This window comes from Oncorhynchus mykiss, chromosome 5 (assembly GCF_057628025.1).
Source record: "Oncorhynchus mykiss isolate SJ-2025 chromosome 5, ASM5762802v1, whole genome shotgun sequence".
NCBI classification, from domain to species: Eukaryota; Metazoa; Chordata; class Actinopteri; order Salmoniformes; family Salmonidae; genus Oncorhynchus; species Oncorhynchus mykiss.
In genome coordinates this window covers 33,433,973-33,578,151 of record NC_143026.1, presented here as the reverse complement: position 1 = coordinate 33,578,151, position 144,179 = coordinate 33,433,973, and the positions used below count along the sequence as shown (strand labels likewise).

At 42.4% G+C, this 144,179-nt stretch overlaps 6 protein-coding genes and 1 pseudogene across 17 annotated transcripts; all 7 read left to right on the top strand.

Moving 5' to 3' along the window:
• The first annotated feature begins 7,467 nt into the window (after positions 1–7,467).
• LOC110522916 (general transcription factor 3C polypeptide 5-like) lies at positions 7,468–9,215 on the top strand (annotated as a pseudogene). The gene is made up of 4 exons (XR_016495993.1): positions 7,468–7,792; positions 8,064–8,270; positions 8,413–8,611; positions 8,937–9,215. The product of XR_016495993.1 is annotated as a general transcription factor 3C polypeptide 5-like (transcript).
• Positions 9,216–25,938: 16,723 nt separating this feature from the next.
• On the top strand, positions 25,939–33,895 carry LOC110523637 (bile salt-activated lipase). Its single transcript, XM_021602518.3, has 11 exons — positions 25,939–26,012; positions 27,474–27,624; positions 27,800–27,919; positions 28,093–28,290; positions 28,589–28,719; positions 29,276–29,383; positions 29,479–29,593; positions 29,809–29,995; positions 30,263–30,463; positions 30,581–30,790; positions 33,552–33,895. Exons 1-11 carry the CDS (start codon positions 25,947–25,949, stop codon positions 33,715–33,717), a joined length of 1,653 nt encoding a protein of 550 aa, XP_021458193.3. The 5' UTR covers positions 25,939–25,946; the 3' UTR covers positions 33,718–33,895.
• Positions 33,896–35,152: 1,257 nt separating this feature from the next.
• Positions 35,153–51,404, top strand: zgc:92275 (Rieske (2Fe-2S) protein). 2 transcript variants are annotated; one of them, XM_021602519.3, is made up of 7 exons: positions 35,153–35,815; positions 46,668–46,856; positions 47,096–47,274; positions 47,458–47,583; positions 47,815–47,934; positions 48,438–48,614; positions 48,993–51,404. In XM_021602519.3, the coding sequence occupies exons 1-7, from the start codon at positions 35,386–35,388 to the stop codon at positions 49,152–49,154; spliced, it is 1,383 nt and encodes a 460-aa protein (XP_021458194.3). In that variant the 5' UTR covers positions 35,153–35,385; the 3' UTR covers positions 49,155–51,404. The 2 variants fall into 2 exon arrangements, with proteins under 2 accessions (XP_021458194.3, XP_036833202.2); XM_036977307.2 differs by lacking the exon at positions 48,993–51,404 and having other exon boundaries at positions 35,273–35,815; positions 48,438–48,938.
• A 210-nt stretch (positions 51,405–51,614) lies between these two features.
• LOC149983251 (uncharacterized) lies at positions 51,615–52,802 on the top strand. Its single transcript, XM_090234551.1, has one exon. It carries the CDS (start codon positions 51,750–51,752, stop codon positions 52,629–52,631), a length of 882 nt encoding a protein of 293 aa, XP_090090677.1. The 5' UTR covers positions 51,615–51,749; the 3' UTR covers positions 52,632–52,802.
• A 4,248-nt stretch (positions 52,803–57,050) lies between these two features.
• Positions 57,051–96,855, top strand: grin1a (glutamate ionotropic receptor NMDA type subunit 1a). 9 transcript variants are annotated; one of them, XM_021602507.3, is made up of 22 exons: positions 57,051–58,917; positions 61,909–62,043; positions 62,425–62,601; positions 65,601–65,663; positions 66,375–66,472; positions 66,763–66,884; positions 69,933–70,107; positions 70,251–70,395; positions 70,634–70,720; positions 72,158–72,296; positions 72,716–72,843; positions 73,481–73,645; positions 73,791–73,909; positions 74,281–74,393; positions 79,878–80,026; positions 80,293–80,450; positions 80,957–81,118; positions 81,388–81,497; positions 82,396–82,541; positions 87,408–87,434; positions 88,265–88,378; positions 91,828–96,855. In XM_021602507.3, exons 1-22 carry the CDS (start codon positions 58,669–58,671, stop codon positions 91,894–91,896), a joined length of 2,850 nt encoding a protein of 949 aa, XP_021458182.1. In that variant the 5' UTR covers positions 57,051–58,668; the 3' UTR covers positions 91,897–96,855. The 9 variants fall into 9 exon arrangements, with proteins under 9 accessions (XP_021458182.1, XP_090090672.1, XP_090090671.1 ...); XM_090234546.1 differs by lacking the exon at positions 65,601–65,663; XM_090234545.1 differs by lacking the exon at positions 87,408–87,434.
• Positions 96,856–97,077: 222 nt separating this feature from the next.
• LOC110523635 (ectonucleoside triphosphate diphosphohydrolase 2) lies at positions 97,078–124,876 on the top strand. Of its 2 annotated transcripts, none has more exons than XM_090234544.1 (9): positions 97,078–97,309; positions 110,728–110,845; positions 111,727–111,877; positions 118,255–118,414; positions 121,014–121,241; positions 121,633–121,905; positions 122,863–122,982; positions 123,189–123,323; positions 124,175–124,876. In XM_090234544.1, exons 2-9 carry the CDS (start codon positions 110,767–110,769, stop codon positions 124,388–124,390), a joined length of 1,362 nt encoding a protein of 453 aa, XP_090090670.1. In that variant the 5' UTR covers positions 97,078–97,309; positions 110,728–110,766; the 3' UTR covers positions 124,391–124,876. The 2 variants fall into 2 exon arrangements, with proteins under 2 accessions (XP_090090670.1, XP_036833200.1); XM_036977305.2 differs by lacking the exon at positions 97,078–97,309 and adding an exon at positions 102,319–103,847.
• A 16-nt stretch (positions 124,877–124,892) lies between these two features.
• LOC110523636 (14 kDa phosphohistidine phosphatase) lies at positions 124,893–126,281 on the top strand. The gene is made up of 3 exons (XM_021602505.3): positions 124,893–125,206; positions 125,553–125,680; positions 125,883–126,281. The coding sequence occupies exons 1-3, from the start codon at positions 125,041–125,043 to the stop codon at positions 125,973–125,975; spliced, it is 387 nt and encodes a 128-aa protein (XP_021458180.2). The 5' UTR covers positions 124,893–125,040; the 3' UTR covers positions 125,976–126,281.
• Positions 126,282–144,179: the final 17,898 nt, after the last annotated feature.

Here is a 144,179-nt window from a genome sequence, read left to right as displayed (position 1 = left end):
TGCCCTAATGAAAAATGTATCATCAGCCTCTACAAAAAAAATTCAATTTATTATAATAGACAGATTAATTCACATTTCCTGTTGCTGCAGAATTAGTTTCCTGCTGTATAGCAAACTGGATCAAATTAAGATCTTACATCTGTAAACCTAGTCTTTATGTGTAACCGTTTTGCCATAGGGCAGGTTGCATGTAGACAGTCTTCCAACTGGCTCTGTAGCAGTCCTTTGCAAGGCTGAGCTCATGTTGCCTGGGGCAGAAATCTCTAGTATGACCAGTGAGAGATAGAGTAAGGCTTCATTCAAATCTATACCTGGAACAACATGCAAATCTCAAGTCCACCAGGTTCTCAAATGTCACACAGCCAAAGTAATGGACTTCCCATGCATGCCACCATGCTCACTAAAGAGAGGAGAGGGAGGAAATTAATTTGTTTTTCCTCATTATTGATCAACCCCCCCCAATTATTCCAAAATCTCAGTCACTAATGTACAAACTGTGTAGGCCTTCCTCATGTATGATGCATGTTCTTCACACCCATAAGCAAAGGTCTGCACATTCATTTTAATCTCTAGTCAGTCACACGGTTGGTCTTCAAGTGCGAAGAAGTGTATTCCCTCTGTGTTGTGATTTGGGATATACTGTATAACAACAGACAGACAGAGGATAGAGTACTCAAACACCCTCTACCCATACCGTACCACACCCATCCATTCTGACGGGTTTGCTTTGACAAACACATTGCACTTCTCATGAGGACACCACCTTCCTCAAACAACAGATCCAGTTAGGCCATTTAAGCTGTTACAGGCAAATCAGATCATTGCTTAGTTAAATATGTCTTATACTATAGAAGTAGCTGACCAAGTATTACTAATATGTATTCACGTCCCACTGTATGCTCTATCCCATTATAAGAGTTTTCAGGTCGCTATGCCTCAAAAACAAATTTAAACCTGAGTTTAACAACCACACAACCATACACAGAAGAATGACCAAGAAAGATATTTCAGGTGATGAAGAATACTTACTGAAGGTAAGAAATACAACACACATACACATGGACATGGTCACAACAGCAGTATGAGTTTATGTTGATGAGTTGTCACAGAAATCAGTGTCTTGGTGGGGAATGAAACAGGCAGCCTGTCCACTGTCTGGTACAGTTGGTAAACAAATCTGTGGTGCCATGCAAATTAGTATTTATATTACCTAGGCAACGGGGTCCGTTGTGCTCAGGAGGAACAGTTAGGGCTGCATCCTGGTGTGAGGATACAGAGCAAATCAAAATCCTCCACAGGTAGCCAATGGCAGAGATAGGAGCAGGATAGGCGGGCCTAAACAAACAGGACATGTGTCCTGCAGAGGAGGGGCGTGACCCAGACCGTAGCCTGGGGGTAAAAAAGGGGGATATTTGGGGACTAGGTCCACACACGCACCTGAGATGCACTTCCCTTTTTAACATTCACATACAGGCGTGTGAATGTGTGCTTTTTATCATTCAGTACAACAAAATGCAGGGTTTTAAAACAACACAATATAGTAACTTCTCAATAGTAATTATATATTCAGTATTTGATGGTTCTATTATCTCCTTTTCTTTTTCAGGTACCTTCGACTGGGATTCTCTCTCTCTCTCTGTCTGTTGCCTCCCCCTCTTTATTTGCATCTCCTGTGACCTAAGGCACCGTGGTAATCCTGCAAAGTACTAAACTATAAGTTTCTCTTGAACTTCAATGTTAAACTGTCCACTCAAAGTTAAGCTAAAATCTGAAAATGTATAAACACTTCCAGCTCAACAAAAATCTTAAACTAAATCAAGACAAATTATTTTATCCCTCATTTGAACTTGATGCATCCACAGAAAATAAAAAAGGCTAATAAAAAGTTAAATGTATGTTAAAACTATCAGATAATGAAACAAAAGGTGAAATCAACAAAGCAATCGTGCAGCACTATTTAGTCTAAAGGCCCATGTCCGCTGCCTTGCCAGCGAGCTTATGGAGGAATCAGATAACAGAAACCGACTCAACACATTAACAGAAATAAAGAAAAAAAAACTCTAAATCTGTTCTACCCAGCCAAGAACATGTAATGCAGGAAAACAATCATCTGCACACAGTCTCAAACCTAACCACACCAAACTCAAGCTCACACACACACACACACACACACACACACACACACACACACACACGTAGATAGAGAGGCCAGAAGATGGGGCACCGAGTTGAATTTGACTTGCAAATGAGTATGCAAAATATCCCTGGTCTGTGCTCTGGTAAAGTGTGTTTCAACCTGAGGCTAAATGTTAGGGGAGACATACTGAAGAGCGGATGTCTCCCATGGGCTGGTCTATTTCATGGGAACCCTCCACTGAGGACACTTAAGTTAGCAGACACTGAGTATTTACTAGGTCTCAATCAATGGAAGCCATTACATCCATGTGCAGCCATATCTTAATATCATATACAGTTAGCAATGCTTGACATAAACAAGCCCATAGAAAGTATGAATTGACGCCATCATTTAAAAAAAAAAAGTTACGTCTCAAACAATATGAACTTCCCCACTCTCAATCAGCTAAAGGAAAGTGCCTTTCATCCATGTTTACGTCATCAGAGGCAGGAGCTGGATGGTAGGAAATAGAGCTGGAGACATAGAGAGGGAGTGGTGTGACCAGGCTGAGCCTAACACACACAGATTACCGAAGACGACAAGATAAAGGACAATCAGTATTTAAATCCAGGGAGTGGATTATTTGTTTGTGTAAAGCATCCAATTGGAGGTAAAGCCATGCTCTTCTCCAAGACCCGGCTAGGAAGGCTGAAGTGGAAAAACATTGAAGCTGGATGTTGTCTACTTTACTAATATTACATTCATATCTTCCTTTAGTTTGGCCTTACATGTTTTGCCTTGAATCTCAATGCTATTAGACCAGTGAACTAAAGGAGAAGTGAAACTGACAGCTGTCAGCAGCTTTCTTAATTTTGCCTGGACACAGGAAGTAGGTCTCTGATCATGTATAAGAGTGACAGGGTGGTGATACCAGTTGATTGACAGTTAGCAGGGGGAAGAGTGTGGTGGATCAGAATGAAAATAGTGACAACAGCCATCATAGCCACAGCACGTAGGCACTTTGTCATCCAAATATGGCGTTGTCTCTCCAACCGCCACACAATCAGCTGCAAGACATGGGTTTCTGACTGTACATGATGCATTGAAAGAGAGACAAGGAGAGAGGGAGAGAGAGAAGGGAGAAAATATGAAAAGGGAGAGAGAATGACTGAGCCGGATCAACAAGAATGAGAGTGAAAATTAAAAAGAGAGCGAGAAAGAGGTGGAAAGAGAGAGGGTGAAATCTGGGGCCATGCAGCAGGCATTGAAGGGCAAGCCGGGCGTGGTGGGTGTGTGATAAGACTATCATGGCTGCCCCACACTGTAACAGTCGGAACACGCCAGAGGCAAGACAGGGAGGAGTGAACTGTCCCTTGACAGAGATAGCACCCAACACAGGCATAATCTGTGAGACACAGGGCTCGGCAGCACGCACCCAGAGACAGAGAGTTTCTAGATCTCACTGTGTGTGACACCCCAGCTCCACCACACCACACGACAGATTGTCACTCCCAGCATACCCTATTCCGCTGCCTCATCATCTCCCACAAAGCACAGAACTTCATAATATGGCCCGAGGCAGGAAGCACAAACGTCTTATCTGACTCTCCTTTAGAAAAGCATGGCACTAGGATTCTTATTCAAACAGCTGTCACACCAATATCCTCTCCATTTCAGGGATGGTGGGAAATGTAGTTATTTGTAACATACAGTTTGACTGAGTTGGAATGAATATAAAGTGGTTCAACTGAAACAGGAGGTCAAAAGACTTTTCTTTTGACCTCCTGATGCCTATCCGAGGGACACCAGCCATCATCAAGACTACAAAAAAACAAGAAGCCGATGGAAAACATATACTGTTTATCTTGAGTCACACCATATTAGCTTATATAATGCCCTAAAGGCACAGAAGTGGGAATTTAAAAAGTAAACAGAAATGTCTATCACTAAATTCTGCTTCTTCTTCTTGCTGAATCTTTAACCCATATTTTAACCTGATGATTATATCTGGTACTATCCCCAACGTTTGGAAGGTATCCACTCCACAAAGGTGGTGACCCTTGTGACCTAAATAATTATCGGCCTATTTGTAAACTTTTTGGCCCAGCTATGTACACTATACAGTGCATTCGGAAAGTAGTCAGACCACTTTATTTTTTCCACATTTTGTTATGTTAAGGATTTATTATAAAATGTATTCAATTGTTTTTTCCCCTTCATCAATCTACACACAATACCGTATAATGACAAAGCAAAAATAGTTTGGGATTTTTTTTTGTATCAAATGTATTAAAAATAAACAACTGAAATATCACATTTGCTCAGTCCCATAGGCCGAAGCACAATTGGCCCAGCGTCGTCCGGGCTAGGGGAGGGTTTGGCTGGGGTAAGCCGTCATTGTAAAATAAGAATTTGTTCTTAACTGGCTTGCCTAGATAAATAAAGGTTAAAGCTTTGGTAGCGATTACAGCATTGAGTCTTCTTGGGTATAACGCTACAAGCTTGGCACACCTCTATTTGGAGTTTCTCCCATTCTTCTCTGCAGATCCTCTCAAGCTCTGTCAGGATGGATGGAGAGCTTTGCTGCACAGCTATTTTCAGGTCTCTCCAGAGATGTTAGATCGGGTACAAGTCCGAGCTCAGGCTGGGCCACTCAAGGACTTGTCCCAAAGCCACTCCTGTGTTGTCTTGGCTGTGTGCTTTAGGGTTGTTGTCCTGTTGGAAGGTGAACCTTCACCCCAGTCTGAAGTCCTGAGTACTCTGGAGCAGGTTTTCAGCAAGGATCTCTCTCTGTACTTTGCTCAGTTCATCTTTCCCTCGATCCCGACTAGTCTCCAAGTCCCTGCCACTGAAAAACATCCCCACAGCATGATGCAGCCACCACCATGATTTACAGTAGGGATGGTGCCAGGTTCTCCAGACATGACGCTTGGCATTCAGGCCAAAGAGTTCAATCTTGGTTTCATCATTTTGCCTTTTGGCAAACTCCAAGCGGGCTGTCATGTACCTTTTACTGAGGAGTGGCTTCCGTCTGGCCACTCTACCATAAAGGCCTGATTGGTGGAGTGCTGCAGAGATGTAAGAAACCTTCTAGAAGGACAACCATCTCCACAGAGGAACTCTGGAGCTCTGTCAGAGTGACCATTCGGTTCTTGGTCACCTCTCTGACCAAGGCCCTTCTCCCCCGATTGCTAAGTTTGGGCATGCAGCCAGCTCTAGGAAGAGTCTTGGTGGTGCCAAACTTCTTCCATTTAAGAATGGAGGCCACTGTGTTCTTGGGGACCTTCAATGCTGCAGAAATGTTTTGGTACCCTTCCCCAGATCTGTGCCTTGACACAATCCTGTGTCGGAGCTCTACGGACAATTCCTTCGACCTTATGGCTTAGTTTATGCTCTGACATGCACTGTCAACAGTGGGACCTTATATAGACAGGTGTGTGCCTTTCCAAATCATGTCCAATCAATTGAATTTACCACAGGTGGACTCCAATCAAGTTATAGAAACATCTCAAGGATGATCAATGGAAACAAGAGCTCAATTTCGAGTCTCATATCAAAGGGTCTGAATACTGATTTTAATAAAGGTATTTCTGTTTTTTATTTTTAGTAAATTTGGGAAAAATTCTAATACCTGTTTTCGCTTTGTCATTATGGGGTATTGTGTGTAGATTGATGAGGAAAAACATTACATTTAATCCATTTTAGATTAAGGCTGTAAAGTAACAACATTTTGAAACAGTCAAGGGGTCTGAATACTTACCGAAGGCACTGTATGCTGCTGTTACTGTTTATTATCTATCCTGTTGCCTAGTCACTTTATCCCGACTATATGTACATATCTACCTCAATTACCTCGTACCCCTGCACATCGACTCGGTACTGGTACCCTGTGTATACAGCGAAGTTATCGTTACTCATTGTGCATTTATTCCTTGGGTTATTATTTTCCTATTATACATTTTTTTCTCTCTCTGTATTTTTGGGAAGGGCCTGTAAGTAAGCATTTCACTGTTAGTCTACACATGTTGTTCACAAAGCATGCAACAAATACATTTTGATTTGAACTGCATTTAAAAATCTAAATTTCTTCGATTTTTCACAGAGCTCGTAATGCGTTTTAAGCATTGTTATGGACTTAGAACATCCAATTTGGTTGTTTTATATAAAAAAGTGTGACTTTGAGAGCAAAAACCTGAACATTTTGAAAAAATCTGAAACCTGTGATTTTCTGACTCTGTTGACAGCCTCATTCATCTGTTTCAATAGTAGGCCTGCTGTTAGCCTACTTGCACAGTACAGCTTGGATTGGCTTGACTGTGAAAGACCACTTATTGGATTTATAATTTTAGGTAATCCAGAGTGTATGTCAATGTTTCTCACAAAATCTTTCAAACAGGGCGCCTTTCCTTCACCGGGTAGGTTGATTGGGAAATTTTGGACAGAATTATAGTATACCCACTTCTCCAGGCACCACTACACCAATACTCCCCTAGTCTGTTTTTTAAAAACGAATAAATCAAAAGGGAAATCTGAGGACTATACCATTTTAGAACCTTGGATGTCACAGACAACGTGGTCTCAGAGCATTTCGTATTATTCTGTACGTAAATCCGAGACACTACATTTTGTATAGTATGTATTAATCCTTCATCCACTTTGTATGATATGTTACAAATTGTAATTCGTATGATAAATGATGTATTACAATTCATACACTATGTGCAATAATTTAATTTACCCTTGCACTCTTTCTAAACAATGCACACAAAAAAATTGAATGGCAAAGTGTAAAGTCTACCAAACGCAGTGCACTCTGTTTTTTAACTGATTCTAGTTTTGGTAACCAAAAAGTCTACGGAGATAAAATGTTTCACAGATTAGAGAATTAGCAGAATGTCGGCAAAAATCCATATGGTTCATCTATTCCCACTCCCGGCAACTGGACTTCCTCTCGTCACCATATTTGACAGTGAGTGGAAACGCCAACCGTATGCTTAACATTTATACATCCGGTTACATATCGGGCTCATTGTTCAATGTGGTTTATCCGTGAAGCTAGTCTGGCTCTTTACTGGCCCCTTTTGGCTTAAAATTGCTTTACACACTTTAGGTCTAGTCGAGGTTGAGTTGAGTTGTAGCACAAAATTTAACACAATTTTTCGATTACCCCTGGGGTTGTATTTTAACAAAATAAACTATGGTCTGACATCAAACATACTGATAGGCCTACAGCTCCAATTGTCTAACAATTCTCAATATTTGGTTGGAACTTTAAACACGTCCAATTGTTTCCACCCGTAGGAGTTAATTGGTAGAAATGTTTGAATTGTATACAAACCAGAAAGCCACAATTCTATCTGTGAATTGTGTTGCTAATTAGCCAGCATGAGGGCATTCAAATAACATACTCAGCTCAAAAGGTGAAACTTATTTCTCCAAAGGTGAGATGGCAGCATCGGGGCTGGACGATTTGAATTTTACAATGAAAGCGATAACCGGCACGCGCTCCGGCAGCGCAGGCGATGAAGTTTACCACTGTGGGTGGGAGTGCCTGGGAGCTCAGCGACTCTTTCCCTATCAGAGGACAATAGACTCGTTTGTGTGGAATATCCAGGGATTATCTCCAATGTGGACAATATGTTGGAAACTATTGGGGGTATACAAGGGGTGTCCAAGGTGAGCAACCTACACACGTCAATCAACGCATGCGCGACTAGTCAATCACTTGATAGCTGTTACTCAGCTTGCAATGTTTATGGCTGTATAGCTAGCTAGTCCTGATTGGCTATGTTATAATTCACACCGTATTCGTTTACTGTACTAACTGAGGTGCTAGTGCAGCTATGCAAACCTGCTCACATGATATGTTGTTATTCCCATTCTCACCACCACCATTTGTATTGTTCTGCTGACTATGATGAACTAAAAATGAAATGTTTCTCTACAGACCTATGCTGACCCCAGCAGGCGGTTGGAGCTGCGCTTTCGCTTTCGTTCCAAGGACCCGTTCTGCCACCCTGCCTTTGGAAATCGTTTCCCATCCACCAACCTGCTGCTGCACGTGAAAAGGATTTTGCACAAGGGCAAAAACCCAAGGAATCTCCAATCAACATGGACATCCTGGATGTCATTGGGACAACATACAAATTCCAAGGTTCAACTTCCTAAACACAAACACTTGACCCCATTATATCACTGTATGATTCCTTTCCATTGCCTCCCTACTTTGATCTGTGCTGTTATAACTCTTCATTGTGTATTTGTTGATGTATGTTGTACATTGTTTATTGTTGCAGGGATGGCTGACTTCCAGTATCTTGCGGTGCATTCAGCAAAGGACGGGTCGCATACATCCCTCTACAATAAGATACTCTTGCGTAAACCAGAGAATAATGAGTTCTTTGAGCAGCCTGTGCCCCTCTTCATTCCTCCACCCATCTTCTCTCGCCTGGACAGTGCTGTGGACTACAGTTACCAACCTGAAATCCAACACAAGTAAGCAGGGGCACTGGGGCAGGCGTGTGAGCAACACTACACACAGTTTCACCCTCATCACAGGTAGTGTGTTAAGATCAGAAATAAATATGCCAAATGACATCAACATGTTATGTAGTGTGTCAGCAGTAATGCATTAGAATTCCCCCCCAATAACGTTACACAACGACAACGTGTTCAACAACAGGAGCAAGACAGGAAGCCTGTTATAAAGATGCAGGTGCTCATAGATATGGCCATTGGTCAACCCATAGGGGTGCCATGCAAATATCTGTCTGTATTGATGAATTTTAGCTAAATCATTGTGAACTTGTCTCCCGTGCAGAGAAGGCTATTGTCCCCCGACAGTATCCAGGAATAATCTGATTGGTTTGAGTCGAGCCCGTCGGCCTCACAACGCTATCTTCCTCAACTTTGACGACAAGAATGTCCCACGGAGCCCCTGGAGGCTGCCAAGTTCAACTGGAAGAGGGTGTGTGTTCACCCCAGTAACATAAAGGCAAAGGAACAAATTAATAAGGTCAATATACTTTGCATTCGGCTTCTGAGGTTCTTACTCTGTTACTTTTTTTACAAGCCGATGTGAAGTCTGTATACATTCACCTCTGAAGGTAAATGATGTACTTACATTCAGTAATCTTGCTCTGAATTGTCATCCTGAGGGTCCCAGAGATAAATTCTAGTGTAGGTTTGTTTGATCAAGTAAATTTCTATGTTCAAATGTAGGAACTGGGCTCTACAGTTTGACTCCTCTGCTGTCTATGGCTCCATACCCACCCCTCCCGGCCATCTAGATGTATGACAGTTAGTGTATAAGCTAATGATGTGTGACATTCCTGGGAGTGTGTAAACCTACTTTTTTTTAAATTATCATAGCATTTATGTATGTTCTCTATAGTTATGTACTTCGAAATGTATCAATTGACCAATTCAGCACATTTGGGCAAACTCCTGGCAGACTTGATACAAAATATTGTGCGGTAATATAATTCTTCCCTGGATCAGTCTGAAACTTTTCACACACTCTGCTGCTATCTGGTGGCCAAAATCTAAATTACACATAGATTCCAATCTGAAAGTATGGCCTTTCTCTTGCATTTTAAAGATAATGGAACAAACCCAAAAAATAGAAAACACATGTTTTGTATTTTCTTTTACCAGATCTAATGTGTCATATTCTCCTACATTAAGTTCACATTTCCACAAACTTCAAAGTGTTTCCTTTCAAATTATATCAAGAATATGCATATCCTTGCTTCAGGTCCGGAGCTACAGGCAGTTAGATTTGTGTATGTCATTTTAGGGGAACATTTACCAAAAGGGTACAATCCTTAAAAGGTTTAACACTGATGCGTTAATCACAGATGCAAAGGAACATAACTTTGTTTTCAGTTTGAGCCTTTCTTTTTTCTCCTAATGCTATTTCAAGACCGAAGCCTTTACTTGAGCCCATAGGCTAGTTTGTATTTTATCTCTATGATTTAGCCTATACTCTTTACATCTCCATATACAGATGATGTTCCTACAGTATATGCCCATGGAAAATGTACACATATAAAGTGTTATTTAATAATGTTGCGTACATTGCTTTGATGTCCCCTCTGTGTTATCTTTTCCCAAACCACACTGTGTGTAGATGTTTGAGAGCCGGCCCATCTGGTCCCGGAACTCGGTCAAGGCCAACCTGGACATCCACCCTGATAAACTGAAGCTGCTGCTCCCTATCGTGGCCTACTACATGGTGAGGAGATGTAGACCGCCAGTGGTATTCAAAGTCGGGTTATTGGGAATTGCAATGGTGTCACCTTGTAAACAACAAGTTGGATAATAATTAAGAGTATGGGACTGAAAGAAATGACATTTGAATGAATTGAAGGTTATTTGTTGATGTTAAAATTTAAACATACTGATTTTGACTTAAGGTTGTGTCATGAGATTCGGGGCGGTGCCGGCATAAATTCTGGCCAAAACAAATTGGGTCCCCGACATCTCTCAATTTACATGCCATGTCCTGTTCAATTCCAGAATTCATTTAAATAATTGCATGCCCTCGCAAGACAACAGAGGCCAAGAAACACCAGGTGCTGGACTTCAGGATCCGCTGCAGTACCAAGCACGGTGAGGAGTGGGGGCAGGGTGAAGGTTTGGTTCAAACTAATCGTAAGGGACTCTATATAATTTATTCCCACAGTCTTTGTTAATATAGTTCTCATGCTTTGTTTTATGAGACCCTGTCTGTTTCCCCCCTGTGACTGTCTTTAGTATATACTATAAATGACATGCCAGTGAAGGCCAAGAGGAGCACGTTCAACTATACCCTGCCAATCACACTCAACAAAGCAAGTGTGTGTGTGTGTGTGTGTGTGAGACTGTGTGTGTCTTACTGATGATTGTCTCGCTAATGTCCCTCTTTGTTGTACAGTTCCCCAGGCTGCTAATGTTACAGATTTAGCCACCCGAGGGCCCTTCCGGGGGACATAACGCTAATATAACCAGGTACCAGCTCAAGGTATTGGACCAAAACCTTCCCCACAACTTACTCACACGCTCTACATGTTACACTGTACTTGTAAGAATAATGACACAGTAATAAAACCTCACATGCTAACTGCCGTCTACCCTGTCTCCTGTTTGTCCAGGAGTCGTCGTACTTATTTCAAGATGGGACCCTGCCCCCCCACAGGCAGATGTTCTATCATCTCTGTGATTTGGACGTGCAGAGGTAGGATCCAAAATGGAATAAGGGCGATTCCATAAGAGATTGGTCAAAGATATTTATTTACATTTTAGTAATTTAGCAGCTCTTATCCAGAGCGACTTACAGTTAGTGCATTCATCTTAAGACACCTTAACAATTTTGATGTTAAGAAAATGTTTCAAATGACACCAATAATGGCTATGTCTAGTGAACAAAAATATAAATGCAACATGCAACAATTTCAATGGTTTTACTGAGTTACAGTTCATATAAGGATATCAGTCAATTTAAATAAATTCAATAGGCTCTAATCTATGGATTTCACATGACTGGGCAGAGATACAGCCATGAGTGGGCCTGGGAAGGCATAGGCCCAGCCACTCAGAATGTGTTTTTCCCCACATAAGGGCTTTATTACAGCCAGAAATACTCCTCAGTTTCATCAGCTGTCCGGGTAGCTGGTCTCAGACGATTCCGCAGCTGAAGAAACCTGGGCTGGCATGGTTACACGTGGTCTGCGGTTTTGAGGCCGGTTGGACATACTGCCAAATTCTGAAAATTAAATTCTCTGGCAACAGCTCTGGTGGACATTCCTGCAGTCAGTGTGAAAATTGTAAGCTCCCTCAAACTTGAGGCATTGTGTTGTGACAACTGCGCATTTTAGTGGCCTTTTATTGTCCCCAGCACAAGGTGCACCTGTGTAATTATCAGGCTGTTTAATCAGCTTCCTGTATGCCACACCTCTCAGCTGGATGGATTATCTTGGCAAAGGAGAAATACTCACTAACAGGGATGTAAACACATTAGTGGCCACAATTTGAGAGAAATGAGCTTTTTGTGGGTATGGAACATTTCTGGGATCTTTTATTTCAGCTCATGAACATGTGACCAACACTTTACATGTTGCGTTTATATTTTTCTTCATGGGTAAGGCCAAAATGTCATGCATTTCCCAACTTTGGTCAATTGTTTCTCAATAATCATTGTGGATACAGACTTCAAAGATATGCCTAACATCCTTCCCCCAAATAACCTTTCTATGGAAAGATCCAAAACATCAGAAATATCTTTGGGCCTTTCTTGTTTGGAATTGGCCATAGAGTAGAAGTGGAAAAGATATCTGCATTTTGTTGTCTGTTTGTGTCTAATGCTCCTGGCTCCTTGTTCCTGGCTCAGCATAAGAAACATGGTTTTTAGGAACGATGGCCAGGAGGAGGAGTGTGACGAGAGGGACGGCTGGTGTCTGTCCCACACCTCTGATGACCTCCGAGATATCATGTCCTCCATGATCAAACAGGTCATCCGCGCTAAGAGGCCAGGTAAGACCTCTCTCTGTAACACCGACGTAGCACTCCTATGGCCAACCTGGCCTGGAATAAACCAGGGAGTTGGTCAGAAACCAGTCCATGGGGAATAGTTATTTAAAACAGGTGTTTTTGAGTGTGGGTTGAAGTGCAGGAGAATTTCATAGACTGGGATAAAACTGTTACTGTTTTCGCTTTGTCATTATGGGGTATTGTGTGTAGATTGAGGATTTTTTTATTTAATCAATTTTAGAACAAGGCTGTACTGTAGCAAAATGTGGAAAAAGTCAAGGGGTCGGAATAGTTTCCAAATGCACTGTATCTGGTGTTGAAGTGTTAACTTCTGATATATTCATTGCCAGTGCTGTGCGTTTTCCCTATGCTATGAGGTGCTAATAGTTTTCTCCCTGCGTTTCTTTTCAGGGCTGGTTTTATTTTAATATTACCACCCACCAGAATGTCATTTTTTATTAATCAGAAACACCTGCACAGTTCGTCCTCTACTCAGGCAATATAAATCGGGTCTGCAAACGTATGTTTTTGAACCTCCACTTTTTTACCAGCAAATTATGATAATTTGTCAAATGTCACTTATTTTTGCGTTAATCTGTATTAAAAATATACAGTGCCTTCAGAAAGTATTCATACCCCTTGACTTTTTCCACATTTTGTTGTGTGTTACAGCATGAATTTTGAATTGATGAAATGTAGATTGTTTGTCACTGGCCTGCACACAAGTAGTGCTGTTGCGGTGACCGTATTACCGCCACACTGGCGGTCACGAGTCATGTAAGCAGTCAAATTCCATGTGACCGTTTAGTCTTCTCCAAGCTCTGCTGCTGCTGATGGTCATTAGTAGCCTAACAAACTTGCTAACTGCCTGGTACTCAGCGCTCTATTGTCCCTCTAATCACCCAGACATCAATGCAAATGTGCAGTGCCTTGCGAAAGTATTCGGCCCCCTTGAACTTTGCGACCATTTGCCACATTTCAGGCTTCAAACATAAAGATATAAAACTGTATTTTTTTGTGAAGAATCAACATCAAGTGGGACACAATCATGAAGTGGAACGAGATTTATTGGATATTTCAAACTTTTTTAACAAATCAAAAACTGAAAAATTGGGCGTGCAAAATTATTCAGCCCCCTTAAGTTAATACTTTGTAGCGCCACCTTTTGCTGCGATTACAGCTGTAAGTCGCTTGGGGTATGTCTCTATCAGTTTTGCACATCGAGAGACTGACATTTTTTCCCATTCCTCCTTGCAAAACAGCTCGAGCTCAGTGAGGTTGGATGGAGAGCATTTGTGAACAGCAGTTTTCAGTTCTTTCCACAGATTCTCGATTGGATTCAGGTCTGGACTTTAACTTGGCCATTCTAACACCTGGATATGTTTATTTTTGAACCATTCCATTGTAGATTTTGCTTTATGTTTTGTATCATTGTCTTGTTGGAAGACAAATCTCCGTCCCAGTCTCAGGTCTTTTGCAGACTCCATCAGATTTTCTTCCAGAATGGTCCTGTATTTGGCTCCATCCATCTTCCCATTTATTTTAACCATCTTCCCTGTCCCTGCTGAAGAAAAGCAGGCCCAAACCATGATGCTGCCACCACCATGTTTGACAGTGGGGATGGTGTGTTCAGCTGTGTTGCTTTTACGCCAAACATAACGTTTTGCATTGTTGCCAAAAAGTTCAATTTTGGTTTCATCTGACCAGAGCACCTTCTTCCACATGTTTGGTGTGTCTCCCAGGTGGCTTGTGGCAAACTTTAACCAACACTTTTTATAGATATCTTTAAGAAATGGCTTTCTTCTTGCCACTCTTCCATAAAGGCCAGATTTGTGCAATATACGACTGATTGTTGTCCTATGGACAGAGTCTCCCACCTCAGCTGTAGATCTCTGCAGTTCCTCCAGAGTGATCATGGGCCTCTTGGCTGCATCTCTGATCAGTCTTCTCCTTGTATGAGCTGAAAGTTTAGAGGGACGGCCAGGTCTTGGTAGATTTGCAGTGGTCTGATACTCCTTCCATTTCAATATTATCGCTTGCACAGTGCTCCCTGGGATGTTTAAAGCTTGGGAAATCTGTTTGTATCCAAATCCGGCTTTAAACTTCTTCACAACAGTATCTCGGACCTGCCTGGTGTGTTCCTTGTTCTTCATGATGCTCTCTGCGCTTTTGACGGACCTCTGAGACTATCACAGTGCAGGTGCATTTATACGGAGACTTGATTACACACAGGTGGATTGTATTTATCATCATTAGTCATTTAGGTCAACATTGGATCATTCAGAGATCCTCACTGAACTTCTGGAGAGAGTTTGCTGCACTGAAAGTAAAGGGGCTGAATAATTTTGCACGCCCAATTTTTCAGTTTTTGATTTGTTAAAAAAGTTTGAAATATCCAATAAATGTCGTTCCACTTCATGATTGTGTCCCACTTGTTGTTGATGCTTCACAAAAAAATACAGTTTTATATCTTTATGTTTGAAGCCTGTTATGTGGCAAAAGGTCGCAAAGTTCAAGGGGGCCGAATACTTTCGCAAGGCACTGTATATAAACAGGTCATCTATCTATCTATCTATTTTATATATATTTTTCAACTTTCCTAATATTAAGCACATTGTTTATCATTACAACAAGAGTATAGCCTACCTGGCTGGCATGAAAATGAACCACAGGAAAATAATCCTCCATTCGCTATTTAAGTGCATAGATTACATGTATTTTTTTCCGCTGCCCCTGTTTCGAGACCGGTGAATGATACCATTCTAAATCAAAACACGTTACACACATATATTATTTAGTATATGTAAAGACGAGATTTATTCAAGAATACTCTGATGGGAGACAATATTAGCCTATCACTTGTGAATGATGCCCAGCATAAGAAACTATGTTTTTTTTTGTGACTTTTTCGAATCATAGTCACACTCATGTAGCCTAGCCCATAGGCCTATATGTTTTGATAAGGTTTGTATCACAACTAAAGTGGCCAAATAACTTCTTAAAATTAAGTACATTAATCAGCTTTACAAAGGCTTAGAGCCTAACTTGCATACATAAGCAGCGTGTGACTTTCAAGTTTGGGGAAGATAATTATCACCATAAAAATGCACCTTTTATAATAAAAGCATAATCGCATTTGCGGTCCCTTTTGATAAGCGTGTTTTCCCGCGAATGAAATATTCGCGCTTATAGCCTACTGCCATGTGCACATTGCTGCGCATATAATGTGAAGAAATAGCCTAATAGTTTATGAACATTTTAAGCTAAACATTCTGATCTGTTGCTTCAGTCATTGCTTAAATATTTTATTTTTATGCTTGTGGTTGTATTAATTTGCCATTTATTGCACCCCACAACTATGTTTGGAATATTTATTTATTGCACAGAATAGAATAGGTTGACTTTTGGACTATGGGGGAATAGTAGATTGACATAGGCTAGTGTTTTTGCAGTTCGTTAGGCCTACTCATCTTGTTGGCTGATGAAAAGTAAATTTGGACAGTTTTTGTAGTATCTTCAATATGTACCTCGGAATTGGATAAGGATGCGTCCCCGATGTGTCTGTCTTCACTTGTAGCCTGTGAGAAAGACCCGATCATGTGACGGAGAGCCATGTGAGTGAGAGGCGCTTCGCATTGTGCAGCACTCAGGGAGAAGGGCACAACGCAGCACTCCAGGCCATAAATGCTGCCGTGAAATTTGAGGCATTATCAAGTGCTTGTCAAATTGTGAATGAGAGACTATTGGAATGTATACAGCCAGTGCAAAAACAAAGCAGAGCTCATGCCTTTTCAAGTGACTTTTTTTCAAATCATCATTAGTCTCATCATGCAGCTTTACAATGTATTTAAAATCAAAACATATAACCCAACATTTGAAGAACTAAAGTTATATTAATAACTCTAAATTAAGCATATTCGAGTACCTATTTCTTTGTTAACCACTCAACACAGAATAGCCGCATGTGGGCTCTCCCTCATAGTTTGGACAAAATATTGATATTTTTATATTTTTGTTCAATTATATTCTTCATACTATAAAGTAATGTCTCGGAATTCTAAGCTAATCTTGTCTGCTAAATGAACTAATGTAGCCCACCATCATTTGGCATAGCTTAACAAAAGGACCTAACATAAGGGTGACTCAGAGTATGCTATTATTTTCTTCTGAAATAGACTACATTTTCTACATATCATGCTTCTTTAGATCTGTCTAAAATAAATAATGGATTTATTGTGAAGATGTACGCTATATTACATTGATTTATTATACTTTTTTAAATGTAGATCTTCCAAAGGTCTGCATCAGTGGCTTGTAGGAAGCCAGGAGATGCTAAATGTGTTTTTTGTTAATTAACGGTCAATTACCTTGAAACCAACAGTTATTTGCTTGACAATCACCAGCTGACAATTTTGTGACCACCACAGCCCTTCACACACTACCCCATAATGTCAAAGTGAAATTAATTTACAAATGGAAAGCTAAAATGTCTTGAGTCAATAAGTATTCAACCCCTTTGTTATGGCAAGCCTAAATAAGTTCAGGAGTAAAAATGTGCTTAACAAGTCTCACATAAGTTGCATGGACTCACTCTGTGTGGATTAATAGTGCTTAACATTTTTGAATGACTACCTCATCTCTGTACCCCACACATACAATCATCTGTAAGGTCCCTCAGTTGATTCAAGTCTTTTTTTAAAGCAGACATTGAATATCCCTTTGAGCAAGTTATTCATTACTCTTTGGATGGTGTATCAATACACCCAGTCACTACAAAGATACAGGCGTCCTTCCTAACTCAGTTGCCGGAGAGAAAGGAAACTGCTCAGGGATTTCACCATGAGGCTGCGATGGGAGAGAACTGGATGGATCAACAACATTGTAGTTACTCAAATACTAACCTAATTGACCGAGTGAAAAAAAGGACACCTAAACAGAATAAAAAATATTCCAAAACGTGCATCCTGTTTTCAATAAGGGACTAAAGTAAAACTGCAAAAAATGTGACAAAGAAACAAACTTCATGTCCTCAATACAAAGCGACAAATTCACCTTTCAGCAGAACAATAATAAGGACAAATATACACTGGACTTGCTTACCAATATGACATTGAATGTTCCTGAGTGGCCTCGTTACAGTTGACTTAAATCGTCTTGAAAATCTATGGCAAGACTTAAAAATGGCTGTCTTGCAATGATCAACAACCAACTTGACAGAGCTTGACTGAATTAAAATAATAAGAATGTGCAAATATTGTACAATCCAGGTGTGCAAAGCTCTTAGAGACTTACCCAGAAAGACTCACAGCTGTAATTGCTGTGAAAGGTGATTCTAACATGGATTGGTTGAATACTTATGTAATCAAGATACATTAGTGTTTTTGTTTTTCATGCATTTTTTTTTTTACAAATGTTAGAATCTCTCTTCCACCTTGACATTAAATAGTATTTTGTGTAGATCGTTGACAAAAAAATGACAAATCCATTTTTATCCCACTTTGTAACACAACAAAATGTGGAAAAAAGCAAGGGGTGTGAATACTTTCTGAAGGTACTGTATATTTGGTAAAATTGCATGTGATATGATTGCATTTTGGAACCCCATCACCCCAAGATGAATGGTTTTAACCATGCTCCACTACTTTGATTGGTGCAACTAGAATCACAAGTAGAGAGAATAAAGTAGACAAACTTTTTTGTTTGACAAGCGTCAAACGTCTGATTGATGACCCTATGTCCGGATGATGCGTACATGCCCAAATATGGGCATCCGGCCAGGACATCTTTGCGGGAAGGTGTCACGTGGTTATGGCCATATAAGTACATCCTGTTCCTGTTGTCATGTGTTAGAGGGTGTGTTATTTTATATCTATCTATATTATATTCCTTTGAAGTTGTCATGATGACTGATGTGTAGGGACCTGGTTGAACTGGGGGGGAGAGTTATCACAAAGGGGTATAGCGTGTTCACGGGCTACGAGACCCGTTGGGATGGTACCCCTGACTCCTCAGGAAGAGTATTTCACAGGGTGAAAATACAAAGAAAGAATGGACTTCCATGTGGATGCGTGGAGTTCTATATCAGCAACGAGGAAACCCGCAACCAAAATATTCGTGATGGTGGGATTTTAGGTTGCGCATTCTTATTCCTTTTAAAAGTTGGGATCTAATGGAATTGAAAACGTTAGTTGTTGGACGCTCTTTTTGTACAGAGCCAACAGCGGCAGAGCATTGTTCGGCTAAGGAAGTGCATAATGTATACGAATCCTGAGGATTATGATTCAAAGGAACCCCAAGAAGGTACATCCTCAGAAGGGTCAGCCCCCGAAGAAAACTAAGTACGCGGCTGCGTTAACCACGCCCTGATACCCAAAGGACTGGTTCAACAATAAAAGGAGGCCCATAAAGCCTCCGGTTCTTCATTTCAGCATATACCATGGATATTCATACAACATACCAGGACTCCGATACATCATGTGGGCCAGACCCTAAGGACACTGCTCCGCAGCCCAACATTCTACTCCCCCCAGGCAAGACACCCGACACCTCCTACATGTACACAGCCTGAGGATGTGTTTGATGGGGTGGTCAGTACTATTTTTGTGGACACCAAGGCCTATGTAGCCACACTTTTAGACGTGGTGATTGGAGAGTATATAAGAGAAAAATGCATCGGTTGTGAGATCAATCACCCCAGCCAGCGCCGTCATCCGTCCCTATACGAGCCCCCAAGATACTACTTCTTCAACCATTTTGAGGAGCTGGTGGAAAGACTGTGGTCCTGCAGGTTTATACTCAAAAAAATCCGACACACCCTGGTGGACGACGACAAATACAGGGAAGCTGTGGTGGCTGATGTGATGACTTTCTGGCTCAATAAACCTCAAGAGACTGGGTGACAATACATATTTGTTATTTAGATGTAAAGCAATGGGTAACTATATGCATACGATGTTAGAGAGAATAAATACATTTTTTTTCTTTTGAGAGAACTTACAAATGTTATGCATCAAATTATTGAAAATAAAGTGAACAATGTATCGTTCTACACAACACACATACCTGGGCTAATGCAGAGCGTGTGCGAAGAATGGAGCAAATCATGTACGACATATGGGCGAGAGTCTACAATGGACACAACTGGTATCCCGTCTTGTGGATGATTCTGAAGAACTAGAAACAACTTTGTCTAAGATTTTACTTTATTTGTTTGAAACACTGTTTAATTGTAACATGTATCATATTTGTTGTTTAAATACTTATATAGCGGATGTGTGTTTTAAATTCAGCGACACAAGCCTGTAAATCTAAGCCAAATATACAAGGTGTTGCATGCTTGGATCGTTGAGAAAACGGGGACAAGTATCCTGCAACGAATCCTAAATTGTCTGTATACGTAATACTTGATGTTTGCTAAAATTAAACATTAAAATGAAATGTTGTTGTTATTTGAAAGTGGCTCATTAACGTTATCGTACCTCAGAGAGGCAAGAAGGATGGCGGAGCAGATGTTGAAAACCATTTATTATACCCCCTCTAACCCTGGGTCTTATGGGGGTAAGGAACATTTACAGAGAGCTATAGCCAAAGAAACAGGTAGCCAGTTAAGCGCTGCTCAAGTGAATGAGTGGTTAGCAGAGCAGGATGCTTATACTCTACATAAACAATTTCCAAGAAATAGATTTTTTCCCTACTCATCCCTTGTCCCAATTTCAGGCGGATCTATGTGACATGCAGGCCCTTGCAGATAAATATGATGGAAATCGCTACATGCTAACGGTTATAGATATTTTCTGTAAAATAGCATTTGTAAGGGTCTTAAAAAATAAGAGCGGGGCAGAGGTTCCCCCAAGAGGAGTCCCCAAGAGAGTGCAGACTGATGGGGGAAAATACTTTTTTAAATAATACTTTTCAGAAACTCATGAAGAAGCACAATATAGTACATTTTGCTACAGGCTCGGATTGGAAATCTTCAGTTGTTGAACACTTTAACAGAACTCTGAAGGAGCGGATGTGGCGATATTTTACAGCTCACAACACGCATAGATATATCGATATAGTTCAAGATTTAGTAAAGGGGTACAACAGCAGCTACCATAAGAGTATACGGATGAAGCCCTCCGAGGTCTCTTCTGAAAACTATTTTCAAGTCTTTAAAAATCTGTATGGTTTGTTCCCTCTTTGCCGTAAGAAAAGGTAGTGGGGGACTTGGTGGGTGATTTGGTACGTATATCCAAGTTGAGGGGTGTTTTCAACAAAAAATATGAGCAAGGTTACAGTGATGAGGTGTTCACAATTACCGAATGTCTACCGCGCATACCCCCTGTCTACAAGTGTATTTCTGTTATGACGGGGAGCTTATAGAGGGATCTTTTTATGAGAAGGAATTACAGAAGGTACAGTTGGGTAAAGACAAAGTCTTTCACATGGAGGTAATTCTAGATCAAAAGAGAGAAAGGGGTAGAAAATCGGTGCTGGTCCGCTGGAAAAACTGTCCCCAAAAGTTCAACAGTTGGGTATTAGAGCACGATGTGGTGGAGGCATCGGGGGTTAACTTAAACCCTCATGCATGATAAATAAAACTTCATTTGCGTGTAAACAGGAGTGCATCATGGAACACAGCGGCTTCTACCTAGCTCCCCAGTAATGCGTCTGCGCATATATATCGTATTAACCAAAGTTCGAATTATACAACCAATTTTCCAAAGCCTATAGAGTTATCATAATTTTTCCAACAATTGTTTACAGACAGATTATTTCACTTGTAATTCACTGTATCATAATTCCAGTGGGTCAGAAGTTTACATACACTAAATTGACTGTGCCTTTAAACAGCTTAGAAAATTCCAGATAATGATGTCATGGCTTTAGAAGCTTCTGATAGGCTAATTGACATAATTTGAGTCAATTGGAGTTGTACCTGTGTATGTATTTCAGGCCTACCTTCAAACTCATCATGGGAAAATCAAAAGAAATCAGCCAAGACCTCAGAAAAAAACATTGTAGACCTCCACAAGTCTGGTTCATCCTTGGGAGCAATTTCCAAATGCCTGCAGGTACCACGTTCATCTGTACAAACAATAATACGCAAGTATTAACACCATGGGACCACGCAGCCGTCATACCGCTCAGGAAGGAGACGCGTTCTGTCTCCTAGAGATGAACGTACTTTGGTGCGAAAAGTGCAAAACAATCCCAGAACAACAGCAAAGGACCTTGTGAAGATGCTGGAGGAAACAGGCACAAAAGTATCTATATCCACAGTAAAACAAGTCCTAACTGACCTAAGACAGGGATTTGAAAAACTGAGTTGAAATGTATTTGGCTAAGGTGTATGTAAACTTCTGACTTCAACTGTGTTTCCAATGACATCAGCGGTGTGCATCATGTGATTTTTGACCAATTGTGAGTAGGCATTGCCTACTAATTGGTTGTCATTGGAAACACTTATCTTTCTCATTTTTTTACCATAGAAATGGGCTGTTTTCACATGATGTTGGGGTGGTGCTGGAGATGAATATGAAGTTGAAAAATTGGGAAGTTTCCCTTTTACGTTGAGCAGTGATCTTTCCCTTTATTGTCCACAATGGAAAGATCAATTGAGGAGAAGTGTATCAGTTATCAATAAACTATCAGTTGGGTAGCTTATCTGGCTGTGCACATAACCATAACCAATGGAAAAGCTACACGAAACACAGCTCCAAAAATCTTATCTAACTCGGTCACCATGGATATTTCAGTCCATGCACAAGGTCACATACATTGCCTTCAAAAAGTATTCCCACCCACATTTTTGTTTTCTGACAGCCTGAATATAAAAGTTATTACATTGATATTGTATCATTAATTGACACCTAAAACACCATAATGTCAAAGTGGAATTTTGTTTTTAGACAAATTAATAAAAAATGAAAAGTTGAAATGTCTTGTGTCAAGTATTCAACCCAATTTAGGGCAAGCCTAAATAAGTTCAGGAGTAAACATTTGCTTAACAAATCACATAATAAGTTGCATGGACTCACTGTGTGTGCAATAATAGGGGTTAACATGATTTTTATGAATGACTACCTCATCTCTGTACCCCACACACAATTATCTGTACGGTTCCTCAGTCGTGTAGGGAATTTCAAATAGAGATTCAACCACAAAGACCAAGGAAGTTTTCCAATGCCTCACAAAGAATGGCACTGATTGGTAAAAACTGACACTGAATATCATTTGCTGTTAATTAGGCTTTGGGTAGTGTTTCAACACACAAAGTCACTACAAAGATGCACGTCTTTCAGAACTGTGTTGCCGGATATATGATGGTAATTTTAAAACCGTTACAAACTATTTTCAGCAAACTTAACATGTATAAATATTTGTATGAACATAAGATTCAACAACTGAGACATAAACTGAACAAGCTCCACAGACATGTGACTAACAGAAATGGAATAATGTGGCCCTGAATAAAGGGGGGGTCAAAATCAAAGGTAACAATCAGTATCTGGTGTGGCCACCAGCTACATTAAGTACGGCAGTGCATCTCCTCGTGGACTGCATCAGATTTGCCAGTTCTTGCTGCGAGATGTTACCCCACTCTTCCACCAAGGCACCTGCAAGTTCCTGGACATTGTCATGCTGGAGGGTCATGTCAGAATGAGCCTGCAGGAAGGGGGAATGGCCCTAGCCCTCACCATCCGATCCAACAGGTCCCAGACATGCTCAATGGGATTGAGATCCGGGCTTTTCGCTGGCCATGGCAGAACACTGACATTCCTGTCTTGCAGGAAATCATACACAGAACGAGCTGTATGGCTGGTGGCATTGTCATACTGGAGGGTCATGTCAGAATGAGCCTGAAGGAAGGGTACCACATGAGGGAGGAGGATGTCTTCCCTGTAACGCACAGCGTTGAGATTGCCTGCAATGACAACAAGCTCAGTCCGATGATGCTGTGCCACACCGCCCCAGACCATGACGGACCCTCCACCTCCAAATCGATCCCGCTCCAGAGTACAGGCCTTGGTGTAATGCTCATTCCTTCGACGATAAACGCGAATCCAACCATCACCCCTGGTGAGACAAAACCCTGACTCGTCAGTGAAGAGCACTTTTTGCCAGTCCTGTCTGGTCCAGCGACGGTGGGTTTGTGCCCATAGGCGACGTTGTTGCCGGTGAGGACCTGCCTGTACGGACATTGCAATTTATTGCCCTGACCACATCTGCAGTACTCATGCCTCCTTGCAGCATGCCTAAGGCACATTCATGCAAATGAGCAGGGACCCTGGGTATCTTTCTTTTGGTGTTTTTCAGAGTTCGTAGAAAGGCTTCTAGTATCCTAAGTTTTCATAACTGAGACCTTAATTGCCTCCCGTCTGTAAGCTGTTAGTGTCTTAACGACCGTTCCACAGGTGCATATTCATGCATTGCTTATGGTTCATTGAACAAGCATGGGAAACAGTGTTTAAACACTTTACAATGAAGATCTGAAGTTATTTGGATTTTTACTAATTATCTTTGAAAGACAGGGTCTTGAGAAAGGGATGTTTCTTTTTTTGCTGTGTTTATGTGTCTGTCTGTCTGTCTGTCTGTCTAGATAGATAGATAGATAGATAGATAGATAGATAGATAGATAGATAGATAGATAGATAGATAGATAGATAGATAGATAGATAGATAGATTGATTATTGTCATGCTGTAAGACCCAGCCACGTTTCATCTTCAATGCCCTTGCTGATGGAAGGAAGTTTTCACTCAAAATCTCACGATACATGGCCCCATTCATTCTTTCCTTTACACGGACCAGTCGTTTCTGGTCCCTTTGCAGAAAAATAGCCCCAAAGCATGATGTTTCCACCCCCATGCTTCACAGTAGGTATGGTGTTCTTTGGATGCAACTCAGCATTCTTTGTCCTCCAAACACAACGAGTTGAGTTTTTACCAAAAAGTTATATTTTGGTTTGATCTGACCATATGACATTCTCCCAATCTTCTTCTGGATCATGCAAATGCTCTCTAGCAAACTTCAGACATGCCTGGACATGTACTGGCTTAAGCAGGGGGACATGTCTGGCACTGCAGGATTTGAGTCCCTGGCGGCTTACTGTGTTACTGATGGTAGGCTTTGTTACTTTGGTCCCAGCTCTCTGCGGGTCATTCACTAGGTTACCCCGTGTGGTTCTGGGATTTTTGCTCACCGTTCTTGTGATCATTTTGACCCCACGGGGTGAGATCTTGCGTGAAGCCCCAGATCGAGGGAGATTATCAGTGGTCTTGTATGTCTTCCATTTCCTAATAATTGCTCCCACAGTTGATTTCTTCAAACCAAGCTGCTTACCTATTGCAGATTCAGTCTTCCCAGCCTGGTGCAGGTCTACAATTTTGTTTCTGGTGTCCTTTGACAGCTCTTTGGTCTTGGCCATAGTACAGTGTGACTGTTTGAGGTTGTGGACAGGTGTCTTTTATACTGATAACAAGTTCAAACAGGTGCCATTAATACAGGCAACGAGTGGTGGACAGAGGAGCGTCTTAAAGAAGAAGTTACAGGTCTGTGAGAGCCAGAAATCTTGCTTGTTTGTAGGTGACCAAATACTTATTTTCCACCATAAATTCATTAAAAATCCTAAAATCTGGATTTTTACATCTGGATTTTTTTTCTCATTTTGTCTGTCATAGTTGAAGTGTACCTATGATGAAAATTACAGGCCTCTCTCATATTTTTAAGTGGGAGAACTTGCACAATTGGTGGCTGACTAAATACTTTTTTGCCCCACTGTTTAGTTTGTTAACAAGAAATTTGTCGAGTGAGGTTGAAAAACTAGTTTTAATGACTTCAACCTCCGACTTCAACTATCTATATATATATGTATATATATATATATATATATATATATGTGTGTGTGTGTGTATAATATATCAGGGGTATTCAAATCTTACCCTACGAGGTCCAGAGCATACTGGTTTTCTTTACGACCTGATAATTGCACCCATCTGGTGTCCCAGGTCTAAATCAGACCCTGATTAGAGGGGAAGATTGGATATAAAGCAGTGGAACTGGCTTTGATGTTCAGATTTGAATTTGATGGTTATAGACACTAGTATACATGATCATCTTGAATCAGTTGAAAAATAAAAATGTAATCTACTGTATCAGAGCCCACCATGGAAGCTAATATGACAACGTCCCTCCCAACTTTATTTTTCTCTGTTACCATCTGTCTGGGTAGAGGGGTCACTATGACTCAGGGTTATGGACATTGTGAAACCCTGGCTGGAACAGATGGGAGGGGTCTCCTGTATAAAAGGTGTGCTGACAGGTGTCTCTGGATCAGCATGATGAAGACATTGGGTATTTTGGTTGCCTCTGCCCTGTTCCTGGGGTCCGCCTCGGCCGCCACTGTAAGTCCATTTTAGTTTATTTGGTGTAATTAAATATTTTTTTTGTTGTTGTTGTCTGAAACCCAATTCCAAATATATTTGTTAATAATGTAGGTGTTTTAATGTAGCTAGAATGTTTTTGTTTTTTTTAACTATCTGTGGTTTTTATCCCCTTGTAGAGGTAATAATGATACAGTAGAAATATACAGTGAGTTTAAAGTATTGGAACAGTCACAAATGTTTTGTTTTGACTCTGTACTCCAGCACTTTGGAAGTGCTACAATGACTATTAGGTTAAAGTGCAGTCTGTCAGCTTTAATTTGTGGGTATTTTCATCCATATCGGGTGAACTGTTCAGAAATTACAGAGTCCCCCCATTTTAGGGGACCAGAGCTATTGGGGCAAATTCACTTGTGTGTTCAGGTAATAAAAAGTTCATTATTTGGTCCCATATTCATAGCACGCAATGACTACATCTAGCTTGTGACTACGAATTTGTTGGATGCATTTGCTGTTTTGATTGTGTTTCAGATAATTTTGTGGTAAATAATGTACTGTCATTTTTTTGTCACTTTTATCGAAAATAAGAATATAATATTTTTGTAAAAACTTCTACATTGATATGGATGCTACCATGATTACAGATCATCCTGAATGAGTCCTAAATAATGGGTGAGAAAGTTAGACTCACATGTCATACCCCCAAGACATGCTAACCTCTCATTTTACAATAACAGGGGAGGTTAGCAGAGCGGTGTATCTCTTCTTATCGATTCTTATTTACAATAAAAGTGACTCAAATGACAATACATCATTAACCATTCATTTCTATGGGTCAAAAAATAATCTGAAACACATCCAAAACAAACAGCAAATGCATCCCACAAATTTGTAGAGTCACAAGCTTGATTTAGTCATTGTGTTGTTTGATTATGTGACCAAATACTTTCTAATACTTTAATACACAAATAAGTGAATTTGTCGTAATACCTTTTGGTCCCCTAAAACACTCACATTAAAGCTGCTATTAAAGATAGTCTGAACTTTAACCTCATGGGCATTATTTCAAATTCAAAGTGGTGTAGCACAGAGACAAAATATAAAAAAATGTGTACATTTCCCAATACTTTTGGAGATCACTGTAGTTTCACAAATAAAATAGGCTAAATATGAAATTGTTTATATTGATAAAGTAGCCAATAGTGAAACACAAAGGGTTAAGAACTTCACCTGTATTTTTACTCGCACTGCAAGTTTTTGACATCTTTATCATCAACAGGTTGATAAGCAATGTGAATTCAACAGCTGAACACCTTTTTTGCAACAGTTCACTAATAAAAAAAACTCTAAACAATGACACCACTACATGCATAAAACAACAACACTGAATACATTTGTGCATAATAAAAACAGTTTCACACTTGCATATATTACTGAATGAGTAATGAGTTTGTATCTGCCCTTTTGGGTGTGCATGTGTAGCTTGGAGTGGTGTACACTGAGGGAGGCATGGTGCAAGGGAAAAAGGTCAATTCTGATGGACTCCTCCGCACCATGGATGTCTTCAAAGGAATCCCCTACGCTGACAAGCCCGGCGTTTTTGAGAAGCCCAAGCGTCACCCTGGATGGGATGGTGGGTAAAAACATAATGCTTCCGATGTCCATCCATAAGGCAAGGAAAACAATTTAGTAATACAGAAGCAGATTGTAAAATAAATATTGGACAGCCGTATTGGACCATATCAGACCTTAGCCTTCCTAACACTCATCTCAGTTGACTGACTGATTCTCCTTGTGTCTCCTTCCAGGTGTTCTTAAGGCTACAGAGTTCAAGCCGAGGTGCATGCAGCTGAACTTGCTCCAGTCTGACACCCGTGGCCAAGAGGACTGCCTTTTCCTGAACATCTGGGTCCCTCAGGGCCTCAGTGGTATGTAACATGCACCTGTGTCTTTCACCCGTACCTGTCACAAGAGTAGGATGTCTTTATCCACATATCAAAACATGATACAGTATGGTCTGCTGATGTTTAATAATACTAATAATAATATAACTATGGTGTAATTCTACAAATGTATTGAAATGTATCTCCTCCCTTCTTAGTTTCCACTGGGCTGCCAGTCATGGTTTGGATCTTTGGAGGTGGTTACCTGGTTGGAGGCTCTATGGGCGCTAACTTCTTAGATAACTATCTGTACGACGGGGAGGAGATTGCAAACAGGGGCAAAGTCATTGTGGTGACTCTGGGTTACCGTGTGGGCACCCTGGGCTTCCTCAGCTCTGGAGATGCCAGCGGACCTGGTAGGTATCAACTAAGGCTTTGCCTGGCAGGCTAGGTGGGTGGTGGGTGGGTGGGTGGGTGGCTTTGGTATGATCTGTGCCGCATCAGCTGATGTATGACATTGATCTTTTCTTCATGTAGTGATTCTCAGGTGACTGAGTCCACTATATGATAATACTGATTAAGAATACGGTGTTCATCTAACCTTTAATCATCAACTGGCTGTCAGAAACTTTTGCCATTCTGTGAGAGCCAGATGTACAGTATGTTAGTAGGGAGAGTACTGCTGCTGGCTCACAGAGCGGTCTTCCATGTCAGGTAACTATGGTTTGTGGGACCAGCATGCTGCCATTGCCTGGGTGAATAGGAACATCCGCGCCTTCGGAGGAGACCCCAACAACATCACCGTCTTCGGAGAGTCTGCCGGCGCTGCTAGCGTCAGCTTCCAGGTGTGGGACTAAAAAGAGAACTAACAGTTTTAATACAGAGCTTTCAGGGCAAAGGTAGTCATGTCGAAGTACAAAAAAGGCCAGGATGTTTCTTCCGTCTCAATGTTATATACTCTTCATTATAATATCATTATTATTCAGTGTCTTCTTGTCATAAAACATAAGTTTACTGTCACAGTGTGTAGTTTCTGGTAACTCGTGTCTATGACATTAGCTTATTACATTTGATACGTTTAACAATGAGAACCGGGAGACTTCTGATACCTTATTCTGAACCATGATGTCCTGTACAGAGTGATGGTCAGCCGAGTTTCTGAGACCTCTGTGATCTAATAAACAGGGTGATGGAAAACACTTGTACTTTAGACCATTTTAAGTTGAGCCTTTTTAAATTGTTAGATACAGTATATGTAAGCATATAATGATTGTAAGTAAAGATACTGTAGGTAAGGATATGGCTTTCGGCATGGGTCCTCCGTCCACAGTATTAACAGATTAGCAAATGCAGAAAATGCAATGTACTAATTTGAGTTTGAATGTACTTTACACCACACAGACGCTTTCTCCCCATAACAAAGGGCTGATCCGCAGGGCCATCTCCCAGAGTGGCGTTGCTCTCTGCCCCTGGGCCATCAACAACAACCCTCGTGCCTTTGCAGAGATGGTATGTGTACTTCAGTAACATTGGGTGGGGGGTATGAAACTGACAGAGATGCATGTTGGTTGTTAAAGGGTGGTGTCATCCTCCTCTCTCTTTAGGTTGCTGGGAAGGTGGGCTGCCCCATTGATGATCATATGATGGCCTGCCTGAAGCTCATTGATGCTAAGGAGCTCACCCTTGCTGGTACCCTGTCCCTGGCTGGTTCTCCCTCCAGTGAGTATTCACTGAGGTTAAAATAAGGGGCTGTGGCACACTTTGAGAAAGATGCTAAGGAGGTTGTGCTTTGCATGCATTGATGCCTGTATAGATGAGCATTAGCCTGACGCTCACATATCTCCTCAGCCCACCATTTTACACAGGAATTTGGTGATGGCCATGTCCTACCCATAGCGTTAAAAGTTATGTCTTTCTCTGCCTGCCTCCTCTAGCGCCCATAGTGGGCAACCTGGCCCTCTCCCCAGTGATCGATGGGGACTTCCTGCCTGATCACCCAGGGAAACTGTTCCACAACGCTGCTGACATTGACTACCTTGCAGGGGTCAACAGCATGGATGCCCACCTATTCACTGGATTAGATTTACCCGCCGTCAACAAGCCACTCGCTAACCTCCCTCTGTGAGTGACTTTGGGCTGATTGGTTACTTGGGAGGAGGAGGGTAGTCTGTTCAGTGTTGGCCATGTGCATTATGTAGCTTAAATGGGACAGCAGATGTACCCACAAAGCATTTTATAGAAGCAACCAAGTCTAACTAATAAGTAGGAGTAGAATAAAACATGTATTAAAACGAGTAGGGTTATCAGTTTGGGCAGGTACCTAACACAGTTGGCTTAAGAAGGGGTTGTTAGATCTCTTGAGACTAATCTCTCGCTTCCTCACTGAAGGTCAGATGTGAAACTGCTCCTGGGTTCTTTGACTAAGAAGGGAGAGGCCTCTATCAATAGCGCTTTCGCAGAGTACACGGCAGACTGGGGCGATAAGCCCAGTCAGGAGACCATCAAGAAGACTGTTGTTATGATCGAGACTGACTACGTCTTCCTGGTTCCTACCCAGGCTGCTCTCTATCTGCACGCCTCCAATGCCCAGTGAGTCTACCTCCTTCTTATTCTAGCACAGCCCTTCTCCCCCAGTATGTGCTGCTTCCTATCCCAGCGTCACATATCGGATATCTAATCATTCCCCCTCTCCATGCCCTATCCCAGATCTGCACGCACCTACTCCTACCTGTTCTCAGAGCCCAGCCGCATGTCCGGGATAGTTCTACCTTTCCCCAGCTGGATGGAGGCTGATCACGCTGAGGACCTGCAGTTTGTGTTTGGCAAGCCCTTCTCCACGCCCCTGGCATACTGGCCCAAGTACCGCAATGTCTCCAAATACTTTATCGCCTACTGGACCAACTTCGCCAGGACCGGGTAAGAAAGAGCTGCAGAGCAATCATATACAGTAATCACACCCTGTGGGGGATATATACACTGCTCAAAAAAATAAAGGGAACACTTAAACAACACTATGTAACTCCAAGTCAATCACACTTCTGTGAAATCAAACTGTCCACTTAGGAAGCAACACTGATTGACAATACATTTCACATGCTGTTGTGCAAATGGAATAGACAACAGGTGGAAATTATAGGCAATTAGCAAGGCACCCCCAATAAAGGAGTGGTTCTGCAGGTGGTGACCACAGACCACTTCTCAGTTCCTATGCTTCCTGGCTGATGTTTTGGTCACTTTTGAATGCTGACGGTGCTTTCACTCTAGTGGTAGCATGAGACGGAGTCTACAACCCACACAAGTGGCTCAGGTAGTGCAGCTCATCCAGGATGGCACATCAATGCGAGCTGTGGCAAGAAGGTTTGCTATGTCTGTCAGCGTAGTGTCCAGAGCATGGAGGCACTACCAGGAGACAGGCCAGTACATCAGGAGACGTGGAGGAGGCCGTAGGAGGGCAACAACCCAGCAGCAGGACCGCTACCTCCGCCTTTGTGCAAGGAGGAGCAGGAGGAGCACTGCCAGAGCCCTGCAAAATGACCTCCAGCAGGCACAAATGTGCATGTGTCTGCTCAAACGGTCAGAAACAGACTCCATGAGGGTGGTATGAGGGCCCGACGTCCACAGGTGGGGGTTGTGCTTACAGCCCAACACCGTGCAGGACGTTTGGCATTTGCCAGAGAACACCAAGATTGGCAAATTCGCCACTGGCGCCCTGTGCTCTTCACAGATGAAAGCAGGTTCACACTGAGCACATGTGACAGACGTGACAGAGTCTGGAGACGCTGTGGAGAAAGTTCTGCTTCCTGCAACATCCTCCAGCATGACCGGTTTGGCGGTGGGTCAGTCATGGTGTGGGGCGGCAGGGTAGCCTAGTGGTTAGAGCGTTGGACTAGTAACTGGAAGGTTGCAAGTTCAAACCCCCGAGCTGACAAGGTACAAATCTGTCGTTCTGCCCCTGAACAGGCAGTTAACCCACTGTTCCTAGGCCGTCATTGAAAATAAGAATTTGTTCTTAACTGACTTGCCTAGTAAAATAAAGGTAAAAAAAAAAAAAAAAAAAAAAAAAAATTCTTTGGGGGGCCGCACAGCCCTCCATGTGCTTGCCAGAGATAGCCTGACTGCCATTAGGTACCAAGATGAGATCCTCAGACCCCTTGTGAGACCATATGCTGGTGTCCTGGGTTCCTCCTAATGCAAGACAATGCTAGACCTCATGTGGCTGGAGTGTGTCAGCAGTTCCTGCAAGAGGAAGGCATTGATGCTATGGACTGGCCGCCTGTTCCCCAGACCTGAATCCAATTGAGCACATCTGGGACATCATGTCTCGCTCCATCCACCAACGCCACATTGCACCACAGACTGTCCTCACCAGTAGCATGCCCAGGTGTTGTAGAGAGGTCATACAGGCACGTGGAGGCCACACACACTACTGAGCCTCATTTTGACTTGTTTTAAGGACATTACATCAGCCTGTAGTGTGGTTTTCCACTTTAATTTTGAGTAAGACTCCAATCCAGACCTCCATGGGTTGATAAATTGGATTTCCATTGATCATTGTTGTGTGATTCTGTTGTCAGCACATTCAACTATGTAAAGAAAAAGGTATTTAATAAGAATAGTTCATTCATTCAGATCTAGGATGTGTTATTTTAGAGTTCCCTTTATTTTTTTGAGCAGTGTATATATATATATATATATATATATATATATATATATATGTATATATATATATATATATATATATATATATATATATATATATATATATATATATATATATATATATATACATACAGTATCAGCCAACCTGTGGGCACACCTACTCATATACATTGTAGAATAATAGTGAGGACATCAAAAGTATGTATTAACACATATGGAATCATGTAGTAACCAAAAAAGTGTTAAACAAATAAACATAGATTTTAGATTCTTCAAAGTAGTACCCTTTGCCTTGATGACAGCTTTGCACACTCTTGGTATTCTCTCAACCAGCTTCACCTGGAATGCTTTTCCAACAGTCTTGAAGGAGTTCCCACATATGCTGAGCACTTGTTGGCTGCTTTTCCTTTACTCTGCGGTCCAACTCATCCCAAACAATCTCAGTTGGGTTGAGGTTGGGTGATTGTGGAGGCCAGGTCATCTGATGCAGCACTCCATCCCTCTCCTTGGTCAAATAGCCCTTACACATGATAGTGCCACTAAGCGCAAACCAGATGGGATGGCGTATCGCTGCAGAATGCTGTGGTAGCCATGCTGGTTAAGTGTGCCTTGAATTCTAAATAAATCACTGACAGTGTCACCAGCAAAGCACCCCCACACGTCACACCTCCTCCTCCATGCTTCACGGTGGGAACCACACATGCAGAGATCATCTGTTCACCTACTCTGCGTCTCACAAACACACAGAGGTTGGAACCAAAACTCTCAAATTTGGACTGATCAGACCAAAGCACAGATTTCGATGTCTTCACTATTATTCTTCAATGTAGAAACAGTCAAAATGAAGAAACTCTTGAATAAGTAGGTGTGTCCAAACTTTTGAGTGTGTGTGTGGCAATTTAAAAGAAAATACCATTTAAAATTCTAAAGTGATATTATCCTCACAGAAAATGATGATAAATCGAATGTTCTCACCATTATGTTTTTCTTACCATCCTCAACCCCTTTCCCACCACAGAGACCCCAACAAGGGGGAGTCCAATGTGCCTGTGACCTGGCCTGCATACACCACCTCTGGGCAAAAGTACCTGGAGATCAACGCCAAAATGAACAGGAACTCCGTCCATGAGAAGATGAGGGTGCGCTTTGTGAACTGGTGGTCTAACACCCTTCCCTCCATCTGAGGTAGTTCTCACTGAGCACAGGCTCCCTGATGCATAATTGACATCATACTACATTCACAGCTATACAGATTGGTCTTGTTATGTCACAAATAAATGCAAGGCTACTAGTACCACCAGATGGATTTCTGATTGTAACCATTTTTTCTTCAAAAGTAAATTAATGCAATTAAGAAGTCTACCCTGTTGTCTGTTTTTAATACTGTCCAGTCACTAGTGAAATCTGTTTTTGTTTGTATTTATCGAAATAGTAGCATGTTGGGGTATACCTATTCACCCAAATTGCATCTGAGTTTACAGTGGATTTTTTTTTCTCTGATTAGTTGCAGTATTTACACATACAGTACCAGTCAAAAGTGTGGACACACCTACTCATTCCAGGGTTTTTCTTTATTTTTACTATTTTCTAGATTCTAGAGTAATGGTGAAGACATTGAAACTATGAAATAACACATATGAAATAATGTAGTAACCAAAAAAGTAAGTAGTCACTCTTTGCCTTGATGACAGCATATAACCATGTGGGTGATTGAAAGATGAACAAGGTCCACACTCCAGTCCAGTTGGTGGAGGTAATGCACCTTAAAGGTGGTTGCCAACTGACATATAAAATCAACAGCATCAAATCAAACAACCACCCACATGTCACCATTTAGAGTAATTCTTCGTCAGTGATGAACACCCAACAATACCTGTACATGTAATATTTGCTGGTGGGTATGACTAGAAAGGGAAGATGAAGGCATGTAGCAGTGGTGTAAACATAGCTGGCGCTAACCTTTTGGGGGCCCTAAGCAAGCTTTGGTTGGGGGCCCCACCACCTTGTTGCACAACATTTTAGTGACCTCCTTATGACAGCAGGGAGAAAAGTTGAAGTTTTAAAGGTACACTATGCAGAAATTGCTTTATTTCCTAGATGCTAAAAATTGTGACAAAATAAGCCAGTATAGTATAGAGAATCCTTGTACCATAAAATATATTTTTAATAATCCAAAATATTGCATTTTCAACTGTTTGAAGCTGGTGTACAAACCAAAAGTAAAAGATGCAACAATAAAACTTAAGAATAGGAAGCATAGAAATAGTGCACATAAACCAGATCTACTGCGTCTTAGACTTTCAATTACAATGACAGATCTGTAACTCACATTTTAATGTAAATTTGGTTGGTTGCCCAAAAAGTTACATATTGAAGCTTTAAGGTTAATTTCTTGCAATTCTACACAATTTGTCATGGGGCTTAGATAGTGTTGCAGGTTTAAAGCATATTTTCTGCAATTCTACAAAATGTTCCATTGGTTTATGCCTGGGTATAAAGACTATTGTGTAACTCTTATCCCAAGCTTGACTTCTCATCTGTCGGAGGCGTGGCCTGTCACCCAAGTGTCACATCTCTATTCCAAGGCGCTCTGCCTCACGACAATAGCCTATAGAACATGTATGCCACACCTGACAAGACTACAGTACGACAAACTATTAAGTCAGTCTTTTTGTGAAGCCACACTGCCGATCTGGCACAGGAACCAGTGCGACAGCGCTGCAGTGGCCGGTACCGGAGGAGAGGTTTTCATGGTGACGCGGCTGTGACAAGCCGCCAGAGGGTGGCAGCCAGGGACAAACACCCGTGTACTCTGTCTGGAGATTTCCTTATAGGCTAAATAACACGAGAGGATGGAGGGTCAAAGCATGTCTCTACTCGGCAAGATGATGGCAGTTATAGGGATAAGCGTGGTAGCAGGTCTCATCGTGCACGTGCGAGACCCGTTGGACTCAATTTTAGGAGGTGGATACCCGGAGCTGTGGAGGAAAGCGGGACTGGTAGGTGCCCCAGCCCGGGCCGTGGCTTGCATCTTCGCCGGGGTTTCCCTTCTTGCTATGGGCTGGCTATATAGACTACTGTTTGCCCCCCTGGAACTGCTCAGAACTCCCGACGAGGTTGGATACATTGCCGAAGACGGTCGCTCCCGCGCCCAAGCGGCAAACGAAGTGCGTCGGAGACGGAAAACTGGCGAACTGCCACCCGTTTATCCCAACGGCTGGTATCGAGTATTGGATTCTCACATGCTGGAGCGAGGGGATGTCAAGAACGTAACTGTTTTAGGTATTCACAGCGCCACCCACTACAATACAGACAAACCAACAACACATTCGATTAGACGACAATATGTCCGTCTCTGAGATCAGCAAATAATTTGTGCATATCTACATGTTTTTTTTGCAACACACACAGTGTCTCAGTAGTGCACCTCACAGTTGAATTAAAGGCTACGCATCATAGGATAAAAATAGCCTGTCTCACTCCAGATTGTAATACATGTGCTTGTCACGTCAGGCAGGACAGTCCAATAACGAATCCAGGTGGAGATGCTGACAATGCACCTGTCCTTGTTTAGGTCTCCCTTCTCTCTCACTTTTTTCTCGCTGTGTAATGTATATCCACTCATGGAAAAAAACAAAAACATCCTATCCAGTTGATGTTAAATAACAAATATGTAGCCTACCTGCAATTAACAGTCCAAGACTCCTCTGACTCACATTTCCTGTGTGAACATTGTCACATCAAAAAGCTACACTACGATGTGCATAGGCCTACCAAATAGTGTCCTACCAACATGATTAGGCAACTTTTGAAGCATGATTTAAGCTTACACCATTTGTATACAAAGTCTCATATTACAACATAAACAGTATAGGTGCCTAGTTATGATCAGGTAAGTCAGATGATGTTTAAAAGTCATTCTTTCAATTAAAGTATTTCCATTAGGCCTATTTGAAATTATGGAAACTCTACTGTGTAAAAGAAAGGGACTACATTTGGTCATATTCTCTAAAGTTCAGCTTTGGCTCATTTCCTTAGGTGTAATAACACATGCAGTTCAATTCTATTGACTGAACACCTGATTTTGTATTACAGTACATTTCCTTGTCTCAGCTCTATATCCGCTCGCTGAGTGGTGGTGGTTGGAATAGGGAAACAATAGAAGCACCCTCTTTAACATGGACAACCTGGGGTTCCAAGATCCACACAAACTATGGACTTTTTTGTACTCTCAAGTATGCATAGTTTGTTGCCTCGTGCTGAGTGCCTGACACCAAAAAGGCAGCTGGTGAATGTGTGGAACACTGAAGATGAATTTGTATATAAAATCAGTCACATTTGACATGCACTAATCAGTACATGTGGTTTTGTATGTAGCCTACTGAACATATTTGCATGTCCTCAGAAAAGATGCAGTCACAAAACTGTACAAAAAATACTAATCCCCATGAGAGAACACTATAATGATACACCATTGACATTCTCTTCCTCATATTCTTTTTCTTCTTTGGGATGCCCTCTTTTTCTGGCTGCCTGCTACTCATAGCTCTATCATGGGATCTAATCAGTAACCTATTTTAGCCAAAGAAAATATAATGAATAGCATTGTAACAGTAATTAGGTGCCTGTTTGACCAAAACCAGTTATGCATTGAGATTCACTGTCCTTTACACAGAAAAAGCTGTAAAAAATAGTCTCTCAGGCAAATAATATCTAGGCCCGAAGGACTAAAATAACTTCTGAAAGGAATTCCATGTATTATTCTGACTCCGGTGACATCTGTATTGCATGATCCAGTCAGCACATTTGTAACCCTGTGTGATATGAGAGAAATGAATGTGTCATCGGTGTCTCCAGACAGTTATATAATAGATTATACTCTCTAATTAGTCACAGAAGTAGGTACATTAATGCAGAACTATTTGGACATATTTGGACAAACAGGGTTCAACGCCTATTGTGATTGGATTTCTAATCATTACTCAAGAATGAGGTTCTACTGAATAATTATTAAAATAATTACACAACTTCTTTTAGCTGACTGCACTCTGCACATTTTGTCTGCCATTTCTCTGCCATCATCTTGAATTGGTTTCAACTTTGAATATGTGACATCTTTAGAACCTGCCAAGGCAGGTCTCAACAATCCAACATAGATACATATCATTGAAGATTGTTTGATATACGCTCACTGTTGACATTTCAATGGTCATTGTCTTTGCCTTGTCAATGCAATGCCTCACCTGTTCATTGTTCTTAATGTGCAGTTAGACGTAGCCAAGCCAATTTGCCAGGAGAAACCCTATATTGTTGGAAGGACCATTTTGGTTTTGTGTTGCCTGCCTGCCTTCCTTTAACCAAGGGCCATTGAACAGTTGAAGACTTGGCTGCTAGGAAACATTTAATCTGAAAAGACAACCTCCTTATTGTTTACTGGGACCTGATCACCATCAATGTGTGTTTGCTTCAGCATCCTGGAGGTGGATGCCATGGCCACTAATGTTTATTTGAGTTACTCCATTCTTTCATCTGAAACTGCTGTGTGTTTCTGTGGTCTGTGCTTACTACAAGGGTGATGCAACCATTTTCAATAAATCAAGCAGAAGGCCCCCAAGTGTTGGTTTTGTTGCACAAGCCTCTGCTGTGTGTCAGGCCTGACAACACACCTTAGCTGCCCCGACCTCCAAAACTAATGCTCTTCACACACCAATACATTGTGAGGCTGACTACTGCTATTCAAGGCCCGAGATTAGGCTATTTAAGAATGCTCGTCGAGTGGGTGACATGAATTAAAGTCACACAACCTGTCCAATAAAAACAAGTTTTTGGGTGAGACCCACTGATTCGCTAAATCAAATGTTTTTGTTATCCTGCACTGTTTTCTTTCTGCAGACACAAGAGTTGGAAAAGTCTTGTTGTGTCAAACCTCAAATTAAACTCTTGGCCCTCCACTTCAGTGCTATTTGTATTCATTCACATGTACATGTACAGACTATAAATTAAGATTAATGTGAGACCAGTACTGTTGAAGTTTTGACCATCCAGATGTTATTTATTTATTATTATTATTATTTTTACATTGGAGATTCTTCCAACTCTCCACATTCCCTTTTGACAGTGTTTACTGCCATACTGGGAAAAAGGGCTGATTTTGGAATGATTTATCTTTAATTATCTGTCAGCAAGAGTTGATAAATCTCCCCCTGTTATGGGATTAATTATTCTCCAATTCTCCCCAGGCACATTATTCTACATTCCCCCCAAACACAGTCTCATGAGAGTAACTGGAGGAATATGCTGTAAGGGCCTGATTCTGACCCGAGTTAAGCACACGTAAATGGAATGCAATTCCCTCTTTATCCACTCTTCTCTCTATGGTATTCTGACCTTGAATTTAAGCATAAGAATAGCTTTTCGCCTGCTATTTGTTTATAAATTAAGGTGTGGCGGAGGTGTGTCTGCAGATATGCCATATTCTGACCTTGACTTAATTCCCTAATAATTTCACCACTTTTACGCATGAGGAAACCATGAATAAGGTCTAGCAAAACTACTGGTTCCAACTGTAAAAAGCATCCAATAGAAATAACACCATTCTCTATGCACTGTGATTTACAAATTGTCAAGAGCTATTGATAAGAGCTGGGTAAATGAGTAATCTGTTTGGATAAAATAATTGTACATTTTATGTGACACTTGTTTTAGATCTATTTGACCTTATAATCACTGGAGACAAATGTGTAACCAATCGTATGGCAGCAAACTGAAGCATATCAACACAACAACTTTTAGTAGAGTTTATGAAATGCTGTGCCATTATACAGAATTTAAATTGTAGTGCCTTTTAACTTGTAGGAATGGGCACTCTCAAATGTCATGATTATAGGCTACCAGGACTTTTTTGGTCTCCTATTTTCTATCATGTTAAATATTAGCCACTATCAGTATCGACTGTCAGTTGGCTTAATAACCACACATATTCAACTGCCAATTTACTGTTAGTTCCCTTCAGTTGGTATAGTTGTCACGTTCTGACCTTAGTTATTTTGTTATGTCTTTGTTTTAGTATGGCCAGGGCGTGAGTTGGGTGGGTTGTCTATGTTAGTTTTTCTATGATTTGGTATTTCTGTTTTTGGCCTGGTATGGTTCTCAATCAGAGGCAGCTGTCAATCGTTGTCCCTTATTGAGAACCATACTTTGGTAGCCTGTTTTTCACCCTTGAGTTGTGGGTGATTGTTTTCTGTCTACACCAGACAGGACTGTTTTGTTTCGGTCATTCTCCGTTGTTATTTTGTTTAGTGTTCTCGTGATAATAAATTATCAATATGGACACTTACCACGCTGCGCATTGGTCCGATATCTCGTCAGAAGAAGAGGACGAACGCTACAATAGTCTACATTAGCATTCCATTTAATTCAATTGTTTTGTTAACCTTCATTTATTCCCTCTGTAAACGTAGTCGTGACCATGTGGTTATTACTGATTAGTAAAAGTTGATCATATGGAAAAAAAAAAAAAAAAGAAGGCAAGTAAGCTAATTAAATCGTTATGGAGCGGAGCGCAGACCAAGCTGTAATAGTTTGAACCTGACGCATGGCGCAATACTTGGCCATGTCTTCACACAGTTCCATAGTTAGTGCAGTCAATAGGCGAGGGTATAGCCTACTATTGTACACTATTCTCCCTATTATAATTCTATGTACACTAATATTCCAACATTAACCTGGGTTGAAGAACTGAATGTGGCAATTGTCAGAATGAATCAATCCACCATTTTCTTTCTTTCCTGCGTAAAGGCTCTCCAAACCAGTTAATGATTTATACTGTAAATACTTTCCTAAACCTAAATAATCCACAAGATCAGAGTATTTTAAAACTACCAACTGAAACGGACGAATATGCATATGTAACCGATGTGAAATGGCTAGTTAGTTAGCGGGGTGCGCGGTAATAGCGTTTCAATCGGTGACGTCACTCGCTCTGAGACCTTGAGGTAGTTGTTCCCCTTGCTCTGCAAGGGCCGCGGCTTTTGTGGAGCGATGGGTAACGATGCTTCGAGGGTGGCTGGTTCGAGGCGAGGCGACGGAAGCTATACTGTTACACGAATATGGTCTCTCAAGTCTGTCGACAAAATTCTAACTAAAAAGGTACCCAGTTTTTAAAGGGATGTCTTAAGATAAATGTACTGAAAACCTTATTGACGAAAACTCCACTAGAAAATATGTTGGCCAGCAAGTGGATGGGATTTCAGCGGTTGAATGAAGCTTATTCAGAGCGCGCAAGGTAGCCACACCTGTAGAGCGCATAACGCTACTGAATAAGGTAAATCTGAATACCGGATACTGACAAGTGCGTCGGAAAGGTGTAAATTCCTAAATCGGAATCAGTCCCCAAAAGCATCACCATTTCTATGGTCACAAACCATGACGGGAATGCACATGGTAATGTTAGGGAAAATGGATATTGGACTGATGGAGCAGATACTTGACAACTGCTGATGACTAGGTGACACCTGGTGATTCAGAGTAACGTTACAGTGCTGCCGTGTCTGTATCACACCCCCCCCCCCCCCCAAAAAAAAATATGCATGCCATTTTGTGATAACGGTTACGACAAAATTACATGGCATCCGTGTGAATTTATAGCTAAGCTATTATTTATATTACGGCACCACGTATCATTTCACGCTACCTCGATTTACTCCATCGTGACATCAACGACAACATGCTCCTTATTTGACTGCAGTTAGCTGTAATCTTAGACAGATGCAGCCTATGATTGTTGAGTCCGGGCAAATGTTGCAGCCAAACTGCTTCAAATAGGGTGATTAGCCTAGCTAGCTAAATGACAACACTATTAATTCTAGAAGTAACGACTCTATTGCTTAATTCCGAAAGTAGACTTCACCTCCGTGTTACATCTATAGGCATTATTTCGCTAACTAGCTAGCATGAGCTAGTTAACATAAACTAACTAGCCAACATGGGTTGTTTCTGACATGCCACAATTCTGCTTACTACTGTAGCTAGATAATGATGGTTTACAGTGACTCTACGCACACCCACTCACATACAAGCTGCTGTTACTCTGTTTATCTTATATCCTGTCGCTGACTGCAGAACAAAAATATAAACGCAACAGTCAATTTAAATAAATTCATTAGGTCCTAATCTATGGATTTCACATGACTGGGAATACAGATATACATCTGTCAGATACCTTTAAAAAAAACGTGCCTCACAATGGGCCTCAGGATCTCATCACAGTATTTCTGTGCATTCAAATTGCCATTGATGAAATGCAATTGTGTTTGTTTTCCATAGCATATGCCTGCCTATACCATAACCCCACACCCACCATGGGGCACTCTGTTCACAACGTTGACATCAGAAAACCGCTTGCTCACACAACGCCATTCACGTGGTCTGCGGTTGTAAGGCGGGTTGGACATACTGCCAAATTCTCCAAAACGATGTTGGAGGCGGCTTATTCCACATTAAATTCTCTGGCAACAGTTTTGGTAAACATTCCTGCAGTCAGCATGCCAATTGCAAGCTCTATAAAAACTTGAGACATCTATGGCATTGTGTTGTGTGACAAAACTGAACATTTTAGAGTGGCCTTTTACTGTCCTCGCCACAAGATGCAGCTGTGTAATGATCATGATGTTTAATCAGCTTCTTGATGTGCCACACATGTCAGGTTTAGGGATTATCTTGGCAAAGGAGAAATGCTCACTAACAGGGATGTAAACAAATTTGTACACGTGTTGTATACGGCACATGTTACTAATACAATTTAATTTGATTTGAATTTGAGACAAATAATGTTTTTGTGTGCATGGAACATTTCTGGGATCTTTTATTTCAGCTCATGAAACATGGGACCAACACTTTACATGTTGCATTTATATTTTTGGTTCAGTGTAGTATGTTAGCTAGCTAACCAACTAGGCGGTTATCAACGACACTCAGTCAGTAATTTAAAATACTTTTCTGACCAACCGGACATTACTTTAGCCAATCTCGGCCTACTCCTTCTTGCCTACTCCCGTCTATAGGTCTCCTACTAGGTTCAAAACAATATCAAATAAACTCTGTGGCTGTAGTCCGGTCAAAATAAACCACTCGCACACTGCCTTCTGGTGCAGCCAGGCAGTCAATGGCTCTATGTTCCAAAACTATTCACCTGAATCTACGTCAAGCCTGGACAACATTCTATTTCATATTGTTATGGTGTGCGTGAAGCCCAGAAGTATATTTAAGCAATAAGGTACAACGGGTGTGGTATATGGCCTATATACCACAGCTAAGGGCTGTTCTTACCCACGACACAATGCAGAGTGCCTGGATACAGCCCTATTGGCCATATACCACAAACACTCAAGGTTCCTTATTGCTATTATAAACTGGTTACCAATGTAATTAGAGCAGTAAAAAATAAATGTTTTGTCATACCTGTGGTATACAGTCTTATATACCACGGCTGTCAGCCAATCAGCATTCAGGGCTCGACCCACCCAGTTTATAAAATCGATTATATCTCCAATTTACAATGTTGGATGGAAAAAAAATAAGTGAGACATCAGATTCATACACTACTCATTATTGTTGTTGTTGTTGTTTTTTAAGTGAAACATGGCCTTTACTCGACTCAGTAAGCATATCATTAGTCAAACACATAAGGCCTATTGGATTGATGCTATATTCTCTTTTGGAGCCTCTCTAGTTTCTCTACTTCCCCACATGGATTTATCGAGATCCTCCTCTCTTTTTCTCTCCCCCTTTCTCTGTGCCAGTTTTCCAGCCACCAGTAAGAGCCTGTCCCAGATTCCGCTGACCCAAATCAACATTTGTCAGTTCCGGTCTGTTCATTTATTTTTGTTGTTGTTGTAAATAGCCACACCTGTTCCTGAAATTTGTCAGTCCAGTCAGTTTCACCATTTTATGCAGTACACAGTCAGTCTAGGACACTCTTCTCAGTATATCTCAGTCAACATTTGCACACTCTCTAATTCTGTCCCGGCCTGCCGACAGTGTGGTTGCAGTCACGGCCTGCTCTACCTATCTGCTGTCATTTGGGCGGCAGGGCGTTATCCCGGTTTCCAAGGGTTTAACCGGGAGGGCCTACTCATTGCCTAGCGTTGCCAGGGCCGCTGAATCCTATCCTTAGTGACAGTTGGGCGGCTTTAATCTGAAGGTAATCTTAGCTCCGTGGGGTCACAGTCAGGAGCTAAGCCAGCTAGTTTGCTGCTTGGCCTCTGGCCCCGTATCCAATCCCACACTGTCTCAATCTGATGGCTCACTATGCAGTGGGCCGTGGCTTAGTGTGGTGTACGTGCTTGTGGTATACATGCTGTAGCTTCCTGATCGGTCCTGTCCAACTTAACTATATATACTGTAGGTCGCACATACAACACACTCGCCCTTCTCTGATGCAGTGACACAGTTTAGGAGACAGGGGTCATACCTCAGATGAGCATTTAACACAGACTTTGTTGAGAATATGATTGTGAGAATATGACATAAATGGCATTGTCTCACACCCAGTCCATTCTTTTCATTTACTGTACTGTTAAGCTTTCCAACTCAGACCAAGCTCATTCCAGGAAATGAAATGGTTTACAATTGAAAGAAAGTGTACCAAACGCAGATGTTTACAATTGTTTATATGTATTTAGGTAGCTATTTATTTAATATCCTAGAATAGTTTCAGTGCTTGCCAGGAGGTACAGGTTGGTTACAGAAGAGTTCAGGCCAAGCCAGGTGGGTTGGCAACCCTATGGATACGGTTGTTGTTGCCCTGAATACATTGTTTACTGGGGACACTTATGGGATTTTTATAAATAATGACTAAATGATGTATACATTTAAAGTAGAATTTTAACTAACATAATTCTATCCTGTTTGATGAAGAATTTTTGCACATAGGCAAAGAGGAATTATTAACAAACAACTTGAGACCACAGTGAAACTAACAACAGGAAAGATGTCTGGTCCCCAACCAGGGAGGGGAGAAACCGTTGGGCTTGCAGTAGATTGTGTAGCATATGGTAAGCAATATGTATGTGTTGGAATGGAATTGAAAAGCAGCTTTGTCATTGTCTGAGAGGAGGAGGGACATTTATGACAAAATGAGAGGTATATACAGTGCCTTGCGAAAGTATTCTGCCCCCTTGAACTTTGCAACCTTTTGCCACATTTCAGGCTTCAAACATAAAGATATAAAACTGTATTTTTTTGTGAAGAATCAACAACAAGTGGGACACAATCATGAAGTGGAACGACATTTATTGGATATTTCAAACTTTTTTAACAAATCAAAAACTGAAAAATTGGGCAAACTCTCTCCAGAAGTTCAGTGAGGATCTCTGAATGACCCAATGTTGACCTAAATGACTAATGATGATAAATACAATCCACCTGTGTGTAATCAAGTCTCCGTATAAATGCACCTGCACTGTGATAGCCTCAGAGGTCCGTTAAAAGCTCAGAGAGCATCATGAAGAACAAGGAACACACTAGGCAGGTCCGAGATACTGTTGTGAAGAAGTTTAAAGCCGGATTTGGATACAAAAATATTTCCCAAGCTTTAAACATCCCAAGGAGCACTGTGCAAGCGATAATATTGAAATGGAAGGAGTATCAGACCACTACAAATCTACCAAGACCTGGCCGTCCCTCTAAACTTTCAGCTCATACAAGGAGAAGACTGATCAGAGATGCAGCCAATAGGCCCATGATCACTCTGGATGAACTGCAGAGATCTACAGCTGAGGTGGGAGACTCTGTCCATAAGACAACAATCAGTCATATATTGCACAAATCTGGCCTTTATGGAAGAGTGGCAAGAAGAAAGCCATTTCTTAAAGATATTCATAAAAAGTGTCGTTTAAAGTTTGCCACAAGCCACCTGGGAGACACACCAAACATGTGGAAGAAGGTGCTCTGGTCAGATGAAACCAAAATTGAACTTTTTGGCAACAATGCAAAACGTTATGTTTGGCGTAAAAGCAACACAGCTGAACACACCATCCCCACTGTCAAACATGGTGGTGGCAGCATCATGGTTTGGGCCTGCTTTTCTTCAGCAGGGACAGGGAAGATGGTTAAAATTGATGGGAAGGTGGATAGAGCCAAATACAGGACCATTCTGGAAGAAAACCTGATGGAGTCTGCAAAAGACCTGAGACTGGGACGGAGATTTGTCTTCCAACAAGACAATGATCCAAAACATAAAGCAAAATCTACAATGGAATGGTTCAAAAATTAACATATCCAGGTGTTAGAATGGCCAAGTCAAAGTCCAGACCTGAATCCAATCGAGAATCTGTGGAAAGAACTGAAAATTGCTGTTCACAAATGCTCTCCATCCAACCTCACTGAGCTCGAGCTGTTTTGCAAGGAGGAATGGGAAAAAATGTCAGTCTCTCGATGTGCAAAACTGATAGAGACATACCCCGAGCGACTTACAGCTGTAATTGCAGCAAAAGGTGGCGCTACAAAATATTAACTTAAGGGGGCTGAATAATTTTGCACGCCCAATTTTTCAGTTTTTGATTTGTTAAAAAAGTTTGAAATATCCAATAAATGTCGTTCCACTTCATGATTGCGTTCCACTTGTTGTTGATTCTTCACAAAAAAATACAGTTTTATATCTTTATGTTTGAAGCCTGAAATGCGGCAAAAGGTCGCAAAGTTCAAGGGGGCCGAATACTTTCGCAAGGCACTGTAAACCAATGTACATGAAATGATGGGCAGAGCTCTCGAGAATAAACGCTATTGACTAATTTGGTGGCTGGTCTCAGTCCATTTTATGCAAATAAGAACCTTACAAATTCTTAGAAACAGACAGTGTTTTAATTTAATTGGTTAATGAACACATAGTTACTAAATTCATCTAACAGACACCCAGTGAATTTAAAGAGAAATGCAGCCTTTTCAGAGATGTTTTTAGTTGTCCTTCAAAGAGTAAAATGCTCATTCAATAAATTAGGTGTCTTCACATTTATGTGTCTTAATTGGCTTTAAGTGGATATTTCAAGTATTTTATTATAGTAGTCATCTAATTTTAAGACCCAGCTCCTCACAGCTTACCTCCTGACCTCCTTGCCCAAATCTGTTTTCCTCCCAGGTGAGCAGGTGGCAGTGTTCCGGGGCACAGAGGGCAAAGCCTATGTGGTGGATGCCTACTGCCCACACCTGGGGGCCAACCTGGCAGTGGGGGGGCGTGTGGTGGGGCAGAGCATAGAGTGCCCGTTCCACGGCTGGCAGTTCCGGGGGGAAGACGGAAAGTGTGTGAGGATCCCCTATGCAGAGAAAGGTGAGAAGCCACGACCAACTCAATGTAATGTAGTTTAACCATGTTTATAATGTATCCAGCTAAAATAATGTGGGATTTTACTTCTGTCAATCTATCGTGACAGCCTAAACATTAGTAGCTGATTTGATTCTGGGTGCCGAGATTGTAAACAGTATAATGTCTTACATTTTAAAAACAGATTGATTTGTCATTTTGCGCAATACAATGAATTTGTTTATTTTCCCTCTGTGGATTGTTAGTGCCAGAGTTTGCTAAGGTGCGCTGCTGGCGCAGTATGGAGACCAATGGTCAGGTTCTGGTGTGGTTCCACTGTGACGGAGAGGAACCTGGCTGGACAGTACCAGAGCAGGGGGAGATCACACGAGGGGAATGGGTCTACCGGGGCCGCACTGAGCACTTCATCAACGCACACATAGAGGTCTGTTGTCTGTTGTAGATGTGTGTGTGTGAGATAAGAAAAAGTCTTCATTTTATACTTGTATATTTTTTATTTACCATATGGTAACTTTAGGTCAATGTGTTCTTTAGTAAATCCTGAAGACTTTGTCTTATAAAGAGAAAGTCAACTGTGCCTTTTCCTCTCTGTGACTGCCACCTGTAGGAGATCCCTGAGAATGCAGCAGATATTGCCCACCTGGCCCACTTGCACACACCAGGCATTGTGAGCGGGGTTGACCTGCGCTACACCAACAGCAAGACCTGGGAGTTTGTGAGGCACGACTGGAAGGTAAGGACTTCCTGACCATGTGACCTTACTACTCTGGGCCCTACTTATATATACTTTTAGAACTTCTTTAAATGGTGCCTCAATGGTGTGTCCCTACAAATACGTGATTGTGTGTGTGTGTGTGTGTGTGTGTGTGTGTGTGTGTGTGTGTGTGTGTGTGTGTGTGTGTGTGTGTGTGTGTGTGTGTGTGTGTGCGTATGAATATGTATATGTATATATATATATTTCCAGGTGCAATGGGAAGCTGAGTCTGAGCCCACTAAGCACTGCTCCCAGATGCTGGTGAAACATGCCCTGACTGTGTTTGGTCGCCACTGGCCTCTGCTGGACATGGATGTAGTGGCTCGACAGGTACAGATAATCACAGACAGACTAGATAGTGTTTAGAAAATTGTGACCCTGAGGTGCTGAATTCAGTCATAAAACACAGCTGAAGTCATCATTGTCAACAAGTGTGTCAGCCAAAACCACCCAGTGCCAAGACTGCTCTTGGTTTTAGCCTCTCCGTCAGCTGAGATATATATCACCGTCTCAAAGGAATAAACTGACCATTCAGACAGCTTTGTCACCTCTTGTTTTCGCTTCACTGTGCTTTTGGATTTGTGTATACATGGCTGCATCCAAACGAGCTGCCTCAGTCACTATGGTGACGTTGAACAAGACCTCTGGCTGCAATTAACATTCACCTTAGTATTGTACCAATAACAGTGTTTCAGTCTGATGTGTCCAGCACCATAAATCAACTACGTTTTTTATGGATGGTCCATTTAGCTCTGTCCAGAATTGTGTCTACTCTATGTTTAGTACATGGACATGATGTGTATGTGTCAGTAATATATGTCTGTGTGTTCCAGGTTGGTCCAGGGGTGGTGTTCCTGCTGTTCGACCACAGTTTCCTGGGTCGGGGTGTGATCATGCACTGTGTGACGCCCGTGGAGCCTCTATTGCAGTGTGTGTCCCACACCATCTTCTACCAGAGCAACATCCCCCCACTGGTGCCCAAGTTCATCCTGAGGGCAGAGTGCATCCAGGTACCATGTATCCCCACCATATTGCCCAGCTTACTCCTGCCCTCAGACTCTCGTACACACGTTGTAACACACAGGAACTGTACTGTACAGCCAATGATCAAACTGTTCTCAATGTGGTACATCATATTCCAAAACCATGAATATCATGCATGTCAATTCATACACATTATTAGTATCCTTAATAATATTAAATTCATCATAATCTGGTGAATATACAGTATGGTAGAATACATGGTAGACTTTGAAATTTGACTTTTAAAAAGTCACTCGTTAGCAGTTTTTTGCTTTTTATGTGAACATTCTTGTCAGATTGATCACTACTTATTTCAGGTTTTGATATAACTAACCCCTTGTTGTTCTGACTGGTTTATGTCCCAGTTTGAGCGGGACGTGATGATCTGGAACAATAAGAAGTACATCTCTAAGCCCCTGCTGGTGAAGGAGGACTCTGCCATCCAGAAACACAGGCGGTGGTTCAGTCAGTTTTACAGTGATAACAGCCCTCGGCTGCGCTACCAGCACAACACGCTGGACTTCTGACCTCTCACACACTGAAAGAAGCACAGGAAAGCCAAACGGTACTGGTACTGGTCCAAAAACACCTTCAATGTCCAAAAGGTATTCAAATATAAAAGAGAAGAGGACACCCTTGGAATTTAACACCAGAAAATTGTTAGTCTTTTGTAGCAGCCAGTCAGCTCTTTCATGGTTAATGAATTGTGGGGTCTTGTGATGCAACCCAGCTGTAGTAACAGCAGCATTTGTTATTGTTTTGATAACTGAGCAGCAACCAAGCGCCCAAAGGGACTCTTATTCTACCAAAGCCCCGAAGTCGTGCTCCACATTTTCACTTAATTGGACTTCCGTAGCAAGACAAAATGCCGTTGGGAGGATTCATCTTCTCCCCTTCTTGTTATATTTCAAACAAAGCAACTGAATGCCCTCACATCTCCCATCAGAGTTGTACAGGTGTAAAAAGAGACCAGACTATGTTTGGCCAGTTCAGTGTACGAAATGAACACTCTCCTGTGGGAACTTGGTGAGATTCGCTCTGGCCTCGTTTAAGTGCCTAGCTATAGCTACTCTGTGATCCTATAGGATTGATGGGACCTGAGGACTGCTCCCTTTTCACTCATCTTTCTTTTGATTTATTCTGATCGCTCCTGGCGTCTTCAATCCAGTTTATCCACATCTCAATCGTACAGGATTCAGCCCATATTCCTGTGAAGACCCACCAGAACCAACCAATATGAATAGATATGCCAGAATTGCCTAGTCTTTATTGTAGCTGATAGTAAGAGTCTATACTGTGTGAATGAACAGGAATGTATTGGAAACCGGTGTGCTGTCTGTACATTGTTATATGATTCCAGCAGGCTTCAGTTTGATCTCTGTACCTCCTGGCATTATAAACCTGTGACTACCATACAAAATAGGTCAGTGTAAAAAACATAACTTGCTATAACTTAAAACATGTCATTTCTTTTCAGCCTAAGTTCTCAAGGAAACTCCAAATCGGGCAATCATGACTTGTGAGGACATCACTGTGTTCCAAAATGAGTGCTTAAAGCTTTAATGTTTAATGAAAGCTGGCACCCAGCCCCAGCTTCAGGCCATTTCAAGAGTGTTTGTGTCCCCTGGAGAATATCTTAAAGCTCAGTTGCTGATTGACCCTGCCAACTGATAGTGGTTCCCTCACGTTACCCCTGAATAGATTATGCAGTTCATTTGTACTATGCACCAGTGCAGTATATGATGACAGTACTGGAATGTTGGTACCAGGTAGTTACCAATATGTTGAATTTGAATCGTTTGAAATAAGTATTAGAAAGTATCAAAACCAGGTGGAAACAGTAAAATGAAGTACTACCGCACACTGTGTAGACATGAGGATAACAATTATAGTCAGAGGTCATTACTCAAGACAGTATGCAGAATATATTTACATGTGGATCGCTTATTGACAAAGCCATTTTGACAAAGCATTTAGCAGAGATGTCCTATAAGAAACTCAGTGTTGTTGTTTGTAGCTTGTTCTTTCTCTATTACATAGCTGTGAGTCCCATTTGTGATGAGGAAAGGCGGGGTTGTTCAAGGAGTTTCATGGCTTCATACCGCAGGTGTGCACTATATATGCACTCAAATGTAGCAAATATCATGTGGCAATATTGTTTGATTGAGTTGCTTCGCTCCAGACTTAAAACATGCTCCCTAATGAGAAAAGCTGTGAGAGTGCTAACAGGGTGTTACTGTGCTAATGATACAGGACATTATTACCATATTAGTGCTTTGTGACTGTGCAGGTCTATACTGACCATTGGTATGTACTTGCATTATATGATGCTGTATTGCTGGCTGTACTCTGAGATTGCTCCTAAGAGCCAGATTCTGTCTGCACTCTGTGACAACAATGATGCCGTTAGGTTGTACCAAATACTGTACATGTCTGTCTGCTCTGATGGAAGTGTGAGCATAATGACCCGCGAATGAGTGTACTGGTAGCGCTGAATGTGCTTTGTGATTGTGTTGATGTTCTGGGTCAGGGGTCAGGGTTAGTGTGACTGTTCTAACTGATCCCAGTTGGCCCTTTATGGCCAATAGTCACAGTTACCCCAAAGTGGGGACGTTGGTTTCGAAAAATGATTAGCAAAGGTAGAATAGCACAATAATACGTGTTTAACCCACCTTTCTTCATATGACACAGCAGATTGGAAAGATTATTTTTTGTAAATGCATTGTCTAGAAATGCAGCATGTATGTAAATCAGCAGAATAAACATATTCAAATCTATTGTGTTTGCTCTTGCATTATTGCAGTTGTAGACAAACTCTTCTAAAGCAAGCTTTAATGTGTTGAACTGAGTGGAATGCTCAGTGTACTGCTTGGCCACTAGCACTTCTGGAAACTTGGGCTTATCACTGTGAAAGTGCTTATCGAGGTTGGTTTTGCTGACAGAGAGGCTAGCATTACGTCAACACTACTGCCTACTTTCACATTGAGTCGAGCTTTGTCCAGGTAGAGTGTTGTGACTGAACTTTCTTAGTTAAGAGATCTCGGTTGTACATGCCACTGGAATTCTGCTCAGCCTAATCTGAAACTTGACACAGAATACTGTTTAGTTTTATCTAACAAAATATGGATGGAATAGTGGGTGACCTTGAAACGGGGCAAGCAGGGAACGACGTGACACATGAGGAAATGATTTGTTCTGTTGTTGGAGCAAGGTGTCCTGCAGTGTTATTAAGTATGGTTGAGGAAACCAAGGAGGTAGAGAAGGAGAGGGACCAGGGAGAGGATGGCTCAGTGAAAAAGCCCCTGCTTCTACAACAGCATGTCCTGGGAGAGTTCAAGCAAATTCACAGACCAGTCACCCAAACAGGGCCAGCGGATGGGGCTGACCAATATACATCTGTTCAACAAGAGCTCCATTTTGGCAACACAGAGCAGCCTCAAAGCAAAGGGACAAGTGTCGGGAGTCAAAGAAATAGCGACAACCTAGGGGACAATGAGTGCCCCATCTGCAGTGAACTGTACGACTCTCAGGGAGACCATCGGATGGCATTGTTGAACTGTGACCACACGTTGTGCCATTGCTGTCTGGCCACCATCCTCAAGCGTGCAGCAGATCCTAGCCGGGTGCAGTGCCCCTTATGTCGACAGAAAACTCCTCTCCTTCACTGGGAGATCCAGAGGATGCAGGAGGATATGATGTACCACCAGGTCAGTAGCTCTGAACGTGGACTCATCATCACAGACACTCTGCCTGAGACCATTCCAGCCCCACGACTCTGCTTCACCATGGAACAGAGGCTGCAGACTCGCATGGAGTCAATATTGCTGTGTGGATGCTGCCTGTACCCTCCTCGTCTGATGCAGATGATGAGGCAGATGCAACAACACTGTCGATGCTGCTACCTGATATTCCTGGTGCTTCTCTTCCTGATGGAGATGAGCTTTCTGCTGGTTGTCTTCCTTCCTGTTATTGTGCTAGTGTTGTTATTCACTCTAGTGAAGTAGATAGTTGGTTAATCTATACACATTAATCTCCTCTAACATCCACTGTATTTCATTATTTATAACAGTGTTGTCTGTTTTACCAATGGGCCTTTAGTTTTACAATCATCAATGAACCATGTGTTTCTCTCAAATTTCTCAATAAAGGGGGAATCCTCCATGGACATGGCATAATATTAGACTGGGATTGAGTGATTTTTCATAAAGGATACAAATGAACAGTGGAACACACTTCTTGGAAACATGGTGAGACTGCATCCATCTAAGGATGAACAAGGTCAGAGTGGCTTAAAAATAGCCTAAAATATTTCAGTGCCTCTCTTGCAGTGTCTGTGCCTTCTGTTTTCCCTCTGTCCTACTTTAGCAGTTTGGATATCTTCTACTGTGTGTTCCTCCTGTTTATTCCTAGCCACTGTAGTCCAGCTTGTTGTATTTTCATGATATGTACTTGGACGTTTTCTATAAGACTGAGTTGGTAAGAAATCCAGGTTTTAGATGCTTGATTGTTCTGACATTTAAATTGCGTCAATTACACTACATGTCACCTTTTGAATTATTTATTTGATTAGTTCAACCCCGAATCAAGCAATCAGTAAGTAAGCCACCTCTTTTCCATTAAAGTATATGTAACGGATGTGAAACGGCTAGTTTAGTTAGCGGTGGTGCGCGCTAAATAGCGTTTCAATCGGTGACGTCACTTGCTCTGAGACCTTGAAGTAGTAGTTCCCCTTGCTCTGCAAGGGCTTTTGTGGAGCGATGGGTAACGATGCTTCGTGGGTGACTGTTGTTGATGTGTGCAGAGGGTCCCTGGTTCGCGCCCGGGTATGGGCGAGGGGATGGTCCAAAGTTATACTGTTACATATACTGTTACATATACATCTACTAAATTAATGTTTTCTGACAAACAGAACAGGAATACTGCCGCTGGGACAGGGCCACAGAAAAAAAGGGAGAACTGCTCATCAGTAATTTATACAGGAAACACATCAGACATGCATCTTCAGAAGGCACGCTTAGGCAACCCGCCTCTGTGAATTACAGTACTCTATTTATGCTAACATATTGACAGCAGAAGAATGCTTTACTCCCACCTCTCAATCAACTAATGTGGCTAAACGGTCACAGAACTTGATGAACACACACTCATGTAGATGAACTTAGCAATGCAAAGGGACGCTGGTGCAATACTTTTCAGAATGTTATTTTAAAGGTGTACTGTTCATTATTGGTTCCCCACCTGAAAGGAGTACCTGTGTTCTGCCACTACTGATTCACATTGCAACATGTAACTAAAGGTTATGGCTGGCATACAAATAGATTGCTGCCTGGGTATGTGTTAGTGTGTAGGAGGGACGTGTGTGTGTGTGTGTGTGTGTATATGTGTGTGTGTGTGTGTGTGTGTGTGTGTGTGTGTGTGTGTGTGTGTGTGTGTGTGTGTGTGTGTGTGTGTGTGTGTGTGTGTGTGTGTGTGTGTGTGTGAGAGAGAGAGAGAGAGTCCTTCCACTGTGTAGGTGGTAAGTGTATGTATGTACTTGTCTTCGTGTGGGTGGATGATCGTGTGTGTGCATGTGAGAACTCTAGAGAGTGTGTGTGTGTCTCATTGGAGTGGAATGAGACTCTTGAGTCTGTTTGCTTGTATACGTCTGTTCTCCGCCAGTGCACATCATTATATAACGGCTGCATTGCAGGCTGGCCCTGCTGTATTGATGTGTGAGTGGTGGGAAGGTGGGTGGGTGGGTGGGTGGATGTGAGGGAGGGAGGGAGGGAGGGAGGGAGGGAGGGAGGGAGGGAGGGAGGGAGGGAGGGAGGGAGGGAGGGAGGGAGGGAGGGAGGGAGGGAGGGAGGGAGGGAGGGAGGGAGGGAGGGATGACACTAAAGGGCTACTACAGGAATCCAGCAAACAAGAGTCCTTGTTGCTGTTCGCCTTCACTCTGAGTGGCTCTCATTAGGCAGCATTTAACACACACCCACAGCGCCACAGTCTAACAGCTATCCCAGAGCCACAGCCATGGATAGTCATACTGTATATCTATATGGCTCTGAGCTATCTGAAAACCAGTCGTGCTGTTAAATTGTTCTATTCATGACACCCGTGTTATGAAAGGTTACTTTATATGACGTATACATTAATGTAGTTATTTAAACCAATTGAGAAGCCTGAGGCAGGGGTAATGTCCCTCCCCCTTTAAGATGTTGTCATTGATCTGAATACAATTTCATATTTAAGAAATCTATTGAATAAATGAATCCTACAGACGAAGAACCATATGTACTAAGAGTTTTGTTTCCATTCCTGAGGAAACCACACACTTCATAAAAGGACAATGTGTTTACTATGCCTAATTATGATACAGTGCATTTGGAAAGTATTCAGACCCACTGACTTTTTCCACATTTTGTTACTTTACATCCTTATTCTAAAATATATTAAATTAAAAATGTTCCTCATGAATCTACACAAAATACCCCATAACGGCAAAGTGAAAACAGTAAAAAAAAAAGAATAATACCTTATTTACATAGGTATTCAGACACTTTGCTATGAGACTCGAAGTTGAGCTCAGGTGAAACCTGTTTCCGTTGATCATCCTTGAGATGTTTCTTCAACTTGATTGGAGTCCACCTGTGGTAAAGTCAATTGATTGGACATGATCTGGAAAGGCACACACCTGTCTATATAAGGTCACACAGTTGATAGTGCATGTCAGAGCAAAAACAAAGCCACGAGGTCGAAGGAATTGTCCGTAGAGCTCCGAAACAGGATTTGGGCACAGATCTGGGGAAGGGTACAAAAACATTTCTGCAGCATTGAAGGTCCCCAAGAACACAGTGGCCGCCATCATTCTGAAATGGAAGAAGTTTGGAATCACCAATACTCTTCCACCCAGCCAAACTGAGTAATCAGGGGAGAAGGGCCTTGATCAGGGAGGTGACCAAGAACCCGATGGTCACTCTGACAGAGCTCCAAAGTTCCTCTGTGGAGATGGGAGAACCTTCCAGAAGGACAACCATCTCTGTAGCACTCCACCAATCAGACCTTTATGGTAGAGTGGCCAGATGGAAGCCACTCCTCAGTAAAAGGCACATGACAACCCGCTTGGAGTTTGCCAAAAGGCACCTAAAGACTCCCAGACAATGAGAAACAAGATTCTCTGGTCTGATGAAACCAAGATTGAACTCTTTGGCCTGAATGCCAAGCGTCATGTCTGGAGGAAACCTAGCACCATCCCCACGGTAAAGCATGGTGGTGGCAGCACCATGCTGTGGGAATTTCTTTCAGCGACAGTTACCGGGAGACTAGTCAGGATCGAGGGAAAGATGAACGGAGCAAGGTACAGAGAGATCTTTGATGAAAATCTGCTCCCTAGCCCTCAGGACCTCAGACTGGGGCAAATATTATCCTTCCAACAGGACAACGACCCTAAGCACACAGCCAAGACAACGCAGGAGTGGCTTCGTCTCTGAATGTCCTTGAGTGTCCCAGCCAGAGCCCGAACTTGAACCACATCGAACATCTCTGGATAGACCTGAAAATAGCTGTGCAGCAAAGCTATCCATCCATCCTGACAGAGCTTGAGACGATCTGCAGAGAAGAATGAGAGAAACTCCCCAAATACAGATGTGTCATGCTTGTAGCATCATACCCAAGAAGACTCGAGGCAGTAATTGCTGCCAAAAGTGCTTCAACAAAGTACTGAGTAAAGAGTCTGAATACTTATGTTAGTGATATTTACGTTTTTTTTATATATATCAATTAGCAGAAATGTCTAAAAAAATGTTTTTGCTTTGTCATTATGGGGTATTGTATGTAGATTGATGAGGGATAAAACAATTTAATAGAATAAGGCTGTGACCTAACAAAATGTGGAAAAAGTCAAGGAGTTTGAATACTTTCTGAAGGCACTGTATATCATCTCTAGCCTATTTGTGTGCCTCTCATAGAGGGCCATCTCTGCGTTCGTAATTTATAATTCAGTAGACAGTTTGATCAATTGTGACCTCATTTCCAAAATGTCTCTTTCATTTGAAAATATATGTGCACATGACATTTACATTTGCCAAACACACAACAGGGCTCACAGATTATTTCCTGCTAAATGAAAAATTCATTGACTATTGATTAAAGGAGATAAAACAGATTAGATTTAACCACTAATCATCTCGTTTATAAACAGCCCATCCCTTTTACAACCCTGATTGACCTTATACAGTGAGGGAAAAAAGTATTTGATCCTCTGCTGATTTTGTACGTTTTCCCACTGACAAAGAAATGATCCGTCTATAATTTTAATGGTAGGTTTATTTGAACAGTGAGAGACAGAATAACAACAAACAAATGCAGAAAAAGGCATGTCAAATATTTAATAAATTGATTTGCATTTTAATGAGGGAAAATCTTTTTTTCCCTCACTGTAGGCTAGTTAACCCAGAAACATCAGATTTGTCTGGGAAACATGTGGGGTTTAATGTGGGCAGAAATATGATAGGCTATTGGCAGGCCTACATTCCAATTGCAATGGCATTTTGTCTAAATGAACCTAGGCTAGGCTACTATGCTTGATCAGTTTTCCAGTGTGATGTGCATAAAAGTAATAGCTGTGCCATAAGGTATTTTATGTTCAGTAAATGTGTTAGGTAATATGAATTTTCTGAAATGTAACACTGTGGAGAGAGAGAGGCTTGTTTCCTAGGTTACCAGGATGGTTGAAAATTTGCTTAGCAAGACGGATATTATTGTGCCTCACATGGTTACTTGGACACTTGGTTCCCTCTCTCCATTCAGACATTTCAAATGACATTACCCGACTCCACAATCGGACAAAACATCTAGCAAGTATAGACATCTGTCAATACAAATTAGATAAAACGACACATTCATGTCACACTTTTGGAATTAGTCAAGATAAAATAGTTTATTCGACACTAATTTTAGATACAACTCAATAAATTATTCAGGCATTTTTATCTCTATATTTCCCCATGTCAGGGACTTGCAGTAGACAAGCGTCATAAAAGTACTGTGGTTATGTTGGAGCGTTGGAGGTTTGCAAGATTTGCAAGGTTGAAATATGGATAACATGGTTACATAATTGATTGGATGTTTGGATTTAAAGGGGGGAGGTGTAACCTAAAATGGGTGGTCCTGGTCCACCTGGGTATGTGGAATTATGTTGATTTACAGTGCGAGCCAGTTCAACTGAGACCGGCGACCCATTTCAGCGCAATGAGCATGCAGGCTCGGGTCCATCTACTCGGTGCGCTGTAGCAATGCGGTTGGAGAAAAAAAATCACATATTGGAATCATCTGGGTCACTGGATTATTGAGGTGTCAATTTTCATCAATTATTTTCAATTATTTTTGTTCTGACACACAAATGCTTTCTTGATTGTCATTGATCCCCTATTCATAATCTAAGATGCGTGTCCTATAATGAATAACATAATTGATGAGATGTTGAAAACAAGATACATTTATGTTCTGTGATTAGCTTCATTTGTTTTATTTACTTTTCATTCTAGCAGCATAAGGTCAACGCAAAATCAAAAGGTAGACGGCGGAAGCGCGCACCACTGCGCGGGCACAGCTGTCAGCACCAAGGACAGCCGCAGCCCCAAGCGTCGCATCAGTCTGATAATCACTTCACAGCAAAGCCCCGCACAGAGCCCACGGAGGACCGGGAGAGCGATACACAGCGCATAAAGGAAAACGCATACACCGCAAAATATGCTCTGACTCGTTTCTATCGACATTGGAAAAAAGAAAATGGTGGAAATTGACAAAGAAAATCAAAATGTTTGAAGAAAGGCTGCTGACAATTACGAAGATAATCCAACAGCGGTTGAGGTCCTGACCATGAACATTCCTCCGCATTTCCCATAAATCAGCTGTCCAGATTTTCCACACTGTCTAGGGGGACGGACGGTGGTTCCAGTCTTTTTAACCGGGTGAACCGTGCAGTTCAGAAGCCGGGAAAACCGACCCGCCAACACGAGGGAGAGACGCAACCGGGGTCCTCTGTGCGGTTTGATCGTTCACACGATGCGTCTGTTTCTGCTGGCGGTGTTCCTCTCGTGCTCCTGTGCGCGGGGCGGCTGCGAACCGAAGATAGTGAACATCGGAGCAGTCCTGAGTCAGAAGAGGTACGAGCAAGTCTTTAAGGATGCGGTGACCCAGGCGAATCAGATCTACGGGAGAGATAAATTCAAGTTGACCGCCATCTCCGTAACGCACAAACCCAACGCTATCCAGATGGCTCTCTCCGTCTGCGAGGACCTCATCTCTAACCAGGTATCTCAGGAGGGATCCGTTGTCCCTGCATGTCCCTGCATGGGTGTTAAATGATTAATTGCCTAATTAGATGAGTCATTTAGCCATCTATTCTATGCAAAATGTCCATCATATCAATCAGAACCATTTATAAGGCTAAAATGATTATGAAGCCTACTATATTTAAGCTGTGCAAATTAGTATGAGGCCTATGCACACTATTGGGAGGGAAATGAATCGTCCTTTTTAGTGTGATGCAGCATCATCCTGTGTCTGTTTCAAGTGAACTGGCTGACGTGAGTAATAGGGCAGATGAGATCGATATATTGTGATCAGTGACCACTTAATTTGCAATAAACAGACAATGCTGATTATAACCTCAATGCCTGCCTGTGAAACACTGTGCCAGATTGAGCTGACTGCATTTTATATATTTTCCTAAACGAAACGTGTAATTTGTTACACAATTTTAATAATCAATACAGCAATGTCGTTGCTCTCACAATATCTCTTAGAGCCTAGCCCTTTAGGCTATGATAACAATACTATGAAACTGCGTCCTTTTCAGAGATCCGTCACCTCTGGTATTACCATCGAGCTTCCGAAAGAAAATGGAAGCTGAAATGAAATTATATGTCAGATATGCATATGACGTTGTTACATAAACAGTAGACTATGTAATGAGTAACTACCAAACCTGAACTTGTGGCCTAACATGAAAAGTAAATGGCCTGAAAATGGTCTGTTGGACGTGGCCAAATCTCTATCCCCATATCTGTATCTTATTAGCCAGACAAAGCTACGTATTCAAGGGTTAATATAACCAATTCAATCAGATATGCTTTAACGACATCGGCATAGCAGTTGTTTTGGTGGTATTAAGAGGTGGAACTGCATTGTCAAATCCACAAGCAGCTCCTGGCATTACATCTAAAGCAGACATTGCCATTGGCTGCAAGGAGGTGCATTAACAGAAATCCCATGCAGTCTTGTTTACATGTTCGAACACTGGATTACACTGATTAGGATGATAGAAATTCTCCTAATTTTGTTTAATTATTTTTAAATTTGAGCGTAATTATTTCTATATTGCCTACACTTTCTCATTCTGAACTTCTAACATGAGTGAGGCGGGTGTGGCCTCACGACAATGATTGCAAGAGCAGCTGCTCACCATTTTGACAGCTATGGGGGTGTCTGCTATTGCCAATTAATGCTTGATGTGATTGAATCCAGGCCTAAATCACATCCAAAAGTTATTATTTTATGATAGCAGTTAGAAATGGAAAATCTATTTAGCTTTTAGCTAAAAAGCTAAGGGTCAAAAACACAGATTTGTGGGGGATGAGAGGCCAACTCCACTTCAGTGTGCACAGCTGCAAATCCACTGAAATGAACTAACTAACCAAGAGTGAAATCAGTGACTCATCAGGTATACTGCGAGGTTCTGGCATTTAGACCCTTGTTCAATTTACCCAGAGTCAGATGGACTCGTGGGATACCAGTTTTATTTCTCTGTGTGCAGTATGAAGGAAATTAGCAGGACTTTCACGAGCCAATGCTAACTAGCGTTAGCTCAATGTGTTAGCATTGGTTTGTAAAACTACAGCTAATTTTTCTTTTAAATGTATCCACGAGTTCATCTGACAACAAGAGATTAAATGCCAGAATCTGTCAAGTATCCCTTTTAACAATGAAATTGTTTTACTGTTTTTATTTTCACCGCTGACATTGCCGCATGCGTAACGGCCCACTGCATCAAAGCATTTGGGGGGTAGCAGTTGTGGTGCATGTCTGGCTGGTCTGACCTTATGTCACCAACCTTATTAGGAGAGAAGGGCGTTTAGTTTGTATTATGTCAAATTAAGATTTGGTCATTTGAAATTGATAGTTTTAACTGTTTGGTTCATGTTCATTGCTAGAGATTAATGCAGACTGATGTTGTATTGGTTAGGCACATGAGTGTATGGTATGCAATTGGAAAGACTGGAAAGAATAACTGGCTTTTTCACTTGAAGTGCGATTCTTCTTTAGGTCATTATAGCTATTGCTCAGGACATGTGAATACAACTTTTGCAATTTAATCCTAGCAATGAAAACAACATTCATAAGTTATGTATTGTGATGTTATCCCTTTGAGAGTTGTTCCAACACTGAAACACATTACTAAAATCCTGGTCCATCACATTCACATTAAGCTTTACGTTGCTTTGGAAAGCAGCAATATCATGTTGTGAAGAGAGCTGAGGTGTGGAACACCGTCTCCCCCATCTCTCTTTCAAATTCTCACACTCTCTTTCACACACAGACGCACACGCAAACCCACACAGACACACACACGCAAACACACACAGACACACACACGCAAACACACACAAACACACACACGCAGACCGTGTCCCTGGTCCTCTTCATTGTAATGATTGTAATTGACAGAAATTGTTACGTTACAAACATATCTCCCTTCGTTCCACAACATCTGAGTTCCATTCATCATCACAGAGGGCTTCAGGAATGAGAAACGTGTCAGTATTCTACATGTCAAATGCAGGAAACCGTGTCTGGTAACTGCATAGATGGAGATCTAACCATGTGAGAGACTCAATGAGAGGGTCAATGACTGATGGTAGATGCCTGGAAGCACTCTCTGGATGGAAGACCTCATTTGAGGCCCAACCATACGGGCTGCACGCACTAAACCATCATGCCTGCATGGTTTTTTTCTGCCTCAGTTGGATCAATGTTCCATTTTCAAGAATCCTATTAATCTAAGAATTGATATACAGTTGCGCAGTAAAAAGATGTTTGTAGAGTGCCATTCAGCTTTGAGCCAAATAAATATCTATCTACTTAGCAGTCATATTGCTAAATGAGGATGGTTTAAGAGGAGAAAGCTGATATGACATTTCCATGTCGCAATGATGAATCAATATTCCATACACTTTTTTTTATCCTTTCAACTCTCTGTACAGGAAGTGTGGTTATCTTTCATTCCCATACTTGTGTCTGCAGGTGTATGCCATCCTGGTGAGTCATCCTCCCCAGTCCAATGACCACCTCACCCCCACGCCTGTGTCATACACCGCAGGCTTCTACCGCATCCCTGTGGTGGGCCTCACCACGCGCATGTCCATCTACTCCGACAAGGTGAGAAATTAAAAAGAGAGAGAGAGGGAGGGAGGTAGGGAGTGAGAAGAGAGAGAGTAAGAGATAGAGAGGGGAAGAAGAAAGATGGGATAGACAGAGAAAGAGAGAAAGAGAGAGAGTGAGAAGAGAGAGAAAGGGAGACAGAGAGAGAGAGAGAGGAGGGAGGGAGAAGAGAGAGAGAGAGAAGGGGGAGGGGGAAATGATGGAGAGGTCCCTGGGAATGGAAACCGATAAGAGAGACCTATTCTACTCCACTACTTGGCTAGCTGCCAAAATAGCTAATGTAAGGCCTTATGAATATGTTAAAAATGTCACCAAAACTGTGAATGACTAGCAAGTAACTTCCTCTCACTCATTCTTCTTCATTTTCTTTCTCCTCAGAGTATCCACTTGTCCTTTCTGCGGACTGTCCCCCCGTACTCCCACCAGGCTCACGTGTGGTTCGACATGATGCGAGAGTTTCGATGGAACCACATCATCCTGATTGTCAGCGATGACCACGAGGGGCGGGCCGCGCAGAAGAGACTGGAGACCCTACTGGAGGAGAGGGAAACAAAGGTGAGATGCTCGGGCTCGCAGGACCCCTAGTGCGTGTGACTGTGTGTGTGTGTGTGTGTGTAGTCTTTGTTTAACTCTCAAAGGCCTTCTATGTACTATATGTAACTGTTTTCCTTTATTTTGTGTGAACACATTTCTCACTGACCATTGTGTAAACATTGGCTAACATCAAAATGCTAGAGACATCTACAGCGTCTAATGTGGTCTGATCTGAGTACATCTTTTACTCATCTCATGTTGCTTTTCACCATAGTCAAATTCTCCTGTGCCAATCCACAACGGGAGCCAAATAGCACACTTTAACCTGGGGCGTTGCAAAACATCAATGACTCTCAAACATAATGATGGTCCAGAGATCCTTCATGTATATTTGTGTTGTGATCTTACGTGTGTAAGGAAAGGAGATCATCTCCTTTCATAAAGTGTTGCATGGTTGACATGCAGTATATCAGATTGTCCTGAGACACTGTCTGAGAGACATATCTTTAGTTTTACTATATGTACATCCTTTAGCAGACACTTACAGGAGCAACGTACAGGAGCAACGTACAGGAGCAACGTACAGGAGCACCTAACTGCTCAAGGGCACATCAACATATTTTTCACCTAGTCGGCTCAGGGATTCACACCAGCATCCATTAGTTTTGCCTGCCGGCAAGGTCCTTGTCCTTGTCAGATAATGGACTGTGAGACCATGCAAGTGAAATGACACACATAAATGTTGTAACCATGAGCATAATTTTAGCCCATAGTCACCTCTGGCTCTGAGGCTGTGTTACTTGGAATGTAGCTAGCTCATTAATAAATGTGCTGATCCACCTAAAGCCTCAAACAGACCGGTGATCATGTTCCCTGAAGGAAAAGAGAAGGAACAATTAACACATCGTTGAACATACATTTAGTATGTTTCACCTCAAGATGTAGTTAAGGCTGTTTGTAATTAATGCGTGTTCTCTTCAGGGACTCCTTCCTGTAATTGTGTGACGGAGTGAAATGAGTCCTGATTTGAAGAGTAATTTAATCAGAGGCTGATGAAATGGTTCATTTGACACATGCTCATGATAATCCACACCAAAGGGAGATGGGACATTTTAAACACGTTGTGGTTAATCAGTTACTCAGACATGATCAAGATTGATTAGGAGTTACTAAGTATAGTTTATGTCGATAAATCATCTTGTTATTAAGGATTATGACTTAATTGAATCGTATGTATGACTTTACCTGTGGAGTGGTATTGTCTATGGTAAAGACCTACATTACTGTAGATGAAAGAATAGTTGGTTAACTGATAGCTCCTTGTTCCTTCCTTCCTGGAATCCATCTTGTCCGCCCTAGACTATCTCTCTCTCTCTTATATACTGCCATAAACAGAGATTGGATAGATTTACAGTTACCAGATTGAAGGAATCTATCAATGTCACAGAAACCTTGATATGGTAGACACTACGATATGACGATGTAAGGCAGTATCTGTGTTCCCACAGTTAAAAGCTTGGACTGTGATTTTATCATTGGTTGTAAGAAATTACTCAGCTAGCCAGGCTGGCAGAATGTTTGTCACATTTAGGGAGATGTGTCATTTCCTCCTTAATGAGAAATATTCTAGTTATTCACATTTTATATTCTGTATCGTGCAGACTATTCACACTGTAGGTCTTTGCAGGTTTATATGCTGTGCTGCTGTGACAAGCCACAGAGACAATTTGATGGGGTTCTCTAGCACAGCTGGTAGAGAGACTCTTCTAGCTGTAATGGATTCAGTTAGAATACTAACATTAGTGACACAACATACAATATCATACTAGACTGAATAAGCAAAAATAGGGCAGTCAGAGAGGAAATCCTTGGTGAAAACAATGGCAGTCATCTAGACATTTTTTGTTTGTTGCCTAGGCATTATAATGCCACACAGAGTTAGCTGCAAGGTGGTGGAGGGCTAGAGAAAAATCCATTTGGGTTTTTACTTTAAAGTCATTTAGCAGACACGGTTATCCAGAGCCACTTACCTGATCAATTAGGCATAAGTGCCTTGCTCAAGTGCACAGGCAGAGTTTTCACCTAGTCGGCTCAGGGATTCAAACCAGCAACCTTTTGGTTACTGGCCCAACGCTTTTAACCGCTAGGCTACCTACAAGATGAGTTGATTTATATTCTAAATAAGGACCGTAGTCCCAGTTTGATTAATGCTTGTTTTGCAATGTTATGATTCATGAGTGTGCACTGACCATGACACAAGACATTATCATGCAACATTTGGAAAGGGAAGCCGTGTTTTACAGAGCAGCGCTGACCACAACAACCTCAGATTACATTTGAGGCAAAACTGTTCTTTATTCCTTTCAAAGAAGTGTGAATACAATGGAGGAAATGGGATTTACTTCAGATTTGCTTGTCAGGCAGTATAATGAACCAATGTGTCAGAGTCACTGTAGCATTTGGGTAGCGGAGGACGTAGACCCAGAGCGCTCTGCCTCCCAACGGTCTGAGCTGAGAGTTCAGGCATCAGGGTAGGCAGGTCTATCAAGCAGAAGATGCTATGTTTAACTGCGAAATGGCTCCCTAAGGCAAAGAGACTGCCTTGTGACTCCTTTCACAATATACAGGAGCAGAGTGGAATTCAAAATGGAGAGAACCTTAGGGGCATTAGTTTGCAGAATCAGACTTTTTACGTGTTGGGATTGCTTTGATCTGGAACATAGACCTCTCAATCTAATTGTTGTACAGAGAGTATGACTGTTTCTGGTCCAATGCTGGACGATGGTTTAAGGGTCTTGGCTTGTATTTGAAAGGTGGTGAATAAGGGCATATGACATAGCAGTAAATAGGATTGCTAGTGGTCAATCGGCTGTCATTGATGTTTTTTGCAAGCCCCAAGGGATCCCAATTTGAAGCAGAAAAGTTGGAGATTTGTTGGAATGCTTTACTGCGATCCATTTTCAACTGTTTATAATATTCTTCTGTGTCTGCATATTTTCTCTGTGCACATTACTCATCAGAATAAAAAAAGGAACTATGAAAACCTCGACCAACTGTCCTATGACAACAAGCGAGGACCTAAGGTATATTTGCATGGTCAATGCACGCCGCCCACCAACTTTTCAAACGTAGCAACTAGAAACCAGCCCAAGCAGTCACCAGCCGACCCAGAAATGCCCCTATCTTGGAAGCACGTGTTTCTTTTTACTTTGAGGCATTATTCCTATGATTTCACAGAAGAATGGTTTTGTTATGGAAAGACTATAATTTTCCGTAAAAAAAATAAAGAAATGAACAGCGCTCCGCTTCTATCATATTACTTTTTTTCCTTCAACTAAAGGAATGCATGTTCTAAACCAAACAAAAAAATATTGCAAGTTTATTCCTTTGTGGAGATCCGGTAGTGTGGGACAAAACACTTTCCCAGATTACTACTCCCTCCTGTTTTGTAGCACCTCTAGTTTTCAACCGTTTTTGGTTGGGGGAAAGGTTCCCCTCACTCCCCTTCACCTGTTTTTAGTTACTGGTTGCATTGACCTTCTTCTCCCCCCTATCTAACATGCACGTCCTTCTTTGGAGCCTTGATAACCCTCAGTTTGCATGCGAAAAATGCAAACGTTTTTTTCCCCTCAAAGCTTTTTTTTAGTTGAGCCGATTTCCATGGATCGCTTTCCTTTTTTCCTCTCTCTCTTTTTCAACAAAAATCAACAAAACCTAACACAGGTAAAGAGACAGCGTGGTTTCTGAGGTGGGGGTAAGTAGCTGGCTTGACTTATTTTGTGCCCCGATCACAGGCAGAGAAAGTCCTCCAGTTCAGCCAGGAGACTAACTTAACTGCTCTGCTTCTGGAGGCCAAAGAGCTGGAGGCTCGTGTCATCATCCTCTCCGCCAGGTGAGACTACAGCACCTCCCATTTGTCTCATCAGTCCCCTCCCATCATAGCTGACCTGCCTCTACTACTGAATCTAGTTCATTCTGATCACGATCCTTAACCTAAAATGATCATAAGTCCTTTTCCCGGCTCCTAATTAGAACACAACTGGATTTACAGTGACACTTTTTTACATACTTTTACTGCTAAATGCTGGCATGATATCACACAGTAGTGATTTACTGCAATGATTTGCGTTTAGATGAAAGATAAGTAACCACGCCTGTGTCACTTAACATCTCTGTTTTCAGTGAAGAGGACGCTGCTGCAGTTTACAAGGCTGCCCGTTTCCTCAACATGACGGGCTCGGGTTACGTGTGGCTGGTGGGAGAGCGGGAGATGTCGGGTAAAGCCCTGAGTGAGGCACCAGATGGTACGTACCGTACGCTGCTACCCAACAGCCACTCGGAAAACACTTCATAACGCTGGATTTTTTCTGGAGTCACCTTTATTTAACCTCTATGATTAGGGAGACAACCATAGACGAAGGATTCATTGTTTTACGAACAATGTATCATGTGTGATCATTTGTTGAGTGTTAAGCATTTAAACGTTTAAGCATTTGATATGTTTAAAGGTTTTAAATGAGTCACAGTAGTTTACACTATAAGCTCTTAAGATACAGTGTTAGGTCCTGTATCTCTGAACCTATTTCTTTATCTATAGTCATAACTATTGATAGGTTAACCCGTACATACAGTGAGTTTCTTAAAAAGATATGTTGGGTTATCCAAAGCTTCCCGCGCTGCCTTTATTGTACTATCCTGACATATTAATAGCTTGGTTCTCATGAGTTTATAAAGGGAGTTTTTCAACCCCCACATTGAAGTGTAACTGAAATAGAATGGTAAGCTACAACGGTCTTGCTTATGTCCCGGAGTCTGCACAAGTCTCACGTAATATGTCACTTTGTGGTCACAAACGTAAGCGTCAACCCCAGGCACTCCAACACCCCCTACCCCCATTGTCTTACGTTAGGTGGTGTCACTCCTACATAACGCTCGTCAACCGGTGCAGAGACGGTAAGTAGCGCTATCTGACGTAAGACAATGCTCAGACCTCTCCAGAAAATTATTCGCCAGTAATGTCTAGGGTTGCAAAGCTACCTGTAATTTACCAAAGTTACAGGAATCTTCAGTCATTTTTGTAATTAACAGAAAATCTATGGCAATCTATCGTAACTTTGGTAATTTCTCCATTACTTTCTAGTAGATAGACCATATGGTTCAAGAGAAAATATACTTAATAACGAAAAAAGCATCTAATCAACAATGGCATTAATTACCGTGCAACTCTTCCAACTATTGACTGCCACCAGTTTGACGCCAAAACATTCACAATAAATATACATATTGACAAAGTAAAATAAGTGTATAAAGAATATTTCATGCTGAAACCTTCATATTATACACCAATTGTATTCACTAAGTTGATGGTTTATATTTAAGATGATTTACAGCTTTGTCATTTTATTTTTTATTTTAAAATCATCTATTTGAATTATTTCATAAACAGTATATATATACAAAGTATGTGGTCACCCCTTCAAATGAGTGGATTCGTTTATTTCAGCCACACCTGTTGCTGACAGGTGTATAAAATCAAGCACACATTCATGCAATCTCCATAGAGAAACATTCGCAGTAGAATGGCCTTACTGAAGAGCTTCATCATAGGATGCCACCTTTCCAACAAGTTAGTTCATCAAATTTCTGACCTGATAGAGCTGCCCGGGCAACTGTAAACGTTGTTAATGTGAAGTGGAAATGTCTAGGAACAACAATGGCTCAACCTCGAAATGTTAAGCCACACAAGCTTACAGAACCGGACCACCGAGTCCTGAAGCAAGTAGCGCATAAAAATCATCTTTCCTCGGATGCAACACTCACTACCGAGTTCCAAACTGCATCTGGGAGCAATGTCAGCACAAGACCTGTTCGTTGGGAGCTTCACAAAATTGGTTTCCATGGCCGAGATGCCGCACACAGGCCTAAGATCACCATGCACAATGCCAAGTGCCAGCTGGAGGGATGTAAAGCTCGCTGCCATTGGACTCTGGAGCAGTAGAAATGCGTTCTCTGGAGTGATGAATCATGCTTCACCATCTGGCAGTTCGATGGACAAATCTGGTTGTGGCGAATGCCAGGAGAATGCTACTTGCCCCAATGCAGAGTGCCAACTGTAATGTTTGGTGAAGGAGGAATAATGGTTTGCATGACAATGCTTTGTGCACAAAGCGAGGTCCATACAGAAATGGTTTGTCGAGCTCGGTGTGAAAGAACTTGACTGGTCTGCACAGAGCCCTGACCTCAACCCCATCGAACACCATTGGGATGAATTGGAACTCCGACTGCGAGCAAGGCCTAATCGCCCAACATCAGTGCCCGACCTCTCTAATGCTCTTGTGGCTGAATGGAAGCAAGTCCCCGCAGAAATGTTCCAACATCTAGTGGAAAGCAACCCAATAAGAGTGGATGCTGTTATAGTAGCAAAGGGGGGGACCAGCTCCATATTAATGCCCATGATTTTGGAATTAAATGTTTGACGAGCAGGTGTCCATAGACTTTTGGTCATATAGTGTATTTTACATGCGATAAGGCCAGAGAGAGAGAGCCAGAGATAATTACAGACGATTGTGGTAATCGGAAGTACCCAAAAGGGCCACTAGATGTCTTCTGATAGATTACATAAAATCCTTGAAAGATACTGCAATTCTGGTAGTTTACTGGTGAACTAGTAATATACCAATATACCCCCCCCCCTCCCCCCATTGCAACCCTAGTCATGTCCATGTCTCAGCACCTGTTGCTGTCTTAAACTCACCTCTGTGGCTTCTTTCAAGAGTCTGTAAGACTACCGGACCAAATGCAATGAAAAGACTTAGCTGAAGTTGGATTGTTGATGTGATTTGTATATCAATTCTCTAATATAGTTGATGTAAGTTTGTTTGGTCCCTCACATACACTATAGCTTTCTGATTGTGGTATTTTCCAACCTAACCCCTATAAAATGGGTGATAGAATTGAATCGATCCAACTTCAAGGTACTCTTTTTTTCATGCTGGGAAAAGTTCACTAACAACCTCAAAATATGAATCCATTCCTCTCTGATGATGTTGCCTCTTCTCAGAAAGGAATAAAAAGAAAATCAGCTAAAATCTATTTTGATCATGATGAAGGTCATGGTTCAAAGACATCCAGTGCTTGTTTGTTCCAGTACTGGATGATTAAAATTGCTTTTACAAATAGAGCAACAGAGAGCGTGGTGCTGGATCGAAACTTGCGGTTGGACCTTTTCTCAGGATGGCTGAACATGAGGTTCCTATACGTTTTTATTGTGTGTATTGCAAAAGAATCCGAGTGGTTGGTAGCCTAGCAGGTCACTGATTGGCTTTGTGCTGCTGTTGGCGTGATGTGAGCAGGTCTCATCGGCCTCCAGCTCATCAACGGCAAGAACGAGTCGGCCCACATCAACGACGCAGTGGCAGTGGTGGCTCAGTCCATCCAGGAGCTCTTTGAGAAGGAGAACATCACGGAGCCGCCCAGAGGCTGTGTGGGAAACACCAACATCTGGAAAACCGGGCCCCTCTTCAAAAGGTATATTTATAAAGTCATGATATATTGTAATTCAGGAAGACACACACGTACACACATACACACACATACACACACACACTTTCTCACTCTGTCTATTTCCCTACACTATCACACTCACATTTACTTTAATTTCTCTGTCTCAGGGTTCTGATGTCATCAAAGTACCCAGAGGGCCTCACTGGACGTGTGGAGTTCAATGACGATGGCGACAGGAAGTACGCTCACTACAGCATTCTCAACTACCAGAAGAGTCGACTCATTCAAGTCGGGATTTACAATGGAACACAGGTAACTTTACTGCAAAAGTCATTCTCGCTATTTCTACTGTGATCTTCCTATCTTTTGCTATTACAGCTCTCTATTAAGCAGTACGCATGGTAATTAGAAAGCAGTGGTTTTATTAGCTAAATGCTAAGCTGTAGCTAAAGCAGCTGACTCTTTCGTATTGGACTCCCTTGTGTTTGGGCCTCATCAGCTCCACACATTATGTCAACACTCCTCTAATCGTGGTGTCATGACCCTGTAGGTGGTGATGAATAATCAGAGGAAGATCATCTGGCCGGGGGGAGAGACAGAGAAACCGCGGGGCTTTCAGATGTCCACAAGACTAAAGGTACCGCATTTCACCCTCCTCAAACAATGATGTTCACGATATACAGTGCACTCAGAAACTATTCAGACCCCTTGACTTTTTCCACATTTTGTTACGTTACAGCCTTATTCAAAAATGTATTAAATTGTTCCCCCCCCCCCTAATCAATCTATACACAATGACAAATGACAAAGCAAAAACAGATTATTAGAAATGTTTGAAAATGTCTAAAGTATCACATTTACATAAGTATTCAGACCCTGTACTCAGTACTTTGTTGAAGCACCTTTGGCAGCGGTTACAGCTTTGAGTCCTCTTGGGTATGACACTACAAGCTTGGCACACCTGTATTTGGGGAGTTTCTCCCATGCCAGATCAGGTTCAAGTCCGGGCTCTGGCTGGGCCACTCAAGGACATTCAGAGGCTTGTCCCGAAGCCACTCCTGCGTTGTCTTGGCTGTGTGCTTAGGGTCGTTGTCCTGTTGGAAGGTGAACCTTTGCCCCAGTCTGAGGTCCTGATTGGTGGAGTGCTGCAGAGACGGTTGTCCTTCTGGAAGGTTCTCCCATCTTCACAGAGGAACTCTCGAGCTCTGTCAGAGTGACCATCGGGTTCTTGGTCACCTCTCTGACCAACGCCCTTCTCCCCCGATTACTCAGTTTGGCTGGGTGGAAGAGTATTGGTGGTTCCAAACTTCTTCCATTTAAGAATGATGGAGGCCACTGTGTTCTTGGGGACCTTCAATGCGGCATACCTTTCCCCAGATCTGTGCAATCCTGTCTTGGAGCTCTACGGACAATTCCTCCGACCTCATGTATTTTGCTCAGACATGCACTGTAAACTGTGGGACCTTATATAGACAAGTGTGTGCCTTTCCAAACCATGCCCAATCAATTGAATTTACCCCAGATGGACTGCAATCAAGTTATAGAAACATCTCAAGGATGATCAATGGGAAGAGGATTCACCTGAGCTCAATTTTGAGTCTCATAAAAAAAGGGTCTGAATACTTATCCAAATAAGGTATTTCAGTTTTTTGTTTTTAATACATTTGCAAAAATCCTGAAAACCTGTTTTTGCTTTGTCATTATAGGGTATTATGTGTAGATTGATGAGGAGTAAAAAATATATGTATTTTAGAATAAGGCTGTAACGTAACAATATGTGGAAAAAGTCAAGGGGTCTGAATACTTTCCGAATGCACTGTATATGTAAAGTAAAGCAATGCTTTATATCTTACAGAATCTTCAATGTAATGGGTCTGCGCAGGATTCTTTCTCTATCCTTCTATCTCTTTTTCTCTCTCGCCATCATTTCTACCATGGGTATGTGTGTGTGTGTTTTATGTGTTCCTTGAGGAGGGGTTGTTGTCCGGAGGGTTGGTGATGTAGAGCTCCCTCAGGGTCAGTGTGAGCTAAAGCCCACTGTGTGATAAACAGCGTTCTCTCCCTTCTGTTATAGATAGTGACCATACACCAGGAGCCCTTTGTGTATGTGAAACCCACTGAGCAGGATGGAACCTGCAAGGAGGAAAAAACCTTAAATGGAGTGGCAGATATTAAAAAGGTGATCTGCACTGGACCAAATGAGACCATCCCAGGTAACACAGCAGGGACGTTTAAGATATCACTGTGCTTTTACTACGCCCGCTAAGTACCAACTGGAAATGCATACATATATATACAGTAGGTATCTATATATGTATGCATGTAGCTGAGTGTGCCTTTGTGTGATTGTTGGCATATTGGTGTGTGTGTGTGTGTGTTTATGTGTGTGTGTGTGTGTGTGTGTGTTAATGTTTGCAAACAGTGTGGGCATGTGCCAGCCTGTGTTTAGTGTGTGAAGTCTGTTTGCAGTGAACATGTGTGAAGCTATGTTATTGTATGTGTGATTTTGGTTGAACAGTGTGTGTGTGTACTGTTTGGGCATGTCTGGTGTTATTCAAAAATATTGAAAAAGAAAGAGAGGGATTTCCTCCAGATTGATTGTAACTTGCAACCCTCTGCTGGTTGGTTACAGGACGTCCAATTGTACCTCAATGTTGTTATGGATTCTGTATCGATCTACTTATCAAGTTGGCCGGAACCATGAACTTTACCTATGAGGTGCACCTGGTGGCTGATGGGAAATTTGGAACACAGGAGCGGGTCAGTTCCTATAGATACTCAGAGTTCACTCTAGATAGAAAACCTCACTGGCCCAAAATGTATTGACCAACGATTGTCTATTTACATACATTTATATTAGATTTTATTATGTTAAGTTATGAAGCAAATCATATCTCCTATCTCGGAGATGTGCTTTTTGAATTAAGTTCATGCATTTGTAACGTTTAGAAAATTACACAGAATCATCTTACAGTATGTTACTGAACTCACAAAAATGGTTTTGTTTGACATAATCACTAACTTTCCCTAAATCACTAACTAAAAGCAGTCCGAGAGAGCCATGGAAACCTAGGGTCCGACTACATTGGGGACTTTAGCTCCGTGTTAGAGGGACAAGTAGGTGGTGAGAGTGAGACCCACGCTGATCTGTCAGGATCTACCGAACAAGCAAGATGAGCTGAATGGAGCTTCTCTGGAGAGCCAAGCTCAGTTACCACGTCTCTGAGCTAGAAAATACCATTTAGACCATTTCTGCTAATATTAATTTGGGTTAAAGGCACAAAGGGTTTTAAGAGAGGGCTCATTTGTTGTTTCTGTTTCTGATAAAAGACACTACATTCTGAAATTCATTGTCATGTTGGGTTAGTTGTTAACCCTTGACGCCCACGTACCACAGGTGAACAACAGCAACAAGAAAGAGTGGAATGGCATGATGGGAGAGCTCCTGGGGGGTCTGGCAGATATGATTGTTGCCCCGCTGACGATAAACAACGAACGAGCCCAGTACATCGAATTCTCCAAACCTTTTAAGTACCAAGGCCTAACCATCCTCGTTAAAAAGGTATGTTCCCAAATTCCCCCCAAAATGTATGAAGAGTGTGAATTGAAAATGTATCCAGACTACACCTGATATAGTCCTCATTGCAGATGGGGTGGTAGTAGACTGCAAGTGGTTAGTGAATGACTGTTGGTGCTGTGTGTTACAGGAAATCCCTCGCAGTACACTGGACTCGTTCATGCAGCCGTTTCAGAGCACACTGTGGCTGCTGGTGGGTCTTTCGGTGCATGTGGTGGCGGTGATGCTTTACCTACTAGACCGGTTCAGGTACAAGGGGATCCGTGTGTGTGTGTGTGTGTGTGTGTGTGTGTGTGTGTGTGTGTGTGTGTGTGTGTGTGTGTGTGTGTGTGTGTGTGTGTGTGTGTGTGTATTTGTGTGTATTTGTGTTTGTGTGTGTGTGACATACTCTACCTCTGCTTATGCTCCAGACCTCTCCAGATCTTCTCTCACTGGGGTCGAGGGGACAGAGGTGAAGACTGGCTCCAGTCATTCCACTGTTCTGTTCATCTGGCCTTCTCTTTCTGTGCTCTATCTTGCTCTTGCTTTGCCACTCACAGACTCTCCTTGTCTGGGGTTGCCAGGGATTTCGTCTCTGTCTGCTTGTGTATGTCTCACTTCATATCCTGCTCTCTCTCTAGCCCGTTTGGGAGGTTTAAAGTAAACAGTGAAGAAGAAGAAGAAGATGCCCTCACCTTGTCGTCAGCCATGTGGTTCTCCTGGGGAGTGTTGCTTAACTCCGGTATTGGGGAAGGTAGGAGAATACTATCAGTAAAGGCCAGATTTACTAATACAATAGTTACTTATCTAGCTACTTAGTGTACTATTTCTACAAATACTATACAGATCCGTTTGTGATACTGATACTGATACTCAATGGGCAAAAACTGTTGTTCTGTTCCCACATCATTTCTACCCCAAAAATCAATGTGATGACGTTGAATCAACGTGGAATTCAATTGGATTTGCAAAGAGTCATCAACATAAAGATATTTCATGTTTTTGTTACCCAACTTAACCTAAATCCAATGACATGGTGAAATGTTTTGTTGATTGCACATTGAATTTACGTTAGTTGACAACTCAATCAAATGTACATCAAAACTAGACGTTGAACTGACGTCTGTGCCCAGTGGGCATTAACAGTATAAATATTAGTATTGCACGTCGATAAATAATGTAATATTTGAGAGACGCTATCCCATACAGTACTAGTCAAAAGTTTGGATACACCTACCTATTCTTTATAGAGACTATGAACTACTTTGTAGAATAATAGTGAAGACACCAAAGCTATGAAATAACACATATGGAATCATGAGGTAACCAAAAAAGTGTTAAACAAATCAAAATACATTTTATATTTGAGATTCTTCAAAGTAGCCACCCTTTGCCTTGATGACAGCTTTGCACACACTTGGCATTCTCTCAACCAGCTTCACCTGGAATGCTTTTCCAACAGTCTTGAAGGAGTTCCCACATATGCTGAGCACTTGTTGGCTGCTTTTCCTTTACTCTGCGGTCCAACTCATCCCAAACCATCTCAGTTGGGTTGAGATTGGATGATTGTGGAGGCCAGGTCCGCTATGCAATCTGGTTTCCGAGCTTGTCACGGGTACACCTCAGCCACGCTCAAGGTCTTAAACGATATCATAACTGCCATCGATAAAAGACTGTACTGTGCAGCCGTCTTCATCCACCTGACCAAGGCTTTCGACTCTGTCAATCACTGTATTCTTATCGGCAGACTCAACAGCCTTGGTTTCCCAAATGACTACCCCGCCTGGTTCATTAACTAGTTCTTAGACAGAGTTCAGTGTGTCCAATTAGAGGTCCTGTTGTCCGGACCTCTGGTTGTTTCTATGAGGGTGCCACAGGGTTAAATTCTCGGGCTGACTCTTTTCTCTGTATATATCAATGATGTCGCTCTTGCTGCGGGTGATTCTTTGATCAACCTCTACGCAAATGACACCATTCTGTATACTTCTGGCCCTTCTTTAGACACTGTGTTAACAACCCTCCAAAAGAGCTTCAACGCCATACATTACTTCTTCCGTGGCCTCCAACTGTTCTTAAATGCTAGTAAAACGAAATGCATGCTCTTCAACTGATCGCTGCCCGCACCTGCCTGCCTGACTAGAATCACTACTCTGGACGGTTCTGACTTAGAATATGTGGACAACTATAAATACCTAGATGTCTGGCTAGACTGTAAACTCTGCTTACACCAAAGCTATAATTCACTGTATCACAATCACAGTGGGTTAGAAGTTTCCACATTAAGCATCTCCAATCCAAAGTTAAATCTAGAATCGGCTTCCTATTTCACAACAAAGCCTCCTTCACTCATGCTGCCAAACTTACCCTCGTAAAACTTACTATCCTACTGATCCTTGATTTCTGCGATGTCACTTGCAAAATTGCAAAATAACACTCTACTTAGCAAATTGGATGCAGTCGATCACAGTGCCATCCGTTTTGTCACCAAAGCCCCATATACTACCCACCACTGTGACCTGTTAGCTCTCGTTGGCTGGTCCTCGCTACATATTCGTCGCCAATCCCACTGGCTCCAGGTCATCTATAAGTCTTTGCTAGGTATAGCTCCGCCTTCTCAGCTCACTGGTCACCATAGCAACACCCATTCATAGCACATGCTCCAGCAGGTATATTTCACTGGTCATCCCAGACGCCAACACCTCTTTTGGCCGCCTTTCCTTCCAGTTCTCTGCTGCCAATGACTGGAACGAATTGCAAAAATCACTTAAGTTGGAGACTTACAGTTGAAATCAGAAGTTTACATACACTTAGGTTGGAGTCATTAAAACTCATTTTTCAACCACTCCACAAATGTCTTGTTAACAAACTATAATTTTGGCAAGTCGGTTAGGACATCTACTTTGTGCATGACACAAGTAATTTTTCCAACAATTGTTTACAGACAGATTATTTCACTTAATTCACTGTATCACAATCACAGTGGGCTAGACGTTTCCATGCACTAAGTTGAATGATGTCATAGCTTTAGAAACTTCTGATAGGCTAATTGACAACATTTGAGTCAGTTGGAGGTGTACCTGTGGATATATTTCAAGGCCTACCTTCAAATTCAGTGCTTCTTTGCTTGACATCATGGGAAAATCAAAAGAATTCAGCCAAGACCTTCGAATTTTTTTTTAGACCTCCACAAGTCTGGTTCAACCTTGGGAGCAATTTCAAAAAGCATGAAGGTACCACGTTCATCTGTACAAACAATAGTACAACCTGTTAAGGATATGGCAGACATATGCCCCCTTTGGAGAGATTGGGTACCCCTAGTAAACTGAAAAAAAAATCTGTCAAAAATTGCTAATATATGCAAATACAAATTATTATTGGATAGAAAACACTCTAAAGATTCTAAAACCGTTGGAATTATGTCTGTAAGTATAGCAGAACTCACAGGGCAGGCATTCTTCCAAACTAGTTTTTGTGGCCATGAAAGTTGGAGCAACTTTGACGTCATGGCCCCCACCCTTCCCAACCAGTTATGTTCTCTTCCGCTAGATGTCCTCTTTCAGTAGAGCTTTGAATCGTTCAAATCGAGAATTGACCCTATGGGAGTGAAATTAGTGCGTGCCACGAGAGAATAGGCTGTGCGTAGGGGCGCGAATTGGTCCCAGCCATTCCTTTGTTCCAGCACTCAAGAGAAGGGCAGACGATGGCCGATTGAATTGAAGTTTGTTTTGCGTGTCTAAAACATCATAAAGCTTGCTTCTGCACTTAGTTTGACCTGTTTAGTCGACATATAATATGTAATTTTGAAGTTTTGATGCGCAACTTTTCCGGACCAGAGGACGTTTTGGGTGCATTTCAGCTGATGTTATTAGCAGTAGCTAATACAAAGACGCAAGACTTGAAACCAAACGATGTATTGGGTAAGTATGAAGCCTTCCAGAACATTCTGAACGAAGACCATCGAATGTAAGGGAATATTTATGCTTAAATCTGTCTTTCTGTTGACTCCAACATTACGTAGAAATGTAGCTTGGAACTGAGCGCCGTCTCAGCATATAGAATAGTGTGCGATTTCTGTAACGTTAAAAATAAATCTAACAAAGCGGTTGCATAAAGAAGCAGTGTATCTTTCTAACTATATGTAGAACATGTATATTTAGTCAAAGTTTATGATGTCTATTTACATTATCTTGCCGCGCTACCTAGATTTCCTGCGGGCATTTTTGAGTAATTTCTGAACGTGAACTCACTGTAAATGGACATTTATGGATATAAATGGCATATTATTGAAAAAAAAAAATGTACTGTGTAACATGTCATATTACTGTCATCTGATGAAGATTTTCAAAAGGTTAGTGAGCGATTTATTTTTTAATCCTGCGTTTGTTGATTGCATGTTTTGGCTATTCAAATGAGCTGTGTCTGGTGGTGGTTTTACATATATATGTGCTATGTTTTCGCCGTAAAACATTTTAGAAATCTGACTTGCTGGCTAGATGAACAAGGTGTTTATCTTTCATTTGAGCTATTGGACTTGTTAATGTGTGGAGGTTAAATATTTTTAAGAATATTTTTGCGTTCCATGCGCCACCGTTTCAGCTGAACGTGGGAGGGTTGATTCCCAATTGGGAACCAATATCGTAGACAGGTTGTATAAACACCATGGGACCACGCAGCCGTCATACCGCTCAGGAAGGAGACGCGATCTGTCTCCTAGAGATGAACGTACTTTGGTGCGAGAAGTGCAAATCAATCCAAGAACAACAGCAAAGGACCTTATGAAGATTATGGAAAAAACAGGTACAAAGGTATCTATATCCACAGTAAAACGAGTCCTATATAGACATACCCTGAAAGACCGCTCAGCAAGGAAGAAGCCACTGCTCCAAAACCGCCATAAAAAAGCCAGACTACGGTTTGCAACTGCACATGGGGACAAATATCATACTTTTTGGAGAAATGTTGTCTGGTCTGATGAAACAAAAAAATAACTGTTTAGCTATAATGACCATCGTTATGTTTGAAGGAAAAAGGGGGAGGCTTGCAAGCCGAAGAACATCATCCCAACCGTGAAGCACGGGGGTGGCAGCATCATGTTGTGGTGGTGCTTTGCTGCAGGAGGGACTGGTGCATTTCACAAAATAGATGGCATTATGAGGTAGGAAAATTATGTGGATATATTGAAGCAACATCTCAAGACATCAGTCAGGAATTTAAATCTTGGTCGCAAATGGTTCTTCCAAATGGACAATGACCCCAAGCATACTTCCAAAGTTGTGGCAAAATGGCTTAAGGACAACACAGTCAAGGTATTGGAGTGGCCATCACAAAGCCCTTACCTCAATACTATAGAAAATTTGTTAGCAGAACTTAAAACGCGTGTGCGTGCATGGAGGCCTACAAATCTGACTCAGTTACACCAGCTCTGTCAGGAGGAATGGGCCAAAATTCACCCAACTTATTGTGGGAAGCTTGTGGAAGGCTACCCGAAACGTTTTACCCAAGTAAAATAATTTAAAGGCAATGCTACCAAATACTAATTGAGTGTATATAAACCTCTGACCCACAGGGAATGTGATGAAAGAAATAAAAGCTGAAATAAATCATTCTCTCTACTATTGTTCTGACATTTCACATTCTTAAGAGAAAGTGGTGATCCTAACTGACCTAAAACAGGGAATTTGTACTATGATTAAATGTCAGGAATTGTGAAAAACTGAGTTTAAATGTATTTGGCTAAGGTGTATGTAAACTTCTGACTTCAACTGTATATCTCCTTCACTAACATTAAGCGTCAGCTGTCAGAGTAGCTTACTGATCGCTGCTGCTGTACACAGCCCATCTGTAAATATCCCATCCAACCAACTACCTACCTCATCCCTAAATTGTAATTACCTCACCACTATTGGCCTATTTATTGCCTTACCTCCTTACTTTATTTGCGCACACTGTGTACAGTTGTAAATGAGATATTGTTCTCAACTGGCCTTCCTGGTTAAATAAAGGTTAAATAAAAAAAATAAAAAAATATAAACTGTATTTTGAATTGTTTAACACTTTTTTGGTTACTACATAGTTCCTTCCGTATGTGTTATTTCATAGTTTTGATGTCTTCACTATTATTCTACAATGTAACCTTGAATGAGTAGGTGTGTCCAAACCTTTGACCTGTACTTTACTTTCAATATGTTGTCTCATAGAGTGAACGTGTTCTAACTTTTTATGGGCTTTGCTTATCCAGGCGCGCCGCGCAGCTTCTCAGCGAGAATCTTGGGCATGGTGTGGGCCGGCTTTGCCATGATCATAGTGGCATCGTATACTGCCAACCTGGCTGCCTTCCTGGTGCTGGACCGGCCTGAGGAGCGCATCACCGGCATCAACGACCCGAGGGTGGGCATCAAGAAGTAGTCCTGCTTTAAATACATATAGATACTCTTTCAGTACATCTCTACCTCCATAACCTGTGGATATTAGGTAGCATACTGTAAAATGTGTGGAAGTTTAGCGAGGTGCGCAAGTTATTGGGGGTGAAAATACTGTAAAGTAAGTGGTTGTGCAGTGTCAAAATGTTGAATTTTTCCAGATTTCCAGAATTGGTAAAGTGTATGTGAGTGTTGAATGTAATGTTCCTTCCAACCCTCCCTATCCTTCAACAGCTGAGGAACCCATCAGACAAGTTCATCTACGCCACTGTGAAGCAGAGCTCTGTGGACATCTACTTCCGGCGGCAGGTGGAGCTTAGCACCATGTACCGCCACATGGAGAAGCACAACTACGAGAGTGCCGCTGAGGCTATCCAGGCCGTGCGCGACAAGTGAGTCCTGGCCGGGCCGGCCTGGCCTGGGCGTGTCGGCCGGAACTGGTCAGATAGTCAGTGAGGTCAGAGAGAAAGAGAGAGGGCCAGTCAGTCAGACCTGGGGGTTCTGGACCTCTGGATCAGCGAGACACAGAGGGTCTTACTGCAGCGTTCCCTCTGGTCCAGGCCCATCATCCAGCCAAGACAGAACCAGGCTCAGACTCAGAGCAGGGCCGCATGCACTGTGTCAATAGCGTTCTAAAGTTGAGCTAATGTTGAGCTGAGGAGCACCCTTTTTCAGGCTTTATCCAAGACGAGCGTCTTTGAGGTGGGGAATCCAATGGGGGACGCGCCGTCGTCCGTCCGGCATTGGATTTCATTTTTCAAGCGGCGGTAGACATGGATGGTAATGCTGATTCACACGCTTTGTGTGGCCAAAGGGGAGCCTTAAATGTGTGTTGTGACAATCACTGTACTGTTGCACCGTAACCCCCTCCTCCCCCCTGCCTCCCTCCCCCCAACAGCAAGCTGCATGCTTTCATCTGGGACTCTGCGGTGCTGGAGTTTGAAGCCTCGCAGAAGTGCGACCTGGTGACCACGGGAGAGCTGTTTTTCCGTTCGGGCTTTGGCATAGGCATGCGCAAGGACAGCCCCTGGAAACAGAATGTGTCCCTGGCCATTCTCAGGTCTGTCCCAGCCCAAGCAGCATTGTTTTTATGTTGTTCTTTTTTTTCTCTCTTTTTATTTTCCTTTTTTGACCATCCGACACCGCTGTGTCAGCTCTCTTCTCTCTCTGTATCTCCCCATTCCTGCCCTTTGTCTGTCTGTTAGTCTATCAGTCAGTCTGGTGTTTGTCGTCTGTGTTACCAGCATTCTGGGATTTCTCTTCTGGAGTGTATGGCTTGGCTTTTTGTTAACTGTCTTACCTCTTTGCCCACTCCCCCCACCCCTGCAGTTCCCATGAGAATGGATTCATGGAAGATCTAGATAAAACCTGGGTGAGATACCAGGAGTGTGACTCACGGAGCAATGCCCCAGCCACACTCACCTTTGAGAACATGGCAGGTAGGGTTTCCCTTTTGGGTTTTGAGAAACCTAAAAGTGATTGGACAAAAACTGCAGTGGTAAGGTAGACTGTAGCCTTTTTTTGTCCAATACCTTTTTTTCCTGTATTTTTTTTGTTACTTGAAGTGTGTTAAAGTTGTTTGTTGTGGTTTACTGTTGTTATACACTGAGTGTACAAAACATTAAGGACACCTGCTCTTTCCATGACATAGACTGACCAGGTGAATCCAGGTAAATGGGTAAATGCTATGATTACTTATTTATGTCACTTGTTAAATCCACTTCAATCAGTGTAGAGGAAGACAATTGAGACAATTGAGGCATGGATTGTGTATGTGTGCCATTCAGAGGGTGAATTGGCAAGACAAAGTATTGTAGTGCCTTTGAACAGGGTATGATAGTAGGTGACAGGCACACCAGTTGGTGTCAAGAACTGCAACTCTGCTGGGTTTTTCACGCTCAACAGTTTCCCGTGTGTATCAAGAATGGTCCACCACCCAAAGGACATCCAGCCAACTTGACACAACTGTGGGAAGCATTGGAGTCAACATGGGCCAGCATCACTGTGGAACGCTTTCAACACCTTGTAGAGTTAATGCCCCGGCGAATTGAGGCTGTTCCGAGGGCAAGAGAGTTGTGGGGGGTGCAAGTCGAAATATTAGGAAGGTGTTCCTAATGTTTTGTACACTCAGTTTTGTTGTTATAGCCGTGATCCTAATATAAACTTGCAAGGTTTGCAGCGGACAGTGTGAAGTGGAAGCAGGTCGAGGAAAGGACGGGCAACCGTTGACGTATAGACTAGATTCACACAGACACAGTCATGGTCAGTGGGTTGCGGCTGAGTGTCAGAGTGGCGACTCACCACCCATCCCTGTGTCTGTCTGTCTCTGTCTGACAGGAGTGTTCATGCTGGTGGCTGGAGGCATAGCAGCAGGGATCTTCCTCATCTTTATTGAGATCGCCTACAAGCGACACAAAGACGCCCGAAGGAAGCAGATGCAGCTGGCCTTTGCGGCCGTCAACGTCTGGAGGAAGAACCTGCAGGTATGGCATCTCTTTCCCCCCGTAAGCACTGGCACCCGGGGGGGGAAGGGCAGAGATGGGCTGAGACACGCCCAGCATAGCCCTTCCTGCAGGTTCCTCCAATACAGGTGTACGACCAATCCTTTTTTTCCGTCACTGTTAGCATCCTGTCTGACCATGTTGCCTACTGGTGATAGTCACTCATGGATTGCTGTGTCACATTCAGTGATGAAGCTGTTCCTAAGGCATTACCATGGGCCACCGTGGGTCCGTCTTCCAGTCCCTTAGACCAACGGCCCCCATGTCTCCTCTCTGTGCTGCAGGACAGTAAGGAGGCCTCTGGGAGCCAAGCTGTGGGCGCATCGATGACTCCATCGTTAGTACGTAACATAGACAAGAGCCATCTCCACCCCACGTCACCCTTTGCTTTTAGAATAAAAGTTCAGCTAAAATCAAAAGTAGCTTTAACATAAGAAAATCTGAAACAAAAATATGCATTCCACGTTCATGGCATGAGCCAGTTAAGCCTTACACTTACCTTAGCACGTATGCAACGCAAGAACGCAATTAGCTACGCAAAATGGCCCTTCTGCGTACTTGCGTTGCAAAAATATGGAAAAGTGTGCAGCCCAAAATGTATAATGCAACGCAACTCCGCAGAACGGCCATTTTGCGTAGCTAATTGCGTTGTTGCATTGCATGCCTGTGTAGGGTGTGAATTAGGCTTTATGCACTGCTGCTAAAACACTTTTAAGCTTTGTAAGGTCAGATGATGAGGACATGCAGGGGAATAAGGTAATAAAGAGATTCTCACATAACTATGAGATACTCAGATAAATCTCATGCTTTTTGATAGCTGTAACAGTGTGCTGTTACACTATCATTTCTGACCCCGACTCTCCTACGCTTGATGTTTATACTTCTCCAGTATTTACATCACTCCATCCCCCAGAATCCCCGCTCCCCTACACTGTTTATGGACACAGAACATGAGAGTCCTCTCAGGAAAAGCCTGCGGGTCAGTAACTCGTTTCAAAACAGTGGTCGTCTAAAGCTAATCAGGCAAAATCATTCCAGCTACAGTTGAGTTATGCGCTCGCTCCTCAGTCCGGCTCGTTGCTGAAGAACATGATTTTCCCTTAACTCCAATATCTTCCACTGTGAAGCATTGGTGGCCTTCCAACTTCCTCTTTCGCCCTTACTTCGCATCATCCTGCCCCCCCCCCCCCCCCCCCCCCCCGCCCCCACCCTCACTGCGCTGGCTTTCCAGCAGCAGGAGGAGCTCGGCGTGGGGGTACGGGGGAGGGGGTTGACGGGAGCAGACGAGGCGGCAGTGGACAATGTGAGCCTGTGATGTGGCTCTGGCAGCCAGCCTCCCCATGCTGACTCTTTGTTAAGCACTCACAAAAGGTCAGTGGTACACCTGTTGTATTGACAGCAGGGCTGGAAGAAGGTACGGTAAGATCACAGTCTCCAGTGTGTGTCAGCAAATCAATGTCCTTCCGAGACTGTCTGTCATCTACCTTACTACTGGATGTAACTGTTGTCTTCATGTCTGTCTACATGTATAGGCACATACAGCAGACAAATGCATGCAGGCGCCCACTGAGAAAGGAAAAGGACACACAAACTGTTGGTCTGCGTAACATCTGTGTTTTAGACAAGGTTTTATTGACACGGTTTCTGAATAATTTTTGCACTAGTGATCAATGATGGCTCCATCCATGTAAATCATACACAGAATCATTCTCAATAGGGCCTGGAGCTAATGTGGGGTTCACAAACTACAGTTTTCTGCTCTTATTCCTTAAATGGGGGTTTATGCTTGGAGTAGTGGAAATGAGATCATGCTTGGAGTAGTAGAAATGAGATCGTGCTTGGAGTAGTGGAAATGAGGTCATGCTTGGAGTAGTAGAAGTGAGGTCATGCTTGGAGTAGTAGAAGTGAGGTCATGCTTGGAGTAGTAGAAGTGAGGTCATTCTTGGAGTAGTAGAGGTAAAGTCATGCTTGGAGTAGTAGAAGTGAGGTCATACTTGGAGTAGTAGAAGTGAGGTCATGCTTGGAGTAGTAGAAGTGAGGTCATGCTTGGAGTAGTAGAAGTGAGATCGTGCTTGGAGTAGTAGAGGTAAAGTCATGCTTGGAGTTGTAGAAGTGAGATCATGCTTGGAGTATTAGAGGTGAGGTCATGCTTGGAGTAGTGGTAGTGAGGTCATGCTTGGAGTAGTAGAGGTAAAGTCATGCTTGGAGTTGTAGAAGTGAGATCATGCTTGGAGTATTAGAGGTGAGGTCATGCTTGGAGTAGTGGTAGTGAGGTCATGCTTGGAGTAGTAGAGGTAAAGTCATGCTTGGAGTTGTAGAAGTGAGATCATGCTTGGAGTATTAGAGGTGAGGTCATGCTTGGAGTAGTGGTAGTGAGGTCATGCTTGGAGTAGTAGAGGTAAAGTCATGCTTGGAGTTGTAGAAGTGAGATCATGCTTGGAGTATTAGAGGTGAGGTCATGCTTGGAGTAGTGGTAGTGAGGTCATGCTTGGAGTAGTAGAAGTGAGGTCATGCTTGGAGTAGTATACGTGAGATCGTGCTTGGAGTAGTAGAGGTAAAGTCATGCTTGGAGTTGTAGAAGTGAGATCATGCTTGGAGTATTAGAGGTGAGGTCATGCTTGGAGTAGTGGTAGTGAGGTCATGCTTGGAGTAGTATACGTGAGATCGTGCTTGGAGTAGTAGAGGTAAAGTCATGCTTGGAGTTGTAGAAGTGAGATCATGCTTGGAGTATTAGAGGTGAGGTCATGCTTGGAGTAGTGGTAGTGAGGTCATGCTTGGAGTAGTAGAGGCAAGCAAATCATTGAAGCTAATACAGTATTTTATGAACATTATTCATATTGTCCTCATGTCTCTGGAGGCCATCAATGTGATGACTTACTGAGCTTCAACGGAGGAAGTACAGTAAAATACATATTTCACACTATTCAGTACACACTATCATAATAGCAGGGTTGGGTGACAATTTATGTGTACTTTCCTTTCTCTGTAGGTATCTCCAACTAGGTGTCCAGATGTCATTTTGACTGCTTGTGTGTTTGTTGGTTTGTGTGTTAGTATGTTTATATTTGTGTGTTTTTATTCTTCTGTGCATATGCAAAGTGTTTGTATATGCCCGCTTTCCAAACACCGGTACCTCCAGAGTATGTGCACTTCTGAATAACCTGTTTGAGTCTGTCATATCCTTCACACTGTTTCTGCTCTGAATTGATTACGCCTTAGTCTCATCTCCAACAACTAACCAACCATTCCAGGGTTGGGCTAAATTCCATTTGGAATTTCAAGTCACTTCCTGAATTGATTGAATTGAATTGGAATTCACCCAAACCCTCACCACCTTTGTTAGCTTGTATCTACTGAAAAAGCACCATGAACTGAATCTGTCCTCATCCCTAGTTTAAAAGCAGCTGCAGTATCTACTGTAGCCGTTAGCTTTTTCTGTTGTAGCAGGTCTTATTCAGAAGTGCACTGCCTAAAAGTGGAGGAGATATTAGGAGTGAGATCAACGAAATGTCAACTAGAACTAATGCACTCCAGTGGCTGTTGTTTCCTATTGGAGACAGGCAGCCGCTGCACATGCATCCAGTGGGACTCTTTCTCCGTTGGACCAGCATGCTTTGCATGACCGGAACTGTGCAAACGCAGCACTTCACCAGCGGTCAGTATCGCTTGATGTCATGTGAGACCTGGATAGTCTACGCTGAAAAGTACAAGAAGAAGAAACCATTTTTACAAAAAAATTTAAAATACTAAATCCTTTGAGTTGCCTGGGCAATGAGCATTGTCTTGTTTATATCTAAATGTCTCTATGCCTCATCATGACCTCATTGATGGAGTTTTAACATGAGGTGACTTTGACCATTGACTAACGTCTAGATGTCATCTTCCAACAGGAAATACATTTTATTTGACTTTTTTCTCTCTCAGAGCGGAGTGGTGACCTGTCCATCACTCCTCAGCCAGTCAGCTCCATCAATCTTCCACACCACCCAATAGAACAGCACTTCTTAATGCTGTGGCATTAAGAGACTGGGGATGGCTCAAACAGAGGCCCAGTCATGTAACCTGATGACAGGGGATGTTCTGTGTTGGTCCAGTGCTGGCCTGGATTGAATGTCATGCTTTATGTTATTTGTCTCCTCTTCTATCTCTTTCCCTTACCAACCCTGCCAAGCTCTTCCCATCCTCCCATGCCCCTTTCTGCATGCTCTCAGCTGAAATTCACACTGCCCCGCCCTAAAGTCCTCCCCATACCCTACGACTAATTCACCTTACTCTACATCTCATACCCATTCATCTAGGCCTAGGGCCTCCCTAACCCCTACGACTAATGCATCCTACTCTCTACATCTCTTACCCATTCACCTAGCTAACCATCCCCATCCAGACCTCACAAACGCATGACCAAAACCTCACATACTACCTACCTACCTAACCAAAATTTCTCGTACTTCTCCATTCCAGGGCCAATCCCCGCTCTAACTCCATTTACTAATGTACTGTATATAGTACATACAGTATACTATTCCATAAACCATTATTATTTCACTCCCTAGGGTGTGGGGGGAATTTCCATTATACCCAACCACCGGTATAATGACTCAAGGGGCTTAAATGATATATTACCTATCTGTTGTTTATCTTATGTTGGTATGCATTTTGGCGGCTCCCCTGCCTTGTAGAGCACCTTTTGTTTTTACTGCATGGCTTTCAATGTGGTTGTTTCCTTTGCCAGCTTTTCTTCCCGCTCGTTTGGTTCCCTTGGCTTTGCTTATGGATCTTAAAGTAATAACGATCTAATAGCAAGACGACAGATGTTTATTTATTTTTTCTTTTCTCCCCCCTACGCAGCCCTCTTCCTCTCTAGAGACTCAGGATGTAAGAATACCTTAATATGAGCTTTTTCACACAAACACTCTCTCTGCCATGTACCTATAGAGGACTGAGAGTAGCTGTGGGGCACTTTGATGGGATGAGGGAGGGACGTAACACAACTGATGTGTGAATATCATGTAAGGATATGGTTAAAATGGGTTTGGGAATAAGTGGGAGGGAATAACAAGCTTTTCTAGACCTTGGACAGGGGTTTGCACATCCAATGAATACAGTTGATTCTGCTGACTATGACACATCATAGACATGGTATACCGGCTATTTTGTTGTTCCTCAGACCTGGCTAATGTATATTTTCTCTTTGAAAGGGTGTGTGTCTTGGGTGAAGGGGGTGGAGGTGACTATTTGATGTGTGGGTGTGTGCAAGTTGGAGTGAGTGTGTGAGTAGGATGTAGTGGATGGTCAAAGCAGCATAGCACAGGTATCGTCAACACATGCTCCTCAAACCATTCCAATGCATTTCTAGAGACATGGGGGTATTTGGATGTGTCAGTGCTTGGCTAAGGATTTTCCATCATGTCCAGTCCCACTATGGTGAAATGGCCTAGCCGACAGTGTAGAGGCATTCTTACATGATTAGACAGACTACAGTCCCAGTCCCACCCTTGAAAGCGGAGCAAATCTCTTGTTGCCTCCAATGTCCAATAGAGACTACTTTGGGCCAGGACACTCACCCTCATATCGCTTCAGACAGTGAAAGGGAAGGGGGAGGGAGGGTGTGGAGAGAGGGTGAGTGGGTGGATGGGTGAGACTGAGACCAAGGTATCACTCCACCCCAAGAATATGAATAACTGTTCTACATATATTTATTTTAGGATAGGAAAAGTGGTAGAGCAGAGCCCCCCGACCCCAAAAAGAAAGCCTCTTTTAGGTCCATCAGTACCTCCCTGGCCTCCAGCATCAAGAGACGTAGGTCGTCCAAAGACACGGTAAGGAGATGAAGAAGGGAACATCATCTTCCCTTACTCTTCCCTCTCTTCTCTCTCTTTTTCTCTACCTCTGTCTCCTCTTCTCTCTCAATCTCTCCCTTTTCTTCAGGTCTTTTCTATCACCATTCCCATCTTTTAATTGCCAGAGCCCCATTCCTCTCACCCATCCTACATGGCTCAGCAGCAGCCATGGCCACATGTCTGTCAGTCTGCCATCGATCAGCCATCCAACCAGACGCCATCTGTAGGCAGACAGGATGCAGGATGCTAGGTAGCAGTGCAGGATGCAGAGCAGGTCAGGGGTTGGAGCTGGTGTGCTGGCTGTGGGGAGAGCAAATGCAGGGCCGGGCCAGGCTGGCTTCATGGGATTAGTGGGTGTAGTACTGGAGGAGGGGCAACGCAGCAGTCTGTCTTGCTTGTTTGGGCTGCTCTTCCTTCCTGCCAATGATATGGACGTGGTTTTGACCAATTTGTCTCTTGGTGATTTTGTAGTGTGTGTATGTGTGTGTGTAATTGTGTTTGTCTCTTGTTCCTTTGATTGCCTGATCCTTCTGTTCAATCCATTTTTTATACACTTAAATCCCGCACTTCTTCTTGTTTTGTTTCAGTCGTTGTTGGTTTTGATTTCAAAGCATGCGCCAACGTCCTGCCATTTGCCAAAGTCAGTCAACCGTTCTGGAAACAAACTAACATGTCGATTTTTACCAACAGACCATCTATTTCAGGGTTTTCCTCATGGAGTCATGTTATTAGATCTAGTCTGTCTACTTTTGATTTGTCATGTTTACTTTGTCATGTTTGTAACCATATTGTCTGACGAAAGGATTTATTTCAATGTCCTTGTGGTGTCCATTTTGCATGCTTTTTAGGGTCTATTTCTAGGTGGTGAATGCAGGTGGATCTATTGTCTTCCTCTCTTTGCCGCCTTTCTCGGCTTGAGAATCTTTGAAACATCACGCTTTTCTTGTATAAGCAGCTTAGACCCACTGTAAAAAGAACTCAGGCTTTATCTACCTCTCTTTCTATGGGGGCCTCGCTGCAGCACAATAAGAGTGTGATGCTCTCTCATTTCCTCCACAGTCCAGTTGGAAGGGCCTGCTCATTGCTGGTGAGGAGGCTCCTCCACAGTGGCCTGACAATCCAGTGACCTGCAACATTCTCTGTCCTGCTGTTCACCCAGACATAGCTGGCTGATGACCAAATCTGAGTTAACCAGCTATGGTCAATTCGGATTTAGCTTAGAGTTTCACAGTAGATATCAAAGCATTTTGTTTTTCCTTGACTACTTACTGGCCCAATCAAACATGTCGAAAAGGTCTCTCTTGGTCTGTTTCTGTTTGATTTCTCTCTCTTTTCCCCTTGGTCTTATATCTAGTATGTCTGACATTTACATTGATGTTACTTCTTTGATCCAAATCAATACTCACTCTCTCTTGGAGTTTTTCTATAGACTTGGTCTCAACTATTGGAATGGAGAAGATGGAATGACCATTGTTGCTGTTTGTGGGAGGGTTGGGATGGTGGTTTGGGAGTTCTTACGCACATCCATGGTGAAAAAGAGAGACCACATAGGTTATAATAAGATTATAACCAAAGATGTACCATCCTCAGTCTTTGACTATTATTTTGATTTTATATAAGTGTTCTTCTTTTATATTAATGGTTATTAATGGACTTTTGAGTGTCAGTGTCCCTCACCCACATGCCACACTGCTCCTCTCTCCCTCCCTCTACAAGCATGTGAATTAATGTTATTGTTGTCAGTAGTAGTAGTAATAGTAGTAGTAGAAGTAGTAGTTGCAGTAGAAATAGTAGTAGTAGCAGTAAGATATATTATTATTGAAGTAGTTCAAAAGTCATTGTGGTAGTGGCCATAATATTGATGTATTGAAGTGTCTCGCTTTTGCTGGTCCACCTTCGGCCAGTAGGGGGTGCTCTAAAAGATACCACTAACAGCAGCCCCCGAAGTAGGTCCACATGTGGACATCTTAACAGGGGCCTGTAAGTCTTGTGATGATGCAACTCTTAGATCTAAGTGATAAGTCCTTTGCTAACTATTAGTGAAAAATCATCAGTATTTTTTATTTGTATTACCCTATGATGATGTTGACCCTTGACTTAGCGTAGTAGTTGCATCATAACAACTTATATAGCTCAATATGCTTGAATGCTTGAAGAAAAGCATCAACACAGATTCAAACGAGAGACACAACCACCAACACCTAAAATAATCGTTTTGAATTTGCTGATTTGCGAAATTGACAGGCATCAGAAATTACATTTGGGATTTTTGTGAGGATGGATGGAGGTACACGGTGGATTATGATTGGCTTGTACTGAAGTGTCCCTGTTCTGAAAAGGAAGACCTCTTAAAGTACAAAAACATGTTTAAGCCATTTGTCTTATCACAGTTTGAAAAAGTGTTGTGAATTAGGTTTCTCCAACTTTTATACTATAAATCAGAATCCATGGCAAAGTAAGTTGGATTTTGATTTGACGTGCTGGAAACAACGTTGATGAAAACAGCATGTCTCGTAGAGAGCATGATTCAGCACAGTGGTATGGTATGGGATTATAGGAAGGCAACAAACTTCACAAAAAACAATCTCTATATTTTGCAAGATCAGTTAATGGCCATATTTGCAATGGATAAGGAACAATCCACAGCAATTGCAGTGGTTAGTGATACTGTTTCTTTGTCAATTGCTAAAGGAACCATCCTTACCATTTTCAAGTATGTTACCTGCCATGAAGCTCATGACGAATTACACAATCAATGACATTAGGTTACACAATCCCAAAGTCACAGTTGCCATAGTAACTGAGCACCTGCATGGAGCTGGGTATGTTGCTACCCAGCACTGTAGATGCCCATTAAAACCAACCACTCTGCTTCTCAGGAGGAGTACAGTGAAATATGGACTGGAAGTAAGAGTCCAACTGGATAGCGATGTGAACCAGCCAAGATTGCACTGGGGATTAATCATAATTCATATTTTTCTCTCAGTTTAGCTGCTAAAAATAAAACCCGGTCTGTGTGCAAATGACTGTGGGTCAATCAAGCTGTCTTATTTTATCCAAGGGGGTAAATGATTGCCAAGTCAGTCATGTAGGGTTGAGATTACCTTTGGCTGATTCAAATGTGCTCTTTTCTCTGGGCCTTACCTCCACTCCACTGTAGTCATATGATAACCCTCCTCAGGCAGAGCAAGCAACTAGCACATGTAGACCAATGGCTGCACTGTACTAATCTGAGGACACAACAATGGAACCAAAATGTTTCCACCTTTCCTAACCACACTGCCTTTCGGGGGTTATAAAACACCTCTGCTTTGATGATTTTGACTGAAATGGAGCAGAGGTGTTATTTTCTATAGCAGTTTTGTTTAGGGATTTTGTAGGGGACTGACTATGGCTCTGTTTTTCTCATGTTCTCTCCATCTCTGCAGCAGTACCCACCCACCGACATCACGGGCCAGCTCAACTTGTCCGACCCATCTGTCAGCACAGTGGTGTGAGAGGGACAGAAGGAGAGAGAGATTCTCTCCTCGGAGAGAAAGAGAGAGGGTGGGTGAACGGAGAGAGCCTTCCCCCAGATCGCTGCATCGTTGGATCCATCACTGCTGAAGCTTTTTGTCCCATTGGCTTTGCAGTGGCGCAATGGAGCCTACGTCTAAGAAAGGACTCCCCTGATCATATTCTCTGATCGTGGCACCTGTTACAGCTGTCTGGCATTAGTCAGCTCTAGGGTTCTGAGCTTACTGACACATACTGTGTTTTTATCTGTTTTCTCTATTCATGCTCAATTTATGCTTAAAACAGTCCAATCTTTGTCTAATTTACTTACTGCAGACATAGTGATGCTGGATACTACTACTATTTAATATATCTACATGATACATTTTACTGTTTTAAAAATCTTGTTTAGTTAGATTACTTAAGTATACAAACAAGTTAAGTTCTGTACATATCATTTAACTTACAAGGAGGGACCATAACACACATTATTATTTCACAGTATTTAACAACAGGATTTGGCAGGTAGTTTAACTGTTAAGGGTTAGTTAGGCCAGTAACCGAAAGGTCGCTGGTTTGAATCCTCAAGCTGACTAGGTGAAAAATCTGTTGAATGTCCTTGAGCAAGGCACTTAAGCCTAATTGCTCCTGTAAGTTGCTCTGGGTAAGAGCCGCTGCTAAATGACTAAAATGTGAACAGCATAATAGGTACACTTTGCTGGATAACAACTACAGCATTTTATTAAGAAATACTTATTTTAACTCCATGTTTAAACATTTTAGATATGTCTTTGTTAAATTGGACACGTTTAAACAGTGAGAATATTAACTTTTGTGACAATGTAATCCTTTAAAGCAGCAATTCTAAAGAAGGAAGCATGCATGTATTGTAAATATATAGATGCAACTGAATATTTATGTAACTAATGTCCATGGTGTTAATATTGCTGCTACTGTTTGTTGGAATACTCCGTGGCACTTTACAACACACTTAAAACCATTTTCTAATAACTCACAGTTTTCTGAGATACAAAAATGGTGAACTTTGTTTACATTGTATTCTTTGCCCCTTAATCATTTTATAACTGTCTGCCAAACTGTCTGCATGCTTGTATATATTATATCCAGCCAGTATTATCCTTTGGTGCCCCTTGAAAACATTCTGCCTGTAACATAATGTTCACATTTACCTACACCTTTGATATTGGGAAAGTGGCAATGCTCTATTCTTATTTGAAAGGGATTTTTAGTCACAAATCTAATCAAAACTATAGGAAATACTCTCAAAAGGGTGCACATTTTTGCTGTTTCCCTAGCACTACACACCTGATTCAAATAACCAACTCATCATAAGCCTTTGATTGGTGGAATCATGTGTGTAGTCCTAGGGCAAAAACAAAAATGTGAATCCTTTTGGGTCCCCAGGACCAGGATGAAGAGAAACATTCTCTAAGTCATTGTTTTCTACCATATGTTTGGAACCCCCCCCCCCCCCCCCCCTCGCTTTCCTCAGTCTTTCTCATCGCCAGTGTCAAGGGGTTGCATCAAAGGGCCAGGTTTTTCACCCAACCAGCACTTGGTCTTTCATGAAAAACCTCCTCCCTGTGCACGTCAGTCTATCTTCAATTTGCACTTTGAGACCTTCTACATGAAAGGAACCCATGTGAATTGATAACTCAGCTTAACTTTCAGTCTTGGTGCTGTGAGCTTAGGTACAGTTATCTTGATTAAATGCAAAAAGGGCCATTTCCCAGGTTCTGATGTTGAGAAACAAAGACAAAGTGTGGCATGTTGAAACAAAGACTACAGTACCATTCTGGCACGGCAATGCACAGCACTTTAACCTGAGGGCTTCCCCATGTTCCCCATGATGTTTCCATCAACAAGGCTGATTTAAATATAATTATGTATTCAGTATGCAAGTACATACAAATGTATATGAATAAGAGTAGAAAACTCTCACAAGAGAGATCATGGTCTAATTGTTATAGTATGATCCACAGCACAAAATGGTTAAATCAACGTTGTTTCAACGTAATTTGTCAACGTATTGTGATGTGGGAAATACATTGGATTTGAAAAAGTTATCAACTGTTGTTTTGAGGGTGACATTTCAACCACAGAATTATGTCATCATTCCAACCAATTTTCAACATAGTCAACCTTGAATAAAATATGTTGAATTTGTACCTTTGAAACAACATCAGATCTTCAATTTTATATCCATGTCAGAAAAAAAACAACAGGCTGGGCTGTACCTGGTACTGGAGAGTTGATCTATCCACAGCTACCCGTTGGTCCAGGGTTTTAACCAAGCCCAGCCCTGCTTAGCTTTGATATTTTCCACTGACTACTACCAATGTGCTATCGTGAGACTGATTATTGAGAGATCTCTTAATAGATAAATAGATTCACTGTTGCTATCAAAATAATTCCAAAGGTCATATAAGCAAGGTTGTGAAAATTCTGTGCAACTTCCAGCGCGTGTTTACTGCTTTAAGTTACAGTTTTAACAGTGGCCAAGTAGGCTACTGTGGCTATTTGATCATAATGTAGGCCTAACATGAAAAACAATGGAGAAAATGCATCCCATAACATTTTAACATGGAAATAGCTGTTCTATCATGCAGCCAATGTGTGGTGTTCAATGTAGGCCTACATTCCATGCAGGACTTGACATTAACCTGTTTATCCTCTTGTCTTTCATAAAAGGAGGTGACTGATTTTTTTGTGTGTGTTGTTTGATGTAAGAAACCACTTTATAAAAGAAAATATATTATTATTTCCATACGGTTATTACAGAGAATCAGACCATTTATGCTACCCTCTGCTTAATGGCTACTTAGCTTATTCAAGCCTGTCTCAATATACAAAACTGCCCCTTTAAGACAAAAAAAGCTCTTTACCTGACTCGCTTTTCAAAGATGTCTAGGAATGTGCACGTTTTGTGGTCTTGCAGGAAGCAATCACTCCCCTATTGCTGACTACAAATGATCTATAACTGGGCTATTAACTCACTAACTGGTAAAGGATATGAACAAAATGTGCACACGTGGCTACATGCAGCTCTCACTTTGATCTCAAAACAAGTGCATCTACTTAAGACCACTCGTGCTGTAAACACAGTCCAGTTCAAAGTAAACGGCACAGATCCATATATGGCAATGGTCTATTTGTATATAGGCCTACTACAGCTCTGATTGGTTATGCCGCATGGGTCTGTGTAGTGTACGGGCTGAGTCATGTGCAATAGAATCCTACTCCGATGAGGTCTGCCTACAACAAAATCTCTTGCATAGTTTGTTTTGCATGCTAAGTCTTGCATAGTTTGTTTTGTTTCGGTATGTTGCATTAAATGTGACTAATATTGCATTGATTCGACCACAATTGCCACAGTAAAGGGAAACCTTTGATAGTGTTAACTAACAGGGAAAACTCTAGACAAACTGGATATTGAATTGTGTTTAGTTGTCAACACAACCAAATATCAACATTTGAAGGAGATGTAGCTTCTGCTTTGGTATTTCCATCTGTGCCACTGACATAGTTTGGCTTGAATTCCAGTTTGCCTACAAATAAAAAAAGCATTTGTTGGATTCATGTCCCCTTCTCAACCAAAAATCTAAGTTAATGAATAAGACTAAATCAAATCAAACTTTAAATAAAGTTTGATTTGATTTAGTCCCATTCTTTAGATTCAATTTCTGTTTTATATGGAGACAAACTGGAATTAAAGCCAGACTGACTACTGGCACAAAATATACATATTTTTCAAATGTTGATATTTGGTTGTGTTGACCAAACACAATTCAATATCACTTTAGCAATACAGCAAATAGCCTAAAATTAACGCTATCTTACAAACTAATATAACAGTATTTATTCAATGTTAAAATGAGTAACACACCAATGGCCACATTTTGAGGTTACTGTACTATAAATGTCTTCTTATGTCATCATAGAACGTATGCATGTTCAAGATGATAGCATGCAAAGGTTGCAGGTCTGTGGAGAGCTTCACAATTTCTTTAATAACGTGCAGAATCTCAAACAGCATTGATCAGTTCCAACATTTTTTATGTAATCTCAACTGCAATCCAGGTCATTTGGTTGTGCTATTACATGAAGAACAGTGATAACACATTATATTGTTGTATGAATAGAGATTATCTGACATTGTCTTTCCATTGGAATTTGGTTGGGATTTTAGATGGCTGAAAGCATAGTAATAACAAGTTGGGAATTCAACACATTTCTGGCTGTCTTTTTGAGTGTCTCTCAACCAAATATTACCCAAATGTTCACTTTGAAATGATGTGGTGTGCCCAGTGGGGAGTGTCTCATACAAAAAGTAATTAATAATTGTATGAATTTGTTTGGTGACACATAGATTGTAGTACTTCACTGGAGAAACAGTTAACACATTTGTTGATGGGGTGGCAGGGTAGCCTAGTGGTTAGAGCATTGGACTAGTAACTGGAACGTTGCAAGTTCAAACCCCTGAGCTGACAAGGGTACAAATCTGTCGTTCTGACCCTGAACAGGCTGTCATTGAAAATAAGAATTTGCTCTTAACTGACTTGCCTTAAATAAAGCTAAAAATATAGAACTAAATTGTATCATTTAAATAGTTGCTTCTAGTCAATTTCTCATTCTGGCCAATGCTTAAGTGTTTTTATCAGTGTTGTTTTTTGGTTCTTGAATGCTTAATGATATTGACCATCCTATGTTTATTTTTCTGAAATGCATACTTTGAGTACAATGTATATAGAATTTGGTTTGTTATTGATGAGGATGAGGATATTGACATTCTAGTACCACAATGTCACGCACACACAAACACACACTCAAACACGGTATACATTTTGAAGTTTAATTACGAAGATGATATAAAAATATTTTCAATTCAATTATCTTGTTTGTATAGATGCACTTAAAAATAAAATGTACCTATTGCCAAATGCAATCAGAGATGCTTTTGTTTATGCAGCGTAGCCTACTACACACATTGCAATCTATATTTTTGGCCGACACTCAAAGGGTGCACTTGGGTTAGTTCGCTTGGCACGTCGGATGAGCGTAGAGACATGATACAGTATGTTATGTTCTGTTAATTTAGTGTGAACCCAATCCAAACGGAGTGCGGGCAAGCTAAATCAGGCAAACTCATTTTCAGTGGCCGCAGTTGGGGCCTAGGACAGAAGAATGCTGACATGCCTGCTCAGGTAGAATATTTCTAAATGGGTGTAGCTTAAGTTTTGTGCCTGTTTTTTTCCCAGAAGAGACGGGTCATGAATTGTGTTTCTAGTTAGGCATATGGCACAATTTTAGAGCAAATACATGTGATACCACCAGATTCCACCGTCCACACCTGTTAGCAGGTGAACCTCATCACCTGAAGTTGGAGTTTGTAAGGTAAGAAGTTTTACTTTACTTTCATACACCCAAGTACTTCTCTGCAGCTGCCACCACAACATCTATTTTCTGTGATTTACATTCCATTTCTGCGAAGACTTCCCTGAACAGAGCCATGAACCCCTCATACAAATGCAGCTGCTCCTCTCTCCCAGACGGCCGTAGCCCACTACAACGCCCATCTAGTCAGCAGGGATATAACCGTGGCAACCTTGGACCTCTCGGTGGTGTTAGCTCCCATCTGATGAGTGCAAATGAGGGAGCACTGGAGCAGGATGCCACAGCATTTTTATGGAGTCCCTTCGTATTTGTCCGGGAGGGACAAACGGACCTCGCTGACCTGGACAGACTGCTGGATGGGCTGGGATATTGGCTCGCTAGGTCGACTGGTGGTATATAATCCTCCGCCCGAGGGAGGTGATGCCCCTTGTGTAACGTTGAGACACTGCAGAACGCTGAGGACCTCTTCCAGTTGAGCCAGCTGGTTGTGATGTTGGCGAAGTAGGTTTCCCTGTTCGCTGACCATCTGGGAGAAGCCTTGATCAACGCTGCTTCTGTAATATTGAGGCGCTATTTTGTAACGTAGATGCTGGGTGTGCATAGTGATGGATTGCAAGGACCTGTGGTTAGTAGACCAGCGACGTCGAGCGCCGGAGAGGGAGTAGACGTGACACACCGACTCAACAGACCCAAATTCTTCTCCACCCAACCTGACACCACATATGGATCAGCCAAAAGGCAAAGATACATTTTCTCCCATGTTTGTCATATTTTCCTATCTTACCACTCTTCAGACATGTCAACTTTGCAGCTCCCGAATCTGCTCCTCAATTTAAAAAAACGTCATCCTCTATCTCTTCAACTCCTTCAAACTCCATGTCACTCTCATCAGTTTCACGTTCTGAGCTAAGAAAGTATGGTTTTCCATTTTCCACTTGACACCCAACATCTTCTCTTTCCCCAGGGTTTTTCTTAGTTCCCTCGACCCTGCCGCCATCTTCCTCTTGTCAGTTTCACCTTCCGAACTACAGTAGCATGATTTCCCATTTTTGTACCTCTCTCTCCTCTCTTGTCCCAGGATTGTTTTCCTTTGTTTCTTCAACTTTTCCACTTTCTTCCTCAAGTTTTCTGAGCTACTGAACTACAGTTTTCCATTTTTGTTCTTGACACCTATCAACCTCCCGTCCTCATCCTCCATATTTGAAGCCCCCAAGGACTCAACTTTCTCCGTCACGGTCAACACTGCCCTTCCGTGATCAGCCCGTTGTGTTTAGCATGACATTAAATAATCTGTTAAGAATTTTTTTATTTAACCTTAATTTAACAAGGAAAGTCAGTTAAGAAAAAAATCGTATTTACAATGACGGCCTACGAAAAGCATGACTGAATTCAAACATGATTTGGTTTTGGTGTGAGGTTTGATGTGCGCGTCTGTGCGCGTCTGTGTTCTCAGGTGGGAAGAGTTAGACAAATTGACCCTGGGCATTATGATCAGGTCATTTGGCTGGGGGACATCATTTGGCATGACATGTCCATGCAGCTGCACTCTGAATTGATGATTACTTGGGTGCTGCCAGCTGTGTGCATGTGGGCAGGATTAAAATAAACCCAACCCACATAAAACTGTTATGGTACCCTACATTGCGTGACATACAATTTTTTCCTATTATCTCACAAAACTCAATTTTTTATGAGACTGACTTTATGACCAAAATTATCATATTTACACTTTGTAGTCAATTTTGACACTAGAATACATTTTTCTGACTAATATTGATGCCACATAGGCCATTTACAAAATGAGATGTTGCTTTTTAGGGGAAGTCGCACTTGAAAGAAAATACTGTATGTTGAAGGTATTCACTCGCTGGCTTGTGTACCATTCCTGTACAGACTAGCCTACTTCTTATATTAAAGGTAGACAGCGATATGGAATAGATGCAGAAAGTACTTGTTAAGTACCGGTACTTGTGCCATTCCTCCGGGGATTAATCACTGATGTTACCATGGAGGCATGAGCCCAAGGGATGGAGGGGATGTAAACACATCAGACGGCTCGAAAAGAACATTATGAGAGATGACATCATATTAAAATCATGGGCAAAACAGGACAATCCCTGTTTAGGTCATTAAGATTGTTTGACTATCATACTGTCTTGTATGGTGTCTTATTGTCCATCCACAAGGTGAGGGCAAATCAAAACATGGTCATTACCGCAATTGTTGTGGAATAAAGTTGCCATGTAGGCTTAGTTTATAATGCCAACCCTAATTTTTCCAACACTAGTGTCACGGTTGTCATAATGAGAAGACCAAGGCGCAGAGTGATAAGCGTACATAACTCTTTAAATGAAAAGAACGAACACTGAACAAAACTATACAAAACAACAAAACGAACCGTGAAGCTATATGACTAGTGGAAACAGGCTGAACATAGAATAACTACCCACAAACTATCCAAGGAATATGGCTATCTAAATATGGTCCCCAATCAGAGACAACGATAAACAGCTGCCTCTGATTGAGAACAAATCTAGGCAACCATAGACATAAAAACACCTAGACTAGGGAACCCATAAACATACAAAAAACCCTAGACAATACAAAAACTACACAAACCACCCTTGTCACACCCTGACCTATCCAAATAATAAAGAAAACAAAGATAACTAAGGTCAGGGCATGACAGTACCAGGCCCGTCGTTGGAGGTTCCGGTCTGTGAACTGTCGCCGGAAGCTCTGGACTGGGTACTGTCGCCTGACGCTCTGGACTGGGTACTGTCGCCGGACGCTCTGGACTGCCGAGGTGCACTGTAGGCCTCGTGCGTGGTGCCGGCACTGGTGGTACCGGGCTGGGGACATGCACCTCAGGGCGAGTGCGAGGGGCAGGAACAGGGCGTACTGGACCCTGGAGGTGCACTGGAGGCCTGGTGCGTGGTGCCGGAACTGGTGGTACCGGGCTGGAGACACACACCTCAGGACAAGTGCGGGGAGGAGGAACAGGACGTACTGGACTGTGGAGGCGTACTGGAGGTCTGGAGTGTAAAGCTGATACAACCCGTCCTGGCTGGATGTTTATTTTTGCCCTGCAAATGCAGGGTGCTGGCACAGGACGTACTGGGCAGTGTAGACTCACCAGAGACACAGTACGCAAAGCCGGCGCAGGATATCCTGGTCAAAGGAGGTACACTGGAGACCAGGAACGCTGAGCCGACACCCTCCTTCCTGGCTGGATGCCCATTCTAGCCCAGCCAATGGAAGGAGCTGGAATAGAGCGCACCGGGCTGGAATAGCGCACTGGAGACACCTTGCGCTCCACCGCATAACACGGTGCCTGACCAGTAACACGCTCCCCATGGTAAGCACGAGGAGTTGGCTCTCCTACCTGACTCATGCAATCTCCTCGTGTGCCCTCCCCAAAACATTTATTGGGGCTGTCTCTCGGGCTTCCGTGCTAGCCGTGTACCTTCATATCATCGCCATTCCCCCATGTTGAGGATCAGTGTGGCAGATGTGTTGTTGCTTACCCTTGCCACCTGGGGGATGGCCCGTCAGGAAGTCCAGAATCCAGTTGCAGAGGGAGGTGTTTAGTCCCAGGGTCCTTAGCTTAGTGATGAGCTTTGAGGGCACTATGGTGTTGAACACTGAGCTGTAGTCAATGAACAACAGTTCCTTTTGTCCAGGTGGGAAAGGGCAGAGTTGAGTGCAATAGAGATTGCTTCATCTGTGGATCTTTTGGGGCGGTATGCAAATTGAAGTTGGTCTAGGGTTTGTGGGATCAAGGTTTTGATGTGAGCCATGACCAGCCTTTCATAGCACTTCGTGGCTACAGAACATGAGTGCTACGGGTCGGTAGTCATTTAGGCAGGTTACTTTGGTGTTCATGGGCACAGGGAGATCTGCTTGAAACATGTAGGTATTACAGACACGGCCAGGGAGAGGTCGAAAATGTCAGTGAAGACGATTGCCAGTTGGTCAGCGCTTGCTCGGAGTACACGTCCTGGTAATCTGTCTGGCCCTGCGGCCTTGTGAATGTTGACCTGTTTAAAGGTCTTACTCTCATCGGCTATGGCGAGTGTGATCACAAAGTCTTCTGGAACAGCTGGTGCTCTCATGCATGTTTCAATGTTGCTTGCCTCTAAGCGCGCACAGAAGTAATTTAGCTCGTCTGGTGGGCTTGTGTCACTGGGAAGCCCGCGGCTGGACTTCCCTTTGTAGTCCGTAATAGTTTGCAAGCCCTGACACATCTGATGAGCTTCGGAGCCGGTGTAATAGGAAAACATTGTCATTATTGCACTTGTTGTGGAATAAAGTTGCCATGTAGGCTTAGTTTATAATGCCAACCATAATATACAATAACTCAATCCGCCATGGGGACCTTACCCAAATATATGGTATAGTTTCATGTTCGCGTTGTTGCTCTGTACAGGCTAGTATAGTCAAATAAGGGCACAATCTGCAAGTCATGTTTTTACAGCATTGAAATGCAAATATAAGATGGAAACCTTGCTCACAGGCAGCTGACAATAACAGATGTCACCATTTAGACTAGTTAGTAGGGCTGTGTGTAACGGATGTGAAACGGCTAGTTTAGTTAGCAGTGTGCGCTAAATAGCGTTTCAATCGGTGACGTCACTTGCTCTGAGACCTTGAAGTAGTAGTTCCCCTTGCACTGCAAGGGCCGCGGCTTTTGTGGAGCGATGGGTAACGATGCTTCGAGGGTGACTGTTGATGTGTGCAGAAGGTCCCTGGTTCGCGCCCGGGTATGGGCGAGGGGACGGTCTAAATTTATACTGTTACATGTGCACGCACCTTTCAGGGGGCAGGTGAAATGAAAAAAGGGTGAAACAACTTTAAAAATTCATATCTCAAAAGTCATAAGTAGCGGGAAAAAAAATACATTCTTGAGCATAGGCCTATTCATTTCTGCAACTACACACTCAACATAATGTAAGCAAGCTAGCTACAATGCTTCCTAAAGACATGATTGACATCGGTAAAAGAGGGTGGGATATCAGCTGATCATTGATGTTCATGATTGATGTAAATCTGATAGTTACTTAAAGACATCACAATGACTTGCGGGCAGTGGGTTCAGAACAAAAGCGCCAAAAACTGTACACCAAAAAAGATACAGTATACCGTACCAGTCAAAAGTTTGGACACACCTACTCATTCCAGGGTTTTTATTCATTTTTACTATTATCTACATTGTAGAATAATAGTAAAGACATCAAACTAAGAAATAACACATATGGAATCATGTAGTAACCAAAAAAAGTGTTAAACAAATCAAAATATATTTTATATTTGAGATTCTTCAATGTAGCCACCCTTTGACTTGATGACTGAGTTGCACACTCTTGGCATTCTCTCAACCAGCTTCATGAGGTAGTCACTTGGAATGCATTTCAATTAACAAGTGTGCCTTGTTAAAAATTAATTTGTGGAATTTCTTTCCTTAATGCTTTTGAGCCAATCAGTTGTGTTGTGACAAGGTAGGGGTGGTATAAAGAAGATAGCCCTACTTGGTAAAAGACCAAGTCCATAATATGGCAAGAACAGGCTAGTATTACAGAAAAACAACAAAACATTTTTAATAAAACACGTTTTATTTATTCATCACATAGATTGATCAAATTAATTTATAAACATTCCTACTGCCCATCACCGGCAGCTAAAATCCAATCAAACACTGTGTTTCTCACTCTACACTCGCTCTCCTCCTCCACTGACAATAATGCACACACTAGAGTATCTAGCCTTGGGCTCCCGAGTGGCACAGCCGTCTAAGGCACTGCATGTCAGTTCGGTTCCAGGCTGTATACAACTGGCGGTGATTGGGAGTCCCATTGGGCAGCGCACAATTCACCCAGCATTGTCCGGGTTAGGGTTTGGCCCGGCGTAGGCCATCATTCTAAATAAGAATTTGTTCTTAACTAACTGGCCTAGTTAAATAAAATAAATACATTCTGACTTGGCATCTCTTTGCTCCATGCACCTTGGAAAGAACGTTTACCTGATCCAGTCAGCCATTCAGTTGATAGGCTACGCTTTACCTGGTCCAGTAGTGTGCGCCATCAGCAAAATACTTCTGACAGATCTTTTTTTAATAATTATGACAAAATGTGGGCTTAAAAATGTTGTTCAGTAATTTACTTTGTTAACAAACATTGGAGTAAAACGATTATATTTTGGGTTCTGATTGGGTACGTCAGAACTAAGCTCATGAGGCATTTATAAATGATATGGCTACATATAATTAATGTATTGATGTAGCAATGATGTGAGTTGTATGAAGCCAAACCCATTGTGAAGTTACCTCACTCAAGCTGTTATCTCTTCTCCTTTGCCTTCACTGCCAAGCCAGGCATCGCACTGGAGATTCCATCTGCAAGAAGAAGAACTACAGTTTCAACACATGGCCAAGCAACGCCGTTATATTTTCGCCCCTGTTGCGCTTGTACTGTTTGGAATAGTAGCCATTTTGCTTCTAACTATTCCCACCGAGGACTTGGCCGAACCTCCGGAATGTATGGTAAGATTCGTTGGGTTATTTCTGTGTTCACAGCTTTTATGCGGTGTCGTGAAATGTAAGCTGAACACATTTCCAACGGTGCAATGGAGAGTGCAGTGCGGTGTCCGGTCCTCGCGCGCCACTGCTACGCATTCATAATATAAATAGCGTAGTCTATGGGACATGGTAATTTATACGTCTACTATAACACTGTTGATAAGAAAATTATGTTGACAAGCAGTCAACATTTGAGTAAGTCTATACACCTGATTCGTAAAATAATACAAGAAACGTGTAGCAATTCAGTTAGCCTACAGTACCATCTTAGGTTTATAGGCTTAAAATGCTCTTTCCATACACTTGAATAAGGTTGATGGCCAGCCTTTCTTAGCTCCTAACAAATAATACACCAGTTATGAGGACAGTCACTGAAAAATAATAAAACCTATTTGGCCATTAATGTGTCCCATTGTCAAAATAGCCTTATTTCCTGCCGCATTCATAACTGGGAACTCGGAAATCTCCGACTTTTGTTTTCAGTGCATTCAGGACAACTGGGATCTCGGAACCACAAAAACGAGCTCCGACTGGGAAAAATACATTTGAAAGGTCATCCAATTCGAATTCCAAATTGGAAACTCCGGTATCTTTCTAGAGCTCCAACTTTCCGACTTGAAGACCACTGACGCCGTGATTTGACATCGTTTTCTTTTAGTTCCCAGCTGTCTTGAAAGCACCATTCACCCGGAGAACTGTTCCAATATGGGTGTGAGTTGCTGACAATTTAGTGTCTAACTAATGCAAGGATGGGAGCAAATTAATCATAGTGGGCAGAACAAGCAAGGATTTGGGAAGAACCAAGCACTAGCTAATGAGATCCTATTGGCGCGTTCTAGCATTTATTTGCAGATTTACGTTAGGGAATGCCTACTCTGTGAAGTGCGCTTGTGCTATAACTCACTTTTCCCTTGCACTCTTTCTAAACAACGCAATTTTTGGGAAACTTTGGCAACGGCTGAAGTCTAGTTTTGAAAACAGAAAACTGTATGAAAATTAGCAGGATTTCGGCCAAAATCCATCTTCTCTCACTGCGGGCCACTGGGCATCCTCTCATCACCATATTTGGTAGTGAGTGGAAATGCGAACTGAAGACTTTACATTTGTACATCCTGTAAAAGGTCTGGCTCATTGTTCTATCTGTGACACTACATTGTGGTGTCCAAAGCAACCTGCCGACAATGACTGTGTTCGAGAGCATCAAGTCCATGAGACGTTGTTGGCGAGGGGCTTCTCCTGACATCTGCATTACATTGCAGACAGGGTCCTTGGAACTCCCCCCTCCCCCACACCTCTTTCTCTCTGTGTGTGTGTGTGTGTGTGTCTCACAATGTCTCTCTCTCTCTCTCTCTCTCTCTCTCTCTCTCTCTGTGTGTGTGTGTGTGTGTGTGTGTGTGTGTGTGTGTGTGTGTGTGTGTGTGTGTGTGTGTGTGTGCGCGTGCACTCTCTTCACTGCTCATGGAGCAGCCCCCTGGACTTCTTCAGAATGCTTTTTACATGGATGGCATGTAAACTAACAACACAATTATGAGCAACTTGATGTGTATGTGTGTTGGTTGTGGTGTAGTCTGGCGTGATGTCACATACCCTCATGCATGCCTGGGTCTTTGTGCAGAAAGTAGAAAGAAGCCTCCACTCGCTTGAGTAGACATTGCCAATGGCTCAACCCCCTGTATGTTTGGGTGAATTCAAAAAATCTCAAAGAGAAGAGTAGTTTAATGCAGCTTGAACCATAAAAGATGATAACTAGTACTTCTTACATGTGTTACTGACAGTCTGCTTAGGTAAAGCCTATGAATCAAACCTCTACTGATTCTCATATAAATCTTATTAATACCCTTCAAGTTGTATGAATACCATACATTGTGTTTCAACAAAAAAAAGGGGGGGGGGGGAACGGAAAGCAGCTCTTTGTGGAGGACTGGCCTGCAGATGTTCTGTCCATTAACAACCTAGAACCTTGGGAATGACTTCTAGTGCATATTTTGTCAGTGGTGTATATCCATTATGTTTCTTTTTGGTGCATTTCCATGTTGTTCTGTTTTTGGAAGACTCTCCCTCTAACCTCCCATTAGCTAGGTTTCCATTAAATTGGTGAAAGATTTTCATGCAAATATTCTCAAATCTGCAGAAAGAAAATGTGCACATTTTCCCACCAGTGGTGTGTTTCCACCATACTGACTTGTTGCAGATAAAAATCAGTGCGTGATGTCGTAGTGCACACAAAATGTACTTTTTCACTCAAGTTTTCTTGTACCGAATAAACAAATCTGAAGTCCCCTATATCATCACAGCTGGAGATTACTACAGGTCGTCTTTGTGTAGCCCTTATCGCCTATCTCTTATTATTTTCCCATACCAAAGCCGTCAACCACACCTCCCTGTTAGCTGGTGAAATTGTTAACCGTCAGTCTGTTTAGAAAAAGTTTGAAGGTCTTATCCTGTTTCCATCCCACTGCCCCATCAATCATGTCAGTGGATGAGCTCGTTTTCAGCAGAAGAGTTTTTGCGGGGGCTATTGGGAGGTCAAAACAGGAAGATGTATTCCTTGGGAAAACATACAGGCCATGCCAATCAGCTGGTTCGCCATTTAGTAGATACAGATAGTTATACTTAATGCCAGATAGATTGTCACGCACTTGAGTTATTAATGTCAGCTGTGTAGACAAACTCGGTGGCCTTGTGGTTAGAGTGTCCACCCTGATATTGGGAAGTTGGGAATTCAATCCCCAGCAGAGTCGTACCCGATGATCGGGGATGCTTGGAATTCTGTATTAAATTCAGCGTTCAAAACATCTGGGAGCTCGGAAATCTCAGACTCCTGTGCTTTCGAAACAACTGGGAACTCAGAAAAAAAAACTGGCCTCTTTCTAGAGCTCTGACCTGAAGATCACTTTGTCATAATTTTTCAGAGTTCCCAGTTGTTTTGAACACATCAAAAGGCCCAGTGCAGTCAAAACTGGGATTTCCTGTGTTTTCTATATATTTCGACACTATGAGGTTGGAATAATATTGTGAAATTGTGACTATTATGATAATGCACTTTTAGTGTAAGAGCTGTTTGAAAACACTGCTTGAAATTTCAGCCTGTTTTGGTGGGAGGGAGTTTTGGCCATTCCATGGGGACTTCTGTAAATTAGTTAATAGACCAATAAAACAAGAGTTCCAAACTTCTCTGACAAAATAGCAAATGTTCTATTTTCCCCCTTCCCACTCATACCACTCCAAGACAGCCCTAGCTAAATTCTTGCTTGAGAAATTGCTCTTTTATTTTATTTTATTTTATTACCATTTTAAAGGTCCAATGCAGTCGTTTTTAACTCGATATCAAATAATTTCTTGATTATAGTTAAATACCTTACTATGATTGTTTTCAATTAAAATGGTCCAAAAAATAAATTTAAAAAAGCTTCTTGGTCTAATAACTAATTTAGAGCATGGGGTCATCATGGAAGGCCAAAACTCCATCCCACAAACAGCTTTTACAATAAAAGGGGATTTTCACAATTTCATAATATTATTCCAATCTCATACTGTGGACATATATATAAAACATAGGAAAAGCATGTGTTTCACTGCACTGATAACAATCACAGTAAGGTACTTAATTGTTGCCTAGAAATGATTTGATATTAAGATAAATAATTACTGCATTGGACCTTTAAGGAGATAGATACGGGTTAAAGGCCATGCGTTAGACTAGTCTCCTGTCCAGGGGTGTACTTGTAAGCTAACATCAAGCTACCTCAATCTACAGAAACAGGAGATACTGCTCCTATGAGCTGTTCCAGCTTCCACAAGGCTCGTGCCAGGATACTTACTGTACACCGTATGTTACTCATTTCTGTAGTATTATCCTATTTCCTGTTTGCAGAGACATATACAGTTAGGTCCAAAATGATTTGCACCCTTGATAAAAATTTGCAAAAAAGACTATAAAATAAAAAATAAAAATACTGAGCTATATTGTATGATCAAAACAATGAGGAAATTATATTATTTTATACTAATATAATTTCTCAGAGAAAGAGATTTAGAGGAACAAGTAATACTTTTTTCTCAAAAAGATAGGGTTTAAAATGATTGGTACCCCTGTTTTCACTACCTTTCAATACCTCACCAAAGGCACTGAGAAAATAAGTATTTGGTCAATAACAAAAAGTTTATCTCAATACTTTGTGAAGACTTACCTTGTGAAGACTTACAGAAAATGTTTGACCTCTGTCATTGCCAAAAAAGGGTATATTACAAAGTATTGAGATAAACTTTTGTTATTGACCAAATACTTATTTTCCACCATAATTTGCAAATAAATTCATTAAAAATCCTACAATGTGATTTTCTGGAGATTTCTTTTTCTCATTTTGTCTGTCATAGTTGAAGTGAACCTATGATGAAAATTACAGGCCTCTCTCAACTTTTTAAGTCAGAGAACTTGCACAATTGGTGGCTGACTAAATACTTTTTTGCCCCACTGTATATTTTTGTGTGATGTGTGATTGGAGAACACATTGGGAGTAATCTTAGACCATTCTTCTAAACCAATCCCCCATGTAGAATCTTTCCAGATCCTTGACATCCTTCGTCTGTGCTTATGGACCCTCCCTCTTTAATTAAAACAGCTTAGAGACTGAGATGGCCATTTTGCAAAATGTTGATTTTTGTGGTCAATTAACCATTTCTTTGGGGATGCTGATGTCTGCTTGAGGTTATTGTCTTGGGGATCCATTTGCAGCCAAGTTTCAGCCGCATGGCAGAAGAAACCAGGTTTTTGACTAAAATGTCCTGGTACTGGGTAAAGTTCCTGATACTTAACAGAACCAAATAGCCACATAGCAACAAAACCGACACGTGCGCAACTATGGAGTATAACAGACCAGGTTGGCTTAGATTGTTGACAACATGTTAACTATATTTAGTCTCCAATGTTTATTGAAAACATAAATACATTTGCACAATGAGCACTCATTGTCTCTCAAATACATTGTTACAGTTGTTGGTTAGCTAGGTAGGGAATTTGATCCATATAAGCATAGACATGGCATCAGTTAAAACACCTCAAAACAAAACATGGTATCAAGAACAAGATAAAATATGCTGAAACGAGCCACCTACGATTCCCCACGACATCTTCTTGTCATTGTTGCTAGCTATCTGGCCATCCAGAATCGCAACAACACGTTGTCAGCTAACCTATCTATAACATCGAAGATCCACCACCATATTTTAAAGTAGGTATGGGGTTCTTTTCTGCATATGCATCTTTCTTTTGATGCAAAACCTACGACTGGTGTGTGTGGCCAAATAGCTCTATTTTCATGTAATCTGACCATAGCAACAGTTCCAATCCAAGTGTCAATGACGTTTAGCAAACTCCAGGCATTTACATTTGATGGATGTTGTAAAAATAGTGTTTAGAAATATTATATTCTTATTTACAATAAAAGTGACTCTAAAATGACGCACTACATTATTTGTCATTCATTTCTATTTGGTGCAAAATAATCTGAAACACAACCAAAATAAACTGCAAAATCATTCAAGAAGTTTGTGGAGTCACAAGCTTGATGTAATCATTGGGTGCTAGGAATATGGGACCAAATACTAAAGTGTTGACTCCTTTAATACACATATAAGTGAATATGTTCAAATACTTTTGGTTCCCTAAAATGGGGGGACTATGTACAACAAGTGCTGTGATTTCTAAACCGTTCACCCGATATGGATGAAAATACCCTCACATTAAAGTGCCGGAGTACAGAGCCAAAACAAAAACAAAATCTGTCACTACTTTTGGACCTCACTGTAGCTCAGTATTTGTATTTTTTATTTTATACAGTCTTTTTTATTCGGCTTTATCAAGGGTGCCAATAATTATGGTAATGACTGTATATTACCATGTAAACACACATTTAGCATGAGGAAAAACATACAGAGACGGGAAAGGTTGATTGAAGTGGAAAGAATGTAGATTAAGTTAAATTATTCTAGTCATATGGGTAGTGTGTGTGTGTGTGTGTGTGTGTGTGTGTGTGTGTGTGTGTGTGTGTGTGTGTGTGTGTGTGTGTGTGTGTGTGTGTGTGTGTGTGCACGCTGTCACAAAAACAGGAGGCTTCTGGTCTGAAAGCAACCCATGTCTGTCTGCTCTGAGAACAACCCATGTTTGTCTGGTCTGAGAACAACCCATGTTTGCAGATCATGAAGGAGCTGTTTGGAGTGTCTAAGCTCCAATCCTGATTGTGCTATGAATCGTCAATTCTAAACATGGTGAATTGTGTGTAAATGTTCAAATGAGAAAGGAAACAATAATTTGCCAAACACAGTCAGCGAATTAAACAAATTTCAACAGCCTTGTCAGAAAAAGAGAGCTATTCATATTGAATTATGTCCAAAAGTGGATGTTTAGAGTTGATGATTCATAGCACAATCAGGATTGGAGTTTACACACTACAAAACGTTCATGATCTGCAAACATGGATTGTTCTCATCCTCTCTCACTTGCTCCACAACTTTCCATCTATCTTATCTTGAAGTAAACATGCGGCCAACATTCTTGCTGCCAAAATATATACACATGTCATAAAAGACAGAGGCCACCATTTGAAACAGGAGGTTTATAGTCAATCAAGTTAAATGTCTTCCAGATGCCTCTATCCCTATTAAATGTCTTTGCGTAGATTGATTTCAAACACCTGATCATTTGTAGCCTTTTATTGTTTGGAGTAGAGTAGACCCAATTAGGTTGTCTTTCCTTTGACATTATTCTGAATCAGCCATTTTTGTCAATATTTTTACCTCTGTCTTTAACCTCCCTCTCCTCTGTTCTCTCCAACCCTCTCCCCAGTATGGGATAGTCTTGGACGCAGGTTCCTCCCACACAGCTATGTACATCTACAAGTGGCCAGCAGACAAGCAGAACGGCACAGGTGTGGTCACTCAGCACAGTGAATGCCATCCAAAGGGTAAGAGTGTCCCAATAGAAGGATTGTTCCAGGCGTTTGTCTGCTATTTACCTAGTGTTTACACATCAATTACTTTAAACTTATTAAAACAAGCAATATTACCATTTGTTAGTAACCAATTATTTGAAGTAATCACCAGAAAGTACAGATTTACATTTTTTTTCAAATGTAAATTGCAGGCAGATACAAAATTATAGTAAAATAGTGTGTTACCCAAAGCCTTACACCCTAAAATCTCAATTCTACTTTGTTGGGTACTCTGTGTAGGAAAGAAACACTGTTTTAGTTAAATGGTGTGGAAGTTTTTTGGCACTCCAGTTGGCAAAGAACAGTTCCCTTTGTGTGCTGTGTGCGAGCCTTTCGGGTAACTCGTTACACAAGGCTAGACATAAAGAAGCAGAAAAACATGGATGCCTAGCAACGGTGGATTTGTCAGTAGTTGTGCAGTGACTCAGTGTGCTGTGTGCTTTTCAAGTCCTGTCCTGCATACATGACTTGCGTGTTCATATAGATCACAGTTGTTGGCTGCTTTCATTAATGTGAAGTATTTGCAAATACACCAGCTTTCCTGAAGTTCATGTAAACAACACTTTCCAGGTAGTAAGACTCAATCTCCAAGTGCTCTCTTTTTATGTACAGTAGCTACTGCATGTGTGCATGCATGTCTCCCCATCATTGTTTTCTATTACTAGTCGATTTGATCAATGTTAAAAGGAAAATAGTTAAAAAATATACTTCTACAGCTCTGTCTAGGGAGAGGAGTTATTTCCATAAACTCAGATGACTAGACCACCAAATAAGTGGATGGAATTAGTAAAATTGTGATAATGTGTGGTCGGACTATATTACATACAGTAATGTATCATGTTCCCGCCATGCAGGTGGAGGAATCTCTAGCTATGTGGGACAGCAGGGAGCAGCAGGGAGAAGCCTCCAAGTTTGCCTGGACCAAGCCATGCAGGATATCCCCAGAGCCAGGCACCACCTCACACCTGTCTACCTCGGAGCCACCGCTGGCATGAGGCTCCTCAAGTGAGTGATAGTGTGTTAATGAGTGTGAGTGCACAAGCATGTGGCTGTATCAAGGCATAAGGCGAGACCCAAATGCAGACACAGGAGGCAGATGGTTGGAGTCTTAAAATGTTTATTAATCCAAAGGGGTAGGCAAGAGAATGGTCATGGACAGGTAAAAAGGTCAAAACAAGATCAGAGTCCAGGAGGTACAAAGTGGCAGACAGGCTCATGGTCCAGGCAGACAGAATGGTCAGGCAGGCGGGTACAAAGTCCAGAAACAGGCAAGGGTCAAAACCAGGAGGACTAGAAAAAGGAGCATGCAAAAAGCAGGAGAACGGGAAAACCGCTGGTTGACTTGGAAACATACAAGACGAACTGGCACAGAGAGACAGGAAACACAGGGATAAATACACTGGGGAAAATAAGCGACCCCTGGAGGGGGTGGAGACAATAGCAGGAACAGGTGAAACAGATCAGGGTGTGACAGGCTGTGTGTGGGTGTGTGTGCGTATGAGTATCTTTGTATGCAAATAATCAGTGGGTAAGGATCAGTGGTGTAAAGTACTTAAATAAAAATACTTAAAAGTACTACTTAAGTGTTTTTTGCAGGTGTCTATACTTTACTTTACTATTAATTTTTTTGACAACTTTTACTTTTACTTCACTACGTTCCCAAAGAAAATAATGTACTTTTTACTCCATACATTTTCCCTGACAGGACAAGAAAATGGTCTAATTCACGCACTTATCAAGAGAATGCATGGTCATCCCTAGTGCCTCTGATTTGGCAAACTCACTAAACACAAATGCATCATTTGTAAATGATGTCTGAGTGTTGGAGTGTGCCCCTGGATATCTGTAACAAATGTAAACAAGAAAATGGTGCTGTCTGTCACGCTCTGATCTGTTTCACCTGCTTGTCTCTACCCCCTCCAAGTGTCGCTTATTTTCCCTGTGCTAGTTCTGTGCTAGTTCGTCTTGTTTGTCAAGTCAACCAGCATTTTTGTTTCTCAGCGCCTGCGTTCCCAGTCTCTCTGTTCTCGCCCTCCTGGTTTTGACCTATGCCTGTCCTGACTCTGAGCCCGCCTGCCTGACCACTCTGCCTGCCCCTGACCTCGAGCCTGCCTATCATCTTGTACCGTTTGGACTCTGACCTGGTTACTGAACCCCTGCCTGTCCTGACCTCGAGCCTACCTATTGCCTGGTACTGTTTGGACTCTGACCCGGTTTATGAACTCTCACCTGTACCCGACCTGCCTTTTGCCTACCCCTTTTGTCATAATAAATATCATAGCTCAACCATCTGCCTCCTGTGTCTGCATTTGGGTCTCGCCTTGTGCCCTTATAGTGCGAACTGACCATGACAGACCCAGCAGACTTGGACCAGCTCCGTCACGTTGTCTCCCTGCAGGGAGCCATCATTGGGAGGCATGAGGCACTACTTCGGGACCTTTTGGAAGGGCTTCGTTCTCTGACGGAATGCCTTGGATGGAGGCGGCTCAAACTACTGCAAGTACATCATAACTCCGGTAGTGTGGAAGACTTCGCAGTAGATTTTCAAACATTGGCCGCCGAGAGTTCCTGGAATCCGGAGGTTCTGTTCGGCACCTTCGGAGGGGATAAAGGACAAGCTCGGGAAATACCACTGGATCTCGATTCTCTCATTGCCCCTTTCGATTAGGATTGAGGGCGCCTACGAGAACGGCGGTGTGAGATGAGGTCGGGCCTCGGGAACACTCGTTCATTTGTTGATGTTGGTGCATGCCCTAAGGAATCCGAAAATCCTAGACGTGTGTATTTCCGAGGAGAGCCGAAAACACCCAACAAGAATCATCGGCGATGGGTGAGTTGGATATTCCAGAGCCCATGCAACTGGGAAGAGCTAGATTATCGGTTGGGGAATGCTCACGTAGGTTGAGTTCAAACTGTCTGTACTGTGGAGGTGTGGGACATTATATAGCCACCTGCCCTGTCAAGAAACAATTTTCTTTAGTGGGTACAAGTACTCTGGCTCACCAGGCTGGGAGTTCCCTAATTCACATCACCTGTACACCTTTTTTGTGATTCTGCTGTGGGGAGACCAGTCTAAGTCTCTCCAGGTGCTCATTGACTCTGGGGCTGATGAAAGTTATGGATGCTACCATGGTTTCTGAATTAGGTATTCCCACTCAACCGCTCTGTCCCCATGGATGCAAGGGTACTGGACGGCCACTGAATCGGAAGAGTCACACATAGCACAGTGCCTGTTCAGATACGGGTTTCAGGAAACCACAGTGAGACCATACAGTTCCACCTCATCAATTCACCCCATGTTCCTGATCTGGGATTTTCGTGGCTCCAAAAACACAACCCTGTCATTGACTGGACCACGAGCTCCATCCTGTGTTGGAGCCCGTTTTGTCATTCCCACTGCTTTAAAGTGGCACAGCCTTCCCCTGAGGCGTCATCCTCGGGGCGTAAGCAAAGCCTCAGATGTCTCTGCCATTTCCAATAAGTACCATGACCTCCTGGATGTATTCAGTAAGGCACGGCCTACTTCTCTTGCCCCGCACCGTCCTTATGATTGTGCCATTGATCTTCTCCCCGGCACCACACCACCTCATGGTTGGCTATATTCTCTATCCGGCCCAGAGACCAAGGCCATGGAAGAGTACATTGAGGAATCTCTGGCTACTGGAGGCATCTGTCCGTCTGCATCTCCTGCCGGCGCACGGTTTTTCTTCATGGAGAAGGACAATACCCCGTGTCCGTGCATTGACTACCGGAGTCTTAATGATATAACGATCAAGATTCATTGCCCCCTATCTCTCCTCAGCTTTCAAACCTCTCCAGGGGGCCACAATTTTTTTCCCAAGCTGGACCTTCGGAATGCCAACCACCTGGTTCGGATACGCAAAGGAGATGAGTGAAAGACAGCATTTAACACAGCCAGCGGACATTATGAGTACCAGGTCATGCCGTCTGGACTCACCAACGCCCCCCGCTGTCTTTCAAGCCCTGGTAAACAATGTGCTCCGGGACATGCTAAATCGTTTTGTGTTCGTCTACCTTGACGACATCCTGTTTTTGTTTTTTTCCCCGGTCTGCCCAAGAACACGTTCTCCATTTCAGACAAGTCCTTCAGAGCCTCCTGGAGAACCAGTTGTTTGTGAAAGGCAAGAAGTGTGAGTTCCACCGCTCTACAATTTCCTTTCTAGGATATGTCATCGCTGATGGAAATGTCCAAATGGATCCTGAAAAGGTGAAAGCAGTGGTAGATTGGCCTCAACCTACGTCCAGGGTGCAGTTACAACGTTTCCTAGGGTTCGCTAACTTCTACCGCCATTTCATTCGGGGCTACAGCACCCTGACGGCCTCCCTCTCTGCACTCACCTCTCCCAAAGTACCGTTCACATGGTCTCCAGCTGTTGACAGAGCCATTGTGGACCTGAAGCATCAGTTCACCACAGCAACCATCCTCATCCATCCAGACCCGTCTCGTCAATTTGTGGTAGGTTGATGCTTCTGATGTTGGAGTGGGGGCCATCCTGTCCCAGCGATCTGCCCAGGACCAAAACCTCCATCCCTGTGCCTTCCTGTCCAATCGTCTCAATCTGGCAGAAAGGAACTACGACGTAGGCAACCAAGAACTTCTGGCAGTCAAGATGGCGCTGGAAGAGTGGAGGCACAGGCTGGAAGAGGCAGAACAGCCATTTTTGGTTTTGACCGACCATAAAAATGTGGAATATCTCCATACAGCCAAGCACCTTAACTCCAGGCAGGTGGTGGGCTTTGTTATTTACAAGATTCAACTAGACCATTTCCTACCACCGCAGGGTCCAAAAAAATGTGAATCCTGAATCCTCTCCCGCCTATACAGTTCCCCTGCCAGACCCTCGGTCTCCAAAACCATGCCTTACGGCTTCAGTGGGTTGGGGTATTGAAACCCTGGTTCGCAAGGCACAACGTTCCCAGCCTGAACCTGACCTTCCTGACCGGTTGTTTGTCCCAAACTCTGATCCCCAAAGTCGGATCCTGGTATGGGCTCATTCCTCCAGGCTGACCTGTCATCCAGGTTCCCGTCGAACCCTAGCCTTCCTCTGACTATGTTTCTGGTGGCCCACAATGGTTCCCGACGTTTCTGCCTTCGTCACCACTCAGAACAAGACCCAATGGCAAGCTCCTTCTGGCCTCCTACAGCCACTACCGGTTCCTCATCATCACTGGTCTCATATCTCTGGACTTTGTCACTGGGCTCCATCCGTCTGATGGCAACACCATCATTCTGACGGTAGTGGATCGGTTCTCCAAGGCCACCCATTTCATCCCTCTCCCCAAACTACCCTCTGCCAAGGAGACGGCCCAGTTCATGGTGAGCTACGTCTTCCGGATCCATGGACTCCTGGTGGACATCGTCTCTGACCGGGGTTCTCGTCTCAGTTCTGGAAGGCGTTCTGCACTCTTATTGGGTCGTCGGCCAGCCTATCCTCCGGATTCCATCCCCAATCCAACGGCCAGTCGGAGTGAGCTAACCAGGACCTGGAAACCACCCTATGATTCTTGGTCTCAACCAACCTCACTACCTGGAGCCGGTAACTGGTCTGGGTAGAGTATGCTCGGAACACCGTTCCCTGTTCAGGCACTGGACTCACCCCATGGAGCACTCAAAAGGGGAATCAGCCTCTACTCTTCCCTGAGCAGGAGGTCCGCGTACTCTCAACCCAGATGTTCGTACGCCGCTGTCGACGTACCCGGGTAACACTTCTCAAGACCAACTCCAGGTATCGTCAAGAAGCGGATCGCCGGACTCCAGCTTCCCGCTACCGCATTGGGCAGAGGTTATGGCTTTCCACACGGGACCTGCCCCTTCAGGTGGAGTCCCGCAAACTGTCCCCCCATTTCATTGGTCCTTTTCCCATCTCTAGAGTCCTTAGTTCCACTACTGTCCGTCTCTTGTTACCCCGTTCCCTCCGTATTCACCCTACTTTCCATGTGTCTAGGATTAAGCCCGTGTGTCACAGCCCTTTGTTTTCTGTCTCCAGGCCCACCCCTCCTCCCCGTGTCATCGATGGCCATCCGGCATACATGCTAAAACACCTCCTGGGTGTTCGACCACAGGAGGGGGGGGGGGGGGGTTCCAGTACCTGGTTGACTGGGAAGGTTGCGGCCCGGAGGAGAGGTGCTGGGTTCCCACTATAGACATCCTGGATCCAGCCCTCATCGACTTCCATCGGCGACACCCCGGTCAACCAGGTATGCGCTCAGGTAGGATGCCAGGCGGCGCCCCTAGAGGGTGGGGGTACTGTCACCACCTGATCTGTTTCGCTTGTCTCCCCCCCCTCCAGGTGTCGCTTATTTTCACCGGTGTATTTATCCCTGTGTTTCCTGTCTCTCTGTGCCAGTTCATCTTGTTTGTCAAGGCAACCAGCATTTTTGTTTCTCAGCTCCTGCTTTCCCAGTATTTTCTCGCCCTCCCGGTTTTGACCCTTGCCTGTCCTGACTCAGAGCCTGCCTGCCTGACCTCGAGCCTGCCTATCGTCTTGTACCGTTTGGACTCTGACCTGGTTTATGAACTCTCGCCTGTACCTGACCTGCTTTTTGCCTACCCCTTTTGTCATAATAAATATCGGAGCTCAACCATCTGCCTCCTGTGTCTGCATTTGGGTCTCGCCTTGTGCCCTTATACCTTCTGCTTTGCTTAATATAAGGAACTTGAAATTATTTATACTTTGATACTAATGTATATTTTAGAAATTACATTTACTTTTGATACTTAAGTATGTTTAGAACCAAATGCTTTTATTCAAGTAGTATTTTACTGGGTTACTAACTTTTACTTGAATAACTTTCTATTAAGGTATCTATACTTGTACTTGTGTATCACAATTGGGTACTTTTTCCACCACTGGTAAGGATTTCCCGCTCCAGGGCAAACTGGCAAAAACAGGCCCCCACCTTTAAGCTGCCAAGCTCCTAGAAACACAATCATACCTGTTTCAGACACACAGTCTTATTCCTACAGTCTGTTTTAAAGACACATGTTCACACTAAGTTATACTAAGACCCCCATACCCATGCAGACGTACACATAGACATGTTTCATGCTCTTGTTCACACCTGTTTCAGACACATGCAATGTTAACAGAATTTAGGTCAAAGAAACACATACACACAAATGGCACTAAGAGTTCCTAACCCATGCAAATATGGACATTTCCATATTATCAGGGTAAAATGTGAGTCGTTGTGGTTCTGAGATATCTAATAGGAAATAAGTCCACAACAAGCTTGAGAAATTTAGCATTTGTCTGGTAGATAGAGTATTGTTGTCATGCTGAGTAATGTTTTTCATTCCATTCCCCATGTTGATCCTGAATCTACAATATCTGAAGTAGTACATTTCACTTTGTCAACAGTATCTCCAGCCCTGTCCAGTCAGCCCAGGTTTTACAGGAAGTGGGTTATAAAATCCAGTCCTATCCATTTAACTACCAGGGGGCAGCCATCTTAAGTGGCCAGGAGGAGGGAGCATACGGCTGGGTCACTGTCAACTATCTCTTGGAGAACTTCATCAAGGTACCATGGCCCAGCTTTCACCTTTCACCTGATTAGAAAATGGGGTCATGAGAAACACTCAAATAAAAAAATAAACATTGCTCTCGGTTCATATAACCGGGGTTACATCAGTAACCTCTGGTAGCCGCTAGATGCGGTTGTAATAAACTGAGCGGTTTCTATTTTCTTCCTACAAATGTGTATCTTTTGAATGGTTTAAGCAACAAGATAAATTGCACCCCTTCACTGAAAGATAAATCCCAGGAATACCCACAAGCAACGCAGGACTCATTAGAACTGAGTGGACAAGACCAGGCACTAAAATAGACTGGGGGGAAAATAACAATCATTAGCTAGGTTTCCATCCAATTGGTGACAGATTTTCATGTGAATATTCAAAAATCTGCATGAAAACAATATGTGCATTTTCCCACCAGAGATGTTTTTCCATCTAATTGACTTGTTGGTTATAAAAGGTTGTGGGTGACGTAGTGATAACGGCAGCCTAGCATTAATGAGCATGTCAACAGAATAAGACCCTCAATATTTTTTGGAAATGAGCATCAAGCTCATCACCTTGCACTTTCACCACCCTGTAAAGTTCGTAATTTATTTAAACTGTAGGCTAGTAAACTGCATGCTTTCCTGACGAGTTGTCGTCAGAGGACCACGCAACATGTCAGCGCCTGACTCCAAATTTACTTCGATATGATGGTTGTTACATCAATATTTGCCCATAAAAGAGTTTCCACCGACATTTCTTGCACAATTAATTTTACCGACACAAAAAGATCCCACCTTGTCTAGCGTATTTTGTTTTGTCCACATATAGAAAGTTTACCAACAAATAGTTTTTTCTCCATCAAGCCTGTCATTACATTTTTTATCCAACATGTTCTTTACTGGCTTAGAAAGGTTGGATGGAAACCTGATTAGTGACTATGTTCTTTTCTACACAGAAGATAAAATTATTGACCAATGATCTTCTGAATTTCCAAATACATTTCTGATGCATTTCAGTCACTTCTAACGATAATTCCTTTAAATTGAAGTACTGTCAGACTGATTTGTAATAGATTGTCATAGCCCCAATTTAAAAAAGTAAACATTGGCCGTTGATTACATCACCCTTTTTTTACATGGAGGGGTCAAACTTTTTTTTGTTTAAAATGAGGTTGCAGGCCAAAACAGTTTAGGAACCCCTAGTGTATACGGTTGTTTGAATATAAAGATTCTGCATTAGCATTGCTATCTATGGTGGTTGTAATCGATCTCTGTCTTATTCATTTCTTTGCACGCAACCATAAGCACTTAAAAAAGTATCCTGTGTTAGTTTTATTCCAAGCTTTTGTAGGCATTCTTTGAAAATGTACAGTACCAGTCAAAAGATTGGACACACCTACACATTCAAGGTTGTTTTTTTTTAGTTTCTTTTGTACATTGTAGAATAATAGTGAATATATCAAAACTATCAAATAGCATATATGAAATCAGGTAGTAACCAAAAAAGTGTTAAAGAAATGTTAATATATTTGGTTTAAGATAAAGATAAGATTTGTTGAAAAAATCGTAATAGAGCACGCCACCAATCAGATTTGTTGAAGAAATCGTAATAGAGCACTCTACTAATCAGGCGTTTATGGAAGTGTGGTCAGACAGAAGCTACTCCTCAGTAAAAGGCACATGACAGCCAACTTGGAGTTTGCCAAAAGGCACCTAAAGACTCTCAGACAATGAGAAACAAAATTCTCTGGTCTGATGAAATAAAGATCGAACACTTTGGCCTGAATGCCAAGCGTCACGTCTGGAGAAAACCTGGCACCATCCCTACGGTGAAGCATGGTGGTGGCAGCATCATGCTGTGGGGATGTTTTTCAGCGGCAGGGACTGAGAGACTAGTCAGGATCGAGGCAAAGATGAACGGAGCAAAGTACAGAGAGACCCTTGATGAAATCCTGCTCCAGAGTGCTCACAGACCTCCGACTGGGGCGAAGGTTCATATTCCAACAGGACAATGACCCTAAGCACAAAGCAAGAACAGGAGCCAAGACAACACAGGAGTGGCATTGGGACAAGTCTCTGAATGTCCTTGAGTGGCCCAGTCAGAGCCCGTACTTGAACTAGATCTAACATCTCTGGAGAGACCTAAAAATAGCTGTGCAGCCAACCTGACAGAGCTCGAGATGATCTACAGAGAACAATGGGAGAAACTCCCCAAAAACAGGCGTGCCAAGCTTGTAGTGTCATACCCAAGAAGTCTCGAGGCTGTAATCGCTGCCAAAGGTGCTTCAACAAAGTACTGAGTAAAGAGTCTGAATACTTATGTACAGTAAATGTGATATTTCATTTTTTTTATTTTTTATAAATTAGCAAATATTCTAAAAACCTATTTTTGCTTTGTCATTATGGAGTAGTGTGTGTGTATTGGTGAGGGGGGAAAACGATTTAATACATTTTATAATAAGGCTGTAATCTAACAAAATGTGGAAAAAGTGAAGGTATCTGAATACTTTCCGAAGGCACTGTACATAGATGACTGCATCTGCTGTGTAGACAAACTACCCACACACCCACACACCTCTCCTGTCCCTGTGTGCCTGTCCCTGTGTGCCCACTGTAGTATGGCTTTGTGGGCCGTTGGCTGAGCCCGGGCAGACAGACGGTGGGGGCGCTGGACTTTGGTGGGGCGTCGACCCAGATCACCTTTGTGACCAAGGATGAGGTGGAAGATGAGAGTGACAGGGTGAAGCTACGTCTGTATGGACATGACTACTCCCTGTACACACACAGCTTCCTGTGCTACGGACGAGACCAGGTCCTCAAACGCCTACTGGCTCACCTGGTGACGGTAGGAAACATTCTGTTTGGCCACAACAACATAACAACAACTGTATACAGTACAGCAAGGGCCCAGAGTCTTTCCCAGTCATGTCACATTTTCAGGAAAAGCTCTTGGTTCATGTTACAAGATACTATCATAGTGTAAACCAGGACCATTGAAATAAAGAAACTTTGTTATTAATCATTGGAAACCCACCCAACCATGACTAGTTTTATAGAATTGTTTTCTACCACATATTTAATTCACTGTGTGTATTTGAAAGTCATCCCAGCACAATTGCAACAATAGATGTTGGCACTCAGTACCATAGTACTCCATGCCTGTAGCTTGCTCTCTACTTGATGTGTCAAGTTACTGTAACAATTTCTCACACTCACTCAATCCCTCTCTCTCTCAGACTCAGGGTCACACAGGGACAGTGGCCCATCCGTGCTTCCCTGCAGGCTACATCGTCACCATGAAGCTGGGGACATTGTTTGACTCTCCCTGCACAGTGGCCCAGACACCCAGCTACAGTTACAATCCCCAGGCAGCCCTGTCTGTGAAGGGCACTGGCGATTATGATCACTGCCTGGGCAACATTACTGAGATATTTTCCTTCCACAGCTGCCCCTTCTCCCAGTGCTCCTTTGATAAGGTGTTCCAGCCCAATGTCAGTGGCAGCTTCATGGTGAGAGACAGTTTACAGTGGTTAAATCAACCCTAACCCTAGCTTCATGTCCACATCTGGGTTCAACCTTAATCCTACCTTCAACCACAAACCTAACCTTTACCCCAACCATAGCTTCATGCCCACATCCCGGTTTAAACCTAATCCTAGCTCTAATACTAGCTCCGGCCCCAACCCTAGCTCCAGCTCCAACCTTAACCCAACCCTAGCTCCAGCTCCAACCTTAACCCCAACCCTATCTCCATCTCCAACCTTAACCCCAACCCTATCTCCAGCTCCAAACTTAACCCCAACCCTATCTCCAGCTCCAACCTTAACCCCAACCCTAGCTCCAGCTCCAACCTTAACCCCGACCCTAGCTTCAGCTCCAACCTTAACCCTAGCTCCAGCTCCAACCTTAACCCCAAACCTAGCTCCTGCATCAACCTTAACCCCAACCCTATCTCCAGCTCCAACCTTAACCCCAACCCTAGCTCCAGCTCCAACCTTAACTCCAACGCTAGCTTTAACCCTAACCCTAGCTCCAGCTCCAACCTTAACCCCAACCCTAGCTCCAGCACCAACTTTAACCCTAACCCTAGCTCCAGCTCCAATCTTAACCCCAACCCTATCTCCAGCACCAACTTTAACCCCAACCCTAGCTCCAGCTCCAACCTTAACCCCAACCCTAGCTCCAGCTCCAACCTTAACCCCAACCCTAGCTCCAGCACCAACTTTAACCCTAACCCTAGCTCCAGCTCCAACCTTAACCCCAACCCTAGCTCCAGCACCAACTTTAACCCTAGCTCCAGCTCCAATATTAACCCCAACCCTATCTCTAGCACCAACTTTAACCCCAACCCTATCTCCAGCACCAACTTTAACCTCAACCCTAGCTCCAGCCATAACCCTAACTCCAGCTCCGACCCTAATCATAACTCATCCTTTTTTCTCTCTCTCTGTCCATTTGTCCATCAGGCATTCTCTGCCTTCTTCTACATTCACCAGTTCCTACAGACTACTACAGGAATCCCTGTCACCACCCCTGCCCAACTGGAAGAGGCAGCCCATTCTATCTGTAACATGAGCATCAATGAGGTTAGCAGCCTTCTGTCTGTCTGTCTGTCGGTCGGTCGGTCGGTCGGTCGGTCGGGGTCGGTCGGAGTCGGTCGGTCGGTCGGTCTGTCTGTGAGCATCCATGCATGTGAGTGTCTCTGTTTGCATGTGTCTCAATGGATGATGGTTTTGTATGCGTGCCATGTATTTCATGGCTATGTCATCCCCATTTTTATATCCTGTTTCAGATGTTGGTGCTGGCCCCAGATCAGGAGCCTCGTCTGCAGGACTTCTGTGCTGCCTCTGTGTTCACCAAGGTGCTCTTCACGAGAGGCTATGGCTTTGATGAGATCTCATTTCCCCACATTTCCTTCCAGAAAAAGGTGAGCTTGCTTGTTGGGAATGTTTTTTTTCTTCTCTATCTCCTTTTTTTACTCCAGATATCAGCATAATCCTTTACATTACACAAAGTCATATCAGTAAAGACATTTCCGTATGAAGATAGGCAGAAACTGCTTCTCCAATAGAAATGCCCGATCACACTTGTAGGCGATGTTGGCTAGCTAAGCTCATGCATAGGAACAGGTCTAACGGTTGTCTCCCACCAAACTGCGCATGTGCAGGTCGTCAAATCAAAGGCACTCCTTCAATATAAAGTTGTTTTTGACTAAAATTAAAATGTGTCAGTTTGTCACTTTCACAAGGTTGGAGTAATAAAATATTCAACCACTTAAGACGGGGCAGCAGGTAGCCACTTAGGGACAGCAGGTAGCCTTGTTGTTAGAGCTTTGGGACAGTAACCGAAAGGTTGCTAGATCGAATCCCTGAGCTGACAAGGTAAATATCTGTCGTTCTACCCCGGAACAAGGCAGTTAGGCTGTCATTGTAAATAAGAATTTGTTCTTAACTGACTTGCCTAGTTAAAAAAAGGGAAAATTAAAAAAGACATTGGCTTGAATCTAGGTAGTGCCTTTAGATTTTGAGAAAATGTCAATTTAAGGAAGACATTTTCACTTCTCTCATTGACTTCTCAAACACCAGACCGTCGACCTGGTCCACTTGGTCTGTTTCGCAAGAGTTCCCAGAAATCTCACAATGTTGCATCGTTTTTGAGGCTGCAGCCTCTCCATTGAAGCTTTAACCTCTGAATGTCCTTAACTAGTGCACCAGGTGCGTATCAGAATGCTCTGAGTGTACCCAAGCTGACTGAGATGTGTGTTTGTGGTGTCACCAGGCAGGGGATGCCTCTGTGGGCTGGGCCCTGGGCTACATGCTCAGTCTGAGCAGTCTGCTGCCGGGGGAGAGTGTGGGCCTGAGGAAGGCCCTGAAACCTGGAGCCTGGGCTGCCCTGCTCTTCCTCTTAGTCCTTCTCCCCGCCACCGCCCTGATGTATGTTTCCCTCCAAGCCTGCCGCAGGAAGAAGAAAGGAAGCAGTGACACTGCCAGCTAATCATCATAAGGGACTTCCATTGACACCTGCTTTCACTTTGTTTGGAGGAAAGATGGCAAACTCTTTGTAAGGGTGCTGGTGGTACAATCCTGGACCCAAGAGTGTGTAGATAACTGTATCATGAAGAAGATATAATGTTGTATAAAGTGTTGATCATCTTTACACTGAGATATAACAAGTGAGTTCTCCCCGGCTGTTAACACATTTAATATATCCTTTTTTTATGTATACTTTAACAAACAGGTTTGTTTATGTACAAGTATGCATTGTAGACTATAATTAATGTTCAACATCACTCTCACAACATGTTACCCAACATTTAAGTATAATTTGTTTGTGCTTTATATTCATTCTGTATTTTGTATTCTGATAACAAAAAATCAACTATGTTTTGTACATGGAGTGGCCTTTTCAGAAGATATATTAGTATTCATGTGTTTCATACGTCATATTGACTACAACTGACTAAAACTATAAGTACCATCATACCATCCCCCTTTTTATTTCCGGAAGTGTGTTACAGACCATTTACCATAACTGTCCACATTGATCATCGCAGAAAGAATTATCTACTATTTCAAATTGAAGAATTATCAGCTGTGCGAGATAGAACTCTACGTTCCATTTCGTGAAAGTATTTTCGTGAAAAAATGTGTACTCAAACGAAGGCTGCTGCTCTCATTGCGAACATTCCAGAGGCAGAAATCGACCCGACTGGTGTGTTCAAATACGTTCTCATTCGAGTACACAGTAAAGAAGACGGCGACGACTCGAGCGTAGATATTGTACGTGGATATGCCTGGGCCGAATATCATGGTAAGAGTCCAATATTGTCATGTTTTTGTCTTTCAGAGTTGGCTAGCTAGCTAACTGCTGTATGATTCATGTCCATGTTACTGTCCAATTCTACATAGCCTAGTAGCTACTCATACTGTACTGATACCTACGAGCCAGTAGGTGGGGCCTTTGTCACTGAAAAATGCCAGAGCAGTCGGTCAGTATTGGTTTGGCCTCCACTGTACAGCAACATAATTACACCATGTGACTAGTTTTCTATGCACGTCACAGTGCTTTTGAAATATGTTGTATTTTGAGAGTATTTTCAAGAGCCTTGTTCTTAAACTTTGAGTACAGTACCGATCTTGTGTTTTTGTCACTGCAGCTGATATCTATGACAAGGTAGCAGAGGAGCTTGAGAAAGGAGGGCACCTAGATTGTGAATGTATTGGAGGAGGAAGGATTAAGCACGACTGCCAGTCAAAGAAGATCCACGTCTATGGCTACTCCATGGTAAGAGAATGCAAAATAATGTTATTTCAGTGGAACTCATGTACACCCATTGATTGGGTCTTCTAGTACATTTGTGACCATAACAATTCATCCAACATTTTGATACATTTTCTAATATTGTAAGACTGATATTGCATCTCTTAAGTTTTGTTATTTACTAGCAGCCAAATAATCATCTCAATTCCCTTCTTGTTCTTTGCAGGGCTTCGGAAAAGCAAATCACGCTGTTTCCACAGAGAAACTGAAGGTGCGCTACCCTAAATACGAGATCACCTGGGCTGATGAGGGATATTGACCTACACTGGACCCGTCTTGGTTCAGGCCTATCTCCTTTCTGTGTCAATAAGTGTGGGCCAATAGTACACAGCAGAACCTCAGTGGCATCACATTATGTGAGATCTGAAGACAAACCTGTCAGTACAAAGCTGAAACTGGGACTAAGACTGACACAGTACCTAGTTGCTGACTAATATAGCCAGAACAACAGTGCTTGATTTTCTATTTTGTTTCAGTGAAACAATAGATGGAAAACATATTACTTAACAGAAGTCGTTTTATGTTTAAACATAAAATGAATAAATGCTTGCGTTGATTTAATAAATGGTAATGTATGCTTTATTAACATGAAGTCATGTAGCTAAGGACATTTACATCATACAATACAGGTACCTGAAAAGGATAAAGTATGAAATTCCATCTCCGGTCATGGAATCATAAAACTATTATCATGTTGAGCAATGTCGATTTCAAAACACAGGGGAAGTAACAGAAAAACTCCTCTTGTCATTACTTTTGTCTACTTTATCGCACTGTGCGTCTGTCTAAATAAAGTTAATGGTGTTTTGTCAGCCAGTTAACTTTAAACTGCTGATCAACCGCTAGGTGGGTAATGTGGGTATCAAATAAGGTCAGGTGATCTGAAATGCATTAACCTCCGATGTTGCCATACAACTACCATGCAGCTGTGCCAAACAATGTTAGGCATGTAAGAGCTGTCACACTACCACATAAGAGGTCGACCGATTATGATTTTAACGCCAATACCGATTATTGGAGGACCAAAAAAGGCCAATGCTGATTAATCGGCCAATTTGTGTGTATGTGTGTGTGTATATAATTACGACAATACTGAATGAACAATGAACACTTATTTTAATATAATACATAAAATCAATTTAGTCTCAAATAAATAATGAAACATGTTCAATTCGGTTTAAATAATGCAAAAACAGTGTTGGAGAAGAAAGTAAAAGTGCAATATGTTCCATGTAAAAAAGCTAACGTTTAAGTTCCTTGCTCAGAACATATGAAAGCTGGTGGTTCCTTTTAACATGACTCTTCAATATTCCCAGTTAAGAAGATTTAGGTTGTAGTTATAGGAATTATAGGACTATTTCTCTATACCATTTGTATTTCATATACCTTTGACTATTGGATGTTCTTATAGGCACTTTAGTATTGCCAGCCTAATCTCAGGAGTTGATAGGCTTGAAGTTATAAACAGCGCAGTGCATCCCAGCATTGCGAAGAGCTGCTGTTTGAATGAATGCTTACTTGCTGCTGCCTACCACCGCTCAGTCAGACTGCTCTATCAAATATCAAATCATATACTTAATTATAATATAATAAACACACAGAAATACGCGCCTTTGGTCATTAATATGGTATAATCCGGAAACTCTCATTTCGAAAACAAAATGTTTATTCTTTCAGTGAAATACGGAACCGTTCCGTATTTTATCGAACGGGTGGCAACCCTGTCTAAATATTATGTTTACATTGCACAACCTTCAATGTTATGCCATCATTTTGTAAAATTCAGGCAAATTAATGACGGTCTTTGTTAGGAATAAATGGCCTTTCAACAGTTCGCAACGAGCCAGGCGGCCCAAACTGCATATACCCTGACTCTGCTTGCACTGAACGCAAGAGAAGTGACACAATTTCCCTAGTTAATATTGCTTGCTAACATTAATTTATTTTAACTACATATGTAGGTTTAAAAATATATACTTGTGTATTGATTTTAAGAAAGGCATTGATGTTTATGGTTAGGTACATTATTGCAACGATTTTGCTTTTTTCACGAATGCGCTTTTCTTAAATCAAGTTGAAGTAGGCTGTGATTCGATGATAAATTCAAAGGCACCGCATTGATTATATACAACGCAGAACAAGCTAGCTAACCTACTAATATCATCAACCATGTGTAGTTAACTAGTGATTATGTGAAGATTGATTGTTTTTTATAAGATAAGTTTAATGCTAGCTAGCAACTTACCTTGGCTCCTTGCAGCCACAGTGTCCTTTTGATGCTGCACTCGCGTAACAGGTGATCAGCCTGCCACTCAGTCTCTTCATGGATTGCAATGTAATCGGTGTCCAAAAGGCTGATTACTGATTGTTATGACAACTTGAAATCGGCAATGATTAATCGGTCAACCTCTAGTATGTGTATATAAAAAAATATACAAAATATGGCAAGTCTACACTCAATCAAGGACCTAAAATATACACCCTTAATAAAGATGAGCAAAAATGACAGTGTAAAATAAATAATTAAAATACTGAGGTATATTGTATGCTAAAAAAAAGTAGGAAAATGCTTACATTTTATACTAATACAATTGCTCAGAGAAATAAATGTTTAACAAATCCTATATTTTTTTCTCAAAAAGATAGGCATTAAAATTATTGACACTAGAAGTCTTCTGGGACCTGTATCCAAATACCCGAGACTTGATCCGGGACCTGAGTGGGTCCGGATCCAAAATTCTAAGGGCGCTTTCACATATCCCCTTATGACCTGGATCCTGGGGCATTTGGTACCCTGATCCGCACTATAAAGCATGTGAGAAATGCAAATTGACCCTGGCTGAAACAAATCTTGTACCTGCGTGAGTGGGTAATGGGTCCAAGACCAGAGTACCAGGTATTGTGATGCGGCAGCCCGAGTCACGTAGAACTTTTTTGCTCGTTGTAAACAAGCTAGCTTGCTAATGTCATGTAGACTGTGTGTCTTGCTAATCACACCCTGAAAATGTTATTTTCAGATCTTGTGAAAACAAAATGTATTCTGTAGAATTCTCACAAACTCTACAGGAAACTTAAACCAGGGTATCGAATTTCATATGTGAAAACGCCCTAAATAATTTCATGAGTCTGATATGATTTGCACGGGTCTCTGGTATGTGTCATTTTAACTGACTTGTCCAGAAGGACCCGTACAGATACAAACACAACTGCCGCAGTAGAGCGAGAGAGAGGCATTTTTATAATTTATGCTAGTGCTCTTGCTTTTCACGAGAGTGGCGCATTTAGCTTGTTGTTGTTGGCCAGTCATAAGTAATCAAAGCGGCAATCAGAACTCCATGTTCATGTCATCTGACCAAAGCACCAGTTCCAATCCAAGTGCCAATGCCGTTTAACAAACTCCAGGCGTTTACATTTACGATGTTGACTAGCTAAGCTCATGCGTAGGAACACGTCAGGTTGGTTCATGGTAGTGACTAAAGTGAAGGCAGACTCTCCCAGCAATGCTGTAAAGGTGTCTCCCATGATGAAACAGTCCTCTCCATCCTGCCGAATGGGACCCAGGTATCAAATCATACAGTACATTGAATCAATAAAAAATGCTTGGTTTTCTGATCTTACTGCCCTTGTCCGACTACCTTATACAAACAACAGCTTTACTGTCAAGGGTTAGCAAGTGTGCCACACTGTGCCCCTCCCCCAGTACAATATAACGTTTTAGATAACCAAATAACAAAGGTTAGATTTATCATTAGGCTTCACAGGGCTGCAGCCTGCCCCACTGTAGGCCTCTGCGCATAGGTAGGGCACCCATCAGGTGGTGGTGTTGGCATCCTGAGAGCATCAGCGTGCGTGGCTGGAGGCCACCTCTTCCTAGGTCGCATCCCCACCTCTTTCCAGATCCACTCCCAACGCACTGAGGGTTGCCGTGGAGACATGGCTATAGACTCTTGGTCACCTATAGTTCTTGGTCACCTCCCTGACCAAGGCCATTCTCCCCCGATTGCTCAGTTTGGCCGGGCGGACAGCTCTAGGAAGAGTCTTGGTGGTTCCAATCTTCTTCCATTTAAGAATGATGGAGGCCACTGTGTTCTTGGGGACCTTCAATGCTGCAGGAATTGTTTGGTACCCTTCCCCAGATCTGTTCCTTGAGGAAATCCTGTCTCAGCGCTCTACGGACAATTCCTTCAACCTCATGGCTTGGTTTTTGCTCTGACATGCACTGTCTACTGTGGGATCTTATATCAATATGTATGTACCTTCCCAAATCATGTCCAAACAATAGAATTTACCACAGGTGGACTCCAATCAAGTTGTAGAAACATCTTAAGTATGATCAATGGAAACAGGATCCACCTGAGCTCAATTTAGAGTCTCATAGCAAAGGGTCTGAATACTTATGTATGTAAATTTCTGTTTTTTATTTTTAATAAATTGTTATTATTGGGTATTGTTTATAGATTGATGAGGAAAAATGTTGTTTAATCCATTTTAGAAGAAGGCTGTAATGTAACAAAATGTGGGAAAGTCAAGGGATCTGAATACTTTCCATAACTTTCCATAATCTCATGTCTGAGATGATATGAACATGACTGGGCATTCAAACATATCTGTATCCATTCATCATTATCAATAGCTTCTACCAGGTCTTCCTCACATTTTTTGTTTTACATGTTTTGTGTCATTGGGAAAAGCCTCTTAACCCTTGATACAGTTTGGAAATCAACTTTGGAGGTTTGTCAGACTGCCTTAAAATAGCATCTGGCTGGTCCAGTCCTGCACAGAGAGAGGAATAAAGTGTTGTACCTGCAAAAATTCCCTGCCTGCCTGATCCTGCTGAGACTCCTGTCACCATCTCATCCTCCTAAGATGGGGCATGGCAAAGAATGACCTTGGTTTACATTTATACATTATATTATTGATAGGAATTTTATGAATAATGACTAAACAATATCTACATTTAAATAGAACTATAACTAATTAAACACTACCCTGTTTTATTATACCTGATTAATAAAGTTAGTTCATATGGAAGGGATTATGTAGCATGAACAAGGAGTAATTAAACATAATAAACACCATTCCAACTCGGTTGGGGAGGAATGGGTTGTGGGTTTTAAGTAAGCAAAAAGGATCATTAACCTATATTTGAACCGACTCAACTATAACTCTGTGGCAATCAAATAAGACAGCGAGAGCCTCTCCAGGTTTTCCGTATCTGGAACTGTCTGCTAAAGTGGTAATAAATTATGGTGAAACTTCAGGAGTTAATCCAGTTATCTTGTGTGTCGTGTGTGCCCTGGTGAGTTGGAATTCACTTTTGAACCTGCTTTGTCTTGGTCGAGAGGAGGAGATTCATTCTATAATCAATGACGTCATATTTTGTATATAAACTGTTGTTTGTGGTTCCATGGCAGCGTGCTCTGAGAATAAATACTATTATCTAATTTTGATAAGACTGGTCTCTGTCTATTTTATGCAAATAAGAATCTTACAAATCCTTATAAATAGACTGAGTGATTTTAATTAATGAACACATATAGGAATTATGAAATTCCGTTGACAATTATCCAAGAATAGAATCAATGGTTCAATTATTACAACGACCATTATTCCCAGATCCCAGACTGTAGCTTTATACTTAAGATTCTGAACTTTATATCAATATCTGATATTGTTAATATACTGCAAAATTCACCTGAGCTGGTCTTCCCTGGCTGTCTGACCCTGCTGGGACCCCTGTCACCATATGATCCTGCTAAGACATGATGAGCATAGTGTTGTGTACTGACTGTGCACAAGAGTGCAGAACCTGCAGGTGCCGACACAGATCATTGCAGCAGGGTTGGCATTTTTCATTCTGCGGGCGGTCAGACAGAGGACTTTGGGAAGAAAATATTTTTGTTGTCCCACGGACTATTTAGAAACGGTCCTCTTCCTGCTTTAGATGCGTTAGCCGACCTATTGTATTAAAATAACATGTTTTTTTGCATTATTCACACACAGAATTAGCTGCTTCAACTTCTGTAGACTACCTCTCCTAGTTGGGCGTGAGAGTTCAAGTGCTCCTAGTATGTGTGGTCTCATTGAAATAGAGTAGGCTACCAACACGGGCGGGGAATCAAAGCATCAAATCAAATTGTATTTGTCACATGCACCGAATACAACAGGTGTAGAACTTACAGAGAAATGCTTTCTTACTGTACAAGCCCTTAACCAACAATTCAGTTCAAGAAATAGTCAATAAAATATTTACTAAATAAACTAAAGTAAAAAAAAATATATATATATATATATATATATATATATTTATATATATAAAGTAACACATACATTTACATAACAATAGGAGGTTATATACAGGGGGTACTGTAACATGTATACTGTATCTATTTACCGTTACTCTGTCCCCTTCCCATCTTTCATCCAAATTTCCCCTAACCTCCTGGGCATCATTGCACTAACGATACCAGTAATATCTGTGACTTTCATGAAGACTGTGCAGATAAAGATGACGAGGCCAAGTGTGGTGAGTACTCTGGGTTTATGACATACACTGAGTGTACAAAGCATTAGGAACACCTTACTAATATTGAGTTGCACCTCCATCTTCTGCCCTCAGAACAACCTCAATTTGTTGAGGCATGGACCTTTACAAGGTGTCAAAAGCATTCCACAGGGATGCTGGCCCATGTTGACTCCAATGCTTCTTCCCAAAGTGGTCAAGTTGGCTCCATGTCCCTCTGAATGGCACAAATGCACAATTCATGTCTCAATTGTCTCAAGGCTTAAAAATCCAGTCTCCTCCCCTTCATCTACACCACGTGTCAAACTCATTCCTCGGAGGGCTGAGTGTCTGCGGGTTTTTGCTCCTCCCTTGTACTTAATTGATATATTAAGGTTACTGATTAGTAAGGAACTCCCAGAAAGTGAAAGTGCAACTTTCACTTTCTGAAATTGCATTTTTGTCTCCCCCCAGTTTTATCATTGGAATGTGATATAAAACGAGGCAACAGTCTGCTTTAGGACCATGCGTACACATCTGAGTGGTCGGGTAGGCTGTTTGGAGTGTTTATCCTTCCGATCAGTTATACGTGGATATGTAGTATCGGTGTTTGTTGCTGTCAAGTCATGCCTATGTTTGCTTATCTTGCCAATGAAAAAATCCTTAAAGTTATTGCAAATATCAGTCCTTTTTGTGATTGAATGAGCCATCTAATTCAATGAATGGAGCTGAGTTTGCCTTTTTGCCCAAAATGTCATAAGGTGCTCCAAAGCTTTTTACTATCAATCTTCTTTATATAATTCATATTTGATTCATAGTAGAGTTTCTTCTTTTTATTCAGTTTAGTCACAGGATTTCTCCATTTGCAGTACGTTTGTCATTCGGTTGTGCAGCCAGACTTATTTACCATTTCTTTTGCCTCATCCATCTCCACCATGTAATTGCCCGTCAATCTCTGGGGATTTAACAGTTTTTACGGTCATTTTGTTAATGGTGAATGCTTACTAGTAACTGGAATTTCATAAATGTGTCAAGCGCAGCGTCTGGTACACACCACAGACCAGCAAATATTTTTTACATCATCAACATAGGAATCACTACAAAACGTATTGTATGACATCTTATACACTATATTAGGCCCAGCCTTTGGAACTTTGGTTTTCCTAGATATGTCTACTAAACTCAGCAAAAAAAGAAACATCCCTTTTTCAGGACCCTGTCTTTCAAATATAATTTGTAAAAATCCAAATAACTTCACAGATCTTCATTGTAAAGGGTTTAAACACAGTTTCCCATGCTTGCTCAATGAACCATAAACAATTAATGAACATGCACCTGTGGAACGGTCGTTAAGACACTAACAGCTTACAGACGGTAGGTAATTAAGGTCACAGTTATGAAAACTTAGGACACTAAAGAGGCCTTTCTACTGACTCTGAAAAACACCAAAAGAAAGATGCCACGGGTCCCTGCTCATCTGCGTGAACGTGCCTTAGGCATGCTGCAATAAGGACTGCAGATGTGGCCAGGGCAATAAATTGCAATGTCCGTACTGTGAGACAACACAAGGGATATTGCAGCTTCCATCATCATGGTAGTGCTGCTGCTGGCCTCTCTGGGAGCATTGCTGTACTACTACCTGCACATCCAGGACAAAACAAAGGCAATGACTGGCTGGGCTGTGGACCGAGGTTTCGGTAACGACACATATGACCTACGCCTCACAGTGAGTATTATGGTTCCACTATTTCTTGGTTGTTTCTGGGAGGTTTTCATCGCTTTCAAGAACAGTTCAAGAGACAGTTCAAGAAGGTGATTCTAATATTTGTAGTTTTCTTATCATTCTCCTTTTGTCAATTTTCAGCAGAGCGACCGTGCTTCCAGTCCCGGTACAACCAATAGCGTAGGTTTTCACTAACGAAGACTACGTCCCTGTAAGTACACTCTGAATTAATGAACTTCTATTCACTTATTTATTCTCAGCTATGCTGCTCTGTGAATAACCTATGAATATCTGCCTTTGTGTGTCTGCAGGACTCCACAGAATTAGTGAGGGAGGAGATGGTGTTGAAGGGGAGAGTCTGCAGCCTAGTGGTGGCTTTGTGAAATTTAGGCGATATCACAGCAGAATAACTGTTTGTGTTGTCTTGCACCTGACACACACACACCTCGATATCAGGATAGCATTGACTTCCTAACTGTGAGTGAAGTGTCTATAACATCCACTGAACACGTTCACAAACCCCACACACACATACACTCATCCATGTACCATTGCAATCAATGGAGCAGCTGCAGATTCGGCTGACTGAGTCCTGAAGTATGGGCCTTCTCTAGGTGGACAGTCCGGATAGTTGGAGGTCAAAGGAGCAAGAGGTGAGATGGCTCACTGTATACATTTCTAACTGCCAGAGCAGGAAATTGCCCCTTCTGTCTTCAGAGACAAGACACTGCTCTGTTGTGGTAATCCTACTAATAGAGTTGGGGTGTAGAAGAAATGGAGAACGTGTCTGACGTCAAATCCTATCGGTTAGCTACAGTGCTGAATTAAATGTATAGGTTATTGATATGAGAGCCATGCTGTGTAGCTGTTTGTCATAGAGTGCGGCTGGTCAAACTTCAAGCAAGAGAGACGGGAGACAGGGAGAGGGATTGCATGCCCTATATTAGAATGTGATAGGTGCCTTGTTAAAATTGCCTTCCAAATAGTGTACAAATGTTCTGGGGCAAATAGAAGAAGACTATAAGAGGAAAATGAAGAGCATGTATTATCAAGCAAAATGTTATTGAAATTGTACCAAATTGTATGTTTTGAGATGATGACTATTATTCATTAAAACAGTAAATGCCATGCACCACATTGCTTCAGTTTAGTTTTACAATAAATATAAATTAATTTGCTTATGACACATTGTGACAAGTGACATCAATGGTGCATATTCATATTAAACTGTCAGACCAATTTGTAGGCTAATTATAAGTATAATATATCATCATTTAAGTAAATTGCATCCTGTTATTTATCTTGGCTCCCTGGTCAAGAGTACATGTGGTGTTGCCCTGGTGGTGTTGCCCTGCCCTCAAATGAGAAATTCACTTGGGAAAAAAAGATGAACAAGGGAATGACAATGTCGTCCCTAGCAACCCCTACGTCTCCACGGCAACATCCTCCCCTGTCCTCTTCTCTTCGGTGGCATCAATCACACAACCTGTTTTCGATCAGACTACCAACTCCTACAAAAATGGTTGGGTTACACACTGTATTGACAGGTGTAGTGGCATAAATTCGGCTGTAGCCTAGCCATAGTCTATAGTTAGATCAGACTATTGCATGGGCGGTTAGGCTACCTAATGACAGCGCACACATCCATATAGGTGGGTGGTTGTAAGGCGCAAATTAGGAGGGAGCTGGCCTCGAATGAAACTCGGATGCAATTCCATAAAAACGAATTATTTAATTGCTCTTGAAAATAAACAGAATATTCCACGCGCTTACACCGATCCTGGCTCCCGCTGCTCGGACAACCTCAATTCCAGGCTCGTGCCATCCGCCCTCTTCCAATACCCTAACAGATGTGGTGCGCGGATAAGCTTTTTTTCACCTGCACCCGCCGCAATTGCTAAGAATCCACACGCAACCGCCCTGATATTATACACGACCCAACGTGCATAGAACTATCAGCTTTTATGATGCGTTTTTGATGAAGACAGCACCTCTACATATGGTATATAACGGTGAGCATTGCAATCTCTCAAGATGCAGAAATAAATAAATCATACTTCTCCACTTGTTCCCAAACCCAAATTATGCCTACATTTGGTGTATAATTTTATTGCAATAAATGCTTAATTCTGCAGAAGTTAAGGCTATGTGATAGATTATAGATCTACAGTTAGTGTCCAGATTTCAGTTACAGTGCAATTTAGTGCAATCAATCACAGTAGTGAGGGATGTGTCATAATGATTAAGTTAATTAGAATAAATTGGGTGAAACTGTTAAAAAAAAGCAATAGTTTATGGCATATCAATTAGGCTATTGTTATCATATAGAAATTATTGTACTGTTGTACATAATATTAGCATCAACATACATTATTGTTTAATTCAATTTCACATATTTAATTGTTTCGTGTTTCATTTCATATTTGTTACATGTAATCTTTTGGTTCAACCTTAATGCATAATAAGCATCATCAACATATTAGGTGTACGCTAATAAGCTGTATAAAGAATATATCAATTTATAAGACGCAGGTTCTCTGCTAATTACCCTGCAGGTTTATTTTCTTGTTCTTTCCCCTGCAGAGTGTAAGAGTATCGTGGCTTTCTAATACGTTGAGACATGAACTGGAGTTCCTTAACGGAGTTACTCCATCATATGGTGCTGTTTTTACTGCTTGGATATTAAACCGGCTAGGTAGTATTGCATTTCGCATAAAACAAATCAATCAAATCCATTACCTGGTTGCTGTTTTTTTTGTCTGCCTGCTTTTCCCACAGGGGTCTTCCCCAATTTTTGCAGAGGTACTGGGTAATTTATCCCTCACCGGGTTCCTATTCCTCCAAGCGGATCATGACATAAGCTCTCCCAGGGTGTCGAACCCTTGCTTCATGGCCTTGTTAGTTTGGCTGAGCTAATGGCTTCCCTTTGTGTGATGGTGGCTTCCCCCCTGGGGATCCGCATACTTCGTGTATGCACTGTCTGGGTTTGCGCCACATGGAGAGGGCGGTGGATCGCCCTACTGGATGCCTGTTTTGTCTGGTGTTCTCAGAACGCCTGCACCTGGTGTGATTGGAGGCCATGCGCAAGTGTGTCAGCCAGGCTTGGGCTCAGGCTGGGGACGAGCTCCCTCCCTCACGAGTGGTGCACCAGTGAGCTGTTAGTCCCTCTACTGGGCCCAATACCCCTCCCAGGAAGCGTGGTCGGCGCCACTACAGGCAGAGCCCATCTGCTGCCAGTCCTGGACGGGGGCAGCAGTCGGAACCGCTGGGACCACCTTGAAGAGGGTGCATGCCCTGCATCAGGAGGTTGATAGCTTCGATGGCGCTGACAGCTGTTTCCTGTTGACCAGTGATAGGCTGTTCCTGGGGGATGATGCTGACACTGTTCATCACAGTGAGCGGGGCTACCAGGCTGACAGGCCATCAGAAGCCGGCAGCGGGGCTTCATCGCCCCCAGCGGCTCGAGAGGCTATGAGGAGCCTACTCACTCGGGTAGCCACTGCACTGGGAATCAAACTGGTGGACAGTGATGACTCTCCATCTGTCCCCATCTCTGCTGAGTTCCGTGAGGCCTTGCAGGAGAGCTGGGTCTCTGCCAGGGGGCGCTTCCGACCCAGCAGAGACTGGACCATGGAGTTATGTTGCGGGCGCAGAGTCACTCGGCCTCCGGGAGTACCCGACTATGGACACCATGATTGCTGACATGGTCCTCCCAGACCGGGAGATTATAGGGCGGAACCCACGACTGAAGCCAGCATGCCCCCGAGACTTTTTGATGCCGTCATGAAAGCCACATATGGTCCGTCTGCTCTCTTGGCCGCCTTAGCAACGCGGCCATACTGCTGCAGGTCTACCTGCAGACTCGGTTGCCCTGGCTGCAGGAGGGCACACTTAACCATCATGGCTACCACAGAATTCTGCAGCAATATGCCATCCCATCTGGTTTGTGCTTAGTGGGAATATCATTTGTTTTTCAACAGGACAATGACTCAACACACCTCCAGGCTTTGTAAGGGCTATTTACCAAGAAGGAGAGTGATGGAGTGTTGCATCAGATAGCCTGGCCTCTACAATGACCCGACCTCAACCCAATTGAGATGGTTTGGACCGCAGAGTGAAGTAAAAGCAGCCAACAAGTGCTCAGCATATGTGGGATACACAGTTGAAGTCGGAAGTTTACATACACCTTAGCCAAATACATTTAAACTCAGTTTTTCACAATTCCTGATATTTAATCCTAGTAAAATGTTGGGAATATCACTTAATTTTAAGAATGTGAAATGTCAGAATAATAGTAGAGAGAATGGTTTATTTCAGCTTTTATTTCTTTCATCAAATTTCCAGTGTGTCAGAAGTTTACATACACTCAATTAGTATTTGGTAGCATTGCCTTTACATTGTTTAACTTGGGTCAAACATTTTGGGTAGCCTTCCACAAGCTTCCCACAAAAAGTTGGGTGAATTTTGGCCAATTCCTCGTAACTGAATCAGGTTTATAGGTCTCCTTGCTCGCACATGCTTTTTCAGTTCTGCCCACACATTTTCTATTGGATTGAGGACAGGGCTTTGTGATGGCCACTCCAATACCTTTACTTTGTTGTCCTTAAGCCATTTTGCCACAACTTTGGAAGTATGCTTGGGGTCATTGTCCATTTGGAAGTCCCATTTGCGACCAAGCTGATGTCTTGAGATGTTGCTTCAATGTATCCACATATTTTTCCTGCCTCATGATGCCATCTGTTTCGTGAAGTGCACCAGTCCCTCCTGCAGCAAAGCACCCCCACAACATGATGCTGCCACCCCCACAACATGATGCTGCCACCCCCATGCTTCACGGTTGGGATGGTGTTCTTCGGCTTGCAAGCCTTCCCCTTTTTCCTCCAAACATAACGATGGTCATTATGGCCAAACAGTTCTATTTTTGTTTCATCAGAACAGAGGACATTTCTCCAAAAAGTACGATCTTTGTCCCCATGTGCAGTTGCAAACCGTAGTCTGGCTTTTTAATGGCGATTTTATAGGACTCGTTTTACTGTGGATATAGATAATTTTGTACCTGTTTCCTCCAGCATCTTCACAAGGTCCTTTGCTGTTGTTCTGTGATTGATTTGCACTTTTTGCACCAAAGTACGTTCATCTCTAGGAGACAGAACGCGTCTCCTTCCCGAGCAGTGTGACGGCTGCATGGTCCCATGGTGTTTATACATGCGTACTATTGTTTGCACAGATGAACGCAGTACCTTCAGGCATTTGGAAATTGCTCTCAAGGATGAACCAGACTTGTGGAGGTCTACAAAAACAATTCTGAGGTCTTGGCTGATTTATTTAGATTTTTCCCCTGATGTCAAGCAAAGAGGCACTGAGTTTGAAGGTAGGCCTTGAAATACATCCACAGGTACACCTCCAATTGACTCAAATGATGTCAATTAGCCTATCAGAAGCTTCTAAAGCATGACATAAATTTTTTTAATTTCCCAAGCTGTTTAAAGGCACAGTCAAATTAGTGTATGTAAACTTCTGACCCACTGGAATTGTGATACAGTGAATTATAAGTGAAATAATCTGTCTGTAAACAATTGTTGGAAAAATTACTTGTGTCATGCACAAAGTAGATGTCCTAACCGACTTGCCAAAACTATAGTTTGTTAACAATAAATTTGTGTAGTTGTTGAAAAACGAGTTTTAATGAATCCAACCTAAGTGTATGTAAACTTTCGACTTCAACTGTATTCCAGGTGAAGATGGTTGAGAGAAAAGCATTCCAGGTGAAGCTGGTTGAGAGAATGCCAAGAGTGTGCAAAGATGTCATCAAGGCAAAGGGTGGCTACTTTGAAGAATCTAAGATCTAAAATCTATTTGTTTAACGCTTTTGGTCAGTACATGATTATTGGGTTATGTGTTATTTCATAGTTTTGATGTTTTCACTATTATTCTAGAATGTAGAAAATAGTAAACATAAGGAAAAACCCTTGAATGAGTTGGTGTGTCCAAATGTTTGCCTGGTACTGTACCTTTCTGGATTTTTAAAGGTACTGTTGATCTTTATTCAATATGTCCCCCACCCACCTGCCCTTCAGCCACACAATATTTAATGACCCTAAACCTATCCACCCAGCGGATATAATAACGGGGACTGCGGGTTATTAGTCAACCTGGGCATCACCACTGCACAGCAGCCCATTACCGTTTGTTCTGATGGATCCCAATGTACTCATCTTCCTGCTGTATAATGATAGCTCATAAACTGTTGGGTTGGATGCAGTATTGGAGTCAAGCCACCAAGCCCCGCAAACGAGCCATGCCAATATGGAGAAAAAGGTAAGGGTTATGTGTCACGTATTATGGGATGCATAACAAAAGTGTGGGTGTTTGTTATCCTAGGCCAAATGAATCAATGGTTGGCTAAAGCTATATAATTAACCTATTTAGTATTTGAAAAACGACTATTTAACATTACAGGCTATTATGCAGTTATTAAATTACAGTATGGCAAATATTATATATTCATTCAGATGTTAATACCTCCTCTCTACCTTTCAGATACCGAGTTTGCCCTAGCAGCTGGCAGATCAGCAGCCAGCCTTGCAGAACAGAGAGGACGAGACTGGAGGAGGGCTGCTGGGAAGAGTGGACGGATTGACAGAAAGGCCTGAGCTGAAGACTGCATCTGTTGAGCAGAACTTCAGACAATTCTCCAACCCCTAAGTGGATTGTTAGACTAAAATACCTCTTCTTGAACTTGGAACTTTGACATGTTTGAAGAGCTTGATCTGCTGAAGAATCTCTTTGCTGTGATTGAATGGCACATTGCCCATGGGGATTTGATCTGTCAGTACAGCAGTGGGAACTGGCTGGGCTGGGCTGGCTGACTGGCTGCAGCCTGGTCTTAGAGGGTGGAGACCCAGGGCCTCTAGCTTAATGATGAGCTCGGAGGGTACAATGGTGTTGAATGCTGAGCTATAGTCAATGAACAGCATTCTTACATACTGCAGGTATTCCTCTTGTCCAGATGGGATGGGGCAGTGTGCAGTGTTATGGCGATGGCATCGTCTGTTGACATATTGAGGCGGCCTTCTTGGGTACAGGAACAATGGTGACCATCTTGAGGCATGTGGGGACTGCAGACTGGGATAGGGAGTGATTGAATATGTCCGTAAGCAAACCAGCCAGCTGGTATGCGCATGCTCTGAGAACGCGGCTAGGGATGCCGTCTGGTCCGGCAGCCTTAAGAGGGTTAACACGTTTAAATGTCTTACCCACGTCGGCCACGGAGAAGGATAACCCACAGTCCTTGGTGGCACTGTATTATCCTCAAAGCGGGCTAAGAAGGTGTTTCATTTGTCTGGAAGCAAGACGTCGGTGTCTGTGACATGGCTGGTTTTCTTTTTGTAGTCCGTGATTGTCTGTAGACCCTGCCACATACGTCTCGTGTCTGAGCCGTTGAATTGCGACTCCACTTTGTCTCTATACTGACAACCCCCTTGGGTTGTGCCGTGGCGGAGATCTTTATGGGCTATACTCGGCCTTGTCTCAGGATGGTAGGTTGGTGGTTGAAGATATCCCTCTAGTGGTGTGGGGGCTGTGCTTTGGCAAAGTGGGTGGGGTTATATCCTTCCTGTTTGGCCCTGTCCGGGGGTGTCCTCGGATGGGGCCACAGTGTCTCCTGACCCCTCCGGTCTCAGCCTCCAGTATTTATGCTGCAGTAGTTTATGTGTCGGGGGGCTAGGGTCAGTTTGTTATATCTGGAGTACTTCTCCTGTCCTATTCGGTGTCCTGTGTGAATTTAAGTGTGCTCTCTCTAATTCTCTCTTTCTTTCTCTCTCTCGGAGGACCTGAGCCGTAGGACCATGCCTCAGGACTACCTGACATGATGACTCCTTGCTGTCCCCAGTCCACCTGGCCGTGCTGCTGCTCCAGTTTCAACTGTTCTGCCTTATTATTATTGGACCATGCTGGTCATTTATGAACATTTGAACATCTTGGCCATGTTCTGTTATAATCTCCACCCGGCACAGCCAGAAGAGGACTGGCCACCCCACATAGCCTGGTTCCTCTTTAGGTTTCTTCCTAGGTTTTGGCCTTTCTAGGGAGTTTTTCCTAGCCACCGTGCTTCTACACCTGCATTGCTTGCTGTTTGGGGTTTTAGGCTGGGTTTCTGTACAGCACTTTGAGATATCAGTTGATGTACGAAGGGCTATATAAATACATTTGATTTGATTTGCTTGTTTGGGATTGTATGTGTCGTGGTAATTTCCTGTATTACTAAACATTGGGAGAGCAAACCACACACAAGAGTTATTTTATGAAGTCCATCTTTAATTATATGAGCTTCACCATAGCCCTGTGACTCTCAGATCAATTCAGTGTCTATAAATTCATTCTCTGAGAGTGATTACAAAACAGTTCTTAGTATAATTTATAGCCAAGACACACCCATCTCAACTCACATGACGAAACACAGATCTTAGGAACATTACAAAGGAAGACTTTACTTGATAGGAGTATCCCATAGCCAGACAGCATTAGCTATAAATTATCGTTCAGTTTGCTCTCTTAGACAAGGTTCTACTTCTCGTTCTTGGTACTTAATATTACCAAACCATTACCTCATCCAATGGCATATATCAATTGTCAATTCTAGATACTCCCATCTCAAATACACCCCCTCCTGGACAAGATCAGAAAAGACAGTGAGCCTCTTAGGTCATATAGTAGATCAAGATAAGGGCAACCTCAGAGGGGACATACAATAGTTACAGACACATTCTCATCAGAAGACAAGCCTCCATTCTGTCCTCCTCCCCTTCTGATATTCTTCATAGCATCACATGGTTTAACAGATATATTGACATATGAAGACAAGCCTGACCTCTCCCGTCTCTGGGCCCCTAGTGACTAAGCCCTGGGAGAAGAGAGGAAAATGCAACTGCCAACAGTATTATCCAAAAGAAAACATCCTAATGACAAATATCTCACATAAGCATTATTATGTAAATAAAACATCTTATTTATCAATGTTACCTAACTAATTCTGATTCATCCCCAACATATGTTACAATCCTTGATGTCTCTCTGGAAAGCAACCCTTGCCCTAATTTCGTCTACCTTGTTATCTAGAGACTGGACATTAGCGATTAATATACTCTGACGCTGTGGGTGGAGTGAGCGCCTCCGAAGTCTGACCTGAAGACCGCTCCGTCTACCTCTTCTCTAGTGGCGTGGTTTTGGGTCAGCCTCTGGAATCAGCTCAAATGTCCTGGGTACAGTCGTTCGGACAAAGGATCCACTTGGGAAAGTCGTATTCCTGGTCGTAGTGCTGGTAAATTGACGCCGCTCTGATATCTAATAGTTCTTCCCGGCTGTATGTAATAACACTTACGATTTTCTGGGCTAACAATGTAAGAAAAAAAACATAAAAAAAATAAAAAAATACTACAAAGTTTCCTAAGGACTAGAAGCGAGGCAGCCCTCTCTGTCGGCGCCATTTTGTCACATATACCATGTTACGTCTAGTCAATGAGACCAGGCTGGGACAACAGTACAGCATGAGGAAATGTCTGTGAAAGTGTGGAAAGGCTGAATATTACTTTATTTTCCACTGTTTGTGTATTTACGTATCTGTTCATCTAGATTTTGTTAGTCAGATTTGATCATGTTATTTTGTGTTTATAGTATCTGTTTTTCAGACCACACCTCAAAAATAATGCTATAGAGTCTTTCAGATGCATCCAGGAATTTTAAGTGTCCTTTTTGTTTATACACTTCATTATTTTGCTCTGAGCACAGGTGGCAGCTGAGGGGAAAATGGCTTATAATAATGGCCGGAACAGAGTTAATGGAATGTATTTGATACCATTCCACCTATTCCACTCCAGTCATTACCATGAGCCAGTTTTTACCCCCAAGCCAGTTTTTACCCCCAAGTTATAAGACTCCTGAACAGGTAACCAGATGGTTACCCAGACTATTTGCATTGTGTTCCCCCCCCCCCCCCACCCCTCTTTTACGCAGCTGCTACACTCTGTTTATCTTATATGCATACATACACTTTAACAATACATTCATGTACATAGTCCCTAAATGGCCCGACCAACCAGTGCTCCCGCACATTGGCTAACCGGGCTATCTGTATTGTGTCCCATCACCCACCAACCCCTCTTTTTATGCTTCTGCTATTCTCTATTTTCATCATATATGCATAGTCACTTCAACGATACCGACATGTACATACTACCTCA

Coding starts and splice junctions, on each gene's coding strand:
- LOC110523637 (XM_021602518.3), top strand. CDS start 25,947: ATGATGAAGACATTGGGTATTTTGGTTGCCTCTGCCCTGTTCCTGGGG. Junction 28,720..29,275: donor CTGCTAGCGTCAGCTTCCAG/GTGTGGGACTAA, acceptor TACACCACACAG/ACGCTTTCTCCCCATAACAA. Junction 30,791..33,551: donor ACCAACTTCGCCAGGACCGG/GTAAGAAAGAGC, acceptor TTCCCACCACAG/AGACCCCAACAAGGGGGAGT.
- zgc:92275 (XM_036977307.2), top strand. CDS start 35,386: ATGGAGGGTCAAAGCATGTCTCTACTCGGCAAGATGATGGCAGTTATA. Junction 46,857..47,095: donor GATCCCCTATGCAGAGAAAG/GTGAGAAGCCAC, acceptor GTGGATTGTTAG/TGCCAGAGTTTGCTAAGGTG. Junction 47,275..47,457: donor TCATCAACGCACACATAGAG/GTCTGTTGTCTG, acceptor TGCCACCTGTAG/GAGATCCCTGAGAATGCAGC.
- LOC149983251 (XM_090234551.1), top strand. CDS start 51,750: ATGGATGGAATAGTGGGTGACCTTGAAACGGGGCAAGCAGGGAACGAC.
- grin1a (XM_021602507.3), top strand. CDS start 58,669: ATGCGTCTGTTTCTGCTGGCGGTGTTCCTCTCGTGCTCCTGTGCGCGG. Junction 70,396..70,633: donor GGATTTACAATGGAACACAG/GTAACTTTACTG, acceptor ATGACCCTGTAG/GTGGTGATGAATAATCAGAG. Junction 88,379..91,827: donor GTAGGTCGTCCAAAGACACG/GTAAGGAGATGA, acceptor CCATCTCTGCAG/CAGTACCCACCCACCGACAT.
- LOC110523635 (XM_036977305.2), top strand. CDS start 103,731: ATGGCCAAGCAACGCCGTTATATTTTCGCCCCTGTTGCGCTTGTACTG. Junction 103,848..110,727: donor CCGAACCTCCGGAATGTATG/GTAAGATTCGTT, acceptor CCCTCTCCCCAG/TATGGGATAGTCTTGGACGC. Junction 111,878..118,254: donor GCTGGCATGAGGCTCCTCAA/GTGAGTGATAGT, acceptor CTTTGTCAACAG/TATCTCCAGCCCTGTCCAGT.
- LOC110523636 (XM_021602505.3), top strand. CDS start 125,041: ATGTGTACTCAAACGAAGGCTGCTGCTCTCATTGCGAACATTCCAGAG. Junction 125,207..125,552: donor TGCCTGGGCCGAATATCATG/GTAAGAGTCCAA, acceptor TTGTCACTGCAG/CTGATATCTATGACAAGGTA. Junction 125,681..125,882: donor ACGTCTATGGCTACTCCATG/GTAAGAGAATGC, acceptor TGTTCTTTGCAG/GGCTTCGGAAAAGCAAATCA.